The 144,179-nt window shown below is 40.5% G+C and overlaps 1 protein-coding gene and 1 pseudogene across 1 annotated transcript; both read left to right on the forward strand.

The window, feature by feature from the left end:
- The first annotated feature begins 63,711 nt into the window (after positions 1–63,711).
- Positions 63,712–114,041, forward strand: LOC148025951 (uncharacterized). Its single transcript, XM_087693197.1, has 5 exons — positions 63,712–64,300; positions 64,963–65,228; positions 65,644–65,765; positions 89,835–89,917; positions 113,616–114,041. Exons 1-5 carry the CDS (start codon positions 63,842–63,844, stop codon positions 113,916–113,918), a joined length of 1,233 nt encoding a protein of 410 aa, XP_087549323.1. The 5' UTR covers positions 63,712–63,841; the 3' UTR covers positions 113,919–114,041.
- On the forward strand, positions 98,404–99,915 carry LOC148025952 (uncharacterized; annotated as a pseudogene).
- Positions 114,042–144,179: the final 30,138 nt, after the last annotated feature.

The raw sequence follows: 144,179 nt of genomic DNA on the forward strand, positions 1-144,179 counted from the left end.
CCATCATTCGACCTTTAGAAATTGTTAGGATAGAACCCCCATTCATGCCATTTTAGGGGACTGGAATGGGACTATGCCCTACAGGTAGAGAGGCTGAATGGCACATCCCTCTTGTTTCCCATTCTCTTTGAACCAAGTGCGGCATGGATCTGCTTCAGCTTGGGTATCTCTGTGTAAAGTAGGATGTCCAGGATCAGACGCTAGAATGCTGTTAGGAGACCTTGGCCACTAGGAGCCCAAATTTCAGGTCGATCCTAGTGGGTTTGACCGTGAACGTTCCGTTGTGAGGCGGATTCGGGAAACCCTAGACGACAAAACTCGGATCATTCCATGGGAGTGCCGCGCAGTGACACTTAGATTCGTTTCTCGACAGACCGCTAAAAGAGTGCTTGGAAAGCGGAAGGGCAGGCACCTTAGAGTTGGTATCAGAGCCAAACTTCGTAATGATGTATGATTGATTAAGGTATAGTTTATAGACATATCCTAAAAAGAATAACCTAAATGGTATGTCTTGATTGCTAGGCACCTCCTGCACCCACAAATGCTAACATGCAAGAGAAGGAATTTCTTCTCAAGCAAATTAAGGCACCCGAGTTTGATGGAGAAGAGATAGATGTCATAGTAGAGGCGGAGATATGGATTGAGTCTATGGATGACTATTTCTCTGCTTTAGGAAGTGCTGCTACCAATCAAGCAGTGATTGGCAAACTGAAGCTATATTACTGAAAGCACTGTCACTTAGGCCCAGTTGAAAGATGTTGTACGTGGACGATGCCTTTCACCAACCTACCAGACTTTCAAGATGAATGAATTCTTCAAGCTCAAGCAGCTAGAATTAACCCTGGAAGCTTACTACTCAAAGTTTCTAACCCTACTAAAAGATGCACCACCTATGGATATTGCTCAGCAAGTATCCAAGTTTTGCCATGGCCTAAACACTCCTCCGAACCATCGTCTTGAAGCAATGCATCCAACTGGAATTGCAAGATGCATTACTCCGAGCAAATCCAATAATCCAAGAACTTAAATCGGAAAATTGTAGCAAAGATAACCCTCAAGATCTGGTAAGAGATGCCATATGTGTGGGGAGATAGGGCACATCCGTAGGAGATGTCCCTACTGTCGATGTTTCCACTGTAATGAGCTAGGACACATCCAAGTAAACTCCCCTGATCTAAGTCCAGAAGACATTGAGCCTCCAAGAAAACAAAGCTACACAAGTGCAGTCTATGGATATATAGAGGAATCAGATGAAGATGAAGACCTAGAACCGAGAACACCTCTTCAGGATGACTAGAAATCCTAGAAATTTTGTCGACATGAAATACAACTTGTATTGGAATAAACTTTACTCTTGTAACTATAGTTAAACTGACTAATATGAGTTGCATCTATTTTGAGCCTAGAACGTGTAAATGATTAGAGATACTTTGGCAAGGAATGACAGTTATAACTTGCAATGAATTTCTCTTAAGTAGTTTCTTCTCAAATAATATAGATTGTGTCTTACCAGAATGTCGAAGCTTGGAAGTATTCTTTAGTATTACAAGCAAAGCCAATTGACCATGAAGCTCAGTCCCGAACTAAGAAGAGGAAAATTTGGGAACGTAGTTTCCAAGATAAAGGACCACTCCAATCTGCTAAAAGAATCCTAGGACACTTTGGTCTGAAGAAGAAAATCCTGCCAACAACCAAGAACCTTGTGACCACAAGTGACAAAGCTCTGTGTTGTTTCTATTGCAGAGAGTTAGGTCATTTCAAAAGGGAATGTCCAAAGCACCCTAAACACCGATGCTCCGAGTGCCACAACATTGGAAATAACTACATCAATTGTCCCAACAGAACTTGAAGAGAACTTGAGCTTACAATAAATTAAGTTGTACAAGCTCCAGTGATCCAGAATATACCAGGTGCTTAGGAAAACCCTAGAAGATATCCATGAGATGTAACTACAATAAATTTTCTCTTGTAATCAAGACTCGGATATATCAAATACAATAGGTTGTTGTTTCAAAAGACAGCATGCTTGTGAGTGATCAAAGTAGCGCAACGAAAGCATGGTGGACCCATAACCCACAGGTTCCAAAATGATACCCCCGGGTTCTCTCGAGATGAGGGCATCTCAATTTCTCTAAGGGGAGGAGAATGTAATATTTCCACACAATAAAAGTTAGTTGGTTAGTTTGAAAGTTAGTTAGTCAATTAATAAGTTAGTGAGATTACTAACTAAGGACTAACAAAAATAAATTTTAAAAAACTAACTAATATTAATAACTAATAATTTTTATTTAATTTAAAATATTTTATTTAGAAAAATCAAGAGTCGTAAATCTGATTTTTTTCTTGGATTTACAAGGACAGTAGCCATCCTTCACGTAAGTTACAACGTGAACAAGACTTATGAGCTATATTAATCACTAATATTAATGTGTATAGTTTGGATGGTCCAAAAATATTAGATTTTGGGCAAAACTAGTATATTTTAGATATTATCCTAAAGAAAGATATGGAGATTTCTAGAACCGGATGTCATTTAAAAGAAAAGACAAGTCATGTTTTAGTTAGTTTTGGAGATTTTATCAAAAGAAAAAATAAAGAGAGGGATTTGTGAAATTGCGCGCGCCGAAATTGCAGTCTAGAGGCAGTAGATAGCACTTCGAACAGAGAAAAGAACGAGTAAATTGGGAGTTTTCTAAACAAATGCCTTGGGGTTTTACCCTCCTTTCGGAGCCAGTGGAACACTATAAATATGAGGCATGGGGAGGCACAAGAGGTATAAGGAGACCCCGAGAGGCTGCGAGAGAGAGGTAGAGAGAAGGATATCCCTCCAAGAGATTGTGAGAGAGAGCTTGAGAGAGAGAGAGAGAGAGAGAGAGAGAGAGAAGAGTTACCCCGAGAGGCTGCACAATTCCCTCTGTCTCGATCCTCAACTTAGCTATCTTCTCCTACGCTCTCCCATCTCGAATCTATTCTGCCTTCTTGGTCTCTTGAGTCTACTTACAAACAATGGCTCCCAAGTGAAGAATGTTGCATGCGGATGCAATCCCGCAACCAGCAACAATGCTTCGGGCAAAGGCATCACTGTCAATCCAATTGCGGTTCCGGTCATAAGTAATGTATTTCCAAATTGATAGATGCTTGTTTTGATTCTCGTATGAGATACGTTAGGCCCCATACTATGATGCATGAGTATAGGTCATAAGATCGAGCTTGCAAAGTGCATGTATTAAGGAAAGTTAATTGCATCTAGTTGCATATGGCTTGTTCGTTGATAGAGCAATTACAAGGAGGAATCGGTCAAGGGTTATGAATGGCATAATCATAACATTAGAAATTATGTATACAATTGTTAAGTAAATTTTACATAGAATTGCTCTTTGATCCCAAGGGGAAGAACATATATGTGATGATAATGTTATCGCAACTATTCTTACATTGTTTGGCAAGAATACAATTGGATTTTTGTTGGTTAATCTAACAACATCCTAAGTGCTTTTACATTCAACTAGTTGTTAGTTTATTGTTTGGATGATTGTTCCAAGTGCTTGTGATTTATGCTAAATGCGTTGGCAAGGATCTGTGATGGCAAGTTGCCATGGGGATAAAGGAATGTTTTCCTAGAAAATGATATTAGGGTTGAATGCCTTGTTGTGCTGGATTCTTAAAGGATTTAATTAAGGAAGGATATATTGCACAAAAAAATCACCTCCATGATCGTACGCAGATTAACCCGAGAGGGCACTGCGCTCGATTCATGGGCCGAAGGTCGAATGCTAAAAAGGCTAACCATGGGAATGATGCTTCGCTCCTAGACAACTTGTGGGTCAGGTGGAGCTCTAAACACCCCTTGCTAGGTCGAGAATGGAGTTGAATTCCTTTGTGGCCCCCAATGTTTGGGCATGTTGGGAAATCCTATTCTAGATAAAGGATCGAATTTGTGGTGCCATGTGATTTGGACCAGTTACTTCTACAGGGCAGAAGGGATACTTCTCTTGCACAGAAGGGATACATAATTTCTCATGTATGGGTGGAAGACAAAGATTCACTTGAAGATAAGTTAAGGAACTTTTTTGAACTTGTTTGTCAATAGATTGCTTTGCTCTATTTTCATGTCTGTGCTATAAGTTATGCGAACAAACCCTGTTCCCTAAAAGGCTTAATTAATGAATCTGAGTTTAAATGTCACACATAAATGTGGTAGAACCTAATTAGAAAACTAAAGCTACTGAGGGAAGGGGGTGGGCGAAGCCCCCGACGGGTCCATCCTACGATAGGGTGGTCCCATAGAACTAGGAGGCTTCTCACAAGATTTTGCCATCATTCAACCTTTAGAAATTGTTAGGATAGAACCCCGATTCATGCCGTTTTAGGGGACCGGAATGGGACTATGCCCTACGGGCAGAGAGGTTGAGCGGCACATCCCTCTCATTTCCCATTTTCTTTGAACCAAGTGCGGCATGGGTCTGCTTCGGCTTGGGTATCTCTGCGTAAAGTAGGATGTCCAGGATCCGATGCTAGAATGCTGTTAGGAGACCTTGGCCACTAGGAGCCCAAATTTCATGTCGATCCTAGTGGGTTCGTCCGTGAACGTTCCATTGCAAGAGGCGGATTCGGAAAACCCTAGGCGGCAAAACTCAAAACATTCCATGGGAGTGCCGGGGAGCGACACTTAGATTCATTTCTCGATAAACTACTAAAAGAGTGCTTGGAAAGCTGATGGGCGGCTACCTTACACCTCCTCCCCCATCACAAGTTTATACCCCACATTCTCACTTGTATTTGAGATATATATGCACAAATATACATACATATGTGCATGCATACATGTGTACATGTGGCTGGTAGTTATGTCAAGAAATATTGAATGGTGTGTGTGGACACGTGTGTACATGTGCATGTTGTCATGCCGCTACACAGTCATAGTGTGAAAAACTCTAGAATGCATTGTCATTTGGCTTTCTTACTGATCTAAATAGCCAATGCTACATTAGTTTCAGTATTTGTAGTATGGATGGTTCAAAAATACCAGATTTTTGGACAAGTTTAGAACCATCCATACTGCAAATATTTTAGAACCATCCATACTACAAATATTATCACTTGTAAAATTCCAAAAACTGTAGATGAGTTCTAAAATAGGATGGCATGTAAAAGAAAGTAGGTGGCTTTCAGTCATTTTGGGAGGATTTTATTTAAAAAGAAGGATTGGCAAAATCATGCAATGCGCAATCGCAGTTTTTAAGCAGGAACAGCATTCCGAACTAGGAGAAGAAAAAGGAGTGATCCAGGAGAATTTTGGCCAAGTGACCAAGTATTTTACCCTCCTTTTGGAGCCACAACAGAAGCATCAGATTGGGGGTCTGAGCACGATAGAAGAAGTTATTGTTTTATACATGATGTATGGACGTTTTTGGTCTACAAGAGATTTATCTTCTTAGAATGTCGAAATAATTTGACAGGCTTCACCTCTATTAGTATTCTTCTACATCTTCTATTTCTTTAAACCCCTTCTCCTTCATCTACTCCTCTCCTTGAAACTCCCTTCACCCTATTGTCTCTTACCCCCGTGGTAGACTTTCGACCCCAAATGCTCCGACAATGGTGAATCTGATGTGAAAGTTGGTAGCATGTGTGTAAAGATTGGCATTCTATAGGTTCAAGTAGTGGTGATGCTTTACAACAAATGATTGTTTTATTGCAACAACAACAATAGCAACAATTGTTGTTATAACAACAGATGCAAACTTGGCAAGAAACAAAAAGAATTTATTCCTTTGGCTGTGAATGCATTGTAGGTAGTGGGACAAGAATTGAAACAATTTAAGGGTCAAAATGTTTCAGCCTTCATCCTATTGTATGAAGAAAAGATGTTGTTTCATGGGGTACCGCAGTATGCATGGAGTTTGTATTTCTCTCGTTTGGCCGTGCATGCATTGCATTATCGGATTGATGAGTTACATAGAAGAGATATTGTTTAGATAGCATTTAAGAAGGCTTTAAGAGAAGATTTTTTCTTGGAAGATGCATGATTGGTAACTAAAAATACATTTACAAATTGGACTCAAAAGCCCAATAAAGGGTCGGCTACTACAACTTTGCTCCATGAAAGTCGGTATGTGCAGTAGTTGGATGCCGATGAGCAGAAATCATTGGAAAGTCGAAAAATTGATTTGTTTTTTAAGGTTATAGATCATGTCTTGTAGGAGAAGCTGACTGATTATTTAGAAGATGCCTCTTCTGAAATGGGGTTGAAATCAGATTGGGCTAATGTAACTGAGGTAGTGCATATGTTGGTAAAGAGAGAGGAGATGAAATTAAGATGGGGCATAGGCACCACACCTGCCAATGCTTAGAAGGAGGCTGTAATTGCAGCCAAGGTGCTTGTAGCTATGGAGGAACAATCGGCTATACCTGTTGATCCGGCTCTTAAAGGTGATGTTGTGGATGAATTAATTAAAGGGATGTATGATTTGAGGCTAAATTTGACAAAAATCTATACAAAGGTCAAAAAGTTGGATGTTAAGGTAGAAGAGAAGGCTCGGGCAACAACCCAAAGACTGTAAAAAGAAGGATACAAGACGAGATGCATTTGGTGTGATAGTTTACACATGAAAAGTGAGATTGTACATCCTACCATGCAGCGGAAGAAAAAAGGTTAGTCTTTTGGAAAGATGGAAAAATACATGCAACAAAAACTGGTCTTCCAATAGACCAAATTTTGGAAATAGTGGCATCCATAAGAGGTTAGAAGATATGGATGGAAGGACATCATTTGTTGCCATAGATGCAACCACATATGGGTTGATAATTGAAAGGACCGAAGAAGCTTGTAAAGGAGGCATGGCTCAAGAAAAATCTCGCATTTGGATGCAAGCATTAGATTGCATGGAAAATGGTAAAACACTGGCAAAACAACAAAATCTAAATTGGCTAATGCAACTCAGAGTATACGAGGGAAAATAGGATGGAGTGCACTAGTGGATTCATTTTCAGCCTATGCTTATTTGGCTGAGGTTCAGAATCAAGAAGCTCTTGTGGAAGAAAAGAGAAGAAGAGATGAGGATAGTGTTGGTTCTTCCTCTTCAGGCCCATCTAAATGCATAACACAAAGTAAAATGGAGCAGCTGAAAGAGCCTGAAAAAGCCATACCTGATCATGTTATGGAGGATGCATCTCAAGAGAAGAAACAAGAAGAAAAGAAAAGGGGCAAGCAGCCTAGTTACAAGTTACAATCGGACCTTGACACTGTCATAAACCTTAAAAGGGTCTTGGAAGATTGCATACTTGGTAGTAGAGTAGAATTCGCACTTGGCAAAGTTCTTCGAATCTAAAAGTGTGAATTTCATGATGCAATCATTGATATGCTAAAACAAAAAAGAAAATTTGATGGTGAAGTTTTGCAAGCATTGATTCAGGTTGACAAAAACATAGAGAAAAAAATTCAAAGGAAATATGATGATGCATGTAATGCTAATTTGAAGCAAGCTAATGTTGAAAATAATGGGAGTGTAGATAGCAAGCTTGTGGCTGAAATTGGTCTTATGGGTAGCACTAAGCACTAAGAAATTGGTCTTATGTCCATCAAAATAAGCACATGAAGAAGAAGATGCTCATTTTATTCCAAGCAATCATTATTCACGAACACATTGGGCTCATGCTACAACAGAGACAATTGTTAAAGTGGGAGAAAGAGAGACACCTTGCATAGCTCTCTTGGATCATGGTTCTGAAATCAATGTTATGGCATGTAGCTTGTATGAGAATGGAGGTTGGTCGATTGATGTAGATCCGGGATGGCGCATGTGAGAAGCAAACAATTCATCAGGGAATCTTTATGCGGCTTGTCTGAATGTACCCATGACTATTGGAGATATTGTGAATAAATATCATTTTTTCGTGCAAGATTCATGTAGTTATTTGGTGATTTTGGGGCAGCCCTATATTTTGGAATTAAGGCTAGAAACAAAAGCCTTGGATGATTATCCTTCATATGCTTTGGTTGGTCATAAAGAAAATACAAAGGCAATACATTTTCTCACTGTTTGTGTGAATCATCCCCGCAATCGGGATAGGCTGCGGGATAATCCCATGCCACCTAATGCACGAGAGTTTAAGGGTTTTTAGACATCACTATTATAAGTGGAGGAAATGGCAGTGCCTCTAGGAAGATAATTATGCCTCCAAGAAAGGGGAAAACTGTGTTTGTGTATGGATTGCAGGTATGGACATCATGCAGTCTTGACATTGTTAAGAATATTTCAGCCATGTGCATGGCTAAAAAGAAATATGTAGGATGAGTTGAAAAAGAGTTGAAGACATATGATTTAATGGCTACAAATGAAGGTATTTCAAGGTTGTTTTCAGGGCTGGTTGATGTTGATATAGCTGTTGAAATTTCTATAGCAATTAATGCTAAAAATAGGGCAAAAAAAGAGGTTATTTATGTTGATACTTTAGAGATGTATGAAGTCATTCAAGAGTTTGCTAAGCATGAAAGTTATGGGCTACAATATGGGATGCAAAATAGGGCTAAAACAAGGGTGGATACAAAGTACAAAACAGTTGAAAAGAAGGTTAAGATTGCGGCTTTGCCTTTACCACTTGAAAGTAATGGGCTAACTGAAAAGTGACTCAATATCCTAGTTTACGGGATCCACATGGAGTAGGACATAAATTTACAACTGAAACTTTACAAAAGCTGAAAATTGGTGATACAAACTTTCTTTTGCCTGCAGAAAGAGCTTGTTTCTTGCAGATGTTGGCAAGGCATGGGAAAGCCTTTGCATTTCAGCCATATGAAAATGGATTTGTTGATCCGGCACCTATGGTAATCTTTAGAATACCTCATGTGCCATGAAATTTCAAGCCTATTCCAGTACCTCGGGCATATTTGCCTAAGCTGCTTGAGCTTTTGAAAGAGAAGATTAGGATGCGGATTTTGGAGCCCTCGTCAACTCCATATTTGAAATGGTGGTTTACTGTTCCAAAGAAGAATATATCTTTGAGGTTTGTACAAGATTTAAAACCAATTAATAAGGTCACTATAAGGAATGTTGGATCAAGCCCAATAGTGGATGAATTTACAGAAGCATTTGCAGGCAAGACAATTCACTCTATGGGAGATTTATATTCAGGATATGATCAGTTCCAGCTTGTATTAGAAATTCAGGATATCACTAACATGAAGACACCACTTGGATTGGTTAGGATATGTACACTTCCACAGGAGGCAACTAATTCAATGGCGCATATGATGAATGCTATGCATAAAGTTTTGAGGGAGTATATTCCTCAGTTGACCTTACCTTTTCTTGATGATGTTGCAATCAAAGGATGTGATATATATGAGAAGAATAAAGAGTTGAATGAGCATGGATGTAGAAGATTTGTGGCTGAATATATTGATGATTGTGATAGGATTTTGAGCCTTCTTGAAGAAGTGCATTTAACTCTATCAGGAGAAAAGTCAATTTTTGGAGTGGATGAAGTATTAGTTGTTGGCACATGTGTGGACTATATGGGAGAAAGCCCTCACCAATAAAGAGTGATGCCATAAGTAGGATGTGGGAGACATGTTCAAATGTATTCGAAGTGAGAAGAGTTTTGGGTGCATGTGTCTTTTACTTGATATGGATTCCGCATTTGTCTCATGTGACTAAAAGTTTATATCAACTCTTAAGAAAAGGGCAAAAGTTTTGGTGGGGTAAACAATGTAAGAAGGCAGTTCAAAAATTAAAGAGCTTATTGATTTCAGCCCCAACACTAAAGAGAGCAAATTATGAGAATGGGTAGCGTATTATTCTCACAGTGGATACAAGCTCAATTGGCATTGGTTGGGTAGTGGGTCACGATGATGCTGATGGGAATAGGTATGCCATTCAATTTGGAGCAAAGGTCCTCAATGAGCAGCAACGACGGTATTCTCAAGTCAAAAGAGAGCTTTGGGGTGTAGTGACAGCCCTTAAGTGTGATAGGGAGTATTTTATGGGAGCTCATATATAGTAGAGATTGATTGTCTACCTCTATTGGGCATGATAGTAAATTGCTCAACTCGTGATATTGCCATGTTACGGTGGATTCCATATATAAAGTCACTTAACCTTGATTTTCAGCATATTACAGGTAGAGAAAACCTTGTGGCTGACATGCTTTCATGAGCAAGGTTTGAAGATGAAGAGGAATTGATGGAAGATGAAGAAGATGATGTAATAGGTGTTGAAAATGACTTTATGACAACACGGAATGAGTATGCACTTGTTGTTACTACAGGTACAACTGTTGTAACAGGGATTTCAACAGTAAGAAAAGAACTTACAACCATGGAGAAGAGATGGGCAGTAGAGAGAAAGCATCATCAGTGTTATGCTTTTGTGAGAACAAAATTTTTGGAAGAGTTGTATGAGGATGATTGGTTGAAAATAGGCCAATATCTTAGCCTCATGACAAAGAAGGCTGAATGGTCTAAAGTTGAATTCAAAATAATTAAAAGAAAAGCTTATGGGTTTATCTTGAAAGACGGAAAATTATGGAAGCATGAAAGGAAAAAGAAAGGAGCTCTAGTACGTGTATTGGGAGATTGGGCTTCTCAGCAACATGTGATGCAGGAGTTTCATGAAAGCTTATGGGTTGGACATAGAGGAGTTTGGGGCACATTTGCCAAGATCAAAGAGAAGTATTGGTGGCATAACATGTATAAAGATGTGGAGCATTATGTGGAATCATGTAGTGTCTGTCAGATGTATTCCATAGTAAAGCATCGAGATGGGTTGCAACAAACCTATCCATTGTCTATGCATTACAAATGGGTAGTTGATTTGGTTACCATCCCTACAAGTTTATGGAATATGAGATATCTTGTGCTTGCATGAGAAGACTTGACAAATCAAGTAGAAGGTCGAGCTTTTAGTACAAAGACTACTCAAGTAGTTTGTAGGTTCTTATTGGAAGAAGTATTTTGTAGGTGTGGTTGTGTTGGTAAAGTGGTTGCAGATAGAGGAGAATTGGATGCAGATGAGGCTTATGACCTCTTTTCACGATTGGGTATCAAGCTGGCTTTAACTTCAACTATAATCCTAAAGCAAATGGCAAAAATGAAAGAGTTCATCAGCCTATCATTAAGGCATTAGCAAATTCATGCAAGGGCAGGATGAAAGAGTGGCCGAGAATGTTACCCTTTTCTTTATGGTTTGATAGGACCACTCCTAGTGCAGTTATAGGGTATATGCCTACTAAATTAATGTATGGACAAAAACCAATCATGCCTATTGAGGAGACTATTGCTAATTGGAGTGTTCTACCATGGGAAGAGGGTTTGAATAGAGAAGAGTTGCTGGTCCTATACATTAGAGAGATATAAAGAAGACATGAAGACATTGAGACAACCATGAAAAAGATGAAGATTGCAAGGATCAAGAACAAGAAGAGGTTTGAAAAATGACACAAACTTCAACCATGAGCTATACAGAAAGGGGATTGGATATTGGTTTATGACAATAGCTTGGAAAATTAGCATAGTGCCAGTCGGAAGATGGCAAAATGGTGGTTTTGGTCCGTATGTGGTAAGGTCTGCTTTTGACAATGCTACCTTTGCATTAAATGAGATGGATGGGACAACTTTAAGGATTCCACTGGCTGGAAAACGTATCAAGCTCTTTAAACATAGGGAGTCTTCAACATATGAGTTGAAGGAGTTGGATATTGAGCATGAACATGAGAATATGGAAGAAGAAGAGGTAGAAGATGAAGACATTGACATGGTAGAGGATACTTCTTCTTACACTACAGATCCGTAAGACTTTGGCACATGCTAAAGGATGTGCAGGTTAGGATGGGGTGGATGTCATGCCGCAATGAGATCACAGTGTGAAAAACTCTAGATGCATTGTCATTCGACTTTCTTATTGATCTAGAGAGCCAATGCTACTGAGCAGTGGATTTTTGCCCCAAAAAGGTACTCAAAATTTGCCAAAAAATCCAAACTTCAAGGGAAAATTAAAGTCCATCGAAGGCGGCAAAGGCAATTGGGTCGATTTTAAGCGGCAAGCAACAGACGAGTTTCAAAAGTGCTTTAAAGACCCACTAAGAAATGGTAGATGAATTTTCATAATTTTCCAGGATGTCGAATGAGACTTCAAGAAGTGGCCAACAGTGGGGGACTTCAAGTCGGTCAGGTAGAAATTTTCAGGAGTCAAATCAGAGGTTGGACGCAGAAATGGTAGTGCCCGAGGCCAAGATCAAAAGAAGGCAATGAAAATGGGCCTTAATAGTAGAGGGGGTGTGACTCTTGGGGCCTCCACCCCCCAAATTTTTGCATGAGGGGGAGCATTTTTTTTATGCAAGGAAAAAAAATTGGACACCCTAGCGCATGCGACAATTTGGAGAAGGAGAGGCTATGGGGGGTTGCAAGTAACCCCCCAATCAGACCATATCAATGATCTTCTGATTCTCTTCGCTCTCTATCACCTAGATTCATGTGCGAGATGGCTGGCCAGATGGTCTAAACCAGATTTTGTCTTTCTCTCTCCTCCCTCTCTCTCTTCCAAATGGCAATTCAAGGGAGAAAAAATCAAGAAGAAGAGAGGCTAAAGGATGCTTGTCTGACGGTGATCGGATCGCTCCAAGATCAAGAGGAGGCTAAGGGAAGGTGCTTAGCACTAAAGAACGATCTTCAGTTGGTCCATTGGCAGTCCATTGGCAGTCCGTATTAATTATCAAAGAACCTGCAACATAGACATAAGGGGTATGCCTCATTTTTACAAAGGAAATTTGCTTCTTTTATATGTTTGATGGTCTAAATGAAATTCATATGGAATAAATTTTTTGTTTGGATCTTGTTTGCATCATGATTGAGGGCTGTGCATTAAAACAATACAAAACCGCAATGATAAATAGTCTCAATAATTAAATTCCAACCCAAAAAGTGCATTTTTAGAGTAAAGATTTTGTTGGTTTCGGGTGGGGAAAAGAGATGCGCATGGAATGAAATTTTGAAAAAAACCACCTTTCAACTGTCATAATCAGTCAATAAGCATAGATTAGAAAATAGCCTATTTTTATGAACAAATAAATAGGGAAAATAGCAAAAAAGGGGAAAATTAGGATTTTTGAGATAGAAAAATGCGAAAAAATATGGTTAATGTGTGTGCATGTGTGACAAGACTAAAGCATGAGTTATAGCCTCAATTCAGTATGTGTCTTTGTATTTTAGTATGTTTTTATTGCTTTATACATTGAAAATGACAAAAAGATAAAACCATACACCTATGCAAAGATGCAACACATAAGCAGGAGGGGGAGACAAGGGTTGTGGAAGCATTTAAGTGCTAAAAATGAAGCAAAGTTTGCTCTTTTGGTTGTGCACATCATATAGGATGATAAAATTTTAAGTCTAAAGAGACTAGTAGCACGAGGTAACCCGATGCTAGTCTCTAGCAATGTAGCAACAACGTATAGATTGGAAATCATTGAAGGGTCGATTTTTACGCTCCACTTTGCTGATTTGTTTTAAGATAGAATGGTTGTGCACAATAAGCATACATTTTTGCATTTTGTATGCCACATGGTATAAAATCTTGGATGCATAACACTTATATACTAGACATTGACCAATGCTGAGAGTGTGAGGAAGTCCTTGCTGTAGGAGAGTGGTTCCTTGGGGTAAGTTCAATGAGAAAATATCAACTCCTAGATCGCTCGGTAAATCAAAGAGTGGAGCTTGTACATTTGTTTTTATGTCAAGGCAGCGCATTAAGGGGCCAATCCTCGAGATGTAGGAGAGCTCCAGTGCCGCTGTGCTTCAGCCGAGAGGTTGCCTCCTCTGTATGTGATATGTGGTATATTATGCCATTGTGTATGGGATTTCCCTCTGAGAAGTAGAGGAAGGCAAACGTTGGACTGTGTCCTATTACAAACACAAGATCAATATTAGAGATTAGTATAGTGTGCCCCTTAGACGCTCCTGGCCGCGAGGCTGTGTGGGGTGTCTTGTGTGTCTTAGAGGTCCAACTAGTGCTAGAGAGGTAGTGTCAGTCGTTTTAGGTATTGGCAGGTGGTGCATTTGGTGGGAGCTCCCTATAAGTGGTGGTCTCTTCGAATCTAGGTTGTGAAGGGACCTATGGTTATTATGTCCATTAGGAGTGTGCTAAGTAGCCCATAAAATGGGGTTTGTTCAAGGATGGGAAACCTTGGCTTTCCCTACACAAAACTTACTGATGGATTTAGTTAGTTATGTAGAGCATGAGTCCTCTACAGAAGATAATTTAGGTGATGAGAACAGTAACCAATTAGTGGTCACCCCATCCTCTAATGCGATGGCATGGGCCGAGGTTCACCTTGGTGTGGTCTCTACCCAAGAAAAATCATGTATAACCATCCATCAACCTAGAGGGCATGGAACAAGTATGTTGGAAGCTATGGCGGTCATGGCATCAAGAAGTGATTATGCTAAAGCCATAGCGCCATGGAAAAACTCGACATACAGTGGAGTGTAGTTATGGCACTATGCTAAAGCCATAGTGCAATGGGAAAAAGTCGACATACAGTGGAGTGCAATTATGGTTGAAACATCCCATGTGGTGGGGCATCATGCCAAAATTTTAGGTATCACAAGGATGTTAGAAGCCCTAGCTATAAAGGGAAAACCATTGCTTAAAAGGCACGGTCCCCAGATCCTAAGTGCTAAGGATAAGTTTGCTTTTGATTAGGGGCAGAAGCTCCTAGATAAAGCCATCATGAAATTGCCTAAGAAGGGCAAGATATGGAAAGGATCAGAATGACATGCTAAGAGCTATAGGCCTCCCTAGACCACTCTGTGAGTTAGGTGGAAATGGAAGAGGTTAGGGACCCTAAGACATTGGAGTTAGGTCATGCCTAACTTGTCTTGCAAGTGGCATGATGATATACATCCTTTGCTCATATTCTCAAGTACCCTGAAGGCTAAAAACTGGTATTGGAGCCTCCCAAGAGGGTTGATTAAATTATTCAAGGAATTGCACGATAAATTTTTAGATGAATATGAAAATAAGGCTCCTATGACCCAAGTCTTAGGGTAGCTTATGTAGATAAGACAAGAGTCTTACCCTTATGCTAAAGAATATGCTAAACCCTTTGACGATATCATGAGACTTTGGCCAAGAAGAGCTACTATATTGCCTAAGGATGTGCTATGTGAGCTCTTTATGAGCGGCTTAGAGATTAATACGTGAATCCAAGTGAGGATGCGAGATCCTAAGTCATTAAATGAGGCCAAGAGGCATGCAATTGACTATGAGCAGTATATCTGAAGATGTTGGGAAAACTTTTAGAGTTTCCCTCGCTCTTGCAAGTGCATCCAAATATCGAGCCAATTTTGCAAAGAGAAAATCCTTTCGCTAATACCAAGACAACCTTAGTGGGAGATCTTGGTGGTCAAAATCTCCAAGTAGGAAGTGGCAATCCTATGAGCAATGATAAGATGCCTCTTGGGGATAAAAAGATTCCATGCCTAGCAAGTCCCATCAAGGCTTGCAACAGCTCCACGAGAGTAGTTATGATGGTGGCATTGATGGGACCATCAGGCATATGAGTATGGATAATTGTGCTATGAGTGGTCCTAGTTGTGCTCCTAGTAAGGCTCTTGATAAGGCTTTTCAATTTATGGATGAATCATGCTTTCGAGTAGATGTTGTTTTTCTTTTAGTAAAAGCATGGTTTCTATGAAAAACTAGTTGCAAAGTGGACAAAGGCAAGTAAAGAAATCTCATATGAAGAAGATGTAGAATGCACAAGGTCCACCTATGCTTGATGGAAGTCATAAGGATGTGAGGCCATTTGGCTATAGCAATAAGTCCGCTTTGAGTCCATTGGACCAATGCGGCAAAATGAGGCAATCTAAGAATATGGAAAGGAATATGAGATGGGTTTGGAGACCCAAAATTTATAAATATGTGGTTGGTGTGTCAAATGAAGGGCTAGGAATTCCATATGGACATGCTTTGATGGATTCCCAAGAGGATGTGACTAAAGGCCATAATGATACATCTGACAATAGGGACCACCCTAAGATGCATCTATGTGATGGGTCTAGGCTTGAAGCTCTGTCTAGTTTGGATCATATCATTGACATATGCAATGGTCCAATTTGAGAAGGGTTGAATTATCATAAATCCATGATTCTCCCTGTAGGAGGAGTTACTAAAAAGTTGGGACAAGTGATCCGTTTGAATGACGACCAAGAAGATGAGAGATATCAACCTAATGATGTCATTCATTCAGCTCATAGTACCCAAGAAGAGATGGCCATTATTAGTGAGATATCAATAGAAAGGGTTGGGCTAGTGGATCTACAAAGGGCCCAAACCAAGCTTTTAGCTTACTCGCATGAGTAGCATGGGGCTAGTCCTCCTATTTTATGCTATCCTTGGTATCTTGGTTAGTTTAATAGGATGTGGTGTATATACCAAGAAGATCATGTATTCCATGGATTAGAATGACCTATGTATTTTAGACTAGGAAGGCTAGATGCTTTGGATATTATGACTGGATTACGTTAGTCCAAGAGGGCTAGTTAGTTTGCACTAAAATGTTCTATTTCATTAGGCCAAGAGGGCCATCTGTCTATTTGGTACTATAGGTGCGTTTAATGGTTTGTTGTTTTAGTGATTGCATCATATAGGTTGGCGAAGTCACTGGAGGGAGCCTTTGTTGAAAAGGAGCTTCTTATGGCCATTTCAGGTGGTTTTGTCCCCCTTCTGAGTTTTCTCTTAAGTAGATAATGATATATGTATATGTAAGGGTTACTTTCTTTTTGTTTGTTGGGGACCGGCACTCAAGGCATGAAGTCCCAGGTTTAGGTTATGTATGTTTGTGGGAGGTCTGAGTAGTTGTTGCCTCCTGTAAAGGCATTATCAAACACTAAAAGACCTATTTTTGATGGCAATCCTAGTGACCCTGTTTTGTTGACTTGCTAGGCAACCATTTTAGGAGTTTCTGTTATTTGTGAGATAGTTAGAAAAGCCTATCGGACAAAATGATGATGCAAAGAAGCAAAGCCATGAATAGTTAAAGAATACAAATATACATCGTGTGTAAAAAGGGGTTCTCACCCTTATAAAAATAGAAAAGGAAAAAAAAAAGAGAGAAAGAAAACTCCTTAAGCAGTTGTTCATCGCCTTGCGCGAAGGCCTAGTAGGCTCTTGGGGACGAGACAAGACCCGGAGACAAGACCCGGGCTGATGCCTTATCTTCTCGGGGTGGCATCTAGCTAGAAAAATAAGAATCAAAAAAGGTTGGAGCAAAAATAAAAGTGAGCATTAGAAAATGATTAAGTGTCACCTTGCGAGGGCTTGGTAGGTTCTTGGGTATCGAGACTTGACATGAGGCCGATGCCCTATTCTCCTTGGGTCACTACGCTCAGCTACCTCCTTTTTACACAGTCGAGTATGGAAAATTAAGGCCTAAAAGGTAAATGTACTAAAAGACAATATTTCTTGATCAGGCTATAAGAGTCCTCGCCTAGTAGGAGCTCCTTGCTGAGTTGACCTTAGTTAAGGTAGGTAGTTCATCCCACCACTTAGGACGACCTCTTTGATAGTTCTTTTTAGCATAGCCGTGTTGGAGCAGTTGGTTAGTGACTAGCTTTAGGCTTTTTGTCAGATTATGCTGGGTCTCCTCCTCGTGGATTTCATACCTTGGTTTTCTCAAGGGGTAGGGTGAGAGCTGTGATGCATTTTGTTGTGTATTTTCTATATCAGCTTGATGCTCTTTGTGGCTATGTTGATATGCAAATTTATTTATGGGATTTGATGGGCTGAGTCTCCCTATCCTATGGTTGCTAATGAGCGATGGATTTTTGCCCCAAAAAGTACTCAAAATTTGCCAAAAAATCCAAATTTCAAGGGAAAGTTAAACTCTATTGAAGGTGGTAGAGGCAATTGGGTCGATTTAAGCAACAAAACGAGTTTCAAAAGTGCTTTAAAGACCCACCAAGCAACGGTAGAAGAATTTTCATAATTTTTCAAGATGTCAAATGAGATTTTAGGAAGTGGCCGGTAGTGGGGGACTTTGAGTCGGTCAGGCAGAAATTTTCAAGAGTCAAATCGGAGGCCGGACGCGAAAATGGTAGTGCCCGAGGCCAAGATCAAAAGAAGGCAATGAAAATGGGCCTTAATAGTAGAGGGGGTGTGACCTTTGGAGCCTCTAGCCCCCAAATTTTTGCATAAAGGGGGGGAGGGGGGGCATTTTTTTGATGCAAGGAAAAAAAATTGGATGCCATGGCGCAGGCGATGAAGGAGAGGCTATGGGAGGGCTGCAAGTAGCCTCCCAATCTGACTACATTAATGATCTTCTAATTCTCTTCACTCTCTATCACCTAGCTTCATGTGCCAGATGGCTGCCTGGATGGTTGGAACCAGATTAAGTCTTTCTATGTCCTCCCTCTCTCTTCCAAATGGCAATTCATGATGGGAAAAATCAAGAAGAGGGGATGAATGATGCTTGTTCGGCGGTGATCAGATCGCTCCAAGATCAAGAGGAGGCTGAGGGAAGGTGTTCAGCACTAAAGAACAATCACCGGTTGGTCCATTGGCAATCCGTATTAAGTACCAAAAAATACGTAACATGCACATAAGCAATATGCCTCATTTTTACAAAGGAATTTTGCTTCTTTTTTATCTTTAATGGTATAAATGAAATTCATATGGAACCAAAAAAAAAAAATAGACCTTTTTCGCATCATGATTGAGGGTTGTGCATTAAAAAAATACATAATTGTAATTATAAATAGTCGCAATAATTAAATTTCAAACCAAAAATCACCTTTTTAGAGTAAAAATAAAGATTTTGTTGGTTTTGGGTGGGAAAAAGAGATGCACATGGAATGAAATTCTGATAAAACCCACCTTTCAGCTATCATAATCAATCGATAAGCATAGATAAGAAAATAGCCTATTTTTATGAACAAATAAATAGTAAAAAATAGCAAAAAAGAGAAAATTTAGGGTTTTTGAGATAGAAAAATGTAAAGAAATATGGTTAATGTGTGTGCATGTGTGACAAGACTGAAGCATGAGGTATAGCCTTGGTTCAGTTTGTGTCTTTGTGGTTTAGTGCATTTTTATTGCTTTATATATTGAAAATGACAAAAAGATAAAACCCTACAGCTATGCAACAATGCAACACATAAGCAGTAGTGGAAAAAAGGGTTGTGGAAGCATTTAAGTGCTAAAAATGAAGCAAAATTTTTTCTTTTGGTTATGCACATCATATAGGATGATAAAAATTTAAGTCTAAAGAGACTAGTAGCACAAGGAAACTCGGTGCTAGTCTCTAGTAACGTAGCAACAACGTATAGATTGGAAATCATTGAAGGGCTAATTTTTACACTTCACTTTGTTGATTTTTTTAAAGATAAAATGGTTGTACACAATAAGCATATATTTTTGCATTTTTCATGCCACATGGTATAAAATCCTGGATGCATAACACTTGTATGCTAGACATTGACCAACACTGAGAATGTGAGAAAGTCCTTGCTATAGGAGAGCGGTTCCTTGGGGTAAGTTCATTGAGGAAATATCAACTCCTAGATCGCTTGATAAATCAAAGAGTGGAGCTTGTACGTTTGTTTTTATGTTGAGGCAGTGTATCAACAGGCCAATCCCCGAGATGTAGGAGAGTTACAGTGAGGCCGCATTGCTTCAACCGAGAGGTTGCCTCTTGTGTATTGTGATATATGGTATATTATGCCATTGTGTATGGGATCTCCCTCTAAGGAGTAGGGGAAGGCAAACGTTGGATTGTGTACTATTACAAATGCAAGATCAATATTAGAGCTTAGTAAAGTGTGTCCCTTAACGCTCTGTGAGGCCGTGTGGGGTGTCTTGTGTGTCTTAGAGGTCTAGCTAGTGCTAGAGAGGCAATGTCCGACCCATTTTAGGTCCTGACATGTAATGTGTCCACCTATTCACTCGTAGGACACATCTTAGCAGCCCATCGAGAAGAGAGTCCAAAAAGTGCCACTCGGCACTCCCATGGAATGTCACAAGGTTTGCAATCTAGGTCTTCCCGAGTCTGCCACGAAGCGAAAGCATTCCGGCCGTTCCCACTTAGGATCGACCTGAATCAAAGTTTCCCAAATGGTCAAGTTCTTGGGAGATAACTAGCATCGAGCCCCAGACAAACTACGTTATGCAGAACATCAGGGTCGAAGCGGATTTATACTGCACTCGGTTCAAGGAGAATGGGAAACGAGAGGGATGCAAAGCTTGACCTCTCTGCCCATAAGACATAGTCCCATTCTGTCCCCCTGTAACGTGTCCACTCATATCTTCAGGACACGTCTTGGCAGTCCATTGGAAAGGATGTCTAGAAAGCTTCGCCCTGCACTCCCATGCAATGTTACGGGGTTTGCGATCTAGGGCTTTCCACGTCTGCCACGTAGCGGAAGTATTCTGGCTGTTCCCACTTAGGACCGACCTGAATTAGGGTTTTGCTTATTGATCATTTCCTAACGGCAACTAGCGCCGAACCCAAGTGAACTACTTTACGCAGAAACGCTAGGTCCGAAGCATATTCACGCTACACTTGGTTCAAGGAGAATGGGAAACGAGAGGGATGAGAAGCTCAACCTCTCTGCCATAAGGCATAGTCCCATTCCGTTCCCCTAAAACAGCGTAAATCGGGATCAATTATAACTCTAGATCAACGATTTTTTTGTTCGTGTTCTTTGACAATCTTCTGGCTGTCCATCGTGTTTTGAGAAAAGTTCTTGGCCAACCGGGACCACCCATCTGTAGGATGGACCTATGGCCACATTCACTGCACTTTCCTCAGGTTGTTTTAGTTATCTAATTACCTAACACATTTAGTTGGACATGTAACAATCAGCTTCTTTAATTAGCCCGTTAGGCACTAGTTCTTTCACGTAATCATATCACTTGACATAGAAAAACAATGTCAAACAAGTTCCTTATTAACAGGTTATCATATTTATCTTTGAAATACAAAAAGTCCAACCCGTAGGCTTATCGACAATCTGCCCGAAGGCTATTCAGCAATCCACAGGGATCACCAATCCAAGATTCCGCCCGTAGACAAATACGCGGGCCTCGAGATCCAATCTCGAGTCACGTTAGCCTCTTGTGCAGGGCCCGAAAGGCGAGTGATTTACAGCCAGAGCCCCCCTGGCACCGAAGCATCCTCCTGCTCCAAATAGCGCTCAACGAAGAGATCTCTCACGGCGGGTTTGGTCCACTTGCCGGCACGGTTAACAACCCCCTTGGTTAGGGTCAGGCAGGTAATCGGGGATAGCAGAAGCTGCCTCTCCCTTCAAGCCTTCAACCTGAAGTATTAGATATCCATTTATCCTTTAATTCATTGATCAGACAAAACAAAATAGTGCTCTTAAGTCTATAACAAGCACAAACATTTCCATTGGTCATTTATTGTTTGGCCAATTGCTAAAGAGTGAATCTTTTCATTTCGAATGCATCCAGCACTCGATCCAGAATGACTTGCATCTTGGCAAGATTCTCTATATCCTGGGTTAGGGTGGTACCCTATTAACCCGACTTGGTCAATACCTTAAGTTCATATGTTATTCCACTTTATTGGTTTGTCCTTTGCTCTAAGCAATTATCTTTACCCCAGAAAGATACTATATTAGGACGATTATTCATCCTCTTGCAAGATAACTTGCGTAAGAATCTGCCAACCTCATTCCGAGAATTGGCCATTCCCTTGTGATCCAATCACAAGGTCATACGACTCTGCACTTTTTGCACAAATGTCACATCGAACTATGGGACTATTCAACCCATCAAATGGAGTCACGAAACAATCTGTCCCTGATTTCATTAGGCTGATGTTGTCAGTCCTAGGGTTCCAAGTTCCATCTTTTTAGCGTAAGATTCTTAGGGACAACCCTAGGTCACTTCTCAAGTATGTTTCCCTATCCCTACATTCGGTGAATGAGGGCAAGTATTTAGGGTATAGGAGTTTCAGTTTTAGCAATACGTGTGACTAGGTCACGTATTAAATCCTAGTGAGTCCTTTGGAATTGAATTAACTCTTTCTAGAACGAGTACTCTGCGGGTTTAGGTGTTTAGTTTATGCCAATTTGTTTAATCCGTGAAGATAATTACGTTATCATTTCCATAAACACATGACTCATTGTCTACACGTAAATTGATTTTCAACCCTAACTTATCGATTTGAGATCAAGCATAGGTTAGATTATAACCTAATTTCAACTAATCATCCTATAACTTGCGAACAAGATTCACGCTAAACAAGCAACCTTTTACTAGTAGTTATGCAGTTGAAAAACAATAATTGACTAGAGTTATGCAACTTAAGAATCATTTCATGCCTTGCAAGTCCCTATGAGTTATTAGCACTTCCCATGATGACTTATTGCGAAGAAGATATGGCCTAATAATGTGGCATGTAATTTTATACTTCCATGCTTAAACGGAGTGCATTATCTTAATTCCGTTTTGAAAATATGGACAATAATCTAAGTTCAATTCATTGAATGCACAAAAACTACTTGCTAGGAACGCATATCAATCTTCTGTTCACTTTATTTTGTTCATTTTATTAGAAATACTAATGACCGAATTTCCTCCGTTGCGAGTTTTCTTTTTTAAAGCCTTAAGACGAAAAATGCATCCCATTTCCAGAAATCATCTACACCCAATTGAATTATAACGACATAAAATAAAATTTGGAAGAAAAACCTGGACTTGTGGTGAGATGTCCATGTGGATGCTAGGAGACGATCCTCCTACACTTGTGCCTTGGGTTTTCTTAGGAGGCATCGCGAATGCAGCCTTTCCGTCATGGATGCAGCTTTGCAAACTCCCTTTTTGAAATACCACCGTCCTTTATGAGTCTTCTATTCTTTCCTTTCGTAGAAGCTCTTTGAAGGGATACTTGTGGAGGAGGGGAGAAACCACGGAAAGGGTTCCAAACCAGGAAGGGGGTGTTTCAAAATCTTCCACGAGTAAGGCCTATTAAAGCCATGGGAAAGGCTTAATGGCCTTTTAAAGACTCACAAGAATGGGGAATAAAAGGTGTAGAAACCCTTACGAGGGCTTTTGTATGGGGATAGAAGGTGTCACAAAAACCCTTAACACCCTCTTTTCTTTTACGTGTGGGGGGGAAAAAAAAAGGTATGACAGGGCTAAAAAATGTATTTTTTTGCATGGGGAAAAAAAAAGGGCTAAGAGGGCTCTTAGGGGGATTTGAGATACGGGGGAGAAAAAAGGGCTTTTTAAGGTAAAAGCTTTTGGGGGAAAAAGGGACTTATAGAGCTTCAAGGGGGAAATTTGAGGGGGGTGGGAGAAAAAGGGCTTATGGAGGTCTTAGGAGGGAATTCGGGGGGGTTAGTCTTAAGCCACAAGAAAGGGGGCCTATAGAGGCCCCCCCCTAGAAGCTTTAGAAGCTTCTAGAAAGAGGTATGTGGGAGTGTAGAGGCCGTCGACAGGTGGCATTCGGCGGTCTTCACGGCAACTGGTTTTCCCCCCTTGCTCTTATGGCAGCGGCGACCTCTCTGGCTCGACGACAGAGTCTCGTTTTTGAAGCATCACGTCTCTCTACCTCAAGGCTGCCAACGCAGAGTCTCTCCTCCCTTCTCTCCCTCACACACTCAGAGTATCTCCTCTCTCTCTCTCTCTCTCTCTCTCTCTCTCTCTCTCTCTCTAAAACGAAAAATTTTTTTTTTTTTTTTTTGCTTTGTTTTTTTTTTTTTTTTTTTTTTTTTTTTTTTTTTTTTTTTTTTTTTTCTTTTCTTTTTTCTCGCTCTTTCCTTTTCTTGCACTGTTATGAATTAGTTTGTGTTGTGGTTGTTTATTCAGTCGTTATTTCCTTTTTTTTTGCCGATTGGGGTGGGTAAGGGGAAAAAAAATTTGCCATTATCCTACTAAATTATCGAAATCCAATATTATTATCCCCACTACTTATAAAGGGGGGTTCATGCGTGACTTGTAACGTTCGGTGTGTTACATTCTCTCCCCCTTGGAGGAATCGAGTTATCCTCATCTCGAGATAAGCTGGGGATATTGATGGTTGAGAGTGCCTTCATCTATCCATGTGGCATCCTCTTCGGGATAATCTTTCCACTAGACGAGGCATTCTCTCAAGGTTCTAGATCTCAATTGTCTCTCCCTAACATCTAAGATCCTGTCAAGTCTTAGTTCAAGGACTCCTTGACTAGGCATTACAACTTGTTGGTCATCAAGTATATGGTTAGTATTAGGTACATACTTCTTCAATAGGCTGATATGGAATACATTATGAACTTTTAGGTACTCAGGGAGTCGCAATCTATAAGCATTAGGTCCTAGGCATTTGAGGATCTTGTATGGTCCACAATACCTTTGACTTAGCTTCTTGCAATCTCCTAAGGATAGGAAACTCTGCTTAGGGCGTACGCGAATGAAGACCATGTCTCCTTCTTCAAAGACTCTATCTTGACGCTTCAAATCCGCGTATGCCTTCCGTCTATCCTTGGCAGCTTGGATATCCTGTCTTATTGACTTTAATTGGTCATCCATCTCTACCAACATCTGCCTTGAAGCTTCAACCCTCAAGGTTGGATCTGAGAAGTTTAGGGCACTTCGATAGTCATGACCATACAATGCTTGGAAAGTGGTCATCTGAATGCTTTGTTGGTAAGAAGCATTGTAGGCAAAGTCAACCAAAGGCAAGTATTGAATCCACCTTTTCGGCTCACGTTAGCAGTATGACCTAAGCATATCCTCAATGATTTGATTGACTCACTCTGTTTGGCCATCCGTTTGGGGATGGTAAGCTATGCTAAAGTAGAGCTGAGTCCCAATGGCTTCAAAGATAGCTCTCTAGAAGTGTGATGTGAAGAGAGAATCACGATCACTAATGATTCTTTTGGGGAACCCATGTAGCTTGAATATCTCCTTGATAAACAATCTTACAATGTCTGAGGCTTTATAGTTTGTCTTAACTGGAATAAGGTGTGCAACCTTAGTAAGCATGTCAACCATAACCATGATGGAGTTGTATCCTCCCTGAACTTGGGGTAGGCCAACAACAAAATCCATACTGATGAATTCCCATTTCATTTGGGGAGTATCAAGCGGTTGCAGCTTCCCTGGCATCTTGACATGTTCGAGTTTGATACGTTGACAAGACAAACACTCAGTGACACATTTGAGAACGTCACCTTTAAGCCTCTCCCAATGGTAGCTCTTCCTAACTGTATTGAGAGTCTTGGCATAGCCAGGATGTCCTGAAAAAGAGGAATCATGAGGTTCCCACAATATCTTCTGCTTAAGTGACTGGCTTGCCAATATACAAAGCCTCGTTCTATAGTAGACAAGTCCACTATGGACAGAGAATTCATGATACTTAGCCCGCACCTTTTGATCCTGATCTTCGATAGAGATTTCCCTTAGCATCTTTTGATAGACTGGATCATGGCATGCTTCCTCTCTAGCTAACTCAAGTATTGGATTGTTTAGCATAGATACTTTTGTAGCTAGAGATCTAGTTGTTGATGGATTCTATAAGATTAGGGAATTAAGGAATGCCTTGCGACTGAGTGCATCGGCAACTACATTCTCTTTTCCCAGTCGGTACTTGATTTCAAAGTCACACTCTTCCAGCACTTCAATCCACTGACGTTGCCTCATGTTGAGCTCGTTCTGGGTAAAGATCCACTTGAGACTCTTATGATCAATCACTAGGGTAAACTTGTTACCCAACAGGTAGTGTCTCCAAAGCTTTAGAGCATGGATGATAGCTAGCAATTCCAGATCATGCGTAGCATAATTCTTCTCATGACTCTTCAATTTCCTTGAAGAGTATGCTACAGGGTGACCTTCCTGTATGAGCACACATCCTAAGATAAGTGTGCTAGCATCAGTTACTACCTGAACTCCTTATTGAGGTTTGGAAGTTTCAGGATAGGTGCTGATACCAAACTTTGCTTCAATCTGTCGAAGCTAGTTTGTTTGAGAGTTGACCATGCAATGGATGTTTGCTTCTTCAGTAAGTCCATCAAAGGTGCTGCAATTAAAGCATAGTTTTTTATGAAGACCCTATACCATCTTGACAATCCAAGAAAGCTGTGTATTTCTTTGACAGTTGTTGGTATTATCCATTCGAGCACATCTCTGACCTTAGCTGGATCCACTGAGATTCCTTCTGCTGATACGATGAATCCCAGATATTCAATCTGGCGTTTAAAGAATGCACACTTCTTCATCTTAGCATACAACTTATGTGCCCTCATTGTCTCAAGGACAATCTGAAATTGGGGTTCATGCTCTTCTTCCTGTTTGGAATAGACTAGAGTGTCATCGAAGAAGACAAGCACAAAATCATCAAGATATGGCCTAAAGATATCCTGCATTAACCTGTTGAAGGTGGCAGGCGCATTTATAAGCCCAAATGACATAAATAGGAACTCAAAGTGTCCATATCTTGTATTGAAGGCCGTCTTGGGGATATCTTCTTTCTTGATCCTTATCTAATAGTAACCCAACCTAAGATCAATCTTGGAGAAGATCTTTGCTCCCTGAAGACGATCAAGAAGCTCATCTATTCTAGGAATAGGGTACTTGTTTTTTACAGTTGATTGATTCAACCCTCGGTAATCAATACATAGTCGAAGTGTCCCATCTTTCTTTTTTTGGAATAGTACTGGAGCTCCCCATGGTGAACTGCTAGGACGGATGTATCCCTGATCTAGCAGTTGCTTGATTTGTTCCTTCAGCTCAATTGCTTCTCGTATGGACATTCTATAAGGTCTCTTTGCAATTGGCACAGCTCTTGGTACTAGCTTAATCTCATGATCCACTTCTCTTTGAGGCGGGAGTTTTGTCAACTCTTCAAGGAATATGTACGCGTATTTCTTTAGCCAAGAAGGTCCTTCACTAGACTCTTGCTTCTGATCTAACTTGTTGAGCTTAATCAAGTAGACAGGTAATCCTTTCTTGACTCCTTTTATGATCCGAGATGCTTTGGCCAATTGGATTTTTGGCACTCCATCCTCACCTTGAGTTGTGACTAATTCCCTTTCAGAGTTCCGAAAGGAAACTTGGCCCTTCCCACAATGAATGTGGGCGTCGTTAGGCTTAAGCCAATCCATTCCAAGTAGGCACTCATGGATACCTAAATTCATGACTTTGAATTTGACCGAAGTCTTCTTTCCTCCTAGAAAGAATTCCACCTTAGCAGTTTGCCTAGTACAAGTAACCTCACGACCATTTGCCAATTCCACAAGCAAAATAGGTGCTTCTACTGTGGCTTTTCCTAATCTTTTTGCATGAGCTGGTGCGATAAAGGAATGTGTACTGCAACAATCAATCAAGGTCTTGAAATCTTTACCTTGATAGTTTGATGGTGTCTGAATCACTAAGAACTGGCGATTTGAGCCTTTCTTGTGTAGAGCGGCATGGACTGTCACCCTTTCAAATTCTGCTTCCATGGTTTGATCTTCTTCTTCTTCGCACATTTTCCTATTGGCAACACAGGCGGTTCTTCCTCTACCTCGAGTAGCGCCTCCTTGACCACGGCCTGTTCCTTGGAAAGGTGCTTGGTGATGTCCTCCTCCAAGTTTGGGACATTGCCTCTTGAAGTGATTGGGCTCGTTGCAGTGGAAACAGCGAAGGTTTCGGCCATTACTTTGAGTAGGAACAAAGTTGTTGACGTTATTAGTCCTTGCTTTCTTTCTTTGTCCCTGATTCTGACCTTGAACTCTCTTCATCTGAGGTCTGAATGCTCCTCTGTTTGGGTCATTATAAGACCAAGTTTTGTTACCCCTTAGTCTAGACTGCACCTCCTGAATTATAGGCGCAGCTTGAATGAGTGTGTCCTAAAGATCTGATGGGCGCATCGATTCGAGATGAGTATTCACTGGTGGATTTAAACCAGCACAAAATTTTGACACCTGTTGTGTCATGTCCATCTGTGGCGCATACTTAAGAAGTGAGACAAATTTAGAATAGTATGCGTCAAGAGTGAGTCCCAGCTGTTTTAGCTCATAAAACTCATTCATTTTCTGCGTGCGATATGCAGGTGGTAAATATCTTCCCTGCACGGCTTTCTTTAGCTTCTCCCAGGTAACGGATCCTTCCGCGATTCCTTGATCCCTGCACCATTGCTTCCACCAAAGCCTAGCTTCGCCGGTGAGCTTTAGCTTGGTGAGCATAGCCTGATTGGCGGGTGTAGTACCGGCTACTTCGAAGTAATCCTCCATGGATTCAATCCAAATTTCAGCATCTGCTTGGACGGACCTACCTCTCCCGTCAAACTCGGGTGGCTTAATCTGCTTGAGAAGAAACTTCTTCTCCTGAATTACAACAGTACTTGATGTAGGAGGTGAACTAGGAACATGTACCTGGGGTTGTACCTGGATAAAGGTTTCTTAACGTTATTACACGATAATCGTTATTGATTTATATTACATCTCCAATTCTGCTATCAACCAAGCATCTAACCACTTAACTTTTTATCAATTCTTATGCACAATCAAACATTGATAAAAAGAATTCTTGTTTGTATTTATATGGGCATAGCCCTTTTGGAATACAACATTTATTGCGATGATAAGCCAACTGTTACATTTAGTTTGGGAAGAACAATGTTGTATTACATTAATCTACAGGAACTATATAATAGTATGGTTCCGGGTCGTGGATCTTCAGGAATTGGTACATCATTGAAAGTGCAGGGTACCCTTTTCTTTGGAACCCATTCTTCTCATGGCGCCCCAACACTTTAATCCTGTCGGCGGGGATTATACGGGTTACTTCCTCATATACATATGAGTTCAGTTCAACCCTCCAACCTCGAATATGTAAAGTTGAATTTACGTGAGCTTCCACAAAAATGAACAGCTTCACGATTTTTAGGTCTTCCAAGCACTTGATCCTCGTTAGGTTGGTTTGTAGGTAAGCAAACCGGTGGACAGCTATATAGTATATTCTTGAGGTACCCGTCCATCTTCGTTCCATGTACAAAGGCGATGGATTATAGATTTGCTCTAGGATGTTCATCATCTCAACCCTTTGTCGATAATCACGGGAATGCATTGCAGCTATAAACATGACTCGGAACACTAAGAACTTGTTCCACGCTTCGTAATTCTGCAAGACAGTATTGAAAGTAAGGAAATGTTTGGACAGCAACATTTGCTTTACTTTATCTTATTAAGATTTCATAAAAACAATTCCGTTCTTGGTTCGCTCTGATACCAGCTATAACGTGTCCACTTGTATCTTCAGGACACGTCTTGGCGGTCCATTGGAAAGGATGTCTAGAAAGCTTCGCCCAGCACTCCCATGGAATGTTACGGGGTTTGCGATCTAGGGCTTTCCAGTCTGCCACGTAGCGGAAGTATTCCGACCGTTCCCACTTAGGATCGACTTGAATTAGGGTTTTACTTATTGGTCATTTCCTAATGGTAACTAGCGTCGAACCCAAGTGAACTACTTTACGCATAAACGCCAGGTCCGAAGCGGATTCACGCTAGACTTGGTTCAAGGAGAATGGAAAATGAGAGGGATGCGAAGCTCAACCTCTCTACCATAAGGCATAGTCCCATTCTGTTCCCCTAAAACAGCGTAAATCAGGATCAATTATAACTCTAGGTCAATGCTTTTTTTGTTCGTGTTCTTTGACAATCTTCTGGCTGTCCATCGTGATTTGAGAAAAGTTCCCGGCCAACCGGGACCACCCATCTGTAGGATGGACCTATGGCCACATCCACCGCACTTTCCTCAGGTTGTTTTAGTTATCTAATTACCTAACACATTTAGTTGGACATGTAACAATCAGCTTCTTTAATTAGCCCGTTATGCACTAGTTCTTTCACATAATCATATCACTTGACATAGAAAAACAATGTCAAACAAGTTCCTTATTAACAGGTTATTATATTTATCTTTGAAATACAAAAAGTCCAGCCCGTAGGCTTATCAACAATCTGCCCGAAGGCTATTCAGCAATCCACAGGGATCACCAATCCAAGATTCCGCCGCAGACTAGTATGCGGGCCTCGAGATCCGATCTCAAGTCACATTAGCCTCTTGTGCAGGGCCCGGAAGGCAAGGGATTTACAGCCAGAGCCCCCCTGGCACCCAAGCATCCTCCTGCTCCAAATAGCGCTCAACGAAGAGATCTCTCACGGCGGTTCGGTCCACTTGCCGGCACGGTTAACAACCCCCTTGGTTAGGGTCAGGCAGGCAATCAGGGGTAGCAGAAGCTGCCTCTCCCTTCAGGCCTTCAACCTGAAGTATTAAATATCCATTTAACCTTTAATTCATTGATCAGACAAAACAAAATAGTGCTCTTAAATCTATAACAAGCACAAACATTTCCATTGGTCGTTTATTGTTTGGCCAACTACTAAAGAGTGAATCTTTTCATTTCGAATGCATCCAGCACTCGATCCGGAATGACTTGCATCTTGGCAAGATTCCCTATATCTTGCGTTAGGGTGGTACCCTATTAACCCGACTTGGTCAATACCTTAAGTTCATATGTTATTCCACTTTATTGGTTTGTCCTTTGCTCTAATCAATTATCTTTACCCCAGAAAGATACTATATTAGGACGATTATTCATCCTCTCGCAAGATAACTTGCATAAGAATCTGCCAACCTCATTCCGAGAATTGGCCATTCCCTTGTGATCCAATCACAAGGTCATATGACTCTGCACTTTTTGCACAAATGTCACATCGAACTATGGGACTATTCAACCCATCAAATGGAGTCACGAAACAATCTGTCCCTGATTTCATTAGGCTGACATTGTCAGTCCTAGGGTTCCAAGTTCCATCTTTTTAGCGTAAGATTCTTAGGGACAACCCTAGGTCACTTCTCAAGTATGTTTCCCTATCCCTACATTCGGTGAATGAGGGCAAGTATTTAGGGTATAGGAGTTTCAGTTTTAGCAATACGTGTGACTAGGTCACGTATTAAATCCTAGTGAGTCCTTTGGAATTGAATTAACTCTTTCTAGAACGAGTACTCCGCGGGTTTAGGTGTTTAGTTTTATGCCAATTTGTTTAATTCGTGAAGATAATTACGTTATCATTTCCATAAACACATGACTCATTGTCTACGCGTAAATTGATTTTCAACCCTAACTTATCAATTTGAGATCAAGCATAGGTTAGGTTATAACCTAATTCCAACTAATCATCCTATAACTTGCGAACAAGATTCACGCTAAACAAGCAACCTTTTACTAGTAGTTATGCAGTTGAAAAACGATAATTGACTAGAGTTATGCAACGTAAGAATCATTTCATGCCTTGCAATTCCCTATGGGTTATTAGCACTTCCCATGATGACTTATTGCGAAGAAGATATGGCCTAATAATGTGACATGCAATTTTATACTTCCATGCTTAAAGGAGTGCATTATTTTAATTCCGTTTTGAAAATATGGACAATAATCTAAGTTCAATTCATTGAATGCACAAAAACTACTTGCTAGGAATGCATATCAATCTTCTGCTCACTTTATTTTGTTCATTTTATTAGAAATACTAATGACCGAATTTCCTCCGTTGCGAGTTTTCTTTTTTAAAGCCTTAAGACGAAAAATGTATCCCATTTCCAAAAATCATCTATGCCCAATTGAATTATAACGACATAAAATAAAATTTGGAAGAAAAACCTGGACTTGTGGTGAGATGTCCACGTGGATGCTAAGAGACGATCCTCTTGCAGCTGTGCCTTGGGTTTTCTTAGGAGGCATCGCGAATGCAGCCTTTCCGTCGTGGATGCAGCTTTGCAAACTCCCTTTTTGAAATACCACCGTCCTTTATGAGTCTTCTGTTCTTTCCTTTCGTAGAAGCTCTTTGAAGGGATACTTGTGGAGGAGGGGAGAAACCATGGAAAGGGTTCCAAACCGGGAAGGGGGTGTTTCAAAATTTTTCGCTAGTAAGGCCCATTAAAGCCATGGGAAAGGCTTAATGGCCTTTTAAAGACTCACAAGAATGGAGAATAAAAGGTGTAGAAACCCTTACGAGGGCTTTTGTATGGGGACAGAAGGTGTCACAAAAACCCTTAACACCCTCTTTTCTTTTATGTGTGGGGGGAAAAAAAAAACAAGGTATGACAGGGCTAAAAAATGTATTTTTTTGCATGGGGAAAAAAAAGGGGGCTAAGAGGGCCCTTAGGGGGATTTGAGATACGGGGGAGAAAAAAGGGCTTTTTAAGGTAAAAGCTTTTGGGGGAAAAAGGGGCTTATAGAGCTTCAAGGGGAAAATTTGAAGGGGTGGGAGAAAAAGGCCTTCGAGAGGTCTTAGGAGGGAATTCGAGGGGGTTAGTCTTAAGCCACAAGAAAGGGGGCCTATAGAGCCCCCCCCCCCTCCCCTTAGAAGCTTTAGAAGCTTCTGGAAAGAGATACGTGGGGGGGTAGAGGCCATCCACATGTGGCATTTGGCGATCTTCACGGCAGTTGGTTTTCCCCCCTCGCTCTTATGGCAACGGCGACCTTTCTGGCTCGACGACAGAGTCTCGTTTTTGCAGCATCGCATCTCTCTACCTCAAGGCCGCCAGTGCAGAGTCTCTCCTTCCTTCTCTCCCTCACGCACTCAGAGTATCTCCTTTCTTCTCTCCCTCACGCATTTAGACAGCCTCCACTTTAGGCTTTTTATCGTAGCGCCTTCCTTCACCTCTCTGCCTACACCCTCCCAATTATATAGGTAAGGGGAGGGGGATCCTCTCTCCCTTACGTGGTAGCGGGCATGGCCACTTCACTCACGCAAGCTCCAATGAGGAGCTTACTCACTCCTACTATTCCGCTCCCCCTCCAACTTGAAAATCGGCCGGGGTGGCTAAGGGGAAAAAAAAATTTCCATTATCCTACTAAATTATCGAAATCCAATATTATTATCCCCACTACTTATAAAGGGGGTTCACGCGTGACTTGTAATGTTCAGTATGTTACATCCCCTAAAATAGTATAAATCGAGATTCTAGCTTTCTAGATTCTAGGTCATCGTTATCTTGTTGTCAATTTCGATGAGAAAAGTTCCCGGCCAACCGGGACCACCCTTCCGTAGGATGGACCCATGGTCACATCCACCGCACTTTCCTCAGTTTGCTTTAGTTATCTAATTACCTACCACTTTTAGTTTGACAAGTAAAAACAGCTTCCTTAAGTAGCCAATTAATCACGAGTTTCTTCACGTAAATTAAGCACTGACATAGAAAAACAATGTCAAGCAAGTTCCTTTTCAATAATTGATCTTATTTATCAATGTTTGGAATGCATTAGATAATCCAGCCCAAAGGCTATTCCATAATCCGCCCGAAGGCTAATCCATAATCCTCCCAAAGGCAATTCTAGCAATCCTCAGGGATCGCTATTCCAAGTTTCCGGCCATATACTAGTATGCGAGCCTCGAGATCCAATCCCGAGTCACGTCGACCTCTTGTGCAGGGTCGAGGCAAGGGATTTACGGCCAGAGTCCCCCCTGGCACCCAAGCGTCCTCTTGCTCCAAGTAGCACAATCACGGTGGGTTCGGTCCACGTACCCGGCGCGGCTAACAACCCCCTTGGATAGGGTCAGGTATACAATCGGGGGTAATTAATGCTGCCTCTCCTTCCAGGCCTTCAACCTGAAGCATTAATTATTTTTCCAGCTTTAGTTCATTGAGCAAAGAAGTACAAACAGTGCTCCTAACTGTAAAAACACAATCAATCCAGTGGTCGTTTGTTTGGACAATTGCTAAGGTGTGAATCTTTCTCTCCGAATGCATCCAGCATTCGATCCAGAATCAATTGCAACTTGGCAAGATCCCCCAAGGGTTTTGTAAGCAAAATGCTTGTTTACCCTTTTATCCTTGGGTTAGGGTTTATACCATGTTAACCCAAATTAACAAACACCTTAGATTCCTTAAACTAAGATAGTAAATCTTGGACAACCCCGTTGTCCTAACTTGATTGGTCAATTTCTTACTAAGCAATTCATAATTACCCTAACTTGGCAAATCAGCCTCAAAGAAGGGTGATGTAGCAGGATGTCTACTCATCCTCTTGCAAATTTGACTTTTATGTAGAACCTGTCTACCCTTGTTCCAAGGAGTGGCAATACTATTTTGTGATTCAACACAAAATCATGCGACGTTGCAACTTGGTGCATAGGAGTCGCATCTGACTTGCTAGATTAGTTCTCTCATCAAACGGTATTCCTTGGTCGAGAATACCCTTGTCAAGATGTAGGGTTTGGGAGTCCTCTTGACCCAAACCAACCCTAACCATACTAGGCCGACAACATTTTGCCCTAGGGTTTCTAAATTCAAATGGAAGTCTAGTATTTTTCCAATTGATCCTTAGGGTAAGAACCCTAGATTGTTCTTGCATGGGCGTCTAACTAACCCAAACATTCTGTGAATGTGGGTAGGACCTTTGAGATTGGAAGTCTTGACTTGGCATCCCAAGTGTGATACTAGGCAGAATTTTTAACGTAACTAAACCCTACCTAGCACTTTGAGGTGTTCGTCGTACTAACTATTTATGCTTTTATGAATCCCATGTGGGTTATGCCATTACGAGCGATTTACCTAAATCGATCTAATTGTCTTGTGACAAGAAGTGATCTTTCCTTAGAGATGCAAATACTTTTCCTAAGAGATGTAAATAAATAAATTCAAGATACAACATTCCATGCAAGTATGCCATTCATAGACTATTTCCTTCTATGCAACTATAAGATTTACAATGACCATTTCTTTTCCCTGCCTAAGCTATAATGATTGAAAATTTAGGGCTAACCCGTATAAAACCTACGTTGATGCGACAAAATCAAGGCTTTAATAATTTCGATGAGGATGCATTCATAATTTGACAAGAGACCTCCATGCATGAGTGTCCTTTAGCACTTAACCCGACTTAAAATGCAAGCATCCTCGCATGCAACTGGCAAAGTTCATAGTTTCCTTTCCATGCATTGCGATTCTTTGAACAACATTCAATGGGCGTCTAAGATTATCCTCTATACGAATCACGTCCATGAATTTAAATCATAAGTGTAACATGTGATATAAGCTCTATCCTTCTTAGCACGATATCATCTTCTAAGTTATGCATTATACATTCAAGAAGATTGCAACTACCCTTGTCGATGAGAGTGCGAGCAATTTCAATTAATCGGCATGCACTAAACTTTGTGAAATGAATGAATAAATGCATTTAAATTTTCTTAAAACCATCATGCTTAACGCATCCCTTTCATGCAAGAATACAATTGGAACTTGGGCATGAGGACTCGTAGCATTGTCCACGCGTGAACTCGGGTTGGAGGCTCTCGCGTGTGCACCTCGCATCTTTAGCTTTAGAGCCATCGATGAGGTAGTGCACTTGGACTCTGCGAATTCTCCTTGCCCTTATTCTTGATCTCCGAAACTACCTATTAGGCCGATACTTCTTTCCTCGCGCAGAAACTGGGGCTTACGAGTCCAGTTTTTGAAACTGGGGAGGGCACATGTAAATAAGGCTTAAGGAAGCCTTTAGTGGAATCTTCCAAAGAAGCTTCTAAGCTTCTAAACAGAAGCTTCTAAGCTTCTGAACAGAAGCTTCTAAGCTTCTGAACAGAAGCTTACGTGGAGAGAGAAGGTAATAATGGAGAGGAATGATGAGGATGATGACGAAGGAGATGAAGGTGATGATTATAATGATGATGCCGATGGGATGGCACAGGAGGTAGCGGCGACGTGGCCTGGTGGCAGCTACCCGTGATGTGGCAGCGTGGCAGACGACGTCTTCGCAACAGCACGACTCTCTCTCTTCTCCTCCCTCCCTCAAGCTTGGGGAGGGGGTGGTTTTATAGGACTAAGGGGGGGAGATAGCCACCCACATGGCTTACTTGCATGCCTCCTCCCTCCCCCATGGTCTCCACCTCTCAAGGCCCTCTCACACTCCCTCTCCCCGCCATGCATCGGTTGGGGGGAGGGTTTATTATTTTTTAAAATTTTGCCAAAAGTTAACCATTATCCCCTTTTTTTCCCCTTGAAAGGGGTGTTCTTGTGGGAGCTATGAGTTTTAAACCTCGGCTCTTGTACTCCATGCGGGCTAGAGTTTATTGATGCCCACGCGGGGTAAGCACTTAACCACCAACATTTACCGATGCGGGAGATTATTTTAGTTTGCTTTTTGTGCGGATTATGGGTCTTCAATATTTCGTAGCGGAAATATTACATTCTCTTCCCCTTAGAGGAATCAAGATGTCCTCATCTCGAGAAGAGCTGGGGGTATTGTTGGTTGAGAGTGCTTTCATCTATCCAAGTGGCATCTATCCAAGTGCTGGGAGTTTCATCTCGAGAAGAGCTGGGAGTATTGTTGGTTGAGAGTACTTTCATCTATCCAAGTGGCATCCTCTTCAGGATAATCTTTCTATTGGATGAGGTATTCTCTCAAGGTTCTGGATCTCAAATGCCTCTCCCTAACATCTAAGATCTTGTCAGGCCATAGCTCAAGGACTCCTTGGCTAGGCGTTACAACTTGTTGGTCATCAAGTATGTGACTAGGGTTAGGTACATACTTCTTCAGTAGGCTAATATGGAATACATTATGAACCTTTAGGTTCTCAAGGAGTTGAAGTCTGTAAGCATTAAGCCCTAGGCACTTGAGGATCTTGTAAGGTCCACAATACCTTGGACTTAGCTTCTTGCATTCACCCAAGGATAGGGAACTCTTCTTTGGACATACGCGAATGAAGACCATATCTCCTTCAAGGAAGGATCTATCTTGACCTTTCAAGTCTGCGAAGCCTTCTGTCTGTCCTTGACGGCTTGGATATCCTGTCTAATTGACTTGATTTGGTCATCCATATCTTCCAGCATCTGCTTTGAAGCTTCAACCCTTAAGGTTGGATCTAAAAAGTTTAAAGGAGTGCGACAATCGTGCCCATACAATGCTTGAAAAGGGATCATCTGAATGCTTTGTTGGTAGGAAGCATTGTAGGAAAACTCAACCAGTGGAAAATATTGAATCCACTTTTTGGGTTCGCGACAGTAGTGTGCCCTAAGCATATCCTCAATGACTTGGTTGACTCGCTCTGTTTGACCATCAGTTTGGGGATGGTAAGCTGTATTGAAATAGAGTTGAGTCCCAATGGCCTCGAAGACAACCCTCCAGAAATGTGATGCGAAGAGAGAGTCACAAACACTAATGATTCTTCTAGATAACCCATGTAGTTTGAATATCTCCTTGATGAATAACCTTGCGATGTTTGAGGCTTTATAGTTTGTCTTAACAGGGATAAGATGTGCAACCCTGGTAAGCATATCAACCACAACCATAATGGAGTTGTATCCTCCCTGAACTTGGGGCAGGCCAACAAAAAAATCTATACTAATGAATTCCCATTTCATTTGGGGAATGTCAAGTGGTTGTAATTTCCCTAGCATTTTGACATGTTCGGCCTTAATGCGTTGACAAGACAAACACTCAGTGACATATTTGAGAACATTGCCTTTGAGCCTTTCCCAATAATAGCTCTTTCTAACTACATTGAGGGTCTTGGCATAGCCAAGGATGTCCTGAAAAAGGGGAGTCATGGGCTTCCCAAAGTATCTTCTGCTTGAGTGACTAGCTTGTCGGTATACATAATCTCGTTTTGTAGTAGACAAGTCCATTATTGATAGAGAATTCTTGATACTTTGTTTGTAGCTTCGGGTCTTGATCCTTGATAGGGATCTCCCTTAGCAATTTTTGATAGGTTGGATCATGGCATGCCTCTTCTCTAGCTAGCTGAAGAATTGGGTTGTTTGGCATGCATACCTTTGTGGCTAGAGATCTAGTTGTTGATGGATCGTGCAAGATCAGAGAATTCAGAAATGCCTTGCGACTGAGTGCATCGACAACTACATTCTCCTTTCCAGGCCGGTATTTGATTTCAAAATCATATTCCTCCAGCACTTCAATCCATTGACGTTGTCTCATATTGAGCTCATTCTGGGTAAAAATCCATTTAAGACTTTTATGATCCGTCATTAAGGTAAACTTGTTACCCAGTAAGTAGTGTCTCCAAATCTTGAGAGCATGGATGACAGCTAACAGCTCCAGATCATGGGTAGCATAATTCCCCTCATGGCTCTTTAGTTTCCTTGAAGAATATGCTATAGGATGACCTTCTTGCATAAGCACACATCCTAAGGCAAGTGAGCTAGTATCAGTTATCACTTCAAACGTCTTATTAAGATCTGGAAGTTTCAGGATAGGTGCTGATACCAAGCTTTGCTTTAGTTTGTCAAAGCTGGACTGTTCGACAGGTGTCCATACAATTGATACTTGCTTCTTCAATAGATCAGGCAGAGGTGCTGCAATCAAAGCATAGTTTTTTATAAAGACCCTATACCATCCTATCAATCTAAGAAAACTACTTATTTCTTTGACAGTTGTTGGTGTTGGCCATTCTAGAACGTCTCTAACCTTGGCCGGATCTACTGAAATTCCTTCCGCTGATACAATGAATGCCAGATATTCAATCTATCGCTTGAAAAATGTACACTTCTTCTTTTTGGCATAAAGCTTGTGTGCCCTCATTGTCTCAAGGACAATGAGAAGCTGGGGTTCATGATCTTCTTCCCGTTTGGAGTAGACTAAGGTATCATCGAAGAAGACAAGTACGAAGTCATCAAGATATGGCCTAAAGATATCCTGCATTAGCCTATTGAAGGTAGCAAGAGCATTTGTCAGCCCGAATGACATGACTAGGAATTCAAAGTGCCCTTATCTTATGCTGAAAGCCGTCTTTGGGATATCTTCTTCCTTGATCCTTATCTGATAGTATCCAAACCTAAGATCGATCTTGGAGAAGATCTTCGCACCTTGAAGACGGTCAAGAAGTTCATCTATTCTTGGAATGGGGTATTTGTTCCTAATGGTTGATTGATTCAACCCTCTATAGTCAATGCATAACCGAAGCATTCCATCCTTCTTCTTCTAGAATAGCATTGGAGCTCCCCATGGTGAACTGCTAGAACGGATGTAGCCCTGGTCTAACAAATGCTTGAGTTGCTCCTTCAGCTCCGGAATGGACATTCTATAAGGTCTCTTTGCGATTGGTGAAGCTCCTGGTGCTAGCTTGATTTCATGATCGACTTCCCTTTGAGGAGGAAGTTCTGTTAGCTCTTCAGGAAATACGTCTGCATACTCCTTTAGCCATGAAGGTTCTTCCCTAGGCTCCTGATTCTGATCTAGCTTATTTAGCTTAATCAAATAGACAGTAGCCCCTTTTTAACTCCTTTTATTATCCGAGATGCTTTGGCCAATTGAATTTTTGGCTTCCCAGTCTCTCCTTGAGTTGTGACCAATTCCCCTTCAGAATTTCAAAAGGAGACTTGGCCCTTTCTACAGTCAATGTGGGCATCATTAGGTTTAAGCCAATCCACTCCGAGAAAACACTCATGGATACCTAGGTTCATAACCCTGAATCTGACCAAAGTCAACTTTCCACCCAGTAGGAATTTCACCTTAGCAGTTTTCCTGGTACAAGTAACCTCACGACCATTTTCTAATTCCACAAGTAAGGTCGGTGCATCTTTTGTGGCTATTCCTAATCTTCTTACACAAACTGGTGAAATGAAGGAATGTGTACTACCACAATCAATCAAGGTTCTGAAGCCTTTACCTTGATAATCCGATGGAGTTTGAATCACCGAGAACTGGCGATTTGGGCCTTTCTTATGGAGAGCGGCATGAACCGTTGCCCTCTCAATTTCTGCTTCCATGGGTGGGTCTCCTTCATCCCACAACTCCTTGTTGGCAACACTAGAGGTTCTCCCTCTAGCCCTAGTCTCAGTAATAACCCAATCTCTCATATGATGGTGTGAGGGGTTCAATCTTGAATGAAGAAATTAGACGTAAGTCTAGTGCAGAGGACAGCAACTTAGCTTATAATGTTAGAGGCATGGCTCAAAAGAAAAATGCAAATGCCGGACAGAGAAACCAAAGAAAAGGAAAAGAGTGATCTTACTTACAATCAGTGTGGTCGGAAGGGCCACAAGCCTGATTGCAGGTACTACAAGAAGGGTTGTTATGGCAACAGGTTGGCAAGAGAACAGGGCAGGCTTTACAAGCTCCGTTTTCCTTCTCTTATCCAGGGTCCTTCGCGGCTCGTTGGCCACGGACAGTTCCTTGGGATGGTCCATGACGTTGTCCTCCACTAAGCTTGGGACACTGTCTTTTAAAATGGCCGGGCTCGTTGCAATTGAAGCAATGGAGATTGCGGCCATTACCTTGAGTAAGAACGAAATTATTTACAATGTTGGTCTTGGCTTTCTTTCTTTGTCCCTAATTTTGGCCCTACGTTCTCTTGGCCTAGGACCTATATACTCCCTTGTTTTGATCCTTATAAGACCAAGTCTTATTATTTCTTGGCCTGGTCTACACCTCCTGTATTATCGGTGTGCAGCTCGAATGAGCGCGTCTTGAAGGTATGTTAGGCGCATTGATTCGAGGTGGGTGTTTATAGGTGGGTTTAATCTGGCACAAAACTTTGATATTTGTTGTGTCATATCCATTTATGATGCATACTTCAAAAGAGAGACGAGTTTTGAATAGTATGCATCAAGAGATAGTCCAAGCTGCTTCAGTTCATAGAACTCGTTCATCTTCTGTGTGCGGTAGGCAGGTGGTAGATATCTCCCTCACACAGCTTTCTTAAGCTTCTCCCAAGTAACTGACCCTTCCGAGATCCCTTGGTCTTTGCACCATTGCTTTCACCAAAGTCTTGCTTCGCCGATAAGCTTTAGCTTGGCGAGCATTGCTTGGTTTGCGAGTGCAATACCTGCTGCTTTGAAATAATCCTCCATGGATTCAATCCAGATCTTGGCATCGGTTTGGACGGTCCTTCCCTTGCCATCAAATTCAAGTGGCGTGATCTACTTGAGAAGGATCTTCTTCTCTTGGATTACAGCCGTACTTGGTGTAGGGGTCGGACTAGGAATCTGCACTTGAGGTTGTGCCTGGGGAATAAGTCTTTATGTTAAAACTTGCTAGACATTTCTCACGTTACATTACATGCCGTCATTGATAAAAAAGTCTATTTTATTCATATGGGCATAGCCCTTTCGAGTACAATTATTTGGAAGGGTAGAGCAAACTGATACATTAATTTGGGGAGAATAAGATTGTGTTACATTCAGCTATGGGAACTAAGTAATGATATGGATTGGGGTCATGGATTTTCAAGAATCGATAGGTCATAGGAAGCTTAGGGTATCCTTTCCTTTGATACCCATTCTTCTCATAACATCCCAACACCTTGATTCTGTCGCGGCAGGGATTATTTGAGTCACTTCCTCATACATATACGTGTTCTGCTTGGCCTTTTGACCGCCGACATGTAGGGTTGCATTTGCGTGAGCCTCAACAAAGATGAACAGCTTCACGATCTTTAAGTCCTCCATCCACTTGATTCTCTTCAAGTTGGTTTGAAGGTACGCAAATCAATGGACAGCTATATAATAAATTCTTGAATCACCCGTCCATCTCCATTCCACGTACAGGGGTGAAGGATTGTAGATGTGGTCTAGGATATTCATCATATCGAGCCTCCGTCGATAATTCGAAGCATGCATCGCAGTCATAAACATAACTTGGAACACCAAGAATTTGTTCCATGCTTTGCAACTCTACAAGCCACCATCGATAAGTAAGTAAGGAAATGTTCTTAACAGCAACATTTGCTCTACTTCTCCTCATTAAGTTTTCTTATAAATATTAGATCCTCGTTGGTTTGCTCTGATACAACCTGTAATGTGTCCACGTGTTCACTCGTAGGACATGTCTTAGCAGCCCATCGGGAAGAGAGTCTAGAAAGCGCCGCTTGGCACTCCCACGGAATGTCACGGGGTTTGCGATCTAGATCTTCTTGAGTTTGCCACGAAGCGAAAGCTTATTGGTCGTTCCCACTTAGGATCGACCTGAATCAGGGTTTTCCTAATGGTCAAGTTCCTCGGAGATAACTAGTGTCGAGCCCCAGACGAACTATTTTACGCAGAACAGTTCCCCATGTCAATTCCGATGAGCTCAATGACTACACAATCACCCATAAAATACTCCTTATCACATTTAAGGGTCGTCACAATTCCCCATAATTCTCTTTTTACTTGTGGATATCTTCTCTATTGTTCACTCAATACTTTAGCACCAAAGTGTATTGCATATCTTTGCCCTTCCTCATCATCTTGCCCAATTGCCCATCCAATTCCACTTGGGCTTGTATCAATAGTAATAAAAATAGGCTTTCAATGTGAAAAGTCAGCCTTTCTCAATGTAGGAGCAGATTTTAAGAGTTGCTTCAATTTCTTCATTACTTTTTTATGCTTCCTTTCCCAATGAAATCTTTGACCTTTCCTCAGAAGCTGATATAGAGCATCGGCTACATGTGCAAAGTGAGGAATCCATATCAAATAGAGCACTCATGTACCCAAGAATCTACGCACCTTCGAAACATTTGTGCATACATCTTGCATTCTATCAATCCCATCTATTTTCACTAGTGATGGTCTTTGCCCATAGGGCCCACACATATGCCCAACAATCAAAACCTCTTTAACTCCAAAGATAAAATTTTGTCTAGAAAGAGTTAAATGCACCTCTTCTAGACGTGTCAAAATCCTCTCACAATCCACAATATGGTCTGCAACAAACTGTCTACACCCACGAGCATCCATCTCTTCATTCTTTTCATCCACTGCACACCCTTTGATTGGAACATCATCCAAGAAGGGCATTTTCAATTGTGGTATAAAATCCCTGAGTACCCTATTCATAGCATTTGTCATGTGTGCCACTAAGTTTGTTGCACCCTGTGGGAGAGTACACATCCGTACTAACCCCAAGGGAGTCTTCATGGTTGTGATATCCTTGCTTTCAATTGCAAGCTGAAACTTATCATACCCCGAGTAAAGATCACCGAAAGAATAGATCGCTCTGCCTACAAAAGCATGTGCAAATTCATCAACCGCAGGACCTGCACCCACATTTCTTATAGTCACTTTATTAACCGGTTGCATGTCTTAAATAAATCTCAAAGCCCCATTCTTTTTTGGCACAGTAAACCAACGATTTGAGTATGGGGCTGAAGAGGGCTCCAAGATCTTCATGCGAATCTTTTCATTTAGCAAATCCATCAGCTTTGGCAAGTAAGCTTTAGGCACTGGAATAGGCCTCAAGTTCCATGGTACATGTGGCACAGCAAATATTACCATAGGAGAGACAACATTTGGATCCACATACTATTTCAATTGGCTAAAATGCAAATGCATTTCCATGCCTAGCCAACATCTGCATAAAATAGTCTCTTTCAACAGGCGAAAGAAACCCTTCTACACCAACTTTCAATTCCTGTAATGTTTCAGATGTAAACTAATGACCTATATCTTTAGGATCCCGTAAGCTTGGTTGTCTTGACACTTTTTCATACAAGCCCTCACTTTCTGGTGGAAGTGGCAAAGCAATTGGTTTCATCTTTTTGTCAACTGTCTTATACTTTGTCTCCACAAGTGCTTCAACCCATTGTAATCCTTCGTGATGAGCAAACAATGATATAACATCATACATGTCCAAAGAACATACTGACAATAGTGTTTTTAGCCTCATTTTTTGCATGTATAGTTGCTGAAATTTCAGCCATAGTGTCGTTAATATTCAGCCCATAAAAGATGCCTAAAATGCCTTCATTTTCAGCTAACTATCCCAATGCTCTCAGTTCCTTAGTAGCTCGTTTCATAGATATGTGTTCAGCCTTGTACATAGCTTCCATAGGCTGAAACCAACATGAATTGTTTGCTGTAAAATGAGAATAACCAATAGTAAATATATGCTTCATTCCATCAAGAGGCGAGTACATCCTCTAAACATCACTACTATAGCCCTGCATTACAACAATGCTTAATAAAAATTCAGGTCTTTGAATTCCCTTGCATTTGGAGCCGAAGGAGACTCTCGAAGCGTATCCTGATTTCTAGGATGATTAACATAAACAGTATGAAATCGGACTGCTTTCCTCCCATCCTTGCTTTTGACTCTTGCATAAGCAGAACCATCATCAAGCACCTTTATTTCCATACTCACTCCTATAATATAGGGTTGTCCCAAAATCACTGCATATGAGGAATTATCTTGCACAAAGAAGTGTTGATCTTCTTATACATCACCAATCGTCACTTTTACATTAGGACATGCACCATAGAGCTCTCCTAAAGAATTATTTGCAGCCCTCATATGCCAACCATGATCAGTGTCTATAGGCCATGCACCATTTTCATACAATCCATGCTCAATGACATTTATCTCAAACCCATGGTCAAGTAAAGCAACACAAGGAGTTTCACGTTTCCCTATTTTCACTACCGTTTCAGTGGTAGTCCTAGCCCAATGATTCCTTGTGTAATGACTTCAAGGAATAAATCCTAGAGTCTCTTCCCCATATTGTTGCATCTGCCTTACTCCACCATGCCTATTGCTACAAGATAATGCATTTTCAGCCACTTTCTTCTCTTTTCCACATGTTGTCCACTGATTAGTAGCATCCTGCATAGATAATCTAGTACTTCCTTCATGCTCATATTCAGCCCGAATGCCCAACAAACCAGTTTCCTCTTCAAATTGCAGCAATGCACTGGTGGTATCACCAAGAAACTGATGCTTACTCTTAATTATGTCAATGATCTCATCATGAAATTCTTGCTTGGCAATGCTAAGCACCTCTCCCAAGGTGAATTCCACTCGACTATTTAAGATCCATTCTTCAAGAACCTTCTTAAGATCTATAGCTATCTCAATGTCAGACTGCAATTTATATCCTGGCTGCTTACCCTTCTTTTTGCCCTCTTATTTGCTATCCTATTTTTGCTCTGACTTACCTCTTCCATAACATGCTCGAGAGGTGGCTGATTTGTAGCTTTAGGTTGATCTACACTTCTTCTTGTCACTCTTTTAGATGTTCATGCATTATCTTCATCTCGTTTCCATTTCTCTTCCACAAGTACATCCGTGTTTTGTACCTTTGCTAAATATGCATACACTGAATATGCATCTACTGGTGATTCCCAACCAGTTATGTCACGAATGGCTTGCCCTGCATGAGACATTTCACTATCAATAACCTTTCTCTTTTCAGCTGTATGTAAAGCATGCATCTATATTTCAACCTTTGGACCAACCATCACTTGGCCATGCATTCTATCCAACTATAGACCAAAAGTAGAAACATGTACTGCCGCATAAGCATTTTGGACAGCCAAGTCTTCCGACAACTTTTGCATACCTCCCTTTCCAAAATTCAAAGCGAGGCAGTCCCGTTTCTTGTGCATGGATCTTGCCATCTTTCCAAAAGATGAGCTGTCGTGCCAAGGCCTCATGATAGGCAGCACAATCCTTTCTCTCATGCTGCAAACTTTCACACCACATACATCTTTTTCCTTGCTTAGGGGCTGTTATTCGTCCCCTTTCCTCTTGTCCTTTTTCATCCAATTTTGCAACCTTCAATTGAAGATCTCGCATGCCTTTGACCAATTCATCCAAGACATCGTCCCTAACATAGGAAACAATAGTAGATATAGCCATAGGGTTAGCCACAGAAGTGGGTGGCTTACTGGATACTTCAACTGTTTTGCCCATAACAGTGGGCAAGCTAGAGACATGCAATCTTTCTCTTCTTCTATGCTTCTTCACAAGTGCAGTAACAACTTCCTTGACATGTCTCCACTCTATTTTCAAACCTGTCTCTGTAGTCTGATTCTCCAGCAAATCATCAAGCTTCTCTTGAAGCTTAGGATCAGCTGCCTATAGAAACAATTCAATTTTCTGACTTGCAAGAGCTTGATGTTCTACAAGATCCAACTGCTCAAATCGACTTTCAAATTCTCTTAACAATTCCGTAGCCACAAGACCCTTATTGGGTTGTAAAACCCACTCCTGAAAATTCTTGCGCGTAATCAAACTAGTATCTTCAATGTAAAATTCTTCCATGAGTGTCTTCTTGAAAGCTACCTAGTCAGCATCCTACATGTATAATTCAGTAATTCGTGCTTTCAATTCATGTACAATAACACGTACAAAATACTGGCTCCATGCAAGTTGAGCCACTCCAAAGAATTCCATCTTTTGAGCATAGGTATGTACATATATAGATACATTTCATACCCAACTACTTATAGAGCATTCATAACAACACTTTCTGTTTGAGTAGAAGCCTGCATCACCTGTTGTTGTCGTACCTGCATAAGCATATTCATATTTTGCACCAACTATTGCAAAACATCACTGGAGATTGTGTTCAAAGGTTCTCCCATCTTATCTTTCCTTCTTCTGACGACCTTTCACGTCGGGTTTACCAATGTAGGAGGGGTTTTTCTCGAAAGGTCGTATCCATCGAGGATCTGAGATAGAAGGAAGTAGAGATAGGAGATATAAGAGAAGAAAAAGAATAGACAAGAGGTAAACACAACAAAGACAAAGCACAATGAATTGAATCAATATGTATTGATAGAACCTAAAATCCTTTGCCTGGCACTACTCAGAAGCAATCTCCAGGCATTAGATCTCATAGAGCTCCTTCATAGAGCAAAAACATGCATAAAAAATAATAGCTCATTCTCTGTTGCTCAGAATCCAAATCTGATAGCTTTGTTGGCTTCGGAAGGGGGATAAAATTCCAAGACACTTGATCTAGGATCTCCCAGTTCATTCCTTCTTCTTCTTCCAATTCAAAGTGCAGTTTTCAACCTGGACAGCAATCGCAATGTGCACGATTTCGCCCATCTTTCTTTTTTTATGAAAAAACCCATAACTAGCTAAAAAAGTAACTTGCTTTTTGCAAGCCATCCTAATCTAGAAAGCTTTTCTAACTTTTTTGGATTTTTTATAATAAATAATATCCAACATATCTAAAATAGTCTAAAATTGTCCAAAATTCTAGTATTTTTGGACCAACTATGCCACAGACTCTAGCACTAATGACTTAGATCACATTGACTCTCTTAATTAATAAGAAAGTCGGATGATGATGCATTCCATGCTTTTTCATACTGCGTCCGCATAGCATCACGACAACGTGCTATGTGCACACATGTCCACACAAACCATTCAATATTTCTTGACTTAACTATCGGTCACATGTGCACATGTATGCATGCACATATGCATGTATATATGCGCATATACATCTCAAATATAAGAGAGAATGTGGGGCATAAACTTGTGATGGGGGAGGGGAGATATCATGATCCTATATTTACCCTGGTATTTGAAACCATTATATAGATATATATTGAAGTTAGATTTTGGTTTGAAATAATGCATACACACATCTTGGAGAAGAAGAAGCGTGAGAGCAACAATACAACATGTATTGAGAAGAATCAATATAGAAGCTTTAGAATATGATCTATACTAAAATTGGTTTGAAATAATGCATGCACACATCTTGGAGAAGAAGGAGCTTGAGAACAAGAATACATGTATTGAGTAGAATCAATATAGAAGCTTTAGAAGATGATGATATTACTATACTAAAATTGAGGGGGTCATTCATAAATATGTAAGCCTAACACATGGATTTAAAAATATATTTTTAAATTTTTGTAAATCCTTTTTACATACAAAAGGGTATCATTTAATGTAGGTATTTATAGGTTCAATAGAAAAGACTTAGTTTAATTCATGATAACTTTATAGATATTAGCGTTCCAGTATGCTTTGCACGCACAGATATCACACGAAGTAGAAATCAAAGTTGCTGCTTAATAATCCATTTCTCCTCTCTCTCTCTCTCTCTCTCTCTCTCTCTCTCTCTCTCTCTCTCTCTCTCTCTCTCTCTCTCTCTCTCTCTCTCTCTCTCTCTCTCTCTCTCTCTCTCTCTCTCTCTCTCTCTCATTTAAGGCTAGAGTGCCACCATTCATGACCTAGCTCTAGCCACTAATGACTTGGAGTACCACCAACACCATCATAGATCTAGCCCATCAATGACTTGGAGTACCACCTATCATTGCGTAAATTGCAGTGCCACCTGTCGTGTTGAGCATGTTGCATGAAAGAGAGAGAGAGAGAGAGAGAGAGAGACGACAATGATGATTTATGGGGCCTATAGTGAGAAGCATGATGTGTGTCAAAGAGAGAGAGAGAGAGAGAGAACAACGATGATGATTCCCGAGGCCAACACAGTCATCAACAAAGAGAGAGTGTTTGTGTGCCTGTCTGATGCATGCCAAGTTGCATAGTTAGCAGAGAGAGTGCTATGTATCACAAAGAGAGAGAGAGAGAAAGAGAGAGGATGACAATTTCTTAAGCCTTATGTTGCCTGCTCACAATGACCTAGTGGTGGGAGAAAAGCCGGACTTACCCCATTGCACCCATCCAATTAATGAGGAGTCGACCAAATTTGAATTTGAATTTTGACAGGTATGGGGATTAAAGCTAGTTTCAGGAGCTCACTAGTACTTCAATATATTTTGAACCCATAGCTCAAATACTATAGTAGCATATATGGAGTTTTGAACTAGGCCCTAAATGCATGTGATAATAACTATTTACATAAAATAAACCCCTCGATATAGTATATTGATTTATATATACAAAGTTAAGTTAAAATACCTCCTAATGAGGGAAAAAAGTGTCCTAGAAGTCCTAAAGCTAAGTAAAAGTACCTCCCAATGAGGAAAAAAAGTGTCCTAAAAGTCCTAAGTGTGTTTACACACATCACTACTAAAATAAGGCAAAAGCCCCTGGGAGAGATGTAATGAACAAGAGCTAAGTCTCGCATACAGGGAAGTGCCAAGTCTAGTTCATATGGTCAATCCACAAAGGGAGTAAGCCCAAAGCTTTGTAAAAAGCTTTAAAATTTTCATGAGGTAAGCCTTTGGAAAAACTTTTGTAAGGTTTTCCTTTGTTGATATATAGACCAAGTCGATCTCTATTCTAGAGAGTATCTCCCTAACATAATGATGATGCACTCCTATGTGCTTAGCACATGCATAAAAAACTCAGTTCTATGCAACTATCAATGCACTCTAACTATTAGTGAAGATTGTGATGGTAGCCAACACCCAAATCAGGCAAAATGCATATGAGCCAAACACACTCAAATGTAGCTACAAAATCTACCACATTTAGTCAACTTCACTATTAGAACTAGCAAGAGTGGTTTTCTTCTTTCTTAATTATGAGATACGCATGATTTTCCAAGCAAGTTAAGACCACTTGTTGATACACAAGTGTCATGATACTCAACCTAATCAAATCCAAAAAAGCATATAAATCTAGTAGTAGTGATTCCCCTTGGAATAAAATAGTCCAAGGTGTTGATTATCACCCAAATAGTAAGATATATGATTTCTATCTACCAAGACTTGGAGCATGGGTTATACATAGACCTATGCATTTGTAACACTACAAACTGGATGTCAAGCCTCATAATGCATATATGAATCAAGCATTGAATAGCATGTTGAGAGAGAAAGACATCAAAACATGCATCAACATGAAGATTCAACTTTAAATCTATCTACACACAAGTAGCAATAGGCTTGGAGTCCTCAAAACCAACTCTCTACAATAATGTTTTAAACAAATCAATGCCTCCATTGCACTACTTAAATTGAATGCCCAAATAATGATGCAACATGCCCAAATTTAGCATGTGAAAAGCCGAATTCAACAATATATATCACATTAGGGCCAATGCATAGCAAGTCACTAACATAGACCACAATGTTTAGAGGTACATTACTCTCATGTTTGACAACATACGAGGTGCTCTTAGTTGTGACTATCCTAAAACAACATGCAATCAAGCGTGTGCGTATTTTCTCATAAACTAAGCCTAAGGTGCTTGGTTTAGACCATACTATAATATCCCAATGAAAACATTTAACTATGAGAACACTTGAAATTTAAGTAAGTATAAGAGCATGTGTGTAATCTCAAGAGTTAGTGTGTGAAAAGGGGCCTTTTGTACTAAGGTGTAAAATAAAACCTTAGAATAAAGAAAATAGTAATAATAGTAAAGCTTCATCATTTTGATCAAATGTTCAGACTATGTGCGCTCCTTCTCCTCATCAACTCGGCCAACTACCATGCTAGATAAATGGACGGCACTCCTGCCATCTCGAAGAAGAAGACAATGATCAAAATGAGGGGAAGGAACTTGATTATCTTCACAAAGTGCAAGCTAGAGATGAATGCAAAAGAAGAAGCAATGTATAGCAACTCTTGAGTAATCATCATAAGGCTATGATGGCTTTATAAAAAACCAATGGCCCAATCCAAAAGTCATGTTCTTCAATAATTCTTTCTTTTTCACTACACCATTGGGAAGAAAAGGGGAGAGAGAGAGAGAGAGAGAGAGAGATATATATATATATATATATATATATATATATATATATATATATATATATATATATATATATATATATATATATATATATATATATATATATATATATATATAAGGGTAGACCGAGAGAGAAAGGGAGGGAGGGAGAGAGGGAGATAGAGATAGAGAGAAGGGGAGAAATAGAGAAGATCTGGAAGGCAAAGAGTCCTCGGAGTACATGTAGTTGAAGTTCTACATTAGCATTCCCAAATCAGCATATTCCTTCCTTGTCCTCATCATTTTCACTAATTTCTCTCCCTTTCCATATATTAATGCTTTATTGTCCTATCATATCATGCGCATTGCTTAAAGTAACACCAACCCCGTTCCTCGTCTATACTCCACTCGTATTCTATTGCCAAACAAGTTCAAACAAGCCCATCTTGGAGTACCTACTAGAAGAACCCATGTATGTTTCTTAAGTCATCTCAACCATTATTTCCTATGCTTAGCTTACATCAATATCCCTTCAAGTTCTAACTTTCTCCAAATTTAAGTATTATTCAAAAATATACTCTATTAGTCAATCTCATCTTTATCTACCATAAATCACTACTAAGTCCTTTGCCTAAGCTAAGAAGCCCCTTCATTCTTGACCCAAGATTTATGTCAACGATCATCTTCAGGTTTCAAATTTAGGAGCAATACAAGGATGGAAGAAGGAGCTCCTATATTCATGATTGCTTCTAAGAGAAGAAGTGCTAGAATGGGATGAGATGAGATCACACAAGCAAACAAGGTTCCACCTACATCGACCCAAGTTCATATGCCCCTCATAATATCTAAATTAGATGTTATGTATTCTTTATTACAAATTAGTTGAACTAGTGAATATTGATAGAAGGGTGAAAGTAGAAATTGAGAAATTCATGCGATTAGAGTGGATGGGTTGCCTAGGAGGGAAATTCCACAAGGATCATTCCCTCTTGTGATGAAGCTCAATCCATACTTAGAATACAAATTGACCTAGTTGTTTTGAGCATACAAACAAAGAAATATTTATGGACTAAGTATAAGGATGCTTCTTATTTTAGGACTATGAATCAAAAAGATATTAGAATTTAATGCTCTAATTTTCATAAGATGAGCTAATATAACATTGCTAAGCTATAAAATTTCATGTACTTAAACCCTTAAAGGTCTTAATAGATTGTGGAAGGACTCATTCTTTAATCTCTTCAAAGTGTACAAAGAAGTCAGGGGTAGAGATTGCACCCGCATCCAAGCATTTAGTGGAATTAGCTAATGGGAAAGAAGTCATATCTTCACAACAAACTAGGAAGGTGGAATTTGATCTAGGTAATGAGCCTATTAGCATGAGATTCTATGTCATGAACTTTGGTGCCTACAAGTGCTTTTTAGGAATAGATTGGTTAATCGTCAAAGAAGCCTACATCCATTGTAGGAATGGCCAAGTCTCATTTCAAAATTTGAATGGAGATCAAGTAACTAAAGGTGAAGCTGGTAAGCCAAAAATTCAGTGGCTAAATCCTCACACATTGCACAAGTCCAAAGGAAAGGATTGTCTATATATCTACTTAAGCTCAAAAAAACTAATCAAAATAAGAAATCCAAAGGAGAACCTTCTCAGATGATGGAGTATGCAGATATCTTTCATGTAAAGTTAATAGAACTTCCTTCCAAAGGGTGAAGTTAATCACAAAATTAAGCTTGTGCTAAGAGCTAGATTAGTGGCAAAAATGCTTTATATCAAATGTCAATTCTTGAGGCCATTGAGTTGAAAGAACAACTCAAATAGTTATTAGAGTAAGGATACTCTAGTCTTATTCCAAAAGAAGAAAGATAGTACTCTTCATCTTTGTATCAATTACCATGGACTAAAACAAGTGACATTCAAAAACAAATATCCAATTCCCAGGATTAATGAACTTCTTAACGAGCTTCAAGGGGCAAAATCTTCTCTAAAATTAATCTAGGGTCAAAATCAGGATCAAAGAGGAAGATCTCCCAAAGACCACCTTCAATACAAGGTACAAGCAATATGGATTTATTGTAGTTTACATTGGTTTGCTTGACTAATATCCCAAATACCTTCAATAAGTTAGTACATGACATCTATAGGCCTTACCTTAATGAGTCCATCCTCATTTTGTTTGATCACATCCTAACCTACTCTAAACAAGAAGAGACCATGAAGGGCAAATCCAAATTGTGCTTGAAACATTAGAACACACAAAATGTATTTTAAGACAAGCAAGTACACATTCTTGAAGAAGTAGTTAGAGTATCTTGATTCATAGGGTCCAAGAAGGGAATTTCAACCAAGGTAGGATATACAAGAAAGACCACCTCCAAATGTCAATCAAGGAAGTACAAAGGCTTTTGGGTTTTACTAGATGCTATTGAGTTTTCATCAAGGATTATGCCTTGATAGCAGCAACCCTCATTGATTTGCTCAAGAAATAAATTTATATTGTGTGGACACCAATTGAGAAATTCAGCCTTGAGTAACTTACACAAAGTTTGGTGATAGCTCCCATCCTAAAAGTTTATTGATATGAACCAAGAGTTTGAGGTCATGATGAATGTTAGCTCTCTTGCACTAGGGTGTGTACTCATGCAAGAGGATAATTAATGGCTTGCTCTTCAAGAAAGATGAAGACATGTGAGAGGAATTGTGCCACACATGATTTAGAGTTGTTGGTTGTGATTTATGTTCTTAGCTTATGGAGACACTATTTGCTTAGAAAGAAGTTTACATTGGTCACATATCATAAGAGTCTCAAGTGGATCTTTACCCTAGACAAACATTTTGGATAAAAAAAGAATTTACTCAAAGTCATCTATCTTCTTGTAGTCCAAGCTAACTGTACATGCATGATCTTTGATCTTTTGTGCTATCCCAAACAAACTTGTGGTAACACACCTACTCCTGATCTGAAGATATTAAGCCCCAATCTCTACACCAACCATAGTTTTGCATTTAATTAAGACCTTGGAATATATACTCATAGCTCCAAGAAGAACCTTGCTAGTCATGGGAGAAGACCCTACAATTCCTGTTCAAAAGCACAAGAAGCCTAAGTGTTAAAAATCATCTAGATCCATCCTCCTAAAAGGCACAAAACCAATCCTATTGTCAACATAGAAAATCCATGTGGTGCCATTCCATGCCTAGCCTAGTTTGGGCCCTTAGGAAGAAGCCTCACAATGCATAATGAACATGTATTGCTAAGATTGGTCTCTTGTAGCAAAGAAAAAACCGACTCCTCAAATGAAAAAGAATTAGGATTTCCTAACATCATTAAACAAAGAGCGAGTATAAAACTCTTATAAGAATTAGGAAGACCATTATCTTTGGTCTTTATAAAAAATTGTCCACAAAGTCACCTTCATCCATCTATTCACTTTCTAATTGCTTATGGAGGTAAGTAATATGGGCCTCATTTCTTCCTTTGATAGAGATGTGCAAGTGTATCCCAAGCCTCTTTAGTTGTAACTTGTCTTGCATCAATGAACAAATTTTGGGGAGGTAGTGCAATCAAGGCATGAGCCTCTACATATCTATCATCTTAGCAAACATGCTAAGTAGTAGGTGGTGGTGCTCAAGCAGCATTAATTGTAGTAGAACTAGACCCTACAACATTCTCAAAGTCACTTGTTTCTACTACACTTGTAGCTTTCACAACATCAATAAGAAGTGCATAAAATCCTTGCATAATATTCCACAATCCTTTTGCAACTAATGCATGGCACATCATATAAGCCCATAAGGATTGTTGGTTCTATTCAACTTATCCTCAATAGTCAACATATTGGTTACATCACACTTACTAGGCATGGCACTGAGTGCATTTGATGCAAAAGTTACATGTATAAAACATGCATAAATTCAAGTTGTATTACATAGTCGTAGAAGACCTTACCTACAAAAATTAACACTATCCAAAATTATACACAAAAGGATCAAATAGCATGCATGATACTAGAACTAGTTTAAATGAAGCCCAAATTAAAATCAAATAAAAAAATATAAGATGCAAAGCCCCATGGGCTTGCCCACAATATTAGTTGGCCTACAGATACTCACCAAATCTTGTTCCAATTGGAGGAGGACATAAAGCAAAGGGTACTAACAACTCTAACTAAGAGGTTGATGCCTAACTTGATATCAATCATTGAATTTAGGATTGCAAGAATGTACATATACAACTTAGAGAAGATAAAGCTTGTGAACATACAATATAAAATGTATTGAGTAGTATCAATGTAGAACATTTACAAATTTTAGAGTAAACAAGTGTATATACAATGCTAAGGGAGAAAAATCCCTTAAGTGTCTAGACAATTCTAAGTGTGTTCACACACCTAACTACCAGAATATGGTAATAATTTATATTTTTTAATACAATATTTAATCCCTTCTCTAGCATACCAAATTACATGGGCTTTCCTTCTATAGCATATCAAGTTACATGGGCTTTCATTTCTTAATGCTTTGTTGGTTTTCTTAAAATTATTATTTAATATTTTTAGATTATTTTACGTTATATTTTTGTTGTCTTATAATCTTGATAAAGTAAAAATAAATGTTTAATAATTTCAAGTAGCATAAGTGAAACATATTAGTAGTCAATGCATACATGTGACACTATTAATCACTTATGGATAATTGTGATTGATATCATTTTAACCTTACAAAAACTTACATGTAAGAAAATATAATAATAAATATTCAATGCACATCACATTGTATAAAAAAGGGGTCATATTACTCTTATACAAATCATATAATTAAGGGTTTCCCTAAACTCTTCACAAGCAAGTTATATGTCCCTTCATAGAGAGTGAGTCCCTCAACCTAAAAAGGATGAATTGCATGAAGTATTGTTCTTGATATAAGAACCAAATCTCACAATGAGCATGGTGCATGATGCCTTTAATTGTTTTGTTTATTCTACCATTTTCAAAATGAACATGAATCACATGTGCACAGGTCATGTCACAACCACTTTGTGATGTCACAAATTCTAATGCTTTTCTCTATGCAGACAAATGTAATGGTTTTCTCAAAACATCTATCGAAAGATGTGATGGTTCTCTCTACACACCTATAGAAAATGTTCAGTTTGCATAAGTACTTTTGCAATCATTATAACACAATCACTTTCCTAAACAATTCGACTTTATTATTATTCTAGTAGTGCAAAAACATCTTTTGTTTTAATCTTATATTTTGTTCTAGGCACCTTATTATACCAACCCCGCTCCTCATTTATACTCAAAACGATTCAAAGTACTTAGATTTGAAAGTCATGTAATTCTTACATAAAAATATAGCTCAATATTAATGCTTTTAAATAAAAGTTTTGTAAGCCTTCCTCTAATTTCACCAGGGCCTCCTCCACATCCTCTATTCATTAAACAAGTTTAGCTTCCACTCTTAATGGATCTGTAGGGAAAAACCTCAAACAACTTGAGGCCAAAGAAGAAGAATTACAAGGATTTGCAAGATGTTTGCTATAAAGAATGTTCATTGTCGAGGTGAAACTTTAATGAAAATGTATTTATCATATTTTTAATTCACATTGCAATCTTAAATATGCATTAAAATCCTTGGTGTTTAAATTTCCATGGAGGTGAAGGCTAAAGTGGCTATATGATGGAAATGAGCCCTTTGGAACAAAATCCAACTAAACCATTTGAATAGCTTTAGTCAATTTTACACACATGACCATTAACATATATAAGACTAAAGCTTATGCAAAAATAAACTTGAATCCTAAAGTAATAACATATTTTAAACATGTAAAGTAAGCTCAAAATTACCTCATCTATATGTTACAATTTTGTCACTCATCAACAGTATCACCAACCCTAGAAATCGCATAGACATTTACACTTATACCTTGGCAACATTTTCATAAAGGAAAAATCCAACATATTGTCCTCACACCAAAAGGAGCACAACTCTATCCTATGTTGAGATTTCAAGTTCAACATGTGCAGATATTGATGATGGACCGCCTAGCTAGACGGATTCTCACGTTTACACTCAACACATCGATGATCGTTATGATCCTCACATGGCCATTGACTTATTATATTTAGTTTGTTGCACCTACCTACAACTAGCATAGTTATAGTGCCAGTTGATTAGTATAGTCATTTATACATTGTTTGACTTAGCATGCCATTTTTCTTTATGTTATATCTTATCTATACCTTGTGTACATTGTATTGTGTGAGGAAAAAGAAAAAAAAAATCAATAAGAAAATGTTTTGATCTCCATCTCTCTGCTTGTGTTCTTGAGTGAGATTCCTCTTGTGTGCATGATGTGTGTTTGGCACAGCAAATCATGCAAGTCCCCCCCACCATGTGATTCTTGATACCCTAGATTTAGTCCTACCCTCTTAAACGTTGGATTCACCATTACTTTTTGGTCTCTCTATATTTTTCTCAATGGAAGGCAAAGGGTTTTGATTTGAGGACTATCAATAACTTTTGTAATTAACTTTAAAGTAGGAGAATATGATTGAAATTGTTTTCTTATTTTATCAAGCAAGGCCTTGAGTTACTCCACTTTTGTTACAAAAGAACAAAGGTAGCACAACTAAAGAAAAAAGTGAATATCCTAGCCAACTAGAGATGTAATTGCACTCTTGAAGATGCATGATATCAATGAATTATTAGTATTGAGATGGAAGTCCCTTTTCAAGACTTTATGCACATAGGTATGCATTTATTCCATGTATGAATGTTCAATAAGGGCTAACAAAAAAACCACATGTGTTCTTCACTATACACGGTTGTGGCTTAAACTTTTGACATATTGTGAGATGGTGAAATAAGCTTAAAGTTTATTGAATACTTGTCAAATGCAAATGCATGATTAGTGAATTATTAGTATTTGAAATGGATGTCCCTTTTCAATACTTTATGCACATAAATATGCACTTTTTCCAAGTATGTATGTATGTGCAAGAAGGGCTAGCAAACAAAAAAACATGTGTTCTTCACTATATGCTATGACTTAATCTTTTGACATCCTATGAGATGATGAAATAAACTTGCAATTCATTGAATACTTGTCTGACAAATGTCATTTCAGTTATTAGTATCATTTTGGGCACTTTCGATGATTATGACCTGCGAGCTTAACAAAACAGCTTGTTTATGGTGTGATCATGAAGACCCCTCATTTTTCTTTAATTGTGCTATCATCACGACATGTTGCAAGGACATTAGAGTGATTGGAACTCTATGCCAACAAACCTCAAATGCCTTTACAAGCACATTTCCCTCTACCATTTAAATGAAAGGTTGTCACATCAAAATCTCCTCTTAAGCTACTTTTCTATCTCTCAAGTTTTTAGACATTTAACATGCATTATAATTTTGAAAACTCAATTTGTCTATTTTGGAACCAAGGACAAGATTTGATTAATAATATTGTAAGCCCTTTCACAATCGTAATTATCTATTTGTGCAAGTGATTCGCAATCACAGTCATGCCAAACATTGTTAAGACGATAATGGTGACTTGGAGCAACTTAAACACAAGGATAAGAGTCCAAAGTTTGTAGTTAGATCCTAAGCATTGGTTTATCTTAAAACTAAATCCTAATGTTGGAATAGAAGCAAGTTTTATAAATAAACATTCACCTCAAATTTGTGATCAACGTTGTTCAATTCCTCATGAGACCCATTGTTAATTCAAAATATTTTGTGACCAATGCCCATGAGTCAAGGATTAAAACTCAACAAAACAAGCCAATCTTACATGTATTTAATCCAAATAGAGCAGGTAAGTCCATAGACTACACATGACTCTAAAAAGGCTGATAATCCTTTTGATCCAATCCCTAATCTTTTCCTCACTAGTTTTTAATTTGTCTATTCAAGCCAATGTTAACATGCAAAATAACAGAACAACAAGAATGTTTAGGATTGTTTTGAATACCCATATCCAAAATGGTAGTAACAACATCAACCTATGAGGCCACATCTATTCTAAATGGCTTAATAAAATCAACCTATGTGCCTTCAAATAGTTATATGCTCTTCGTAGCACAACCCAACTACTCAATCTAAACTTGTGTTTCCTTATTAATGCCCATGTGTGTTTATCTAATATGTGAACCAACAAAGAGCAATGCTGTTAAACCTCAATGAAGCAAACCTTGATGGAGTACTACTATAATACCTGTGTTGAAGCCCCTATATAGCTTCTAACTTTTGTACTACTAATAAATAAATAAATAATAATAATAATAATTGTGAGATCTAATGCTTTTCCAATTTTTAAGCAAACACCAAATTAGATGAAACAAAGAAAAAATGCCTAAAGAACCCTAAACCCATATGCATGTAAGAGGATATAAACTCTTTGAACTTCTAAAGTTCTCATATCAAAGGTGATAAAGAAGCACCTATTGGAACAATAGGACATACACAAGGATGCCATATATTTGGCTCCTTGAAGAAAAAATCCAAGTGCAAAAAATAAAGAACATCATTCTTCATCAAGCACAAGGTGTGACCAATCTATCTTACCAAGCAATGTTTCTCTAGACCCCACAACACTAACAAGCATTACAAGATTGTCTGACACACCAACAAGACCAAACCTAGTGCAACCATTGAAATGCATTTGATTCTACATGGTAAGCTTCTGTATTTCCCTATTTTTATTCTCTCTATCATTTTTATTATTTCCTATTTGACCATTCCTCTATCCTCTCTTATGCAACAACTGCGCAATCTACAGCCCCTAATTACAATTTACTTGTTTAAAAAACCAATTAGATAGAACTTATTATCCATTTAAGAAAGTTAGCATGTTTTCATTGCTATCTGGAATTAAGAAGATAAGATAACTCCACATGAATTGTGAATCAGTTACCTCTAAACTCGTGTTTTCTATCCCATTCCTCTCTCTCCCATCTCTCCCTCTTCCCCCACCTTTGTGACTCATGGGAGTAGTATCCATCATATTGTGCATGATATTGATGATTCTATTTGGGTTGCAAGATGGCACATCATGTGTGCATAAATTGGATGAATGTTGATGGCTAATGGGAGAATAGAAAAAGCACACAATCATAGCTTTTTCTATTCTCTCTGTGTTAGTTTGTCATAGCCATGGGAAATAAGATAGATTCTCTCTATGTTAGTTTGTCATAGCCATGGTGTTTTTTATGCACTCAAAGCCTTAGTGTCTTTTAGTAAATCATGAGGACAATCAATGGGAAGTAGTGGAGACACATTCTCTCTAGCCCTCCCAATGTTATATACATCATGTGAGCCTAGTCTCTATTACCTCTCTCAAAGAGAAAGTGGGCCCTATGAATAAGATGCTCAAGTATGGATAAGAATCAACATACTCCACTAGTTAGCTGTTAGAAATGTAATCCACATTTATTAGAGAGAACCAATTCACTATTGGTGTAGCGGCGATGTGTTAAGTTTAGGTTTGAGTCCTAGGCCAATAGAGGAAGATTTACATAGTTGGATAAATCAAAGGTCATCCATCACCCTCAAGTTTGGCAAGCTAGATGGGAGGTAGATGGCAAGTCCAATCTGTGTAATCTTCCAAATTAAGTGTGCAATGGCATGAACAATATTGGGATGGGTGATCTCTCAGGAAGGGGAGGTATATCTTCCCTCCACCCACTTCCTAACTTGTAGAGCTCAGGTTGATGAACTTGGGCAACACTAGGAGGTGTGGATTCATGGTACGGTAGTTGCTAGGTAAGGTAGGATCCTCTAACTTAAAGGGAAGCCTTCAAACATGGCTCTATTAAACATGTATGCCAAGATTATTGCTACCATATCTCTAGTATACATCAAGTGCTTAACTAGTAATCCATCATGATCATGTGCTTGTTTGTAACCTATCAATGGCCTCCCACACCATGTGCTCTATGAAGAAGGCAACTAACTATTAGAAAGATACCAATGGATGTGGGAGAGGGGGATGATTTGGTACTATGCATAGGCTAGTTGCATATATGTCTCCATGTATTAGGGGATGTCATGGGCATGGTTGAAACAATGCTCTTTGAAATGTCTCCGTGCCTCTTTGGAATCTTGGCTCAAAAATACCTAGTACAAACCTTTCTCTCCAACTAAGCCAAAAAGGCTCTCTTCTTTTACTATATAAGGTATCTAAAAGGTACCCATGCCTATCCATGGGTAGTAGATCCTAGTGCTACTTGCATCTATATACATTCTCTAGTCTCCCAACACTCATCATCATACCAACTATTTTAGGGTATCAACTTGAAAGGAGTTTCTTATGTAGGCCATGAGTGGGGCATTTTGTACTTGCTATTGTATGTAAAGCCTCATTGAGATGTTGAATGATCACATGTAGTGGAGTGTGGGGGTTGATCTCATACAATAATTTGAATATCTATCCTAAGTAGATGCCTAGTATCTCCTTAGAAAAGTAGTATCTTGGGTGTCTAGGAACTATATGGAGGGCAATATCCTATTGTACATAATATCCACTATGAACAAGAGATACACATCAATTGCATCTTCAATGGGGCACTAGGATACTATGAGATTGAGGATATGGGAGGTGAGCATGGGAGTAGCTAAGACATAGCCCATCGTGCTAGTGCCATGTCAATGGGGGTAACATGTGAATGCTCTGATGAGGCAAATCTAGCTATGCCATTAAATATGGCTAATCCATGTGCATACTTTGTGTATTGCACATCATGTGAGGTATGCTTCATCCCTAGAATTGATAGGCCCAACTCATATAACATCTCCTTTGATGTGTCAAAAAAACATGATTGGTGGTAATGAAGAATTTATTAGCTCCTATCCAAGCTTGTGATGTCTAGTATCAAGCCCAATTGTCCGTTTGCCGTTAGAATGACGCTACTAATTTCTGTAGCAATTTTCCTTTATGTTATATCTTCTCTATACTTTGTGTACATTGTAATGTGTGCAAAAGAATAAGAAGAAACTAGCAAAAAAACGTTTTGTCCTCCATCTCTCTTCTTATATTCTTGAGTAAGCTTCCTCTTATGTGTATGGTGTGTTTTTGGTGCAGCAACTTAAACAAGTCCCCCCACCACATGATTCGTGACATCTCTAGACATGCAAACACACTAAATCTACTACATTTGGCTATAAAAAAGCCAGAACAAAGAGAACAATCAGCTACATCAACATTTTGATATCGTTCCTCATGATTGTGTTATCATTTGAGCTATGTGGATTTTAAGCATCCATTTGATATTCTTATTGGAGCAATTCCTTTCTTATCAAAACCATCAATTGCGGACATGCTTTGTAGTCACATTGTTTAATGATTGCGAATCTTTCAAATACCTCTATCTATCTATCTATTCGTTGCACATGCACATGAATGGAGTGAGGGGAATTTAATCCAATATGCATAAGAGATTTGTGTACCAACCAAAGAGTCAACTCACAAACAACATGGCCAACCCTCCCTCCTCCACCCACCTCCCTAATAACCATCTCTCCACTCCCTCTACTTCTATGTGTTTCTTGATCCATGCTTGTACTTTTGATAGAGAGATTACATAGGAATTGCTGGATATGAGGGAGAGTGGACAAAGCAATGAACCCTCCACCTCAATATGAAATGACCACCTATCCCCTCTATTTGTCACCATTACTCTCCATCTCCTCCTTATTGTGAGTTTGCCTACCTTGCCTACCTCACTAAGAACACACACCTATCCCTTTCTATCAAAGGTAATCTCTCTCCATCCATCCCCTCTACGCTCATCTAGCTTGCTTACCCACCTCTATCTTAGTGTACCCCAACATCTATCCTTGCTTGCCACTCCCAATCCTTGCCTATCCTCTCTATCTCCTTGTCTACTCCTTCCTTTCTTACCCTCTCCTTTATCCTTACCTCACAAAATCAATACTTGGCCTATATTTATTTACTCTTTTATTTTGGGTAGGTTTTGCCCTTCGGGGCTTCATAGAAACCTTGATTGCTTTGATTGGTTCCCAAGTAAATTGCCTAAGCAATATGATGGTTAGCATTATTTGAGTGTTGCAGATAGTAATTAGTCTCTATTTTATGAGTGACCAAGTAATTAGTGGTTAGCATTACTCAAATGTTACGGGTAGTGGTTACTCTTTATTTTATCAATAGCTAAGTGATTGCCACATTGCTTATGCAATTTACTTGAGAAGTTGCTCTAAAGGGGAACTAGCCAAAAGCAATCTGGGTTTCTTATGAAGAGCCCAAGGATAAAAGCCTCCCCAAAATAAATAAGTAAATAAATGTAATCCAATAATTAATTTTGTAACACCTTATCTATCTCTTCTATCTATACCTAGCCCTATCTATACGCAACACACCCCCTTCATCCTCACCTACCCTCATCCTTGATCCTCGACAATCCCCCTCTATCCTACCTAACCTTATATCCACACTTATGCCCTCCAACCATGGCTATGCCCTTTATTCCCAACAACATGCTCATACACACCCTTGCCCTACCCCTTCACCCACCTCTATATCTCTATCTCTCCAACACACTTACATGATCTATCCTTGCTTCTCCCTCCACCTTTCTAACACCATCTTCATCACTCTACCCTTGCTTACTTCTCTTTATGCTTGCCATCCCTTGATCCTTGCCTACTTTCCTCTATCTCCACCTTTGTATCCTTTTAGTAGCCAAACATGTAAGTGAAATGCTATTTGGGTAGATCAGGGTGAGGGTTAGTGAGTGCCACTGAATGTTGAGCTTCATTATGAAGATGAGATTTGCAAGTTTTGTTAGCATCCTTATGTGTGCCATTGTAGGTGGCAAATTTCAAAAATAAAATTCGCATGTTTTGAGGGCACATGTAGGTGTGCCATCTTCATTGTCAAGATGAGATTTGTAAGTTTTAAGGGCATCAACGTGCACCATTGTCTTGATAGTGGTTGAAGCATTCACCCTCAGAATACACTGCATTGATTACAATGGAAAGGCACAAAACACCACCAACCTAGAAATTAGAAAAAGACAAAAAAAACCGTCACTCTAAATATGCAATGGGTTGCGTATATTCAATGGGTTGCATTGAGAGTGGAGGTGATTTAAGAGGGGCTTCACACATGGCTCAATTTATTTGTTTGCAATGAATCCGTAACGCAGTCTCGATTTCCAAACAATACCTAGTAGAGTAATTGTTTGCAATAACTTGGCATAGTTGGACATGCCAATGAAAATTTTGGTAGCATTTAATATAGAAGGTGTAATTATGCTTCTCTTTTCAAGCCGAGTAAGCCATTTGCCATTTGGAATATGTTTGGATTTGAAATAGCTGATGATGTTTTATATATATATTAAAGTGGGTCGGGAGTCCCCTGGGGTGGCGAAAGTGTGTTGATTGGTCAATGTAGCTGGCACTGTTTCAAGGGAAGAAGGAGAAAAGCAACACCCTGTGTTCACGCGCCGGGATGGCAGAAATAGTCACCGATGGGCGGACGGACGAGGAGGAGCTAGACGCATATGGCCAATTCTGCTGCCGGCGCCACCGCCTCCTCCTCCTCCTCCTCCTCCCGATCGCCTTTCCATTCCCTCCGTCAGCTCTTCTCCTTCTCCGACTTGCAGGAGGCCTCCATGGCCTCGTCGTCGTCGTCGTCGTCGTCCTCCTCCTCCTCCCCGTCACCGTCTTCACCCCCGTCCCCTGCACCGGCGCCGGTCCCAGCCCTGTCGCGCCCCGTCAGCCCCCGCGGCATCGCACAGGTTAAGTTCGGCTCCTCAGCGTCCCGGTTCCTCCTCGACTCCCTCCAGCTTGTCCCCACTATCAAGCCCTCGCCGCCCCCTGGCCACATCGTCGTGCGCATCACCGCCCGTCCCATCAACCCTAGCGACCTCAACACCATCCGCAACAGTCGGTTCTCCCGCCTCGCATCACAGGACCATAAGATCATCATTGGAGATGAAGGATGCGGGATTGTCGAAGAAGTAAGGGCCCTTCTGATTCTTTCTTGAAGGGAAGGCTGGGAAATTGTGGATTGAATCGATAAAATTATCCCCCCGCGTATGGCTATTGTTGGCTTGTATTACAAAGATTCAGATCGATAAGATCGTGCCCCGGTTCGGTCTCCTGTCAATCATGCATGATGGATTAGCATTCGTAATATTCACATACGTGCACTGTGCTCAAACTTTGTCGCAGATTATGTTTATTCTGAATCTCATGACCAATTTTGATATTATTTGCATGGGCTTTGAGGAGACTGGGTTTGCTCCCACAAACGCTTCATAGTATTGTGCATCTCCACGACATAAGGATGTCACTTTAGATTTGTGCAGCTTGATTTAGCTGTTTGGTAACCTGCCTTTTTCCAACCATCTAAATCCAAGAATAAACGGGCCTTTGTGACCATGTGACATAAGTCTTCCTTGTGTTCGCTACACATTCATGTGGACGAATGCCTTTGACATCTCACACCAGCTAATGTTCGACGTACTTTATCAAAGTTACCTGTGTATCATGGACTGTGTTGTGGCTGCAAGAGTTTTCAAAACATTCTGATCGTAGTCAAGAATTGTACTAGATGATTCAAAAATTTGTGCGACCATCTGACGAGTAAAGCTAATTGTAGAGATTGATCGTTGTGCAGGTGGGAGAAGGAGTAAGTAGGTTCGTAAAAGGACAAAGGGTTATTCCACTCGGAATGTTGACCTACTTCAAAGATGGACAGGGCACATGGCAAGATTACATCGTGGTTGATGAAGTAAATGCATTCCCTATACCACCACTTGTCAGTGATGAAGTGGCAGCTCAATTTATTGTCAATCCTTGGGCTGCCTTGGGGCTTTTGGAGAGGCTTTCCATTCCTAAAGGCGAGTACCTTTTGCAGACAGCTGCTGCATCTTCTATGGGCAGGTGAGGCCTTTTCCCCATTTTTGCAAACCTCCCTTTGCTGGTGATGGCTGAACTGTCCACCTACACAGCCACTACAAATTAGGTGCTGAGTAGGTAAGACATCACAATTGTTTGGGTACATGGAGTCAATGTAAGTTCGATGTGCCTACTGAATCTGGTGAGAGTTCTTCATTGCATCAAGTAATGATCTAGAGGTCCACAAGCTTACTACACCTTTGGAGATCATTTCCATTTTATGTGCACCATGTGAGATAAAGATATTGACATGTTTATTTCTAGCAACTGCATCCTTGACTTTGGACTAAAAGATGAAGACATTGTTCTTGATAAAATTTCAAGTATGATGGGTGTTTTTATGTCTTGAGTCTATATGCATTTTGAGTTAAGAGAGATGGTATCTTATTTCTTGTTGTAGACTGTTGATACAGCTAGCAAAGCATTTTGGTCTCAAAACAATCAATGTTGTAAGAAGAGAAGAATGCAGGAAAGAGTTGAAGGCTCTTGGTGGCGATGAAGTTATTAACTCACAAACAGAAGGTTTGCTACTTCAACTGCTCTTGTATTTCCTTCCCCTCATCATCCCCCCTCCCCCCCAACTCCAAAGGAGAGAGAGAGAGAGAGAGAGAGAGAGAGAGGTGCATTTACATGTCCAAAAAGCCAAAAAGGCCTATGAGACCAAGAAATGAGTACATTTGACCATGTCATCTCAACTAGAGAACAACAATGAAAATGAAAACGACTAACTATGACTACTGCAAGTGTGACTTGTAGAATCCCACCCTAATCAATATAATTACTGAGAGAGAGAGAGAGAGAGAGAGAGAGAGAGAGAGAGAGAGAGAGAGAGAGAGAGAGAGAGAGAGAGAGAGAGAGAGAGAGAGAGAGTTATATTAATGTCTACAAAAGGGAAAATCGGCCTATGAGACCAAAATGTTACATATGAAAATCATGAAAATTTCCCAAGTCTCAAAGTAGGTGTTATCTAATGTTATGACTAACTAAATGGATAATAAACAATACATATTTGATGAATACAAAATAATGTCAAAACTAGATACAATGTGGAATTGCTCTTGGGGTACTCTCATCCCAAGATATCTCTCACGACATAAAAAGGCTGAAGCGACGAGGCATAGTTTCCCGACGACAATGTTATATCCTCTATATCTATGGTGGATGATGCCTCTTGTGGGGGCATGAACCAGCTGGGCATGGATGACAGGCTTTGTATCTCTTGGTGGCTATCTAGTGTGACTCCCTAGGGTGGGGCCACTAGTTGGTTCAATGGGGGCTCTGTGGTAGAGGAAGGGGTCGCTCATCTTAGAACTTTGTGAGTGTACGCTGGTGTGTCTCCATTTGTCTGCTTCTAAGTCCTTAAGAGGTGCTCCCTATGTCGGTGTAGCTCCAGTAAGAAGAGTCAAAGACATCTTTGATTTGGGAAATCCATCACCTTGGATAATGGCTCGAATTCCTCTCTAAATTGGCAATGGAAGCATCTTTTATTTTGCAACATACTAGGCATTTGTATATGTAGTGCTTCTCTGGCCTTTGACTTGAGTTGAGAAGGATGGCAAATCCTATTCTTGGGGGGGAGGGGGGACTTGCACTATATTTACCTGTCTCGATTTGTAGTTGGTGTGAGGATGTATGGAGCTGTCCGATGGCGCATCATAAACCATGAGACAAGTGTGCATCCGTGTACCTCGGACAAATAAACAAAGCCATCAGGAGATACGCACAAAAGATGTTTCTGGTAGAAAGCCATATTTGTCCCTAGATCCTTAGTAGGTGTCACCCATGTCTTGGGTGTGTGTAGTTGAATAAGTTCCATCCCGATGATGTGATTCAGCTCTTCTTGGCTGAACTCCAAGTGAGGGTAATCCAAGCTGTACTATAGGGGTGGGAGGTGATCTACGTGTAATCCATGTAGCCATAACCATGCCTTTGGAGTCTGTCTATCTGTCCAAGCATAACAACATTGAGTGCCTCTGGAGTCTGTGTATCTGTCCAAGCATAACAACACTTAGTAGTGCGAGTGAGTATTTTTGTCTCTATAAGCACTTAGTATCCCCTTGTAATGCTAGCTATCTAGAAGACTCTATTGCGAGCTAGGAGTATCTTTGTCTTTGCAAGCTCCAAAGCCTATGCAGGAAAGTCATGGTTTGGAAAAGGGTTGATATGGGTATAGTGCCCCTTCTAGGCCAGATCCCTCCCCTCCAAGCCTATCAATGTAATTTGATATCTCATCAATATAAAGCCCGACCAAAGTAGGTGGGGGCATCCCTGTTTCACTTCAATGGTAATGGTGATCTCCTCTAATAGCCCTCTTGGTGCTTGTACACATCCTGTGATAGACTCATATAGTGCTAGTACCTCCCATCTCATCTCAGTTGGGACCTTTAGCTCCTATAGTCCCTCCATGAGCTTGGCTCAAGGTATTGTGTCAAAGGCCTTGTGGAAATCCACAAAGTGGCAATATACATGCTTCCCTTGTGCCCTACTCTACTCTCCTCGATGATGGCTTGGAGTGTGAGGATATGATCAAGTGTGGAGTATCCTCTCTTGAATCTTGCCTATCCAACTGCCTGACGTTGGTGCTTCTCTGCCCATTTGCTTAGCTCATGCTCTAGTACAGATCCATAAAGCTTGGGTAGCACATTGCCAACCATGACCGCTTGGTAGTTTGTAGGAACCATGGGGTCTTCAACTTTTAGGATTGGTACTATAGTATTAGTTGACCAACTAGTTGGGAAGCCTTTACATAGGGCCTTGTTAATTAGGTGGGCTTGAAGGGGCGCGAGTATATCTCTGGCATGTGATAGGTGCCTTGCTACTAGTCCATCATGGTCCTAGGCCTGGTTGTTTTGGAGTTTGTTGATGGCGTCGTGTACCCTCTTTGTAATGAAGAAGGTGAATGATGTGGGTCTTTCTATTGATGGTTGAGGCAGAGGGGGCTATTCGGATACATGATTTAGTGAGGTGGTATATGTATGCCACATATCTAGAGAAGTAATGGGTGTATGGGCTGGGGCTCCTGGAATGCCTTTGACTTGCTCCTTTGAGGTGTAGACTAAGACTCATCTAAGTTTGTTTGAGTACTCTTCAGGAAGAAATCTGCGAGTTGTCTTTGTATAGGTCCTCAACAAAAATTGGTGGACTACCTTTGAAGATGGCCTCTCTTAGTCCTCGTGTCTCTAGGAGAAAAAGACAATGGAAGTGACTCTTAACAATGTCTAGCCCAGATCCATCCTGGAACAAACAATGGAAGTGCCCCCCAGATCTCATTATAGTTGGGCATTAGTAGATGTGATGCTCTTTATCTTTGATTGTTGTTGGTGGATTTAGCATATACACTCCTTTTGGGAGTATGGATGTATATTCACTAGTCTCAATATTTATGGCCGGTGTAAGGAGGTGTGGATCTAACCAATAACACATCTAATTCCATGTGACAAGTTAGTATCCATGTGTCTTGAGTGTATAATAAAGCCATCCTCTGTGGTGTGGAGAAAATGGTCTCAGTAGAAAGCCATTTTGTCTCCATCTTATCTCTTGGTGTCATCCATGTCATCTTGGTCTCCAAGTGAATAAGATCTTGTTTATGACCTTGCCAATCTCTAAGTGACTTAGAATGTGAGACAACGCATCAAGGGAGTATTAAAAGGGGAGTAGCTTACCCATTCTAAGACCTGTTGAGCTAAAAATGCATTAGCTTGACTTAAGTCTTAAACAACCCCAAAACACGCTTAATTAATGAACAAACCTTATTATATTAAAAAGAAACGCGATCCTAGAGAGTAACTATGTTCCACATGTCAAACCCTAATTTGGGTGTCCCAAACTTTCTATAAATAGGCATGCAGTCTACCACTCTCCCTCAATCTCGGTTTTGCATGTTTTAGGAGTTGTATCTTTGCTGCCTATGTTCCGTTCTTGGAGGACGTTGTGGTCAAATCTTCCCCTTTTTGTATGCTATCATTTGGTGCTTGGTTTCAATCTCCGTCTCCTCTTTTCGGCTGTTGCCATCACCTTGGAGTTGTCACTTGGTCCTTTGGAGCTATGTTTATTGGTCTTACCACCTATTGGAGATGTTGCCTGGTCATCTGGCATTTGCGATGTTTTCTCTCTTTTGCTCGTCGCCTAGCTCTTGGTTGCTATGTTTGCACTCATTTTCTATCATCCAGTTTTTCTTTCCTCAAGTACCTGCGTTTTTAGTCTCTCTCTCTCCTCATTACATGTTTGTATAAGATTCAGCCTCTTAGGTTGTGTTTGCTGGTGTTCGATACATAGAGGTCGCCTTGTTGCATTTTCGGAATCCGTTTCATAGTATGACACACTTTGTTGAGCTAAAAATGCATGAGCTTGACTTAAATAGTCCTGAAACATGCTCAATTATTGAAGCATACCTTACTTTCTAAAAATAGGCATGCAACCCACCACTCTCCCTTAATCTTATTTTTGTAGATTTTAGGTCTTTCAGCTTGCTGCCCACACCTTGGACGCGGAGGACATCACAGTCCAAGTTGGCCATTGCTGTCTACAATAGTTTGATGCCTATTTCTAGCCTACTACACATTGTTCAAAGTTGATTTCAGCTTGTTGACTGCTGTTGCTGGTCTCTTCATCTGCATTTTTAGTCTCTCTCTCTCCTCACTTGCGTTTTAGTCTTTCTCTCTCTTGCATCGCCATCTGCATCAGATCTAGCCTTCCTTGGCTGCGTTTGCTGGTGTTTCATATCCGGAGGCTCCCGCGTTGCATTTTGGGATTTGTTCGGAGTATGACGCACTCTTCAGCTCATTATTCCTACCCTAATCCTTGAGATACAAGAGTTTGTAGTATAGTATTCACTCTTTGCATAGTGTGTTTGTTGCATGAACATTGTATATTCAGCAGTTATTCATTTCATTATTATCTGTGTTCATTGTCTGTGAGTTATCCTAATCCTAACTATGTTCTGTGTGTTATCAGGTTGTGCTTTGTTGTATGATTGGTATTGTGTTTTTGTGTTTAGAGCATATTGCCACACGGTATCAGAGTTAAGTTCTTTTTGAGAAACCTTGGGCTTGATCGGAGAGCTCATCTATAGAAGCAAGAACAACAGAAGGTCTAGATGGCTTTAAATACTGACACACCATTCCATACTCCACGAAAGGTTCAGATGGCTTTGAACATCGACACCCCACTCCAGACTCCACAGCTAAGCATGTCAAGAAACAATAGAAGGTTCAGATGGCTTTGAACATTGACATACCACTGCAGACTCCACAGGCAAATGTCAAGAAACAAGCAGGAGTGGATCTCCTAGCTTGCCTTTGCTAGGTGGAGAAACCTCAAACTACCATGAAGTCCATCGACTATACGAGATTTCAGCAATTGAGTATGATCTCATGCTTATGCATAGGGCTTAGCAGCAGATTGAAGGTAAGCCCGAGTTTCCTCCTTTGGATTCAATGCACATAACTATTGACCGTGCAGGTACGACAAAATCTCCATTTCGAACTGGCCATTTGTAAGTAGAAACTCGCATGGATTATATACCACTTCCATCTTACTTTTTTCCTCCAGTGCTAGGCATGCACAATCTCGTTTCTAATTCTATGCTATCTAATTATTCTATTCCTCATGGTTCAGAAGATCCTCTTGAAGAAGGGTTAATACATAACATCTTTTGGTTTGGAAGTAATGAGAAAGATAGATATTTCTTTGAAAACTCTAGACAAGGTTAGAAAAAGAAGCAAGTACTTGTAAGTATCCCTTCTCTTCCTTTTTCTTCAAATAATTTTGTTTCTCATGGTCATACTGGAGTAGGTACATCTTATTTTGTTGCATTTAATGGACAAAAGAAACCAATGATATTTCCCACATCTTCACCCATCACAAATCCATTTGGGCTCCCACCCATCCCTCTCTCAGAATTAGGGTTTCTAGGGGACCACTAAAACTCTCTCAGACTGCTCTCATTTTTAGGGTTTTTCATTAATTAAGTGTGTTTTGGGGCTGTTTAAGAATGCTAATCAGTTGTAAAGTGTGTGTTTTAGCTCAACATCCCCTCTCAGGCCCAAAATTAGGCTAAAAGAACAGGCCAACCATTTTGATGTTTTACTTACCCCAAGGCGTCCCACCCCAAAGCAGCCAGGGCATCGAACAAAGGGTGCACGTCGGCTATCGAGTAGCCTACCAAGACTACAATGACAATGGTTATCTTACCAAGGGAGTCCAAGTAGTCATCCTAGAGAGGATAGGGCATCGGACAAAGGGTGAACGGCGGCTGTTAAGTGGCCTACCAAGCTCTACAAAGACGGATGGAACCACATTGAACTTTAAAAAAAAAAGTGAGAGTTAAATTTAATGGGAGGTGGTTGATTGAGTAACAGTGACCCAGAAGGTGGGAGTAGGGAGGGTACACCCAAGACATCACAAAACAGTACAAGCTTGCCCATCCACTCAAGGGTGTCGATGATGAGGAAAAAAAAAAGGTGATGAGTTATCCATGGGATGAAGGAGTATGGTGGTGTAGTGACAATAGCCACCGGTGGAAACAACTTAGGATCCACTCAAGTGGTGCTTTGCACAATGAGAAAATATGCTACATGCTGAAGAATGCTCATGTAGCAAGTGCCACTTGGATAGTGTTCCTCTTGGGGAAATTGTTCACTTGCCCAAGCGCCCTAGTACAAAGATGATGAAATCATGCAATGCAAAGAGGAAAGGTATAATAGGGGGGGAGAATCTGACACCAAAGACAAAGTGTCGAAGCCTGTAGAATACCAAGAAGGGTAGGAATCCCCTCTCAACTTGGATGTAGATGCCAAAGGAGGAAGAGGAGCCTAATGTTAGTCTTTGTGTGGTGTTGAGAACCATGATGAATGGAAGAAGAAGAAGATGAAAAGGATGAAGTACCCTGCTAGAAGAGCAAGGTAGAAGTCATTGCCATGATAGCATCAAGAGAGATGCTGCACGACCATCTTGGGAGGGGAAGCCTCCATGTTGGAAGAAGAGCAAACACTCCTAGGATGATGAAACTATGAAAGGAATGGTGCGCATCCTGTTGAGATGACAAGCTTAACACATGCGGACATTGATGATGGACCGCCTGGTTAGATGGGTCCACATGTCTACACTTAGCACGTCGGTGGTCATTATGACTCTCACATGGCCATTGACTCATTACTTATTATATTTAGGTTGTTACACCTATTTACAGCTCGCATAGTTATAGCGCCAGTCGACTAGTGTAGTCGGTTATGCATTGTTTGACGTAGTAGGTCACTTTCCCTTTTGTTGTATCTTATCTATACTTTGTGCACATTTGTAAAATGTGTGGAAGAAGAAGAAGAAACAAGCAAGAAAACGTTTTGGCCTCCATCTCTCTTTTTGTCTCTTGAGTGAGCTTCTCCTTGTGCATTCTGTGTGTGTTCGGCGCAGCATCTTGAGTAAGTTCCCCCACCACGCGATTCTTGACATGGTATCAGAGCCGCGCCACTGAGAGAGGCTGACTTCGAAGGCTGAAGTGAAGGAGAAGAAGCAAGGTTTGAGCAAGCAAGCAACGGGTAAGAAGCTCTCCCATTCTTCCACTCTCTCTCTTGGATAGTGCCTATGGAGGCACCGGAAGCAGGGCAGAGCAAAAATCTCAGATTGCAGTGAGATTTGGTGTGCGCGAAGAGCGCTGTATATTCTGCAAATTAGTCCTTTAGGGCTGCTCCGCAGTTATTTTGGGCATCTCAGGCTGTTTCAGGCCCCGTTTTAGAGCCGCAAGGTTGCGGACAGTAGTTTCAGGGTACATTGTGACTTCGGCTGTATTGACCGAAAGTGGGTGCGCAGGTTACAGATTTCAGATCTGTAAGTTCAAAGGTGTTTACCAATGAATAAACACAAGGTTTATCAGCAAACTGGTTGCAGATTGCATGTATTATTGAGCAGACAGTGGAAAAGGTTGCCTGGTGTATTGCTGTGCACTACAGGTCGAGAGTTGTAGAAGATTTGCTTGCTGTTTGGTATTAGTTTTGTGATAATGACAGAGAATAGTGGAAACCCCATTATTGAGAAGCTCAACAAGAACAACTACCATTCATGGAAGTTTCGTGTCACGAACTTTCTTATTGGAAAAGGCCTCTACGAGTTTGTTTCAGGTGAAGAAAAGGAGCCGGAGGTGAGTGATCCTCCAACTGCAGATGAGACAAAGGCACGGAAGGAATGGAATGCAAAAGACAAAAAGGTTATGCATTGGCTGTGTGTAGTGATTGACAATAATATGCTGGAATATATTAGAAATGCAGAGAATTCATATGCAGCTTGGACCATACTTGAAAGTATGTTTTCCGTAAATATAAAGCACGAAAGATTTAACTCAAGCAAGAGTTGAATACATTGAAAAAAGGGAAGATGTCTATCAATGAGTATGCACTGAAGGTAAGGAGCATTGCAGATGCCTTGGCAGCGATTGATGCAATGCCCGATGATGATGATTTGGTGTCGTCTACCTTGGGTAGACTTAACAATGAAAAGGCTTGGAAGTCTTTTGTAGCTTCCGTATATATCAGAAAGCCATTTTCAGATTTCGATGAGTTGGTCTCCCTTATGATCACTGAAGAGATCAACATGCAGAGTGAGACATCTGAAAAAAGTGGTGAACAGGTCCAAGCTTTCTACTCCAGTTCAGAAAGGGGACGTGGCAGGTTCTCTTCAAGAGGCCGTGGTACAGGACGTGGTAGTGACAACTAGCAAAATAGATTGAATCAGCAATTTGGCGATATGCAGGTTTCAGGAGGTCGTGGTAACTTTAGAGGCAAGGAGAGCTTTAGAGAAAGAGGTGGATGGCAGAACAGAGGTTCTAACAACTCTGGTATCATGTGTCACTACTGTGGCAAAATAGGTCATATTGCAGCCCAATGTTATGCTAAGAAAGATGATATTCGCAGTGGTAAGTTGCAGCAAGGAAACTATGTATCGTCTTCACGACAGAATGAAGACAAAAATGAATGTCTGTTTGTTATGCAGCATATGTTGAATGCTGTTACAGGAAAGGGAACACATGATGATGTTTGGTATGTTAATTCAGGTGCATCCAATCATATGACCAGCCATGGAGAATGGTTTGGAGAGATGCAGGTTATGTGCAGACGGGTGATGATTCATGCCACTCAATTTTACACATTGGAAAAGTTCCCTTGTCCTTGCATGATGGTAAGACAAAGAGTTTTTCAGATGTATTACATGTGTCATCTATTACAAAGAACTTGGTGTCAGTCGGTTAGATGGTTGAGCAAGGGCTGCAAGTCAGATTTAATGCAAAGGGCTGCTTTGTAGAAGACTTCAATGACAAGTGCAGGTTAGTTGCAAAGGGAAGTAGAGTTGGACGTATGTTTACTCTGGATGTTGGAATTCCTACCATGAAAGGTGCTATGTATGCTAAAGGAAAAGGTGTTGTTGCAGATATTGAAATTTGGCACAAACGCATTGGACATGCAAATTTACAAAGGCTGAAATTAATGCAGTCCAAAGGGTTGGTTACAAGTTTGCCTACATTTAGAGTTGCAGAATTTCATAAGGTATACGAAGCATGTCAGTTTAGTAAGCAGGCAAGACAACCCTTTTTACATGACAGAGATGTAAGCATAAATATCCTTGATGTTGTGCATACAGACATTTGGGTGCCTACACAAAAGAGATCTCTTGGAGGCAGTTCATACTTTGTCACATTCATTGATGATTGTTCTAGAAAGCTGTGGGTATATTTTATGAAGGAAAAGGGTGAAGCGTTTGAGCAATTTAGAACTTTCAAGGCTGCAGTTGAAAGAAAAACAGGCTTGAAAGTAAAGTGCTTGAGGTCAGATGGAGGGGGAGAGTACCTCTCGAATGAGTTCAGTGATTTTCTGAGGTCTCATGGGATAAAGAGACAGTTCACATGCAGGTATACTCCACAGCAAAATGGGGTTGCAGAAAGAAAAAACAGGCATATTGCAGAAGCTGCATGCGCCTTGATGGCTGAAAAGAATATGCCTAAGCATTTTTGGTCTGAGGCTGTTCATACTGCTGTTTATATTATGAACAGAACTCCCACAACTGCAGTTTATGGGATGACTCTTGAAGAATGCTTTACTGGCAAAAAGCCTGATATATCGCACTTGAAGGTATTTGGCTACGTTGTATTCATGTGCCAAATGAGCTACGGAAGAAGCTTGATTCAAAGGCAGAAAAATGTGGCTTTATTGGATACTCTTTAGAGTAGAAAGGGTATCGCTGTTATAACCCTGTCACATGTAAGTTCAGAGTGAGCAGGGATGTCATCTTTGATGAAATGAGCAGTTGATATGCATCTAGTGGTGATGCATTAGATGATGATGATGATCATGACACTTATGTGCAGGCTGAAAAGCAAGAATCACGGACTCTTAGTGGACCAGAGACATCATCTGGTAGTCCTTGGACTGGGAGACTAAGGAGTAGCTCTACATCTTTAGGTGCATCTAGTAGCACTACAGGTAAAGACAAAGGAAAGAATAAAGTGTCAGATGGCATTGATGCAGTTCTTGATGGAGACTCTAGTGGCTCAGAGAGCTTGGATGATGAGCTTGATATTCCTTCTGTCAGGACACCAGGTGTACAGAGAGCTTATAATAATGTAAAGGCTTTATTGAGTGATCAGGTGGTACACAGATCTAGCAGGGTCAGATACTCTGCTAAAAGATTTGGTTTTGAAGGTTATGCAGCTCACCATTATGCTTATATGGTGAAACTAGTTGAGGATGTTGAGCCCACTTATTTTGAGGATGTTGTTGGTCATACTCATTGGGATGCAGCAATGGATGAGGAGATGGCTGCATTAGAGGCCAATAAGACTTGGGATCTCGTATCATTGCCGAAGGGCAAAAAAGCTATTGGATGTAAGTGGATTTATAAGATTAAGCACAATGCAGATGGTTCTATCAGTAGATACAAAGCTAGGCTGGTTGCAAAAGGCTATGCCCAAACATATGGTATAGATTATGATGAAACCTTCAGTCTAGTTGCTAGGATGGCAACTGTCAGATGTGTGATTGCTTTGGCAGCAGCCAAAGGTTGGAGGTTGTAGCAAATGGATGTGAAGAATGTCTTTTTGCATGGTGATTTGCAGGAAGAAGTATATATGGATCAACCAGCAGGTTATGAAGATTTAGAGCATCCCACGTATATGTGCAGGTTGAAGAAGACGCTCTATGGGCTCAAGCAAGCACCTAGAGCATGGTTTGACAAGGTCAGAGAGTATCTTGTCAATATTGGCTTTTATGTTTCTGATGCTGATCACTCACTTTATGTGAGAAAGGGAAATGCAGGTTTGGTCATCATAGTCATCTATGTGGATGACTTGATTATTACAGGTGATAGTGATAGTGGGATTGCTGAAGTCAAGGAGTTTTTGAAGAAGTTTGAGATGAAGGATTTAGGTGAGCTAAGGTACTTCCTTGGCATTGAGGTGATCAGATGTGATGATAGTATATGGCTGTCCCAAAGATAGTATGGCTTGGATATATTGTCCAAGTATGAGGGGTATGACAGCATGCAAACCACTTTCAGTCCCGTTGGAGCAGAATGTAAAGCTGAGTGCTGATGTTGGGGATGAGATAGAAGACCCTACTATGTTCAGGAGGATAGTGGGGAGTTTGATCTACATGACCATTCCAAGGCCAGACTTAAGCTACGCTATTGGTCTTGTGAGTCAGTTTATGCAAGTACTTAGAAAGCCACATTTGGATGCAATCAGACGCATATTGAGATATGTGAAGTCCACATTACATTATGAACTTTTCTATGAGGCAGGTACAGATGTACAGGTGTTTGGATACGCAGATGCAGATTGGGCCGGTAGTATGTCTGATAGAAGATCTACCAGCGGATACATGTTCTCTCTTGGTAGTGTAGCAATTGCTTGGAGCAGCAAAAAGTAATCTATAGTTGCTTTGTCAAGTACAGAGGCTGAGTATAGAGGTGTTGCTGTTGCAGCATGTGAGGTAGCATGGCTGCATAAGTTATTGGCTGATTTAGATGTGCAGGTGGAAGGTCCAGTTGTCATTTATTGTGACAACATGAGCAATATACAGTTGGCTAGGAACCCTGTGTTCCATGCCAGGACAAAACATATTGAGGTACACTACCACTTTGTGAGAGAGAAGGTACTAGGTGAGATTGACTTGGTGTATGTCAGCACATAGGATCAGATAGCTGACATCTTCACGAAGGCATTGGATAAAGAGAAGCTTCAAAAGTTTCGAAGCTTACTTGGAGTTGCAGAGATGCAGTTGAGCTTGAGGGGGAGTGTTGAGATGACAAGCTCAACACATGCGGACATTGATGATGGACCGCCTGGTTAGATAGGTCCACACGTCTACACTTAGCACGTCGGTGGTCATTATGACTCTCACATGGTCACTGACTCATTACTTATTATATTCAGGTTGTTACACCTATTTACAGCTGGCATAGTTATAGCACCAGTCGACTAGTGTAGTCGGTTATGCATTGTTTGACTTAGTAGGCCACTTTTCCTTATGTTGTATCTTATCTATACTTTGTGCACATTTGTAAAAAGTGTGGAAGAAGAAGAAGAAACCAGCAAGAAAACGTTTTGGCCTCCATCTCTCTTCTTGTCTCTCGAGTGAGCTTCTCCTTGTGCATTCTGTGTGTGTTCGGTGCAGCATCTTGAGCAAGTCCCCCCACCATGCGATTCTTGACAATCCCCATGTCTCCAGCCTAGGAAGGACCAAAGCAAACGTGCAAGTTAGCTCGATTGAAATACAAAACTTTGCAAGCATAGAGGTCAGTAGTGAGATGCTCCAAAGTAGAACATAACAGAAAGAAGGCTAATTGAAAGTACAATACAATAAATGTGTATGTGTGTGAGTAAATGCAGTGGAAGACATAAGTGCTGAATATTCAGCAAGATGTTGAACAATAGGTTCATCAAGAGCATGTACATAATTAGGAGGCTAGACACATACCTAGATGGTACTTGCAGACTCTACAAGATAGTAATTTGGATACTTCTCTTGCTAGTCGTACTTGAAGACAAACGGGTTTGCATGATCACGCTAATGCTATGGAATTTGTTATGGTAGCAAACACACTTGATGATGATGAGCTTGATTCTTTTGACTCTCGAGGATGCACAACGGAGTGTATTGGATTACAGCAATGCAAGCTGAATATGATTCTATCATGAAGAATCAAACATGGGATTTAGTTACATTGCTTGTTGGAAAGAAAGCCATTGGTACTAAATGGGTCTATAAGCTGAAACAAAAAATAGATGGATCCATTGATAAGTACAAGGCCAAGCTTGTAGCAAAAGGCTATGCACAAAAGAAAGGTATTGATTATGAGGAGACATTTGCCTCTACATCTCGCATGACTACAAGGAGGTGTATGGTATGGTTGGATTGTGCACCAGCTTGACATTAAAACTGCATTTTTACATGGGGAACTCTAAAAAAAAGTGTATGTTTACAGCCCATGGGTTTTGCAATTAAAGGATCCGAACACTCGGTATGCAAGCTGAAAAAGGCTCTGTATGGTTTGAAACAAGCTCCATGAGCTTGGTATTCCAAAATTGATACCTTCTTACTTGGCCAAGGGTTCATTAACAACCCATCAGAGTCTACTCTTTATGTATGCAAAGAGGGGGGGATCCTTGCTAGTCATTTATGTGGATGATCTTTTGCTCACAGGGCCACATGCTAGTCAAATTTCAGCAGTTAAGAAAAATTTGTAGCAAACTTTTGATATGTTAGATTTGGGGCCTTTGTATTACTATTTGGGCATTTAGTTGATTCATGATACTAGAGGCATTGGATTGTCATAATCTAGATATATTGGTAAACTCCTTGAGAGATTTGGCTTCCAAGATTGCAAGCTAGTAAGCACACCGATGGAGACTAGACTTAAGCTGTCTTTGCATGATGACAATGATATGTTTGACATCCATATATATGCTCAAGCAGGTGGATGCCTTATTTATTTATGCAACACAAGGCCAAATGTTTAGTTTGTAGTTTCAGCCTTGAGTAGATATATGCACAATCCACGTATGTCATAGTGGCAAGTTGTGAAGGGTGTTTTCCATTACTTGTAGGGCATTAGGACTTTTGGATTGCTTTACACCTGTAGACAATGAGTCTGTCTTGAGTTGAGCTGAAATGAGAGTGCAGATGAGAAGAGTTGAGAGCAGTAGAAAGTGAGAGAGTGAGCACGACACTTGATGTTCGGTACAATGACTCATGTATCACATTTTAGGTTTTGAATATATATATATATATATATATATATATATATATATATATATATATATATATATATATATATATATATATATAGATATATATATATATATATATATATAAAGTACAAAGTGTAAGGGTGCGTTCATACCCGAACATAATAAAAGGCACGGTGACCCTTTATTTCCAACAACCTCCCACCTAAAGGCAACGTGCCTGAAGGTAAGAGGAAAGAATCAGCTAAGTCTATGCATGTACAAAGTTGAAAGACACATACACTATCCAACCCCCATCATTTGGTGACAGTGAGCAAACCGCTCGACTGGGAGACCTTTCGTGAGAAGGTCTACAGGATTATCATCTGTATATACCTTGATAAGCTCAATGCCTTTATTGTCAAGTACATCCCTGATGAAGTGATACTTCACCTGTATGTGCTTTGTCTTTGTATGAACGAGAGGAGTCCGTGCTAGTATGATAGCACTCTAATTGTCACAGTGGAGGATAGGAATCTTTGTAATCCCAAGCTCTCTCACCAATCGTGAGAGCCATAAAGTCTCTTTGCAGGCCTCTGTGGCAGCCACATATTTTGCCTCTATAGTAGACAATGCAACACACTTTTGCAGCCTAGATATCCAAGAGATTGCTCCTCCTGTGAACATAAACACATATCTTGAAGTAGATTTCTTGTAGTCAGGATGGCCAACATAGTCTGCATCCGTGAAACCAACAATAGATGACTTCTGCTTACCAAAGCAGATACACAAATCCTTTGTGCCCTTAAGGTATCTCATGATACCCTTCACTGCTTTCCAATACTTTTTGCCAGGATATGCTATGTATCTACTAACCACTCCCACCGCAAATGCAATATCAGGACGTGTAGCAACCATAGCATACATCAAGCTACCAACAACTGAAGCATAGGGTATCTTGGCCATTTTAGCCTTTCCATCATATGATGTAGGGCTGTTATCTGCACTAAGTTTCACATATGGGGGCAATGGTACATTGATAGCTTTCCCCAATCCATATTGAAACGTTGTAGAACTTTGGTAATATACTCCTGCTGTGACTGATAAAGAAGACCCTTTGATCTGTCTCTGAGTATACGCATGCCAAGAATGTGATTTGTCTCACTAAGATATTTCATATCAAAGCTATTGTGTAGACTTTGCTTCAACGAGTCCAAGGCATGAACATCCTTGCTTGCAATTAGCATGTTATCCACATACAATACCAAGAGAATAAGGCTGCCATCTGGTGCCTTCTTGGTATATAAGTAGTGATCAACTTGAGAACGATAAAATCCCTGAGATTGCACTAATGTATCAAATTTGTGATACCATCATTCGCGTGGTGCCTGCTTCAGCCCATAGAGACTTTTATTGAGTTTACAAACCATTTGCTCTTTTCCCTTTGCAATAGAATCGTCAGGCTACTGCATATAGATTTCCTCATGCAGATCACCATGTAAGAAGGCGGTTTTTACATCCATTTGTATGAGTTCCATGTCCTTAGATGCAACCAAGTCCAAGATGGTTAGCAAAGTAGTCATTTTGACTACAGGAGAAAAGATTTCATCAAAATCAATTCCATGTTCTTGCTTGTACCCTTTAGCAACCAAGCGTGCCTTGTACTTCGGCAAAGAACCAAAAGTGACTTTCATTTTGTAAACCCATTTGCAGGGTAGCACTTTTTGTCCTTTTAGCAAAAGTACCAAATCCCAAGTGCCATTCTTCATGAGAGATTCCATCTTTGATAGCATTGCTCTTTGTCATTTCTTACTATCTTGTCTGTCCATTGCTTCTTGAAAGCATGATAGTTTACCACAATTTGTTAACATGACATAATCAACCACAAAGTTTACTCCAGGAACAAATCTACTTGGCTGTTTTTGCACTCTGGTCGACCTACAGACCCAGTGGTCAATATTTGCTGGCTGTTCAGCCTGTAAATCTGCATTAACAGCTTGTTGTTCTGCAGGTACAACTTGCTGTATAGCTGGTTCAGGTTGTTCCAGGTGCACATGTTCTTACTGAATTTGTGGGACATCATGGGCAAGATCTTGCTGATCATTTACAGCTTCATTCCTTGCATTTTCAGGGACATTTTCAGCAGGTATTTGCTGTTGTCTAATGGTCATTCTTTGCTGTCCTATTGGTACATCCTCTCAGAATACAACCCTTCCGACTTCTTCTGTTCTTTCTGGCTATTTGTGTATGCTATCTTCCCGGAAGTTAACATCATTGTTGCGTACTACTTTTCTTTTCTCGGGATCCCATAATCTATACCCTATTTCACCTTCATCACCATATCTTAGAAAAATACCTCGCAGTGTTCTTCCTACGTATGTGCACAAATGCCTCGCAGCTAAACACTTTCAGGTGTGCATACGAAGGTGGCTTGCCCGACCACGCTTCTTGGGGAACCCCCCTCCCCCCCGCCCCTCCCAAAAGACCTGTTTGGTGACCGATTAATCAAGTGTACAGCTGTCATAACAGCCTTTGCCCAAAAACCATGGGGTAAAGCAGCATGTGACAGCATTGTACGGACCTTGTCTTGAATGGTCTGATTCATACGCTCTGCAACACCATTTTGGGGCGGATTATGAGGAGCAGTAAGCTCTCTCTTAATCCCTTTGCTGTCACAAAAGTCTTGAAAGGCTTTGGACACATTTTCCCCACCATTGTCAGAGCGAAGGCGTTTTAATGTCTTGCTGGTCTGATTTTCAGCAAGTGCCAGGAATTTTTAAATTTATTCAAGGCCTTGTCTTTGCGACGGATAGGATAAACCCAAACTTTGCGTGTGGCATCATCAACAAAGGTCATAACATACTTCTCCCCCCCTAAAGATAACTCTAGCATTTGACATACACTTGAATGTACTAACTCTAAGGGTGAAAACTTTAGCGAAAGAGATTTTTTGTGTGACATTTGAGCATGTTTACCATAGATGCAATGATCACATTGTTCAAAATCAGCATACCTCAAACACAGTGAATAACCCAAACGAGAGAGCACTTTCATTCCAGATTGACTCATGTATCCCAACCGGCTATGCCACAAAGAAACACTTGGCTGCTCAGTAATATCGACAACATGGTTACGCACACTAGATACATTTTAAGGATCCAGAGTATCACTTTTGGACCCCTTGGCAACAATGCGGGACCCCTCACATATTTTCCATTTGCTATTCCCAAAGGTGGTGTGATAGCCTTTATCATCTAGTTGCCGTGTGCCGATCAAGCTCTTTTTGAGCTGAGGTACATGCCTCACATTATGCAAAACAAACATGGAGCCATGCCGAAATTCCAGTTTCACATTGCCAACACCTGCAATTTTACATGCATAGTTATCTCCCAAGTGGACAACACCACGTACTGCACCATTGTAGTTAGAGAACCATTCATGATGTGGTGACATGAAAGGATGCACCTGAATCAAGTATCCAAGTGCGAATGTCATTCTTAGAATCTGCAATCAATGCATGTGTACCCAAAGAAGAAGTTAGAAGTACATCACCATCACTGTCATTATCATGAGTGACTACATTAACCTCTTCTATTTTCACAATGCTCTTTTTGGCATGTTGACTGTCCTCGTTTTCAGCCTTGTTGGCTTCATTGTTTTGGTTTTAACCCTTCTCTTTCTTCAGTTGAAAGCAATCCCGTTTGTAGTGCCCCTTTTTGCCACAATGATGGCACTCCACATTCTTGCCACGAGACTTACTGCTTGCTTGGTTTTCAAAAGTGCTCTTATACTGAAATGTGCCTCTAGTATGTAATGCATTTGAAGACTTGTTTGCTGAGTTGTTCTACCTATTGAGTTCTTCCATCAACAAAGAAATCTCCACATCAAAGTATAATAGTTGAGCATTCAAATTACTCAAAGCTGTCTTGCAAGTATCCTAACTTTCAAGTAGGGTGTATAGCAAGAAGATGGCTTTGAACTCTTCATCAATGTGAAAATCGAAAGCAATCAACTGACTGAAAATAGAGTTAAACTCATTCAAGTGTATAGACATGGCTGTACCCTCTTTCATGCGAAAATCCATCAGCTTTTTCAGCCAATAAACCTTGTTGGTTGCACTTTTTTAAGCATACAATTCTTCAAGCCTTTGCCACATTGCATATGCTGAATTCAGCTTCTCAATGTTGAAGAGCAAGTTGTCGGACACTAAGAGCTCAATGGTGGAGCGAGGCAAGTTTGTCCAAGTCATCCCACTCGTCTTGTTCCACGTTTGCTGGTTTGATTCCCTTTGTTTCGATGGGCTTTACATGTTTTTTCTGCACCAAGACATTGTAGCATTGTTTTTGCTAGATGGCAAAATTATGGGCATCCTCAAGCTTCTTAATGTGCAAAAGATTACTGCTGTCACTGTTTCCAGCCATAATTTGCAGCCCAAATTTGACTAACCAGTCACCAAAGACAAGTCCAAATATGACACAAGTGACCATAATGCACAAGAGTACCAACCAGCAATGAAAATCCCAAGATTGCAGAAATATTCAGATTTGCAAATGAATTTTCAGAATTAAAAAAATGTCGTTTGCTACACTCTTCAAGCAATTTTTGACACAACTAGAGACCAAGCCACCAGTTACATGTGAAATCTCCAAATTTTCATTACATTTTCTGCTCCAAGGGCATTCCCGAGCACAAATTTGACAATTTGGGTTAAAAGCCCCAAATTTTAAGAAGATAATTTGTTCAAATTGCATCAATTCAAGTACCCAAATGCATAGAGCAAGCAATTCTTGCACAAATTGATGAAATTTTGTAAAAGCCCTAAAATTTTCGGGTTCAGTGTGCACAAATTTCACCGAAATGTGAAAAACCCCAAAATTTCATGGGCAATTGTGCAATGATTTCACAATTTTTGAGTCAGATTTTCTACTTCTACATTAAAATCCCCAAGTCCAATTTTTCGGAGCAAATGTGCGTAGATTTGTATTCTGTGCTTGTACGTGCAAATGTTCGGTAGGAAAAGGAAAGGAAACCTCATTTTTTTTCTTTTAAATTTCAGAAGAAAAAAAAAACGTTGACCGTCAGGTTCATGACGACCCGCTTGATCACGACCCTCATGTGTGACTTGCCGGACAGTAAATTTTTAGAAGCACCAAACCGTGTGCTACAGCATTCCATAATTGATTACAACTGTTCCAAGGGCAAATGCATCACATTACATGAGAAGTCCCAAATATTAGCTGCAATTTTTGTTGTTCATGTATCGACGGGCATAAAATTTGACACTCATGGTCAAAAGCCCCAAAATTTTTTGTGCTCAAAGCATTAACCATACATCTGAACTGTCTTCCCAAAATAGAGCAATTTCAGCAAAACCCCCAAATTTCACTGACCAATCTGTTCCAATTGCATTAATACATGTTCTCGAAAGCATAAAATGGGAAAAATTAGCAAAATTTCACAAAATTTTGCAAGAGCCCTAAATTTCTCGAGTCCAGATGTGCATCAATGCTAGCCAATCTGACTCAGCTGAACAGAATTTCACCAATATAGTAAAAGCCCCAAATTTTATGGGTCCAATGTTGAGAAATTTCACTCAGATGAGCAAAATTTCAATAATTTTGGCGAACTCCCCAATTGAAATGCACACAATGTTTGCAATTTCTGACACGGATGCCTCAATTTTGCATGAACAGTACTCAGTTTGGAGAAGCCCCAAATTTTTGGGCTTAGATTGCACAAAAATTGGAAGCTGCGCCTCCACGCGTGAACCCTTGGTAGGGGAAGAGGAATTTCAAAAAAGTTTTGAAGAGAAAAAAAAATGGATGATAGGTCCGTTGACCCATCAGTTAGCACGCATGAGCCCCGTTGATCCCGTCAGTCGCGCGCGTGGCTGGTAGGTGGTGTGTCGCGTCTGGCTGCGTACGCCTTCCGGCGCGTGGCCGCTGCTGCCCGCTGCTGCCCGCTGCTGCCTGTCACGTCTATTGCTGCCCGTCATGAAGTCCAATTGTCTGCGGCTGCTGCCTGCTGCTACCTGTCACGCTTGCTGCTGCCCATTGCCTGCGAGGTCAATGCCTATTGTCGCCTGTTTAAGAAACGACCTATTGGGGTTTTTGGACTGTCGACTGACAGTGTAGCACACACATTTGCTTGAGATCAGCGATGACCTGATGATTTCGCGCAAGCGAAATTCTAGAGATGTCTTGCATGGACTCCGAGGAGCACAAACGCCTTAGCCGAAGCTCTGATACCAGTTTGTAGAGGCTGTGAGTGTAAGGATTGAGATAGTCAGTGGCTGTCAGCAGCAAAGAGAGAGAGAGACAGAGAGTGAGAGTGAGCACGATCTTTTTTGGGTACAATGACGAGTGTACCACTTTAGGTTTTTAGATAGACATATATATATGAAAGTACACGTGCTAAGGGTGTGTTCACATCCAAGCACATTTAAAAGGCACGAGGGCCTTTATTCCCAACAAAGAAGCCTTAATTGCTATGTCCTTGGAGGTGCTTGTCTTGCCTATATTTTGAACTTGCATGTTAGCTAGGGTGCTCTTGCATAATAGACAACACCAGATTGGCCCTCATGGTGAGTGCTCCTTATAATGTCTCTTTGATATTGAAGATGAGCTTGTCCATGCGATCAACGCTGCTACTATAGATCAATCCTCATTTTGCTAACGATTCCTTGTGTGCCTAGCTCTTTGATGGACTAAATTGACTCCAATAGCTATATTCTCAGTTGCTCTCACTAACCTTAACCAATAGGCTTTAAATCTGTCTCAATTACATACTCAAACTAGTGTATCTCTAAGCATAGAGAGCTGCAGTCACTCCAATGTTGACCAATATGACATTGAGAATTGCATCCATGGTCTCTTTGCTGCCACACTGCAATCAATGAGAGATTTGTACGAATCTAAGTCCCAAACTGATTGGATTTGTTGAATGAGGCTTTAGCCTTGATTGTCCATCAATCTTAGAGCTTTGCCCTAACCAACACACCTTCATCACTGCCAAATTGAAGTAATTCAGACCTATATACCTACTATCCATTAATCCCAATCTTTGGTATGCATTGATTCGCCGTAAGATTGGATGTTGAATTTAAGGCTTTCAGTGGCTGAAAAATTAGACTTGTATGTCTGAATACATTTTTCTTGATGTTTGCCTTGATTCTTTAATGCTTTGGTGACCCAAAACAAGGGGGAAATTGGGGGTTTTGATTGGAATGTCTTTAGCAAGCAATTCCATGCCCAAAATGATTGATTTTTGCAAACCCTAGCCACTGATTTGTTGTAAACAGCAAACCCTAATTCCAATCTTTTGTAAAACAGAGATTGCATAGTCTAAGAGAGAGAGAGAGAGGGAAGAAGAAAGAGATTGAGTCCTAGCTCTCTAGCACCTTGGAATGGTTGCAAAATACTCTCTTATTGTTCATCGCCAAAACTCAGCAAGCATGCATCCCCTTTTGTTGCTAACAACTCTCCAAACTTGGGCTACTTCAAAAAATGAGAGAGAAAGAAAGCCCCAAATAGCCAAGATCAAGTTTCCGAATGAATAATTAGTTGTTCCTTAATTAGATCACATTTTTGAATAAGGGCTAATTAATGACTTAGTCATTAATCATAAGTGAACTGCTCACTGGGCCAAACTTAATCTTAATACTTGCTTATAATTTTAGTCAATTGTATATATTGGGTGAAACTTTCAAATCATCATTAAACCTAAGGTGCAAACTCTCAATTAATGAAAGTTTCACATTGCACCTTGTTTCTTTTGCCCTGTGCTTGTACCACAGCTTGTACACTTGTCCATCGCATGCCCCAATGTGAAATCTTTCACTATTGGTACAGTTGTCACTATGCCAAAAGCTAGGGATACTAGAATTAGAGTTCATTTTAATTATATCATTAGCCCCATTTCTCATTTTGGTGACACATGATTGCTTGAAGAACTTGCACAAAACAATGGGTAGCCCCCTTTTGACTCTGAATGGTAGCTTGCTAGGGCTTCCTTCGCTCCTCCCAAGCTTGCTTTAACTGCTAGAGGTGATTAAATCTGAAATTTGTTGTGAATGGTTGAAAATATAGCCTTTCCTCCTTGTGAACATCAAATCTTGCACAAAAACAACAAAATCACTTCCCTTCTTACCCGTCTCTGCTCACTTTAGCCTTGTGTCGATGTGCAACACTCTCACTCGTCTTCAAATGCTGAAAGTGCATCTTTGGTGTCGTGCTGAAACTTGCTCTTCAGACTTGACCACTATCGATCAACCTTTCAATGCTGCTCCGATGCCATGTCAGAGTGCAGCGACTGCGGAAGTGTATGACCAGACTGAAAGAAGTGAACATGGAGAGAGGAGAGAGAGAGAAAGAGATAGTAGGTTGTTGAAGAGTGCAGAGAATGAACGTTGAATACTGAAGGCAGATATGTACAATGGGCTGTGTGAGTGTAACCAGTCGGAGATCTCTCTCAACCTGCACAGAATCAAAGTGATTGTTCCCAGAGGGCAGGCTTGCCTAAATAGGCAAAAGCTAATAAAATAATAAAAGTTAAAACAGTCCAACTGCTACATAAACAGGCTGACTGAAAATAAAATAAGAAAATAATGAAAAAATGCTGTGAAAAATGCAGCTTGCCATGTGGCGACTTAGTCCTCCTTGTCTAGCGTGCTTGACTTGCCTGGAATCCTGCCCAAACTGCTGATGATTGCAAGACTGCTGCCCCACCTGCTCTGGAACATGGTAGGACTGCATAATCTGTGCTAAACTGCTTTGTACATGCCTATGCCCACCCTAGAGGTGACCAAATCTCTAAGACAAGGTGTGCGTCAGAAGTTGTCAGGAGGTGCATGGCTCTAAAATGCAGATTAGGGAGTCCTGGGACAGAAAACACAGCCCTAAAAGGCTGTTTCTGATCAAATGCAACAATAGGAGACCCTTCTTGATTGGAAATGTAATAGATCACCTTTGTAATGATGTTGCCCAAACAAGTTGCAAGTCAAATAGATGCTCCACTTTGATCACTGCTTGCTCTCACCTTGGTGGTAATACCATGTGAGACCGCGGCAGAAAAGAACAAGAACATGGAGCGAGAAGAGAAGTTGGAGACCAGGAATGCAGTGGAAACGAAGGAACAAAAAGACTGAAATTGAAAGTACAAGACTGGACTCAGTCAGCCCCTACATGCAGCACTGAGCATTAGTGAGGGTGCAAGTAGGCAAGAGAATCATGATAAATGGGTGAAGAGGGCTGGCAATAATGAATTGACCAAACAGACAAAGGGCTGAGAAGATGAGTGACCTGATGCTGGCTGACTTGCATTTAATGCAGGTTGGATGAGTCTAAAGCTGGTCATCTTGTCATGAAGATGCTGCCCAAGTCTGCCCACTTGTGATGAGATGTCCACCCTGCCATGTGGCAATTTTGTCTGCCTGGAACACATTCTAAACAGGCTGCCAGGAGACACACAGGAATGGACCTCACCTAAAGTGTCTCTCTGAGATAACTGGACTGACAAAGACGATGTTAAAGTTCTAATGTTCTTTGCCGATTCAGATTGGGGCTACAGGACACATATCTGCTAACATTTTCTGCAATAGCCAGGTTTGTGTCAGAGAGGGGTTAAAGGAATATTATGTGGCATCCTTGGCTACCTTGGACATATGAATCTCCCCCTAGTTGTTGGAATGGAGGGCATCAACCCTAAGCGCATGGATATGACATCGCGTAGATAATATCGATGTATCTCGCAAAGTAACTCAGAATATCCTATCTTGTACTAGTGTATATAAGAGGCTTCTCTTTATCAGTTGAACAAGTTCTTTTTCTCTCATTTCCATCTATTCCGTGCTCTCTATCTTGTACCATTTTGCACACATAAACACTTACAGCGTGACTATGGTTGTATTTCAGTCCCCTTGATCCTAGAAGGATATGCATGTGGCCTTCGATTGAGCTAAATGCCAACATATGTTGTGTATATATATATGCAAAGGGTGACCAGGAAGGTGTTTTTTATCAACACTAGACACTGACACTCTTCGCTTGGGACACATGAAAAGAACGATGGTAGAGTTCACACCTTATTATTTGTTGTTGAGAATAATATTATAGGGCCTGTTTGAACTATCTCCAATCAGGAAATCGAACCTTTACCTAGGTTGACCTCCCAAACATTGGGTATGATTGATAATTGCCTAGTCTTTATTGTTATCTATATATTCTGTTTGAGAAACATATTCTGAATACATTAAACTGCATTTACATATGGGATGTTCTCAAATACTGGAAACCTTGCTCAGTATTTGGATAGTATGTCAGTTGTATCTTTTCAATTAGTAACAAAGTTTCTTAGCAACAACAAAGTTATATGTTGTTTTTCAGATGTCAGATCAAGAGTCAAAGAAATAACTGGACAGAAGTTGGCATATGCTGCAGTTGATGCTGTTGCAGGCTCTACTACTAAGGTCAGTAGTGTTTCTTAATGGTTTTATTTATTTCTTCTGCCAAATTTCTTAGCATTGATTGTCTAGTGTGAGTGTATGCATGCAATGCTGGGAATGTTGGAGACCAAGTGTGTGAACAAGTTCTAGTGTGCTTCCTGAGCATTTAATGTTGTGAAAACGATCTTTTAGAATGAATAGGAATAGTTGGTTTGTTACGTGTCAATAGGTTGTCAATTGGCTGAAAATCGCAATCATATTGAGAAGCTATAAAACAATGTACTTGAAGTATTGAAAATCAAGTGTATTTGTGTCTGGTGCCTTTTGTACTTATTTCATTTGTTCACACACATAACCACCCACCCCTTGTTGTTGCCATGCTTGTTGCCATCTCTTTGACTTTTTTGTTAACTGTTTTTCATTGTCATACTTGTCTATCGTCACATCTTTTAGTTTGCCATTGATTGTCAACCTTCTCTTGTCACATCAGATCACACTGCATCACATCATAATGCTCGCCACTTTTTGCTCAATGTCGCTCGTCACGCCCTTGGTCAGATATCGTTGCTTCAAAAAGTGTGACCTGTAGATTGATCACATCATGATGCTCGCCACTTTTTGCTCAGTGTTGCTCGTCATGCGCTTGGTCAGATATTGTTGCCTCAAAAAGTGTGACCTGAGATTGATCACATCATGATGCTCGCCACTTTTTGCTCAGTGTCGCTCGTCATGCCCTTGGTCAGATATTGTTGCCTCAAAAAGTGTGACCTGTAGATTGATCACAGATTTGGGTTATCTTGTGGGCCTATGGGTTCTTGTAGATTTCCTAGTATTAGCTCCAAGGCCAGCATAAGCATACTAGACACTACTATGTCAGCAACACTTGCACATCATCCACGAGTTAAGAGGGGTCACAACAAATCAGGCAATCGCACTTTGTAGAGCATGGTGCCCACATCCACCTAGGCACTGTTCCCAACCTCCTTACCTTTGGTAGATTCAAGTCATCATTGCTCGCCATCAAAGATGAGTATTCCTTTTTGTGGACTCGTCTTGGACTACCCCATGAGAGACATCTTTGACTTGAGGAGAGTATAATGCTTCTAGTGATTTCTATTGATTAGATTGGGATTTTACCGGTCAGCCACAAGATCATTGAGAAATCATTTTGTACATAATAGTAGTCCATGCTTGTAGTCCTTATGAGTGTAACCTTAAGTGTATTTAGTTGTATTCATGTTTATTGTTGGTCTCAAGTCTAGATAGCATGGTTGGATATACACATTACTTTGTCTTGTAGGCCATTTTGGCATCTTAGAGACTATAATTCTCTCTCTCTCTCTCTCTCTCTCTCTCTCTCTCTCTCTCTCTCTTTCTGATGCAGGGCTATTCCAGGAGACCTTCATTGATAGGGACATCATCCTATATACAGAGACACACCAAAGTCCGGGCACACACTTGCCATAGGTGAGAGGCTATAGGTGGGAGACGGCATGCCTCCCTAGAGCCCAATCACAAGGGGGGACTAGAGGGTTTGGCGGAGTAGTTGTGATGTATAGGGAGAAGCTACAGCATATGGTACAGGTCATGTGGAGAGATGAGGAGGCTCGCTTCATGTGGATCCAGATACATATAGGTCGCCCCCGTGATATATACATGGCTGTGTGCTACTTTGCTCCAACCAATTCTTCATATGCACCACAAGGGAAAGAGTCACCATATCTACCATTATATGAGGATATTATGCATTATTCTAGTATTTGGGATGTTCTGTTGGCTTGGGACTTCAATGCACGCACAACACAGAGACAAGTTCCCTTCTTTGAGAGCAAGGCCACATGTACAAAGAGATAGCACCGGAGGAGATAGGGCTCAGTCGGACATCACAAGACATAGCTGAGTGCACAAATGATAGTTACCATCTCCTAGCCTTGGGTGGTGCACATGGATTACCCATCCCCCGTTAGATGGCTTGGATCAGATGCTCTCACATGCTTTCCACATAAGCATGCACCCAAATGTATAGGAGGAGCCCCCTCCAGAGGATCTACACAAAGATTAAGAGTGAGCATAGTGGACTATCTCCTACAGTCCTCATCGCTCATTCCCGACATACAATCTTTTAAAGTGTCCCGTTGTTCACTAGTAGTGGCAGCTAACTATGCCTACCTATAGTTTACCATCACCTATAGATATGATTCGGTTCCTCTAGTGAGCGGCCACCTGAGATTCTCTAGATACTACTTCACCATATCGATAGCAAGTGTTTACTTAGATCATCTCTATTGGAGCTTGTAGGAGATGGGCCCCCACATACCCTTGGAGGATATTACAACATAGCTAACCAAAACACTTCACACTATAGTTGCCATGTATTTTCCCGACATGCACCCCTTTCCATTCCTCCAACAAGAATGTCCCACCTAATAGGTAGTATGACGAGGAGTGCAAGGAAACCTGTCTTCGTCTCCAGCAAAGCGAAGCACGAGGGACCTATACACATAGTTACATAGGCTCGATCTTTTGTTTCCTAGTGTGGCAGAAGAAGAGGGCATTTCTATTTAGATTGGAGTGTGAGTTTTACCAACTATTCTTGGGACAAGATAGCAAGGAGGCATGGAAGGCATTCCAAGAGCCTTGAGCCCATACACCCATCACCTCCCCAAACATGTGGTATACATATGCTACCTCACTATATTAGATGTATGGGCAATCCCCCATTGCCTTGACTACCAAAAAATAGACCCATATCATCTACCTTCTTCAACATAGTGGGGGTTCATGATGCCATCAATAAACTCTAGAATGGCTAGGTCCAAGACCATGATGGACTAGTAGCAGAGCACCTATCACATGCTAGGGATATCCTAGCAGCCCTTCTAGCCCACCTATTCAATAGGACCTTGTGTAAAGGCTTTCCTGCTAGTTGGTTAGCTAATACTCTATTACCAATCTTGAAAGCTGGAGACCCCATGGCTCCTACAAACTATAGGACGGTCATGGTTGGCCACGTGCTAGCCAAGCTTTATGGATCGATACTAGAGAAGAGACAAGTGTCAAGACACTTGTCACACAAGTTTCCAAGTGTCCCACCACTTGTCACATCTCATGACATGTGGCTGGACACTTGTCTTGTGCTACTCCACTTTCCCCTTTTGTACTAGCTCTTCCCTCTCCTATAAATAAGAGCTCGTTTTTCTTCATTCAGCATCATTTTTCTTTGCTGTAAACTCATGTACAGCACCCACAGATAGCCAGAAACTGGCCCCATCCATCCCCATCATCATCCCCCACTTCTCCATTATCAGATTCCTCCATATTCCCTCTTCTATCACTGCTGTTTTATAGGATAGCAAGCCTGTAAATTCATTACAGCACCTCCTTCTCGAGCTCTTTCTTCCATTTTAGCAACAAGAAGCAAGCCCTATCCATGTATTGTCGATCAACGATGAAGAAAGGCTGATTTCCCCTCTTTCTTCTCTCATACTGTAAAGAAATCAGTTCTTATCATTGCATAATAGATAATGCATGTGTGTTTGTACATCTTTGCATGATCTTGTGAGAGTGAGAATTACTTCTCCTCACTCTCAGGTTGATTGTAACTGAGCTCTTCCCTAAGGGACTTGGGTTGAGTAGAAATACATTCCTTCGGCGGGGGGGGGGGGGGGGGGGGCGGTTTGCCCATCTTCAACCCTCAATCTTGTCTCCATTACTTTTATATTTTCATGGCTGTAATTTTGTGAGTAATTTTCATTTTCAGCTTTAAGTGTTCATTCTGTTTTATATTAAATCTCGAAAACAAGTGAATATCATAATTGTTAAGCATACTACGTTGTTCAGGGCGTTTACAGTCAGAGATCATAAGCACCATTGGAGTGATACAAGGATGTCCACTCTTATCTACTCTATTTGGCCTTTATATTGATGAGGATATCAAACTACATTGATGGACTTTGAGAGGAGGGGGTTTACCTTGGGGGGGCATTGATACCCATATTATTGTATGCCGATGACATAGTCCTCATCTCCAGCTCATTGGAGGGATTGCAACGCCACCTAGATGCACTACAAGCCTTTGTCAGGATAGGGATCTCACATTGAACCTTGGGAAAACCAAGGTTATGGTGTTTGACACTTCCTCCTAGTGGATTTGGGGATTAGTACCCCATTTCACATATGGAGAGGAGATAGTGGTGATGCTTACTTGGGGATTACATTTTTAGGGCTGAGATTCACTTTGAGGAGAGTACCAGAGGATAGATTGATACAAGGCTATGCGAGTCGAGGTCGATGGAGAGCCAATGTGCACATATACAAGTTCAAGAGCCTTGGATGAAGATCTGGCTCTTTGACACTTTGGTCACACCAACACTTCTATATGGGGTCCCATATGGGGATCAAGCTTCTACCATACGAGGAGAGCCATATAGAATCAGCCATTGCCCAAGGGGGAGGAGATATAGAGGGATGGACAGCTCTGTACATCCTTAGACCAGCTTTGGATTGAGATAGATAGATATGGTGTGGACTCTCCCTCCAAAAAGAGGACAGGATTTGCCAGCTTTGTTAGCTCGAGCCAGAGACAGAGGTGCAATACTTACGCAAATGCCTAGTGTACTATGAGATCTGAGGTTGCTTTATTGCCTATTTAGAGAGGGATTTGGGCCACCATCTAGGGTGATGGATTTCTCGGATTAGAGATGTCTTGGGCTCTTCTTCTCAATGGAGCTACACCACCATAGAGAGCACCCCTTATAGACCCGGGAGCAGAGACAAGAAACCACACACTAGCGCACACTCATGGAATTCTATAGACCATTGACTACTCTCTCCACTATAGAGCCCTCATCAAATTGACCGACAGCCCCACCACGAGGGATCACCCTAGACACAGCCGTAGAGAGATGCAGAACTTGTCGTCTACGCTTGGTTCATCCACGCTCTCGCAAGAGGCATCATCTACAGATACAGAGGATACTACACCATCATGTCCTGGAGTATGCGGTAATGCACTGATTGTTGCTGCAATTTGTATTTCTGCAGTGACTGTAAACAATGTGAAGGGATTTGGGCTCATAAAAGATTATTGGGCTTGCAAAAATTTAGTGAGGGGTTAGGGAAACCCTGGAAATTTGTAGGAATCATAGAAATTACTCTGATTTGACAGTACAAAGTACAAGTTGAGTGGCTTTGCACAGTGCGTGTGAGAGATGGATAATGTAGACAATCAAACTGTGGAAAATGAATATTTGGGAGACGAATTTGATCAAGAACTAACACAACCGTCCATGGAAGCAATGTTCAACACCCCTTCCAAGAACACATGGTACAAGACATATGGCTGTAGGGTCCGTGATTGGACCATCTCCCTAGCATATGATAGACATGGAAAGACCTCACGCACCATGAATGAAAAGAAATACGAAGAAATTCATATCATGATTCACTCTGAACTACGAATTATGAGACAAGAATTGGAGAAAGAAATACGAGAACAGGTCAAAGCCAAATTGATAGTAAATCAGAGGGCAGAAATGCAAGACATGCAAATAAAGATTAAGAATGACTTACAAGCACAAGTGCTGTCTAAAATGCACACACTAAAAAGTGAAATGTTGAAAGTGGTAGATGCCTACAAATCTGAAATCTTAGAACTGGGGGAAGAATTGAATACATTTAAGAAAAAAGAAATGAACGTGCAAGAAGAACTACAAAAAGAGAAAGAGGCTTTGAAGGCATGTGAAAGGGAGGTTCACTCATGGGCAGAAGTGGCAAAGACAACACAGAAGCAGATAGAAGAAGCCAGCCCATGGATTGAGGTAGTAAAAAAGAATAAGGGAACATCAGTGAACAAGACTGAAGTAATGAACGCTACCTTGGAAGAAGAGGCTAGGAGACGGGCTAGGGTTTTACATGTACGGGTAGTAGGATGGAAGGAGAAGAGTAGCCCATAAGAAGATGCTAAGACACTTGTTGACAAAATTGGGGCTTCAGACGTACCTATCGTCAGTGCTTGGAGAGTGGGGAAAGGAGACTCTAAGTCCAAGGCTCTAATTCTTCGCTTTGGGGACATAGAGAAAAAAAAAGGCCTTCCTCTCCAAGAGGAGAGCCCTCAAGGGTGAGAAGATTTAGTTGGATGAGGACCTTACCCCAACACAAATAGCGCATCGCAGAGAACACATGCCCAAGGTATTGGAGGCTCGCAAACAAGGAAAGTGGGCTGTTTATAGGGATGGATGAGTCATTATCACTGATAAAATGACTTCATGACGGTACAAGGCCTATGAGACACTTTGGATGTCAATATGGAATTGTAATGGAGCCCTACGCTTGGATGCTGATTACTTTGAAGATAGCTTCCAAAACATAGATATAGCAATGTACATAGAAACACACCAATGTAAAGGTAGCCGACAACGAGACGTGTGGGGATACAGGTGGGAAAGTGCATTTCGTCCAGTAGCTAGAAAACCAGGAAGCACTAGGGGTTCTGGAGGTGTGGCCATACTATACTGGGAAGACCTCAAAGGGACAGTGCAAGTAATGAAAAGAGATGATGATGCACGATATTTATGGATTAGAATACATGTAGGAAGACTATGGGATATATTCATCGCAATATGCTACTTTCCTCTTGCAAATTCTACCTATGCCACACGAGATGGATCTCCCTTTGATGTACTTTATGAGGATATCATGAGATATGCTAGCATTGGGGACATATTATTAGTAGGAGATTTCAATGCACGCACTGGAGATAGACAGAGTGACTTTTATATGCATGATAATGCCATGTTCAAAGAGATCGACATAGATGAAATAGGCCTATGCAGGAGAGTCTAGGATAAAGAAGTGAGTACCTATGGGACACATCTATTGACTTTGGGAAGTGCACATAGACTAGCTACCTTTAATGGTTTGCCATAATGGCCAGGATTTGACAATTTGACAATTTGACATGTTGGAATCACAAAGGAGGGGCAAGTACTGTGGACTACTTGATAGGCTCATCAGCATTGATACTAGAGATCCAAAACTTTAAGATATTTAAGAGAACAATTGGCATAGGAGCAGATCATGCCATTTTGACATTCATGCTGTCTTGTGTACATATGAAATATGAAACACCATGCCTCCCTAAACATCCCAAATACTACTTTACAAAAGACACCTCACACATGTACAGTGGTTCTTTACAAACTAGTTCACATACATTGGACTTGAGTAGATTGTTGGAAGAATGTACAAGGGATTTAGCAGAGGCCATACATGGATCAACCATGTATGCATTCCCACACACCTTGCCCTGATGCAGACCCACACGGCCTACTATTTCCCAAAATAGTTGGTATGAAGATGAGTGTAGTCACCCGAGCTCGCTTAAAGAGAGAAGTGGAGCTAGGCACTCAGACACATCGCCAAGCAAAGGCGTTCTTCAAACGCCTTGTGCGCAAGAAGAAACGAGACTACTTAGTGAAAGCAGAAGCAAAGATATATTAGCTATTTTTGGGGCAGAATAGCGAGAGCGCATGGAAGATGTTTCATGAAAGACAACCCCCCCTTACAGATTACATCACTAGATGCGTGGCTTGACTATGGGAGACAACTGTATGACCTCCCACGACAGCCACCTATGCAGCCCCCACAAGCTTATAGGCCAACACAGTGGTCTTTCTTTATATGGAAAATGGTTAGCGATGCAATTTATAGATTACAAACAAGGAGGGCATAGGATGAGGATGGACTAGTAGCAGAACATGTCTCACATGCTTGTGACATATTAGCACCCATATTAGCATATATGTTCAATAGAGCAGTATGCGAAGGTTTCCCTATGAGTGGGTTGTCAATACTATAATTTTGCTATTTAAAAGTAGTGATCTCCTAATTTCTAGCAGCTATAGGACTATCATGATCGGTCATACTTTGGCCAAGATATATGGATCTATATTGGAGCATGAACTTAGTGAGTGGCTTGAAATGCAAGGTAAAAGAGCACAAGGACAGGTAGGTTTCAGACAAGGATGTACCACACTGGACCATATTCTCACACTTAGATTATCGAGGAGGGTCGAGCCCAAGACAAGAGGATCTATTGTTGCTTTGTAGACTTTCGTAAAGCTTTTGATATAGTGCCTCGTACACGTAGCATGTAGAGATTGCAGGACATTGGAGTACTAGAGGGTATATGATGGGGTGTCTATGCATTATATGAGGCAGTGGTAGGTCACGTACGAACACTTGGGGGGCTATCAGAGAGGATTGGTAGTACCATAGGAGTGAAACAAGGATGTTCACTTTCACCCACTTTGTTTGGTCTACACATAGATGAAGTGTCTGATTACATAGACCAAGGAGGAGTTGGAGCCAGCTTGGCAGGGGTGCTGATATCAATATTACTGTATCCAGATGATATTGTTCTCATTTCAGATTCATCGGAGGGATCGCAATTCCATCTAGATGCTTTGCACATCTTCTGTAGAGATAAAGACCTCATAGTGAACCTTGAAAAGACCAAAACCATGGTTTTCATTACTTCAACAGTATGGGTGACTAGATCTATGTACCAGTTCACATTGGGGGGAGAGATATTGGAGCATATGAGAGTATATGTCTATTTGGGAGTCACCTTCTTTGGCCCACGTTTTTCGTTGAGAGGGGCATCAGAGGCACGTTTGGCACGTGGATATGCAGCACTAGGGGCACTCGAGAGTTAATGTGCTCACATACAGTTCCAGAAGCCCCGCACCAAACTTTGGTTGTTTGACACCCTAGTCACATCTACATTACTATATGGAGTAGAGGTATGGGGTTGCGGCTTGTACCACACGTATCTTAGCCCACTCACTGATCAGATTGGAGTAGAGAGGGATTATTATGATGGTTAGGATAGTATGGAAAGGCCATTGATCATGATGATAGCACGCATGATTAGGAGTAAGCCCTCCACCCCACACCCCATTGTCAGAGCAGAGATAGGGGCAACACCTATAGTTACGGAGGCACTCTTCAGGGCAGTGACCTTTTGGCATAGACTATGGGAACTTCCACGCCATAGATACTCTAGATTGGCACTAACCTCATCTAGATAACTAGCAGCAGGAGGCGAGAAGAACTGTTGGTTTTCATAGATGGCTATTTGGATGAGCCTACATGGTTTGGATATTGACCGTCTTCCACCTTTGGATTATAGCCTTGACTGCCCTATATTTTATCTCAGCCGATCAGAGCTGAACCAGGTGATCAGAGCTGATATCTTGAGGATTGAGACAGTAAGGTCATGGGTCCATCCACCACTCCCTCTAGGATTGAAGATGGAGTTCTACAGGAGTCATTTCTTGTGTCTCTTTGATGATGGTTTCACTATTCGGCGAGCATATATGGACTCCCATCTCTCCCATAGCGTACGGGTTGCTATTGGACAGATTCACACCCCCTCACATAGGATTTAGATGGAGACAGGCGGATGGACAAATACCCTAGCAGAGGATAGGACTTACCAGCTTTGTAGTCGAGATCCTAAGACGGAGGAGTACTACATATGCAGATGCACAGTATACTATGACATACGAGGACGGTACCACTGCCTCTTTTGTGATGGATTTGGATCCCTTCGTTGCGTCATGGAGTACGAGGACCAGAGATGCCTAGGTCTTTTCCTCTTGGAGCTCGAGAGGCGCCGAACTGCACTATTGCGAGACAAGAGGCCAGCTCATCCAGAGGGACACACCCAAAGAGCAGTGACAGACTTCTTCTACAGAGCTGACCCTACTGACACTACCAGCCTAGCAGAGACAGAGCCACTTTGCAAGACACCTTACAGGCCACGCCGTGGAGTCTTATTGGATAGAGCTATTTCCCTTCGTCGAGCACGGCGACCGCATCTAGCAGGACCACGTCCAAGGAGGCCACACCACAGTCGGATTAGATCCATTATCACGAGACACCGAAGACTCACCACTAGGCATATCAGTGAAGTAGCTAGGGACCGCATCATAGCTGAGATCATGTGCAGATCTTGAGATCATCTACAACCCATAGTCTCCACCACACTTTTGTACATGGCTCTATCAGATCTTGTTCTCCTTTCCTTTCCTTTTCTTTTCTATCGATGGAACAACACTACACATGGTTCATCAACCCTAGTAGAGTCCCATCGTATAGGTATTCTCAGTATTGTATCATAGGCTACCCACTTATTTGTAATGTTATCTTTACCTTATTGATGAGATGACATTAGACATGGATGTACTTTGGATTTTGTCTCATAGGCCACATTGGCCTTATGTAGACGTTCATATATCTTTCTTTCTTTCTTTCTTTCTATCTCTCTCTCTCTCTCTCTTGCTCTCATTTCCCTCACAAATGCCTTAAATTGGCTAGACTCTATTGCTCAACTCTTGTCTACCCTCTTCTTCGAGTGGCAACTCTTGTAAGGCGAATTCACATTCAGTCTTTCTGCAAACACACACTATAGTCAATATGATCTACTTTTGCCAAAAGTTGCGTACAAACAACTTTAGTTGGCTAAATTATATCTCGTGCCCAATTTCTTCTTTGAGTGATACCCCTCATAAGCCAAAAGTAGCTTCACACGGTCTCTTTGCAAATGTCCATAGTCCATTTGACGGAGTTACTTTCTGTCAAAAGCTGCCTACGTAGAAGGCTAAACTCCACCACTCAACCCCTGATCTAGCTAGTTCTTTGAGTAGCACCCCTCTTTAAGGCCAAAACAGCTTTATATGCCACACACGTGTTGCCAATTGAGGAGCCATAACTCTTGTGCCAACCATCTCTTCTAGAATACTTATTGCAACCCCTCTTAAGGCCAAAAGAGCTTCATATGCCACGCACGTGTTGCCAACCAAGGAGCCATAACTCATGTGCCAACCATCTCTTCTAGAATACTTGTTGCAGTCCTGCTATCTCTCCTTGAAAACTTATTGCAATCTTGCCTCATGCAGATCCTCCGATACCTTGGGACTATGAGTGTGTGCAACAGAAAGGAAAGAAAACATGAAGAGGAGATTGAATGAATGTGGGAGAGAGAAGGAACAAATTACTTGCAATGGCCAAAAGATATAAGGCTGCACCAGTCAGCCTGAACATGCAACATTATTGAGTGTCGGCGTCGGCAGTAGACGATAGCAAGGGGATGAGAGAGAATGAAGGGGGTTGGATGAATAAACACAATGGATGCAATGAATGAATGATTCAATGAGGAGGTAGGCCACCTATAAATAGGTAAATTGGGGTCACTATTGGTGTACAAGTGGCTAGGCCCAAAATGTGGGTCTCGAGGACAGCCTACAGTGCCCAAAAAGAAACACACTGATGTACCCTGCATCCAAAGAGCCTAAAACACATAAAGTGATAGGCAATGACAATGTCAGAGCTCCTAATGTCCTTGTCTAACTCAAACTAAGGCTCACAGGCAAGAGATGACAGTACGAGACACACATCTCCACTAACAGCTTTGATACGATGTGATAGTGTGCAATGGGTAGGAAAGTGAACATGGAGAGGAGAATGGATGAACCTAGGAGAGAGAAGGCACAAATTGACTGCAATGGCTGAAAGATACAATGCTACAACAGTCAGCCCCAATATGTAGCACTAATTGTTAGTGTTGGTGAGATAGTAGCATGGGGATGAGAGGGAATGAGGAGGGATGGTTGAATGATCACAATGGATGCAATGAATGAATGAGGGGGTAGGCTACATATAAATAGGTAAACTAGGGCCACAACTAGTGTACAAGTGGCTAGGTCCAAATGTGGGCACTGAGGATAGCCTATGATGCCCAAAGAGGAATGCACTGAAGTACCCCCCATCTAAAGTGCCTAAAACACAAAATGATGGACAATGGCTATTTCAAAGCTCCTAATGTCCTCATTTGAATCAAATTGAGGGTCAATAGGCAAGAGATATTTGTACAAGAGACATGTTTGCTAATAGGGACATGGCACAATTGCTGCATTGTGAGGAGCAACAAAGAAAAAACTACCAAGACCCCTAGCTGATCCACCAAGAAGGCTTGTGATGAAATGGTAGGGGTTGAATAAAAAATGGTGTAGTCTTTCAATAAACTTGTTTTCCATTTAAACCCCATAAAGAAGGCTTGTGAAGAAATGGTAGGGTTTGCTTTCGCTAGCAATGGAGAGAACTGAGTGCATGACAAACACTAGCAGTGAATGAACTCAAAAACATAGAGAATGGAAGAATGATGTGAATGAATCAAATTATGATAAAATAAGCCTTAGGTCTCCATGTCTCAAGGATTGGGGCCAAGGAGCGAGCCAAGGAGTTTCAGTTTGGTATTTGACTGTGTTATCTTGGCTCATTGAGGCGACAAGACTTGTGGAAGGAGAGTGCATTGTAGCAAAATCAATCCTTCAGGCAAGAGGATGCTGAAGAAGACACTGCATGGATGTGGGCAGTGGTGGAGGGAGCAAAACAGTCTTTAAGATCAGCAGGATGCCAATGATGACTTCGGGCAGCAAAACCCAAGTTCTACTAGCTGAAACACAAACTCCTTGATCAGTTTGATGAAGATGATGAAGGTGACTGCTAGCTGTCCACTTGGCAGCAACACACAGGCAGCTTGGAGCAAAATGCAGTCAACTACTAGTCATGACTGCAGGGACAGCAGCCAATGATGATGGTTGCAATGGCGACAACCTCTAGAAGGTGGGCGGCTGTCGAGCAACCAGAATCAAGGCTAGCATTAACAAATAATTATGCTGCGTTTACACTTAACTTTTGCTCCTTAATTTAGCCCTAAAAAGCTTAATTTTTGAGTAAAAGGATTTTATTCACAGTAGGATAAATGCCCAAAAATCCCCCATAAAAGGGCAAGTTGTGGGCGTCCCATTGTCACTTTGAGACCACCCTCACTTTCAATCTCTCTCTCAGCGACTCTTCCTGTTCTTTGAGTGCTGCCCCCTTCCTCTTGCAAGCCCCTAGTGGATGCTATCACAATGGAGCTGCTGTTGCCCTATTGACAGCATCCGAGAAGCCATCGCAGATTGTTTGTCACCCAACAGCTGCCCGCCTTTGTCGTCCTGCTGCCCACTTGCGCTCAACATCTAGAGGTTTTGTTATTCATCATCAGCAATCATCGTCACTCCTACACCTGTGCTTTTGCATGTTGGTCCTTTTGAAGGCTGTTCTGTGGTCCAGTAGCCTCTTATGGTCTGTTTACAGTAGTTATCATCATCAAACTCAAAACTGCCTTTTGCATTTTGCTATTACTTCAGTCCTGTAGGTTGGCAACCATGCGTTCATGATGCTAGGATCATCGTTCAGCAGTTGTCTAACAGGCATAGCAAGTTGTCTTCCTCTCTAGGTAGTCGCCATCGTCACCATTGGGCTGGATTAGTGTAAGAAGCTGAGAATAAGGAATTAGTGTAAATAATATTGATATTATGCCATGTCACACTGACATTGGTATAAAAGGAGAGGACATGTAATTTTACACATCTTTTTGACACAATAATACAATTACAGACTTTCTCTCCCTTCTTGCTCACAGCTTCTATGGCTTCCCCTTCTTTCCTGTCTTTCTCTCTCTAAATCTAGTCTTTCTCTCTCCTCGTCACTCTTCTTCTCTCTCTTCCTGCAGTCTTTCTCTCTCTTCTACAGTCTTCTCTCTCCCTAGTTCTCTCTCTGACAAGTGGTATCAGAGCTTAGTTTTCAGATCCTTCCTTTCTCTCTCCTTCTTTACATTTAGTTCCTTGTCAGTTTCAGGAAACCTTACTGTGCATAGGTACAACATTGAAGAACCACAGCAGTCAAGAGGTACTAGATATGGCAGCTTTCTTGGACTCCACACAAGCTATGCCAGGAGGTTTGATCAAATTTGAAGGCATGGAGACAAAATGGCAGCTCGTTTTTCAACTTTGAGGTAAAATTTTAGGGTTCTTTTTGGGAAAAATCTACATAGGAGTTATGGGAGAGTTAAACCACTACTACTTTTCAAAGAGAAGTCTTCTTCTATCTCCTTCAAGCTTTCTTGAGAGCTCCCATGGAGGACCTCTTGCTCCTACCTCTCTCCCAGGACTCCCATGACTCTTAAGGCATACACGACTTGATTTCTTATGCTTAGAGCTCCACCTTGAGCACCATTTAACCTTGTCTCAGAACTTGCCGGTGAGAAGCATCGTCAGGTTCATGCTTCTTTACCTCAACTCTTCAGGTCTGGTTTCAGTGAAGACAAGCAAGAGGTACTCATCGAGATGCTAGAGACCGGCAGATGAGGTGACATCAGGAAGCTCCACAGAGAGAAGTTGCCAACGAAAGACTGCATCATTTCGTTTCTTGCTTTCATCTGCCTTTCAAAAGCGTCAATCTCCTACCATTGCCTTTGCTCCAACTTGGATGCATACCTCCTCTCCCTGTTCATTGTCATCCTGCGTCATTAGAGGCACATAGCGACCGCTGGAGGTCCACCTGCCTCTTGTGGCTGACACAGGGGACGACATATTCAACTTGGAGTGCTGTCTCGGGCTGCTCAGACACTTGTCATTTTTACACGATCACCAGGTAACACCATCTTAGTCTCCTCTCCAGCATCTGTCTCAACAAAGGCCACCCTGCCTGTGACATCAGTTGTCCTCATATAGAATTGAGGCCTGTATCCAGCAAAGAAAGGAGAATGCCTTCCACCTTCTTCCTTCTTCAGGATGTAGACAGAAGCAACAAACTTGTTATGGGGTGTGATGGTCCCAGGCTTTGCAATAACCATACCTCTTGCGATATCAGTTTTCTGTATACCTCTCAGAAGAAGTCCTACATTGTTACCTGCCATGGCCTCATCTAACAGTTTCCGAAACATTTCAACACCAGTGACAGTGGTATTTTGAGTTTCCTTCAAGCCGACAAGGTCAACAGTCTCTCCCATCTTGATCTTACTCTCTCTCCACTTTCCTAGTGGCCACAGTTCAACAGCCATCAAAAATGGCAAATCGGCTTGTCTAACAGGTACTGGAATGTTCTCGTCTACAGCATCAATAAGCTGATAGATTTTGTCCACCCTGCGCTACGAGCAGAAGCCACCTGCTCCACTGATGAAAGATCTACATAGAGGGTGACAGGAAGGGGCTTCCACACTTTGCAGCAATTAGGAACGAAAGGTCATCCTTGCCACTGAAGCTTCCTCAACAGCGGAAGAAGCATTAACTAAGGCAGCTTTAACTTCCACTTTCAACAGCCTCTCCTGTGGATTTGAGATCTCACAGTCTATTCTTCTGCATCAACATCGTCTTGAACGTCTTCACAACCAGATTCAGTAGCACTTCATTTTCCTCATCAACAATCTGATTGTTGCTGGTCATTTTCCTTTGGACACAGGCTTGATCTCAGAAGGAATCCAATTCGATGATCTTCAGAGTGACTTCACGGAAGGTTTACAGGGCGGAAGCAACAACAAAGATTCAAGTTGCCTTTTGTGCTCATCTGGATCACCGTGCATTTAGAGCAGCTTCATTATCTGCCATCTCTCCCATGATAAGAACCAGTTGGAGAAAGCACAGTATTGACAGTGGGGAACTACTGATTTGATTAAGAAACATTTTGAGTTCATCAAGGACTGTATCAGGACTGCATTACCAGATTTTAGGGGTGGGACACTTATTTCTTATGAGGGCAGAGTTCAGATTCTGGAGATTGCCCAAGTTTCTGATGAGCACGTTGGCTGTGTATTCATAAGGGATCAAATTGAATCCATCTCTCACTGCAGTCACAACACAAGAATCTGCAATGTTGGATTTGCAATCGGTACCATGACCAACTTTCCCTTCCACTCAGGGTGCTACATCAGCAGTTGTTCCATTGCCAGAAGTTTCAGGCTGATGCCTTGAAAAACATCAGGATCATCAACTCTAAGAATCAGAGTCTTGTCTGGAAACTGTGACTTCAACTCAAGTATTTCCTTGTGCTTCAGATTTCAGAAAGGAAGTGTATGGCATAGTTGAAGGTATGGAAACCAATCAAAATCTGCATTAAGAAGCCCCGCAGGATCTCTTCGCGGACAGGAAGTGTTCGGTAAATCTCTGAAGTTGTAGAAGCCATCATAATACGTGTGTTTAAGATCTAGAGGAACAAACACAGGCGGAGTGTTTGGGAGAAACAAATTGGCAACATAGGCCCAGGTGAAATGGGGTGCAGAATGCCTGCTGGTCTCTCTCTTGATGGGAGAATATCTGCTGGTCTCTCTCTCGTTGTCTCTCTGACAAAATTGCAGCTCATTCTGTTGCTTGACATCCGGTTTTGAACACTTGCCATCAACAATAGCGAGGTTCAAGGTCTCATCCAGCTGAGAAGTACTAGAGACAGTAACAATTGTGATAATTCCCCTACAGCAGGTCTTCCGACTCCATGGCTTTGGCTTGATCTGATCAGCCACATTACAAAATAAAATTCACCAACACAGCAACTTTACTACAATGGCAACTGAGAACAATAGCTCCAGCTCTAGTGAACAAGGTTGGCTTCAAACACAGGCTAAAATTGACAAACTTGGAGTTTTAACTGATCGATGTATTGCTCTTATGAAGGCGGTAATGGAAAAAACAGCAAGACCTGAATCAAATGCTTCTGCTTATGGCCAACATGTATATGCTGATGAGTATAATTCCATTGAGCCTTGGCAGCAGAATGGCTATTATGGTCAACATGCTTATGCTTATGAGCATCCACCTCTTCAGCAACATAGTTATGATTATACTTGTGAAGCTCTCTTGGTTGACCAGCCCAGCTCTTATGGATGTGACAGAAATGGTTATGCTTATCAGTACCCTTCTAGCTTTGATCAGCAGCAAGCAAGTGATTATGACCGACATCATACCAATACCTATGCTCATGGACTTGCCAATCATCATACTTATGGACAGCCTAGGATGCAAGGACATCATTGTAATCATGTTGGACAGTCATCATGCAATCTTGGGCAGCATGTTTATAGGCAACAATATGACCAAAGTTTTGGTAGTAGGCAACAGAAAATAGATGTATTTGGACAGCAGCATGAACATTTTTGTGACATGTATTCTCATAGAGATTATGGACAGCATGACCAATGCTGTGGGATCAATGATCAAAGGCAGCATGCTTATGTATGTGAGCAGCAAACATCAGTGGAAGCAAATGCATATGCTCAAACAAACTGTCCCTCTGATGCGCAGCAGGACTATTATTACCATATGCAGTATGGACAGCATGAGCATTATGGTCATGAGCATGGACAGCTAGTTGTACATGAGCAGCAAGATGACTATGAGCAGCATGTCAAAACTATTATAGAGCTGACCAATGGTGATGAGCAGGTGTGTAAATTGCTATCTAAGGCTAAACACGTTAGACACCTTATTAGTGATACGATACGGGAACTGCATGCTGCGGGCTTATGCTATCGATGTGCTAAGCCACTATCTTGTAATCACCAAGCCATATGCAGGGCAAAGTTTGCCAAAATATTCTTTGTATTTGAATATTATGATGCAAAGGATGGAGAAGATCTTGTTGAAGACCATTTTGGTATGGGTCCACAACAAGAACCTCAGTTTAAGAAAGCAGATCATGGGCAGCATGTGGATTTGGATGATCATGACACCATGTGGGAGTCCCGTCAGTCCACAGACCTGCAGTTTAAATGCTTGGACATCACTAAGAATGCAGGGACCATGAATATATAGCACTTAGGGGTTGATGCAGTCCATGCAATGGCGACTTCAGCCTCATATGCTTTAGTCATATAGAGCATGGTGATGCCTGAGAAGCTTATGGAAGAGTTAGTGAATACCATCATGATGATCATGCTTCCAGCTGTACTTGACTTTGATCTTATGAAAGTTGATCCAATGCATGGCAACGATACCGCTTTCCCTTTTAATCCGGGTGGCTACAGGCTGATTTTGACCCTCTGTATAGATTAGTACTACTATTGAATATTAGGTAATCTCTTCTTTTACCACTTGTAATACTATACAGAGTAGTATTCTGCAGCCCACTACTTGGCTATACCAATAAGTCCGATATCTGTTTTTGAGGACAAAAACTTCATTTTTGAGTGGGGATGGATTGTAAGAAGTTGAGAATAAGGAATTAGTGTAAATAATATTGATATTATGCCATGTCACACTGACATTGGTATAAAAGGAGAGGACATGTAATTTTACACATCTTTTTGACACAGTAATACAATTACAGACTTTCTCTCCCTTCTTGCTCACAGCTTCTATGGCTTCCCCTTCTTTCCTATTTTTCTCTCTCTAAATCTAGTCTTTCTCTCTCCTCGTCACTCTTCTTCTCTCTCTTCTTACAGTCTTTCTCTCTCTTCTGCAGTCTTCTCTCTCCTCTTTCTCTCTCCCTAGTTCTCTCTCTGACAATTAGCATTTTATATTGCTCTAGTTAGTTGCACATTTGCTACAGCAGCTACTCTTCTTCCTGGAGGCCATGTCCTACAATGGACAGCTTTATTTTGATGGTATAGGTTCATTCCATCAGCATATACTTGTTTTGCCACTTCATCTTTGTCATCACCTACTGAAGGATTGTGTCTCTGTCCCTTCATTGTCCATCTTCATCATGTGTCTACTTTGACCTCCCCTTGCCTGGAGGACCGTTTTCTGCTACTGCCAGCCAGGTGCAGCCATCTTGAGCAATTCCCTTAACTCCAGATGTGTGGTTCACACCTTAGTCTAGGTTCCAGAGACACAAAGGCTCAAAGCCATAGTAACATGGGATGGGTTTTGGGAGAGGGACAGGAACATGGGTGGGGGCAGGAATTGCCATCCTCTGTTACCATTGGGGGGGGGGGGGGGGGGGTGGGGGAAACTGTAACATGGGGACGGGACTGGGACAGTATGGGGATGGGATGGGACTGGGACGGGAAGCTCGAAAATGGTCATTCCCTACTACTATGCTCGAAGCCCCCCCATTGTATCATCATTGTGCATCATTCATCACTACATTTTTTCTCTGGCATCTGAGTTTATTTACTGTTCGTGTTTGTCACTCATTTTGTAGTTTCCACTGCAAACCCTGTTATGTCTTCATGTCTCTCGAATTGGTCTTAGAGTTTCCTTGTGCTTTCTTCACAGTGGTTGTTAGAAGAAGGGTAGCAACAGAAAGTTCAAAGCACAGCTCTAGAAGGTGGCGATAATGCCATAAGGGCTTGTGACTGTTGGGCAGCAAGGACCTCCCCCTTGATGGGAGGCAGCATAGGCTGGCTTGGCAGACCTGTATTCGCCATTCAGCTAGGTGGCAGCATGGATGGCTGGGTAGCACCTGGGCGGCTGCTACAGTAGCTCTAACATTTGAAAAATGCAGGGGATTCTGGTCAATGGCGAGGGAGAGCATTTTGTATGGAGGAAGGGTGACTGAGTGTGATTTATCAGTTAGTGAGAGAGTGATTGGGATGCCCACAACATGCCCTTTCATAGGGGACTTTTGGGCATTTGCCCTACTGTGTGCAAATAAAGCCTTTTGGGGCTGCTTTTAAGCACAAAATGGACATTATTCACAACAATTTAATCTTAATGCAACCTTTGATTTGGGTGGCTGAAGCGGGCCCTACCATTGGGGGGGGGGGGGGGGGGGTGGGGGAAACTGTAACATGGGGACGGGACTGGGACAGTATGGGGATGGGATGGGACTGGGACGGGAAGCTCGAAAATGGTCATTCCCTACTACTATGCTCGAAGCCCCCCCATTGTATCATCATTGTGCATCATTCATCACTACATTTTTTCTCTGGCATCTGAGTTTATTTACTGTTCGTGTTTGTCACTCATTTTGTAGTTTCCACTGCAAACCCTGTTATGTCTTCATGTCTCTCGAATTGGTCTTAGAGTTTCCTTGTGCTTTCTTCACAGTGGTTGTTAGAAGAAGGGTAGCAACAGAAAGTTCAAAGCACAGCTCTAGAAGGTGGCGATAATGCCATAAGGGCTTGTGACTGTTGGGCAGCAAGGACCTCCCCCTTGATGGGAGGCAGCATAGGCTGGCTTGGCAGACCTGTATTCGCCATTCAGCTAGGTGGCAGCATGGATGGCTGGGTAGCACCTGGGCGGCTGCTACAGTAGCTCTAACATTTGAAAAATGCAGGGGATTCTGGTCAATGGCGAGGGAGAGCATTTTGTATGGAGGAAGGGTGACTGAGTGTGATTTATCAGTTAGTGAGAGAGTGATTGGGATGCCCACAACATGCCCTTTCATAGGGGACTTTTGGGCATTTGCCCTACTGTGTGCAAATAAAGCCTTTTGGGGCTGCTTTTAAGCACAAAATGGACATTATTCACAACAATTTAATCTTAATGCAACCTTTGATTTGGGTGGCTGAAGCGGGCTGTAATCAGAGATTCAAGTAATATTTATGTATGGATACATCCATCAAATACTGACGAAGTATTGGGAACATTCATGATATAGACAGGCTCAAAGGGGCATGATGGATCCAATAGCATCACTTTGTATGCTATATCAGTGTTTCCTTTTGCCACTGCTGCATAGTCCTTCAGAAAAGTCTCCACTCCATCAACCTTTTTTGACTTTGCCATACAAGAAATGCATAACGAGCACCATATTAAGCCCAAAACTAACAGAGGATGCAATTGATGGATCTGCCTCCAAATGAGAAAAAACGGTCCTGACAAGCTCTGACCTGCATCGAAATCCTCTCTTTCAACCACCCAAGGCCTAAAACCTTCTTCGATCTCTGATTTCCAGCCTTCTATTTTCTTCTTCACCAATAAAGGATCATGCAAATTTTTGTTCAAGATTTCACCAAAGTTGGGGCTGAGGATTGAAGACCAAAGTACATGCAGATGTTTAAGGAATTGTGTGATGCCATGCTTGCAGCTTCTTTGCTTTTGTGATCTTACTTGGATTAATACAAGCCATACATTGGTTGGTTGTCATTTCTCTGGTGTCTATGTAGGCCTTCTAGGCCAGTTTGTCTCTATTTCAATTCAGTTTTCACTCACTTTTTAGTGATGCAATGGCTGTAATTAAACCGTGAAATCAGTGCTCCATCTTTTGATAGTGGGAATTTCTAGTCCAAAGGCGTATATGTCTATCAGGGGTGAACCTGAGCTGGATGCGGGGGTGATTGACAGTTCAGAGTTTCCAAGTGGTGGTGCAGAGGCTTCTTTGGGGCACCCAAATGCACACCCAGGACAGGGGGTGGTTGTCCCCTCCAAGTATTAGCTGAGAAAATGGGCAAGAAACAGAGCTTGCTCACAGTGGGACATCCAGCTTGGTGACCCTACCAAGGAGGAGCAACTGAGTGTTTGAGTGGGCAAGATCTCAGCATCAGGGCGTCGAGTCACATAGATCTTGGGTTAGTAGTGAATGCAGGATAGACGGCAGGGATTGAGACTTTGGGTGTGGCAGTGGGCTACTCGTTGGCTGCTGGTATACTAGTTGAGGGGGTCTATACACAGTGCCCTCTTTCCATAATCTAACATTGGCTTTTCCATCTCATCTCTTCAGAAGTTTGAGATCTGGGACTGCTAGAGTTCGATTGAAGGTCTGTCCTATCTAGGACAGCAGGCATATTCTGTGGATACCTTGTACATGGTGTGCAGGTTTTGCATAGGGGCTGGAAGTACAGCATGGATACTTTGTGCTGTTCTTCTCCTTTGTATGCCTTTCAATATTACTACTGTAACATATAAGGAGGATTATTCCTACTTACGAATTCTCCTGTCTTGAATTGTGGTTGAGAGGGCCTGTGTCTTACAAGGTGGTGAGATCTAAAGTTTGCCTATGCCATATCCATGTGATTCTTCCTGTTGCCCCTCCAGGTGGCTCACTTTTCTACCATTCCTTCCTCATTTTCAGATATTTCCACTTTGCTACAGGCCTCCCGCACTGAATTACTCATGTCCCACTACTCAAGAGCATGGTTGGGCAGTGTTCCTCTTGTTGTCTTGCTTGGAAAAAATGGAAAGTAGGACGCATCCTCCAACAACTCAGTAACATCTTTTTGCCCCCTGTCTTCTTGCTTGGCTGTGGTCTTTACTTCTGTAATCTCTCCTTTCCATCGTGCACGAGTGATTTGGCTTATCATCAGCTACCCCAACTTCCTTGTATATCTTTCAATATTAGTGCTGTAATATACGAGAAGAATTATTTCCACCTATTAATTCTTCTTTGTCTTGAATTGTGGTTGAGAAAGACCTGTGCCTTTCAATGTGGGAGTGTAAAGTTGGCCTATGCCATAGGTCCTTGTGATTATTTCTGTTGCCCTTCCAGGCTGCTGACTTTTCCACCATTCCTTGCTCATTTTCAGACTTTTCACTCTGCTACAGGCCTTCAGCACCAAACTTCAAATGCCCACTACTCAAGAGCTTGGTTCTCTCTCGTTGTCTTGCTCAAAATAGCAGAAAGTAGGAATCATTCTCCAATGACTCGGTAACTACAAGGTGTGATACAAGGTTTTGGCTGTGGTCTATACTTCTACAATCTCTCTCCTTTCTGTCAGCATGAGTCCAATGCATTTGGCTTACCATGAGCTGCTCCCAAGTTGTTCAAGTCACCTTTAGCAATCCATGAATCCAGTGGAGTCAAATATCTCGACAGGCTCATGTCTATTTGTGGGGCATAGATGTTCAAGAAACAAAAACTTTGTATTCTAGCTAATACTCCTACCTGCATGACTCTGCCTGCCAGAATAGTGTCACAATCTTGTATCTGTAAAGCTAGGCCTAGTCAATGGAATTATGCCTAATTGTTCACTCCTGAAAAAGTTTGCATCAGGTACATTCACATAATTCTGGATAAGGCTTTGCAAGTGTGCCAATGCCTCAACAAAACATCTTTTTCCCCCTGACTTTTGCATTTTTTGTCCGAACGTGGGGCCTTTTCCCAATACTTGCATTTTCTGATATTATAAGCATGCTTCGCCCGTGGTGCATTGGGGAACATTGCTAAGTCTAGGAGAACAGCCTATGTTGAATGGCTCAATCAAGTGTGCTTCTGTATTGCATACTTGGCATGGGGTCTTGAGAGGGAATAGTGAAAGTTCTGATGGTGCCTAGCTAATGGGATCACAGCCTGCTGAAGGCTTAGCCATGGCATTGAATAACCAACTAAATGAGTAACAAAAAAACTTTAATCAGCCCCTACCTTCAAAAGGGGATTGAATACATTTGGGTTCTCAAGGGTGTGCATTGCTCTGCCAGTTGGGCTTCTTGCCTGGCCAAGCAACTGCTCAACTGCTTAGCTAGTTGTCCTATCAAGTAGCTTGAGCCAAGTTGAGGAGTCCGGGCCTTGTGCCCATGGGCAACCACCGGGGGTATTTTGGGGTTCTTGTTCACCTCTCTCATGATAGATACAAAGACTCTGCAGTGTCTTATTCATTCACACAATTTTCTCTAGCTCCCCATCTTGATAACTCACACTTGTGTTGGCTATTTGTGAAATGTTCATCTGCTAGGCTAGGGGATGGGAATGTGGCAAGACTCTAGACCTGGGCTTCCCTATGTCGTCAAAAGTGCAATCTGTGCCTGTGGACTGATGGGAAAAAGGGAGAGGATGGTTGATAAGGGGTATGAGAGGTGTTAGAAAGGAGGAGGGAAGGGCAGTCATAGTTGTGAGCTATATAGTACAGTGGAGGACACTCTCAAGTGGTTGCTTGTGAAAGATTAACTTAAATGTTTTTGTTGCAAGAAGAATATCATATTGAAACTGTGCTTAGTAATATATTCTTATCTTCTTTCAGACTGTGGCAGCTTGTGTGCGAGATGGTGGAATGGTGATTGTATATGGAGCTTTGTCAAGTAATGATGTCACATATAGTATCTATGACTTGAGAAGAGGTGTGAAGTTAGATTGGTTCTATCTTGGTGATTATGTTCCAACTAGGGAAAAGATTGACCTCGTTGCTGCGAAAGTTATGAGACTTTTTGAGCTGAAAATAATACGACCATACATTGGAAAAAAATTTCCTTTATCTCAATTCAAAGAGGCTATCATTGAATCAGAAAGGGAAGGAAGGGGAGGAAAAGTCCTCTTAGTTAGCTGAGATTCATGTCAATAACGATAAGTTTTGTCATTCTGATATTTGTATTCACCTTGTAAGTGTGATCTGTACTTTATCTGCCATGGTGTATAACAAATGAAATATTGGAAGCCAATTTGTTTGTCTCATTGGGTATATATATAAGAGATGCAAATAAGAACAACACAAAAATGCAGATTGAGGTACATACTTGATGTGTTCAAGTGAAGATTTTGTGGAATAACAATAATACAAGTATGCAGAATGAGGTACATGCTTGTGTTTATGCGACAATATTACGGAATAATTTCTACATTATAAATGAAGTATGCACATGGAATGCCACAATGCTTACACTAATAGAACATTTCTATTTATTGTTTTGTAGTTAGCTAGGTTTCGTCTAGTTTCTCTCTTACTATGACTACCCTTGATGTACTATATTGATTAGATGTAGTTTAGAGTAGTCACTTGCTATGTGACAAATAATATGCCACTATGCTTGATCTTGTAGAGAGCTCCTCTAACAGTTTTATATGTGTTTGGGTGGATTGTACCAAGCTATGCATTTGAACTTGAAACACATTTTCGTGTTCACCTTTAGGTCAGCATGGTCAACTTCTACTAACTTGTCATTGAAGGATAATATAAACTAATTTGGAACATCAATCAGAGTACTAGTTGAAGGTACATAAGATATCTTTCAGTAACTCTATATTAAGATTCAAATCTAGGGTGCTCAAAGAGTAATGTATTCCTATATCAAATCTATGGTGCTTGGAAGGCAATGTGTTCACAAACTTGTTGACATTCAAGTACCAAACTTATTTTCAAAGGCATGAAGGTGCTCTGATGGATCTTCATCTGAAATATTGGAAAGTAATGTATTCATGTTCTAATTGATGACCCCTAGTAATAGGCTTATTTTCCAAAGGCATGGAGGTGTTTAATAGCCTTCATATTGAGAAAGTCTTTCTTGTTGAGTAGTAGAATTGTTGGCAAATTAGAATACTTTTTTCAAGTTCTTATTTTGTATTCAAAGCCATCTTATTTACTTATGTGCTATGTTAAAAGTGACATATATTTTTTCGATAGTAGAGGAAGCTAATATAAACTATTAGTAGGCTCTATAATTATAGTAGGTCTTAAGAAAAGTAATTTATTATCCATTTCTTGCTCATTGTGAATTTTGCAATAAAGATTTTAAGAATGGAGAATCAGAATACAAGACCCATCTAAGAGTGGTGCATCTCTTGCTTAGTGTGAATTGTGAGAAAAGGATTTTAAGAATGGAGAATTGGAATACAAGACCAACACAATTTTGAAGATGTGCCTTTTATATAAGAAGGATGGATGATGTGTATGTGTGAAAGCACCCTTAAGTTCTAGATTTTGTGTAGTGTGTGGATATTGACTTGAGATGGGGAAAGTAGTGTGCCATGTAGGTACACGTGTAACTATGTAACTATGTGAAGGTGGAGGCTAGTATGTCACATAGGGGCACAAATGTAAAGTGTTGGGTTTTGGATGAATGAAACCTTTTCTATATATGCAAACATTGTGTGAAATGTAGTTGAACAAGTGTTGAGTGTGCCATCTATCTGCTCACTTTACATTATAACCATGTCTTTTTTATTGTCTTATCATCCACCTTGATTATGTATATGTAATATGTGCTAACCACCATGATCGAACATCACATTAGGTTTCTTTACATGGTGTGTGAGCCATGGTGAGGACTCTTGATCGTGGTGTGTTTATCTATGTATATATGTTTGTATAATGGTAGTCTATTTGTTTAAGCATTATTTATGTTGTAGGTATTTGATCAAGAAAAGTATGCACACCCTTATAGTTAGAATTTGCACTTGGAGGAGTTATGAAGTAGCTAATGAAGGTTGAATGAAGAGCTTTGCATCGTGGAAGCTGCAAATGGAGCCTTTAGCAAGTAGCTGGAGCCAACATTGTCAAAGAAGCTGTCATCAAGTCAAAAGAAGGTACTTTGGGTACTTGTTGCCTTGGATCTTGATTCCTTATTTTGTAAAAGGATGTTGTGTATAGGATGTGTGAATCCCATGGCTCTTGCATTGTTAGAAGCATGTTTGGAGGTGTAAGCTTGTTAATGCAAGGGACAAGGAAGTATTGGGTCCATTTAGGAGTCCATGTGTGTGCATCAAGGAGGGGGATGGACTATGGATGCTCATATTGTTTGGGGAAGGGGATATGACGGTGCCACCATTACCCAATCCATTTGATATTTTTGTCATGTCAGGCTTCTTATATGATCCAAGCATAAAGGAACTTGCAGAGCAGATAGCAAAGGATAAGGGGAGGAAGAAGGTTGGTCAGGAAGAGAAGGATGAGTTTGAGGCCAAGAAGAAGAAGAGAGAGTGAAGAAGAAAAGAGGAGAGTAGACAAAAGAAGTTGGCAAGCTTGTGGTATTGGATTAGATGTATTGGCTCTTCTAGGAGAATGATGGAATGCCGTATGAAACAATACATAGCACTGCTGTCGAATGGAGAGAGAGTAAGTGATACATTTTCTAGAAGATGAAAGCAAGAGGTCATGACAAACTCTTCAAAGAGGTGTAGCTGATGAAGTGGCTTGTAGCGCAACTACTGCAGAAGGAGAACATGAGAAAAAAGACTGGAGGAGAGACTATGAGACTAGTGGAAGAAGCCATAAACAATCGAATTAGCTCTGCAAGATGAAGAAATAGGCCAATATTTCACAGAAGTTATTATAGGAGGCTATGGTGTCTATGTTCTCAGCAGAAGAAAGAAGACATGTAGCAACATTATCAAAAAATTTGTCAAAACAAAAATTATTTAATTTAGTTTCCTTGTTCACATATGAAAATTGAAATATTGTAAATGGATATATGCAAAAAATATTCACCTATGAGTTACCCAAGCCTAAATGCTCAAATTCACTCCTTGTATGACAGTTCTCCTTCCCAAAGCTACGAAGAGCTCAAAAGTGGTGTGCATATGCATGTAGATCTCTACTTAATGTGTTTGAGACATGGAGCACAAGCAAATAGCTTGTGGTCTCAAAAGGATTTTGGTGAGTATGTTATGTAAGAGAGTGTGCACACATTGGATGAAAAAATGGGTTGGTGCCTTTCGTGAACATGGTGGTAGTTCAAAAAGGAAAGGGTAGATTCAACTAAGCAAATGGTGCTCAAATAAATGTGGTATAAGTACATGTGACATGCATATGAGTGGTCCAGAGATGACTAGTTGTGAGGTCACACTCCCATTTAGCATTGAGAGAGAGAGAGAGAGAGAGAGAGAGAGAGAGAGAGAGAGAGAGAGAGAGAGAGAGAGAGAGAGAGAGAGAGAGAGAGAGAGAGAGAGAGAGAGAGAGAGAGAGAGAGAGAGAGAGAGAGAGAGAGAGCATTTGCAGATGGCAAGGCAAAATTGTATGGTGAGTTAAGAGTTAGAACACCTTGCTTAAGAGGGGATGTTGAGTAGGCATAAGCTTCGGTGATATCTATGTGTAAAAGCACTCTTTTAGGTGCTAGATATTGTGTGGTATGTGAGCATTGACTTGAGATGTGGAAAATAGTTTTCCGCATAGATGTACACATGTAAAGTGTGAGGTGCATAAGTGTTGGAGATTAGTGTGTCACATGAGGGTACACATGTAAGGTGTGAGGTTGTGCATACATGAAGCCTTTCCTACATATGTCGACATTGTGTGAAATGCAATTAAAGTGTTGAGTATTGCAATCTATGTATCTCCTCACTCTACTTTGTAGTCATGTCTTTCTTATCGTCTTATAATCCGCCTTGGTTATGTGTAATCCATGTTGACCTCCACGATCAAACTCTACATTAGGTTTCTTTACATTTCAATCACATTTATCACATTAACTTTCACCATAGCATCGTGTATAATCATGGGATTGGCTCAAAGATTTTCCTCAAAGAGTTTGGAATTAGGAGGTCAAGACACACTCTCAAAGGGGTCTAATAGAGCTTGTAGTAGAGGCCAAGCTGACCGTGTAGGGGTGATATAAAATATGTTCATTAGGTATTTGATAACTACAGTCCTAGAGAGCATTTCATTTCCCTAATTGAGTGTAATTCTAATGTTAACACAAAAAGAGAATGCTTGGGTTCTTCATTTCAAGGCTACCCCATGTATAAGGATTATTCTCACGTTCATGGTAGATCACGAGTTGTGATAACAAGTGCATCAAGTTACTATGAAGGTTCTTAATTCTCCTTTTGAGTTTCCAAGTACTTTCAAGATTTATGCCCAAAGTGGCAATGAATCTCATTGAACACCACAAATGCTTGCGATGCATTTTATTTTGATGAGATTATTAATCATGCTAAATGGGAGATATTTGCTATGGTGTTTAATAGGGTGGTTTTTAGAGACCCATCTTGAATCTTGAACCAATTGAGAGAGGAGTTTTGTAGATCTACCTCATATCTTAAACCGATTGAGAGAGGAGAGTCCACATTTATAAGCCCTTACTTTGTTGGATGTGATTGTGAAGTTGACTAGTTCATGGCATCAAAGGTATGGCTATTTATCATTTCCTAGCTTTCAAAAGATCTTTACATGGAGTGGTAGCAAATTTACCTGGGAGCAATGGGCATCTAGATATGTATAATGTGTCTTAGGGTAATTAACATGGAACCTTGTCTCCTAAGGAGGCTACCTTGTTCTGAAGTATTTTCAAGAAACCTCTCTCTCTTTGCTACATGTAATTCACTAAATCTAAACCCTAAGACCTAAACTTTAAAAGCTAAAGCCCTAAACCCTAAACACTAAACCATAAACTCTAAACCCTATTGTCAAAAGATCCAATGGCTGAATCGGAAGTAAATAGAGAGTATCTCACCTTCATTGAGTTTCTTACCATGATTGTCCTTGAAAGTCTATGGTCTAGTACCACAATTGTGTTGCTAGATTCCAAGTCATGGGTTCAGTGCTTGGTGCAAAAGTCAAAGTATCATTTTTAGCTTCATTGAGCGGTTTGGATTGGTTGAGATTTAGAATATCAAAAGGGTAGAAGATGAGGAAGCTCTATATCAGTTCTGATTATGGGAATTTACTCTTAACTTATGAGCATTGTTCTATATGTCTTCACTCTTTGTGCACGCACTTGTACCCACCCATGTGCGCTGACCTCTATATTTTGCGAAAGAAAAACATTTCTATTCTCATTGTTATGCATTTGATGTCTTTATATTCTAGGTTGAAGCTATACAATGTGATAGGCTTGACATGCTTATACATGGTATTTTATGAGAGCTATTGAGTTGGATTGACTTATGTGGGGAGTTTCGGGTGAGCTTTTTGTTTGGTTACGTAGGCAACAAATGTGGATTGTGTAGGGCAATGTTAAGTATTTTAAGTAAATGGCATAGTCTTAGTTTCTTGTATAGGGTCAATGAGAAGTAGCATAAAATGATTTTAATTAACAATCTTGTCTATATAAGGTTCTCGTAGTTGGGCATGACATGATAAGTCATGCAAGCCCTTGTCAATATAGATCACATGAATTTTGACTTTTAAGCCATGATCACACCTTTGAACAATTTTTGGATATAATCCCTATCAAGGTAAAAGTTAATCCGTTTAATTAAAAAAAAAACCTTCCCTAGCTTTAAGTTGGTCATGCCAAAAATTTCTACTTGATTGCATACGATTTTTTTGTGTAGCCTTCTATGCTAGGAGCACATTTATATTCTTGATATTAGCAAATCAACTCTTAAGATTAGGCATTTCTCCCCCACAATTTTTGGATTGATATTTGTGTACATAAAGTTGAGGATAACTTTATTAGCATTTTGTTCTTTTTTTTCTGACAAGTTGGATGATGGTGCCCACTCATCTAGGTTGCATGAAATATGAATAACGGATTTGTATATTTCAAAAAATATGGGACTATTATACTATGGCCCCCAAAAATATAAAATATAATATGAGGGCACATTAGCAAATAAGGAGATTACCATATTGGATTAAGAAGATGATTATTGGAAAAATTCTTTTGTATGGAATAATATTTTTTGTAAAAGTAAGAATGGGAAATATTCTTTTGTATGAAAGAATATTCCCTTATATGCTTGATTGATCTCTACAATGATGGGATTTTGAGGACAAAGGTGAATATATTTTTTAAAAAAAGTTGGAATGAGCTATTTAAATATTGACTTTCACCTTAATGGCCTCTTATAGAGATAATAAGCTTTAAAAATTCATAATTAATAAAAATGGTAAATTTTAATAATTAAAAATCAAATAATAATAATAATTGGTTATTATTTAAAATATAGATTAAATATTAACTAATATTTAAACTATTTTGAGATAATTAAGTAAAATAAATTTTAATTTTAATTTTAATTGAGTTAATTAAAATTTACTTTCAAAATTAAATTTAGTTAAAATAAAATTTATGTTAAGGTTATTTTTTATTTGAATAAAATATTTTTTAATAGAAAATAAAAAATAAGAATAGCTCTACTTGATGTATTTATTCTTCAAGTAGACATGTTTAGGAGTAGGGGAAAACTTAGAGAATAGTATTAGCTTTACTTGATGAATTTATTATTTAAGTTTGACATGTTTAAGACTAGAGGAAAACTTAGAGGATAGAACAAATTTACTTGATGATTTTATTTTTCAAGTAGACATTTATTTGGAGAACGGAAGAACTTTGAGGATAGAACAACTTTACTTACTATCTTCCAAGTTCATTTTGCTCATAAACAAGTCCACTTGAGTAATATATCAATTTCATTGCAATATCTCTTTGCCTCTATGGTAATATTTTCATTTATGCAAGTAGTAGAAGGTTGTAAATTTTAAACAAGCACTATCTTCATGCACATCTTTGTTTAACGTGTATACTTGTTTAGAATGAGATTTGTTTATAGACTAATTTTAAAAAATTAACTTTATTAAATCCATATGATTTGTTAGTAGATTTATGAAGAAAATATTTTAATAACTTGATTTAAGTTTTACTAAACTTTGCACATAATACTAATAGTATGTTATTGTGTAATGTATATATAATATCGTGCACACTAGTAAATAACAACCTTGCATATTAATAAACATCAGGGTGACAAGATGTGGACTTGAGTGGACATATGTAAAGAAGCTAAACCAAGATCTTACTAACTCATAAATGGAGTACATACTATGTGGACATGAATTTAAAGGTGGAGCTTCATGTATCAAGGAACATCCATTAAAGATATCACAAAATGTAGTAACTTGCAAATATCCACAAATGGATGCAAATTTCTTACTTTGGAAGTTTTGGGAGAATACAAACATAGAGAAAAACAAGCTAAAAGCATGCAAATAGATAACATTAAACAAGTAGAATCAATAACTGCATCAAGAGTTGCTCAGTTTGACAAGGGGATAAATGTTTCACATATTCAAGCTATGTTAACCTCTTCTTAAAAATGGAAAGAAAAATAACTCAAAATCCCAAAAAAGGCTAGACGAATAAAAGTGTAGGACATGGATGTAGATAGAAAGGTGAATGCACAAAAACAAATATGACATTGAAGTAATTTTTGGACACACATAATTTTTTGAGGAACTTTGCATTATAAAATATGTTTGAGAGCCATGTTTTTTGAGAGCTAGATTTGCTCATGTTAAAATTGTAAACATATGTTGGAGTGAGGTGCCAATTACATAGGCTTCAGTTCACTAAAGCTAGGAAGGATAGTTAAAATTGGAAGGCATGCACAAACTAAGAAAGTCAAGTTTTAGGCCAAAGAGAGAGTAGGGTGCTCAAAAATCAAGCCCATGTATAAAACCCAAAAAATGAATGGATAAGCTCATTTTTGTGGTGCACAATCTTGTGGAGATCTCTTCTTGCTTCTTGCTTCTCCAACTTCCTTATATGAGTATGAGAGAGAGAGAGAGAGAGAGAGAGAGAGAGAGAGAGAGAGAGAGAGAGAGAGAGAGAGAGAGAGAGAGAGAGAGAGAGAGAGAGAGAGAGAGAGAGAGAGAGAGAGAGAGAGAGAGAGAGAGAGAGAGAGAGAGAGAGAGAGAGAGAGAGAGAGCATTTGCAGATGGCAAGGCAAAATTGTATGGTGAGTTAAGAGTTGGAACACCTTGCTTAAGAGGGGATGTTGAGTAGGCATAAGCTTCGGTGATATCTATGTGTAAAAGCACTCTTTTAAGTGCTAGATATTGTGTGGTATGTGAGCATTAACTTGAGATGTGGAAAATAGTTTTCCGCATAGATGTACACATGTAAAGTGTGAGGTGAATAAGTGTTGGAGATTAGTGTGTCACATGAGGGTAGACATGTAAGGTGTGAGGTTGTGCATACATGAAGCCTTTCCTACATATGTCGACATTGTGTGAAATGCAATTAAAGTGTTGAGTATTGCAATCTATGTATCTCCTAACTCTACTTTGTAGTCATGTCTTCCTTATTGTCTTATAATCCGCCTTGGTTATGTGCAATCCATGTTAACCTTCACGATCAAACTCTACATTAGGTTTCTTTACATTTCAATCACATTTATCACATTAACTTTCACCATAGCATTGTGTATAATCATGGGATTGGCTCAAAGATTTTCCTCAAAGAGTTTGGAATTGGGAGGTCAAGACACACTCTCAAAGGGGTCTAATAGAGCTTGTAGTAGAGGCCAAGCTGACCGTGTAGGGGTGATATAAAATATGTTCATTAGGTATTTGATAACTACAGTCCTAGAGAGAGCATTTCATTTCCCTAATTGAGTGTAATTCTAATGTTAACACAAAAAGAGAATGCTTGGGTTCTTCATTTCAAGGCTACCCCATGTATAAGGATTATTCTCATGTTCATGGTAGATCATGGGTTGTGATAACAAGTGCATCAAGTTACTATGAAGGTTCTTGATTCTCCTTTTGAGTTTCCAAGTACTTTCAAGATTTATGCCCAAAGTGGCAATGAATCTCATTGAACACCACAAATGCTTGCGATGCATTTTATTTTGATGAGATTATTAATCATGCTAAATGGGAGATATTTGCTATGGTGTTTAATAGGGTGGTTTTTAGAGACCCATCTTGAATCTTAAACCAATTGAGAGAGGAGTTTTGCAGATCTACCTCATATCTTAAACCGATTGAGAGAGGAGAGTCCACATTTATAAGCCCTTACTTTGTTGGATATGATTGTGAAGTTGACTAGTTCATGGCATCAAAGGTATGGCTATTTATCATTTCCTAGCTTTCAAAAGATCTTTACATGGAGTGGTAACAAATTTACCTGGGAGCAATGGGCATCTAGATATGTATAATGTGTCTTAGGGTAATTAACATGGAACCTTGTCTCCTAAGGAGGCTATCTTGTTCTGAAGTATTTTCAAGAAACCTCTCTCTCTTTGCTACATGTAATTCACTAAATCTAAACCCTAAGACCTAAACTTTAAAAGCTAAAGCCCTAAACCCTAAACACTAAACCATAAACTCTAAACCCTATTGTCAAAAGATCCAATGACTGAATCGGAAGTAAATAGAGAGTATCTCACCTTCATTGAGTTCCTTACCATGATTGTCCTTGAAAGTCTATGGTCTAGTACCACAATTGTGTTGCTAGATTCCAAGTCATAGGTTCAGTGCTTGGTGCAAAAGTCAAAGTATCATTTTTAGCTTCATTGAGCGGTTTGGATTGGTTGAGATTTAGAATATCAAAAGGGTAGAAGATGAGAAAGCTCTATATCAGTTCTGATTATGGGAATTTACTCTTAACTTATGAGCATTGTTCTATATGTCTTCACTCTTTGTGCACGCACTTGTACCCACCCATGTGCGCTGACCTCTATATTTTGCGAAAGAAAAACATTTCTATTCTCATTGTTATGCATTTGATGTCTTTATATTCTAGGTTGAAGCTGTACAATGTGATAGGCTTGACATGCTTATACATGGTATTTTATGAGAGTTGTTGAGTTGGATTGACTTATGTGGGGAGTTTCGGTTGAGCTTTTTGTTGGTTACGTAGGCAACAAATGTGGATTGTGTAGGGCAATGTTAAGTATTTTAAGTAAATGGCATAGTCTTAGTTTATTGTATAGGGTCAATGAGAAGTAGCATAAAATGATTTTAATTAACAATCTTGTCTATATAAGGTTCTCGTAGTTTGGCATGACATGATAAGTCATGCAAGCCCTTGTCAATATAGATCACATGAATTTTGACTTTTAAGCCATGATCACACCTTTGAACAATTTTTGGATATAATCCCTATCAAGGTAAAAGTTAATCCATTTAATTTAAAAAAAAAACCCTTCCCTAGCTTTAAGTTGGTCATGCCAAAAATTTCTACTTGATTGCGTACGATTTTTTTTGTGTAGCCTTCTATGCTAGGATCACATTTATATTCTTGATATTAGCAAATCAACTCTTAAGATTAGGCATTTCTCCCCACAATTTTTGGATTGATATTTGTTACAGATTGTGAATTTGTAACTTTTGAGGTGTTTGGAGGAAGCAAACATAAGGTTTATCTACAAACAGGTTGTAGATTACATATACTATTGAGAAATCAGTGAAAAAGGTTGCTTGGTGTAGTGCGGTACACGTGTTGTGAAAGATTGTAGAAGACTAGCTTGATGTGCTGTATCCTTATTTGTGATAATGACAGAGAACTGTGGAAATCCCATTATTAAGAAGCTCGACAAGAATAACTACCCTTCATGGAAGTTTCGTGTGACAAACTTTCTCATTCGAAAGGGCCTTGATGAGTTTGTTTCAAGTGAAGAAAAGGAGCCAGAGCTAGGTATCCCTCTGACTACAGATGAGTTAAAAGCATGGAAAGAGTAGAATGCGAAAGACAAAAAGGTGATGTACTGGCTATCTGCAGTCATTGATAATACTATGCTGGGACATATCAAGAATGCAGAAACTTCACATATAGCTTGGACAATTTTTGAGAGCATGTTTTCAGTAAATACAAAGGCACAAAAGATTCAACTCAAGCAAGAGTTGAATGCCTTGAAGAAAGGAAAAATGTCTATCAATGAGTATGTGTTGAAGGTGAGGAGCATTGCAGATGCTTTAGCAGCGATTGATGCAATGCCGGATGATGATGATTTGGTTTCATCCACTCTGAGTGGCCTTAACAATGAGAATGCATGGAAATCATTTGTTACTTCAGTATATGTACCAAAGCCATTTCCAGATTTTGATGAGCTGATCTCTCTCATGATTACTGAAGAGATCAATATGCACGGTGATTTGTCTGAAAGAAATGGTGAACATGTCTAAGAATTTTACTCGAGTTCAGGAAGGGGACGTGGTAGATCCTCTTCGAGAGGCCGTGGTATGGGTCGTGCTGGCAATAACCAGCAAAATAGGTTCAATCAATAGTTTGGTGAAATGCAGGTTTCTGAAGGCAGAGGAAACTTTAGAGGTAGGGGGAGCTCTAGAGGAAGAGGTGGATAGCAGAATAGAGTTTCTGGAAATTCTTCTATTGTTTGCCATTATTGTGGCAAAACGGGCCATATTTCAGCCCATTGCTATGCAAAGAAGGATGATATTTGTAGTGGTAAATTGCAGCAAGGGAACTATGCATCGTCTTCACGACAGAATGAAGACAAAAATGAGCGTCTGTTTGTTATGCAGCATATGATGAATACAGTTACAGGAAAGGGGACATATAATGATGTATGGTATGTCGATTCAGGTGCATCTAATCATATGAACAGTCATGTTGAATGGTTTGGAGAGATGCATGACTTACAAAACCTAGTTTATGTGTAGATGGGTGATGATTCATGCCACCCAATTTTACACATTGGAAAGGTTTCCTTGTCCTTGTATGATGGACAGACAAAGAGTCAGATAGATGTATTACATGTGCCATCAATTACAAAGAATCTAGTGTCTGTTGGCCAAATGGTAGAGCAGGGGTTGCAGGTCCAATTCAATGCAAAAGGTTGTTTTGTAGAAGACTTTAATGATAAGTGTAGGTTGATCACAAAAGAAAGTAGAGTTGGTCGAATGTTTACTTTAGATGCTGGAATTCATGCAATGGATATTGCTATGTATGCTAAAGGAAAAGGAGTAGTTGCAGATATTGAAATATGGTATAAATGTATTGGACATGCAAATGTGCAAAGACTAAAATTAATGCAGTCCAAAGGGTTGGTTACAGGGTTGCCTTCTTTTAGAGTTGTAGAATTGCATAAAGTCCCTGAAGCATGCTAGTTTGGTAAGCAGGCAAGACAACCCTTCTCGCATGATAGAGAAGCGAGTAGAAAAATACTTGATGTAGTTCATACAAATGTTTGGGGGCCTACCAGAATGTATCTCTTGGTGGTAGCAAATACTTTGTCACATTTATTGATGACTGTTCAAGGAAGTTATGGGTATACTTCATGAAGGAAAAAAGTGATGTGTTTGAGCACTTCAAATCTTTTAAGGCAGTTGTTGAAATAGAAAAAGGCTTAAAAGTAAAGTTCTTGAGATCAGATGGAGGGGGAGAGTACCTCTCTAATGAGTTCAGTGGCTTCTTGAGGACTCATGGGATAAAGAGGCAATTTACTTGCAAGTATACCCCACAACAAAATGGTGTTGTAGAAAGAAAAAACATGCATATTGTAGAAGTTGCACGTGCATTAATGGTGGCTGAAAAGAATATGCCCAAACATTTTTGGTTTGAGGCTGTCCATACTGTTGTTTATATTATGAACAAAACTTCCATAGATGCAGCTCATGGGATGTCTCCTGAAGAATGCTTTACTGGCAAGAAGCCTGATGTATAGCACTTGAAGGTATTTGGCTATGTTGCATACATTCATGTGTCATATGAGCTACGGAAGACGCTTGATCCAAAGGTAGAAAAATGTGTTTTTATTGGATACTCTTTAGAGCAGAAAGGGTATTGCTATTATAACCCTGTCATTGGTGAGTTCAGAGTGAGCAGGGATGTTATCTTTGATGAGATGGGAAGTTGGTATACACCTACTGGTGATGTTTTGGATGATGATAATGATAAGCACAGCTATGTGTAGAAAGATAAACAAGAATCATGGGCCTTAGTGGACTAGAAACATCATCTGGTACTACACCTACAGTGAGTCCTTGGTCTGGGAGACTAAGGAGTAGTCCCACATCTTTAGGTGGATCTATAAATGTTACAGGGAAGGACAAAGGAAAGAAGAAAGTACTAGATGGTAATGATGCATCTACCAATCATTTGGGATTGGATGGAGATTCTAGTGGTTTGGAGAGGTTGGATGATGAGCTTGGTATTCCTTCAGTCAGGACACCATGTGTATAGAGAGCTCATAGTAATGTGAAGGATCCATTGAGTGATCCAGTGGTACGCAGATCTAGTAGGGTCAGATACCTTGTTAAAAGATTTGGTTTTGAAGGTTATGCAACTCACCATTATGCTTATATGGTGAAACTAGTTGAGGATGTTGAGCCCACTTATTTTGAGGATGCTATTGGTCATGCTCATTGGGATGCAGTAATGGATGAGGAGATGGCTGCATTAGGAGCCAATAAGACTTGGGATTTGGTACCCTTACCTAAGGGTAAGAAAGCTATTGGCTGTAAGTGGATTTACAAAGTCAAGCATAATGCAGATGGTTCAGTTAGTAGGTATAAAGCTAGGCTAGTTGCAAAATGCTATGCTCAAACATATGGCATAGATTATGAAGAGACATTTAGTCCAGTTGCTAGGATGGCAACTGTTAGATGTGTGATTGCCTTGGCAGTAGCCAAAGGTTGGAGTTTGCAGCAAACGGATGTTAAGAATGCATTCTTGCATGGTGAATTGTAAGAAAAAGTGTATATGGAGCAGCCAGCAGGTTATGAGGATTTAGACCATCCCACATATATGTGCAGGTTAAAGAAGGCGCTCTATGGGTTGAAGCAAGCACCTCGAGCATGGTCTGACAAGATTGGAGAGTATCTTGTCAATATTGGATTTTGTATTTTTGATGCTGATCACTCACTTTATGTGAGAAAGGGAGATGCAGGGTTGGTCATCATAGTCATCTATGTGGATGACTTGATTATTACAAGTCACAGTGACAATGGGATTGCTGAAGTTAAGGACTTCTTGAAGAAGAAGTCTGAGATGAAAGATTTGGGTGAGCTGAGATACTTTCTTGGTATTGAGGTGATCAGATGTGATGATGGTATATGGCTATCCCAAAGGCAATATGGCTTGGATATGTTATCCAAGTATGGTATGACAGCATGTAAGCCTCTTTTAGTACCATTGGAACAAAATGTGAAGTTGAGTGCTGACGTTGGGGATGAGATAGAAGACCCTACTATTTTCAAGAGGATAGTAGGGAGTTTTATTTACATGACTATCACAAGGCCAGACTTGAGCTATGCTGTTGGTCTTGTCAGTCAGTATATGCAAATGCCTAAAAAGCCTCATTTGGATGCAGTTACATGTATATTGAGGTATGTGAAGTCCACTTTATATTATAGACTTTTTTATGAGGCAGGTAAGGACATACAAGTCTTTGGATACACAGATGTAGATTGGGCTAGTAGCATGTCAGACAGAAGATCTACGAGTGGATTCATGTTTTCCCTTGGTAGTGCAGCAGTTACATGGAGCAGCAAAATGCAACCTACAATTGCTTTATCGAGTACAAAGGCTGAGTATAAAGGTGCTGCTATGGCAGCATGTGAGGTGGTATGGCTACAAAAGTTATTAGGTGATTTGGACGTGTAGGGAGATGGTACAATTATCATTCATTGTGACAACATGAGCAGCATACAGCTAGCTAGGAATCCAATGTTCCATGCTAGGACAAAACACATTGAGGTGCACTACCACTTTGTGAGAGAGAAGGTACTTGCAGGAGAGATTAAGTTGGTATATGTTAGCACACATGATTAAATAACTAACATTTTCACAAAGGCATTGGGTGCAGAGAAGCTTCGAAAGTTCCAAAGCTTACTTGGAGTTGCAGAGATAGAGTTGAGCTTGAGGGAAAGTGTTGAGATGGCAAGCTCAACATGTGCAGACATTGATGATGGACGGCGTGGCTTGATGGGTCCGTACGTCTCCACTTAGCACGTTGGTGGTCATTATGATACTCACATAGCCACTGACTTATCACTTATTATATTTAGTTTGTTACACCTACCTACAGTTGGCAAAGACATAGCGCCAGTCGATTAGTGTAGTCGGTTATGCACTGTTTGACTTAGTAGACCACTTTCCTTTATGTTGTATCTTATCTATACTTTGTGTACATTATATAGTGTGTGAAAGAAGAAGAAGAAATCAGCAAGAAAACGTTTTGGCCTCCATCTCTCTTCTTGTGTTCTTGAGTGAGCTTCCTCTTGTGTATACAGTGTGTGTTTGGCACAGTAGCTCAAGCAAGTCCCTCCACCACACGATTCTTGACATCTTGTATACTACATAAACACTGGAAAGGAATGGGAGAGTACGGGGAACTATATTACTTAAGTTTATGTTGTGACGGTAGAATCAGGTAAGAGAAACTATCTTGGGTTATATACATGTGCTGCCATGGTGGTCCAATCATTAATGTGATGCACGTGGTTAAAGCATACCCAGCTATTGCGTAGGTCCCCAGTGCCATTCCTTCACATATGATTCACTAAGTCAACCCCTGAGGCTAGCCCAATTGTTGACATTTTGAATATAAAGCACCTATTATCATTGTCAACGGCTTGCCCAAGAAATAGGCTACCTTGGAAAAATCTGCATGTGCAATGTTGCTTTAAATTTAGAAGACAAGATTCCATTCCCTAATCACTCTCAGTGCGTGTTGCACGGATCTTGTGTTTGACCTGCATGCACAAAATATTGATCTTCATATGCATGGATTTTTAAAGATATTTTGAGATGTGTTGTGAATGGAATAATATGTTACCTATTCTTTTGAATGAGTGGTTAGAGTTCCTCAGCATTGTCAAGAGTTCAGTGTCAGACATGGGGACACCTTGCTCATGAACCAAGGCACCCATCACTAGCCTTCTAGCCACAATCATTTGTAGGTGTTGAGGTCCAGTTGCACTAAAGTCTCTTACCATTTCCTCTATGGTCATTTGCACCTCTTTGACATTAGCTCTACATGTGCCTCTTTGCACCTCATGGTTATGTGTGCCTTGATGAATAAATGGTCTTGACATTGGCCTTGCTAACATCACATAATACACTACATACTCGCACTTGGAGAGCAGGATGGGGGAGGGTTCTGACAATAGAAGCATCTAAGGCTTCCAAGACCAACAACTGACATTCCAACAGTCGATAAGGTGGTACCAAGTTTACATGCATGACATGTATTTGGACTTGATTAATGTGATTTACTTGCAATAGGGTACTAGAACCATGTCATGCGACTCTACAATCACTTTAATGGTAGTGGAGCGAATGAAGAATCTTGCACTTGTCCATGCCACCTTGTTTGGAGAGCTAAAAATGGACCTGCCAGTACAATCTCTATTGGGACACTCTAGCTCTCTGATACATTTGCTTCGGCAAATAGTTATCGAGGAATGCCGTCGATGTTGACGTGGGCTTTGTCCAACAATGGCCATCATACTTTTGCTCCATACTCTCCATGGGATATATATTGTCTACTACTAGTGGAAGCTTGTATGCCACATTGCCATCATAGAAAACTGGAATCTCTTACACTCTCTCTATAGCGCTCATATTCTAAAGCAAATGACATAAGACTCAGTGTCGGTCCCCCAAAGACATTATGTACTCAACCACACTTACAGCATAAGAGGATTTTCGCATCCCCTCCTCTTCCACATCAAGTGTGATAGGGATGGTTTTGTTTTTCTCAATGTCCAAGGGGGGTGGTGAGGCTTCCGCAGTGATTTTTGTTTTCTCAACACTACAAGGGCTTTGGGTGAGGTCTATGGTGGGGGAAGACTGCAATGTAGGCCCATTTCCTTGTTCGACAAGATAGTCTTGCGAGACCAAGGTATCCAGAACATATGCCTGGACAAACTTATGGTCATTGTTACAATGGACTGGCATGCTTTGTATTCGGCCATTTGCATGGGTGATAGCAAGAACACGGTAGCCATTGCCATTGCAAATGTCTTCCATCTTCAACATCAGGAACCGACTACTTGTGTAGTGCATAATAGGTTTTGGCAGAGACGGACGATACATATATGCAAACCACCTTGGTATTTGGTGTAGCACTAGATGTTGGATCCATTTCCAAAGCTATCTACATATATATGAATACTCATGTCAGATATGGGTGTCATTGAAAGACTTAGTGTGGGGATGTATGTCATATACAAGAGAGAGAGAGAGAGAGAGAGAGAGAGAGAGAGAGAGAGAGAGAGAGAGAGAGAGAGAGAGAGAGAGAGAGAGAGAGAGAGAGAGAGAGAGAGAGAGAGAGAGAGAGAGAGAGAGAGAGAGAGTAGAGTAGAGTAGTTTATTATCATCCACAGAAGGCCAAATTATGACCCATGGGACCTTTCCAGATATACAATGATTCTCCTCCCCCATGGTAGGAAAGGGTAGCTACAGTGAAACAACAATCTATACAATGTGCTTCTCCTGAAAGTGTAACATGCAGCTGATGAGAGCCCTTAACTTTGATATAGGAGTAGTGGTCAGAAATTGGGGAAGTGGCCCCTATAAAGGGATATCAAAGTCAACCCGTATGTGTACATATGCTAGGCATGCCATAATCATGTGCTCCTCTGATTCTACACTCAGTAGTCCACACAGCTTGCATAACCTCGTCTCTCTTGCCTATCTACTCCATGCACTTGTCTCGATCAATAAAGTGTGTGATTGAGTTCAAAGTCATGCAATACTCCATCTAAATACCACTGAGAGTAGGTGGCTATGTATGGTTGCATGTGTGTCTATGCTTGCATGTAGGATTCCTAACATGAATGATAGATATACATACTGTCATAAGCAAGTTTTCCATTTGCTCCCTTGCTTTGATGTTTTGCTTGATACGCTCGTAAGAGGTCTGATTGAAATGTGTCCGTGCATATATCTTTGGATGCCATATCTATATATCTATCTTCTCTCCACCCTTTAAACCATTTTCGCATATCCAACACCCATCTTGTTGAAAGCACTTTACTTTTCCACATTTTCCGTAGGTGTGTGCTAGCATTCCATACATGTTTGGGGAGCCTATTGTCATCCATTTGACATACTCGGGTGGCATATCTTAGTACTCGGATCATAGCATGTACCTCAATTGGCCAACCGCCAATTTCCAAAAGCATAAGTACATATGATGTGGTGCTTTTGATGCCCAAATGTCTAAGAATAAAAGCTTTTTGCAGCTTCTCAATGTCGTTCCATGTAGATGAAGAGATGCTCCACCCCCAAAGTTCCACTCCATATAATATTGTCTGTAGAACATATGCATAAAAAATCATACAATGTACTTTTCATTATTTAGTATCTGTACGGTTTCAATCATTTTCAAAGTGATAATACTTGCTTTTCCCTGCCGCTAATCGCCGCTCCACACATGTATGCCATATGTGGTTTGCAAGTATCTCAATCCCCAAGTATTTGAAAGTAGATACTATCTCTATAGACTATCCCGCATAATGCACTTTTGGTGGGGTCTTTGATTGCTTGGTGCACACAACCATTAGCTTTGTTTTTGATACATTCACCGTCAAACCACTATCTTGACAAAACCGTTCAAGAATCCCCATGAACTGTTGCATACGTTCCCCAATATATGTAAAGAAGACCACCTCATCTGCATAAAGTAAGAGCAAGATGACAAACATACCAATATGCATGCCTTTGACTTCCTCTTCATTCATAGCCATGAGAAGTATTTCCTCTAGCTTATCAATGCATAAACCAAATAATGTAGGGGAGAGCTGGAAACCCTATTTGACTCCCATATTACTCTCAAATACTTGTGACATCCCATTGCGACCTGTGAGGCAGCACACCACTCGTTGATATATTCTGTAAATTCCCTTGCATAGATCATTTGGGACCCCTAATTCTTGCATTTGTTGCCATAAGCCAACCCATACTACGGTGTCAAAAGCCTCTTAAAATCCACAAAGCAACAATACAAGTTGGTCCCTCAAGTCGACTCTCATCTATAAGCACACGTAAAGTAATCAAATGGTCTATGGTGTTATGACCATGGCGAAAATCTGCTTGTCCATAATGTCGTTTGTTATTACTTTCTACCCATTTACTCAATTGCATTTCCAAGATAGTATTAATTAGCTTTGCGATGGGTGAGTTGACGATAATCGTGCAGTAGTTTGTGAGTAAATTGCAATCTCCTCCCTCATACAATGGTTGTATCCAATTCTCTTGCCATTCTTGGGGAAAACCATATGTAAAAGCATGATGTATCACATGCAACATAAATAGTCTCGTCTCCTTTGTTGTCCATTTCAACATCTTTGCATTCAACTGCAAAGTATCACATGCTTTTCCATTAGCCATCTTGTTGAGGGCTGCCTCCAATGTTTCTAAAGTGAACAAAGCACTAAATGGCTGTGTATGTACATCACATTTGATGGGCTGTACCCCTTTATGCATATAAAGTTTTGTAACATATGATAGCATGTCAGCATTTGTAAAATCCCCCATAACATTTGACCATTTAGTTTGCAATTTTCTCCATGCTTACCTTGGATATTTCTCAAACTCCCTAGCTCTCAAACTCCCTAGCATCTTCACTTTCTTTGGCCACTACATATCGTCGTTATTTTTTACACATGAGAGCATTATATTGTTTTTCCGCCTCACTTCGTTCTTGTCCCTTAGGGAGGATTTTCAGCTTTCTACGTGCATCCTTACATTCATCATCAAATCATTTCTTGCATGGCAATCCTTTGATATTTTTGTGGCTGCTCTTTGGTTTCCCAAAAACCTCTATAGCCATATTTAACATTGCATCTCTCAGATCAGCCCATGTGCTCCTAGTAAGATTGCTCATAAGACTATCTAGGTGACCAACATATGCTTGTTTCTTGTCCACATCAATACGAAATGCACCATTACCTACTGTGTCCCTTGCATGTTCTAGATGGTGGCAAATATCAAGTGTTAAGCCCAAAGCTATATGATCCGATTCTAGATGTTTTCCAGCTAACCAGAACTCTCTAATCATGCATAAATCATTCATGTGTACCATTGCATAGTCTACCACACTGGAACCTCCACTAGTTGAGTAGCACGTATATCTTTCAGTATCGGGGAAACAATTCATACCATTCAATATCGGCATGTGCAAACCATTTACCATATCCATCAAAGTACGTCCATGAGCATTAATGTCTGTATTCTCATATTGTCTACACCAACATGCATCTACATCCACAACCTCTTCCTTGTCTAGCTCATCATGCGCTACGGGCTGAAATTGCATATGTCCAATACATGCATTTAAGTCACCTAAGACCATCACATGTCCTTGTTGCATATATGTGCATGCATCCATAATTAAACCTTCAAAAGGTTCTTGCGAATCCACTTCATGTTGTGCATAGAAGGGGGACTCCTTATGTGGAATGTAACATCCTGCAATGTACATCGGTGTAGTGTGCTTGAGCATAATCCATATGTGTCGCTTATGTCGGTCTATTTTACATACATCAATCATTCCTTCCAAGTGACATTTGTATATGCATGCAACTCCTCCTTGCCCTCTTTTTCCTACATATGGCTGATATGCACGATGAATTATGTACCTTGGGATATCTAGAACTCTACATGTCTCTCGCTCCCATGTCTTGGCGAGGAACACAATGTTAGCATCACCAACCATAGCATTAATGCTTTCACCTTTATGCCATGGAAATCCTCTGCAATTCCAAAATAACACCTTCACAAGCACAAAGCTCCCATGGATCACGCATCCCTATGCATCCTTTGAAGTGTTATCACTAGATTTCTTTCACTTATTGTATTGCTTCTGATGTTCCTCCTGTTGCATGGGGGTGCGGTCCTGATTTACATAAAAATGTGTTCCCTTAAGGTATACTCAACTACTGTCTAAAAGTATAATTCTCTTGCGTGCATTCAATAGAGTGTACACAATGTCTCTTGCCTTCCCATCGTCTTTCTTCTTGCTCATACATCGAGCACCAAAGACAAGCACATATGCCATGGCAAAATGCTTACCAAAAAACTCTGCAACTTCCGTAGTAAGAGACAGTGCAGTCTCATCATATGTTTCGGGAAATCCCCAAATAACCAAGTTTTGGGCCCACTTTTGTCTTTCTTTATGTTCACGTGCATCCACATCATCTATCACTATATCACTACCCTCCTTTGCATGAAGTACAGGCATGTCTCCATTTGGGGGAGTATGTGCTACTACTCTGGCCCATGTTTTTGGTGTTTCCATGCATTTGCGTGTCGCCATATTCATTTCCAAGTCTGTGATCCTCTTGGCCTGTTCCTCCAAAGTCTATTCCAACTGTGTATTCTTGTTTTCCAACGCTTGACAGTGGAGAAGTGTGTGATTTCTTGATTCTGTGCATTGATTGATGCTTGAAGTTCACAAAAAAATTCCATATCCCATCCTATGAGATTTCTCCAACACATGGCTGCTCCAACATGCTAGTAGATGTAAGAAGCTGGGAATAAGGATTTAGTGTAAAAATAATATTGATATTATGCCATGTCACACTGACATTGGTATAAAAGGAGAGGACATGTAATTTTTCACATCTTTTGACACATTAATACAATTACTGTCCTTCTCTCCCATCTTGCTCACAGCGTCCATGGCTTCTCTTTCTTTCATGTCTTTCTCTCTCCAATTCTAGTCTTTCTCTCTCCTTGTCACTCTCTTTCTCTCTTTTCCTGCAGTCTTTCTCTCTCTTCTGCAGTCTTCTCTCTCTTCTTTCTCTCTCTCTAGTTCTCTCTTTGATAAGTGGTATCAGAGCATTGGTCTTTGATCCATTTTTCCCTTCTATTTTTAGTCCTATTTTCTTCCATCAAAATCAATTTCAGACAAGTATTGTACAAGACAATGACTAATGGAGTGCTGCAGACCATCTACAGCTAGTAAGAGACTACATTTGGAGATCTCCAAGGTCAGATATGGCAGAGGATGGCTAAAGTGGTAGGTCGTCATCAAATTTCATGCAAAACTGGAGGTAACTAGGGTAAATGAGAGTTAACTGGGCTTAGTTTGAGGTTAAACTCCAATTACTCTTCAAAAGGGAGCTTTTTTTCTCTCACTTCCAAGCTTTTGGCTGAAGCTTCAATGGTGGGTGCCAAGAAAACTTCTAAGTTCTCTCTCTACTGATCAATTTTCACAGCCAAACCATGGGGCAAAGATCCTCCATCTTATGTGCTTTAGATTGAGTACCCTAGTCAAGTGAATGATGCAGCAAATGGAGCAGCTAACAGCCCAAAAATTACATCGAAAAATGCGCTAATTTTCCTGGTCTAAACCTCTTCTAGATTTGCTCTTTATCTCCTACTGATTGGTTGCATGCATTGAACCACTTCATCAGGCATTATTTCAGCAACTTCCAGCAGGAGGGAACTCTAATCTTCATCTCCTTTGTTCAAAACCCTAAAACACAGCAGGGCAGCCATAGCCACAAACTTGGAAGCTCAAATTTCTTCAAATTTTGGACTTCTCCAACCTCCAAGGCTTCTCTAGTACCATGTACAAGTTGGATAGACTTCAAGATTGAAGACATTGTAGAGATGTCACCTCGTGGAGGACATTTGAGCTCATATTGAAGGTTTATTTTGGGGATTTTCTTTAAGAGGCTTGAATCTTTGATATTCAAGTGTTCAAGCAAGCTCGAGGCATTGATTCTTCACGAATTTGAGCATATTGGAGCTCATATGGACTGATTTAGTGGATATTTCAAACTCCATGGTGGATTTATGGTGGATTTTGAAGAATTCTTCCGTCAATGGGATTGGAGCTGACATCTATAATCTTCTTTAAGCTTAATCAAGGTATTTCTTTCACTTAATCTATGAAATCTCTCAATAATCCACTTGCTAATGCTTTTCCACTTGTTGATGGGAGATTATTGATCAATAAATTCTCTAAATTGATCAATCATTAGGGGAGTTTTGAGGTTTCGAAAATGCCTTGTAAGAGATCCTAGAGAGAGAAAACAATTTAAGAAATAAAATCATTTTATAGAATTTTTAAAAGGTTTATATTTTGGTAAGTTAAAATATCAAAAATCGTTAATAAGTCATTGTCATGATATTCTCGTGGTCACATCAAACCTAGAAATCTAGGTCGCCATAAAGTTGGCAAGGTTGTCATAATGAAGATCTTACCTCTGCTCATTAAAGTGAAAAGTAATATTCAATTTGAATTGTGGTGGATACTCGATTGCCTCCCTCCATCGTTTCTCTCTTCTTTTTTTCTCCTCCTTAGTAGTCTCTTCTTTGTTTTCGTTCTTGCTTCTAATCATATCCTTAGCTATGAATCAATCACCCAATGATCTCTGTAACTCAGCTACGGATCAATCATCCAATGATCTCTGTAGCTCTCTGATGCCAGGAGGCATATTCCACGGTGGATTTCGTGAGGTTTTACGGTGGATTCCGTAAACTTAGATGACCGGGGCTCATACGCAAAGAGGATTCTTTGTGCGAGAAGTTGATGGGGACGCCTGTCCTTTTCGGGCGTTTCATTAATTTAGTGTGTACATGGGTGATTCCATAGCGGGTGATTCCGCAAAATGCATATTAAATTAATAAGCGTTTATGAGTTTAGAGTGCGCACTCGTAATAAATTAAGGTTAGGATTTATTTCTAACCAGTTGATTTATTTATGTAGCTGAAGACTGCTAGGTATTTACTTTTGTCGGTTTAATTGTGTTATTTTACTAACGATTGTGAATGCTTCAGTTGATGTGTAGAGATAGCAGCAGTGCGGAGGAAAGCATTGGAGTCTAGCGGGTTTTCGATCTTTGGACTATATTTTGATAGGCGCCACGCCTATATTTTGTTATGTCTATAGAGACATCGATTATTTATTATTATTTTGTATGCGCTTATGCGCCTGGATATATTATTTCTATTTGGACATTGAGATTGGGCGTGCCAGACTCTATGGGCACCGTCCATTAGCTTTATTTTCTTATTTTTGGTAGAAAGCAAACTCAAAAGCTAAAAGCTTGTCATATTTTTGTAATTGGGCTATTTTTGAGCATAAAGATTGGAAATATACATTAAATACATGCTTTGTGAAGCGCTCACACAAGGCATGGGGGAGATTGAACCCAATTTGTCTCTTGTCTCATGTCGTGCTTGCTTTTACATTGGTTTTTGTGCTAAAAAGTAGAGTACTTTGTTCTTGGGGACCTTTGGAAATTCACTACGTGAGCTACCTGCGTCCGATCTGCGCACCAGTGGTATCAGAGCGGAGCAGAGATCAAGGGCTTCCAATCGCTACCAATCTCGGGCGAAGGCGGAGCTCCAGGAACAAACGGCCTCTACAGTCAATCTCGTCGCGAACCGTCGATACAGGCAGACTTCTGGCGATCAAGAACCCCTATTTCCACTGTCAGATCGCGAAGGACCACTCTCTGTCGGCGGAGGACCACTCCTACATCCTCACATACAAGTCGTGAAGAAACTGTGAGAAAAACTCTTAATCCTATTAATCAAAAGCTTAAGGGTATTAGAGAAGCTTATTTGCTTCAAAATCCTCATCGTGGTGAAGAAGAGGAGCCTCCGAAAATTCCGCGCTGTCAAAAACGGCCCCCCCCCCTTCACGAAAAAAACGGCGGACTGTATCTTCCTTACTTAAGCTTATTAAGCTTAAGCTTAACTAATTAAGCTTAAGTTACTTCAAACTCTGCAAGTCAGTAAAGGCAAACAAGTCTGTAAACTCCGGGTCCTGCGCATCAGAAGTCAAGTTTCGCAAGTCGACACTAATCAAGTACTGCAAGTTCTGCAAGTCGGCTAAGTCCAGCAAATCTACAACCCTGCAAGTATGTTAAGTCTGCAATTCTGCAAGTCAGACTAAATCAGAACTGATTAGTGCTTAAAACTCCTAGAAGACTTGTTCGTTTGCAAAAACTCTGAACTGGAAAGTTGTTCGCAGCAAGCTGTTCTACCTATCTACAAGTTCGTTGAAGTATTTTCAGCAAACGGAGACAGAAATATTTCAGAATTTCTAAAAATTGAAGAAGAAAATACCCAAAAAAATACATAGCCTTGTAACCCCAAATTTGAGCTACGCTCATCCCGCTAACTGATTTTGAGTGAGAAAGGTTTGTTGAGTTTTACAGGATGACTACCCCACATATGGATGATCCTATGACTGAAGACGACCTACCCGAGCCTACCATGGAACAAAAGCTGGATCTTATCATGTTACAATTGGACGAAGAGCGAAGAGCTAGGCAAGCCTTGCAAGCGCAATTGACAAAGCTACAAGGAGCGTCCACTGATAAAGAAGAACCTCAAGCTGAAGATTTGATTCGCCGTACCATCGACGCCACTCTTGAAGCACAAACCATTCGCAAGGAATCCAAGATAAGTAAACGAAGTTTCAAGTTTCGCACTTTCAATGGCATAAGAGAAGGAAAGACAGTTTTATCATTCATTAGCCAGTTTGATGACTATTTCCATGAGGAAACTTATCCCGAGAAAGATAAAATCAAGTGTGTTACTAATCATCTGATAGATAGAGCATCACTTTGGTGGACTGTCGTCCGCAAGAGTATAGAATGTCCTGCTACATGGGAAGATTTCAAGAAGAAGTTCATGCAAAATTTTCTACCACCGCAATTTCATGAGAAGGCTATCAAGCAATGGGATTTACTTCAACAGCGCGATCGTGAGCCTATTCCACAGTATACAGAGCGTTTTTGGAATGCACTCCTACAGTTACGCATGCTTGAAGACGTACTAGAGACGACACATAAGCGGAAGTACATGTTTGGACTTCTTGGACATTACTACGCTGAGGTGAATATGTTTAAGCCTGCTACCCTTGAAGACGCCATCTCCTTAGCTCACGACACTGAAGATAAGTTACGCGGAAGGGATCGACGACCACAGCCATTCCAAGCAAACGGTAATTATGGATCTAAACAATTCAATTCCAATTTCAGAAGGTTTAATCCAGGTCGTTTCTCATCACCATCTTTCCGCAAGAATTGGCCTAAACCACTTGCATTACCATCCATTGTCAATCCAAATCCTAAGCCTATCCAACAAGCAAATCCAAATATACCCAGACTCCCAGCCATTGCAAATAATGTGACCAAAGCCAAGCCCATCGTATGCTACAAGTGTCACCAGCCGGGGCATCTCGCAGCAAATTGTCATTCAAAGAAGCCATCAGCACATATCAACTACCTTGGAGCTATGGACGAAGACGAGCATGAGGATATGCCGGATTTCACTGAAGAAGAAGATGATCCTACTACTACTTCCGACACTTTACCAGGTATGCCTACATCACATTCATTGTTGACTATGAAATGTATGGTGCATGGAAAAGAAAGAACTATATTGCATGATGACGGTAGTACGCATGACTTTATTTCAGCAAAATTGGTAAAGGAATTGAAATTGCATACAGTACCTACGCACTATCGCATAAAAGCTGCATTTTTAGGCACTAGGTACAATGGCACACAAGAAGTTCAAGATTTAGAAATTCAAATTGGTCCATATATTGAAAGAAGAAATTTCTTAGTTGTCCCATTACAGTCTAGCGACATTATTCTAGGAATGCCATGGAGACACCAACATAATCCCAATATAGATTATTCCACACACACAATGAATATTAATTTTCAAGGAAAATCTATTACATTATTTGGTATGCATGCATCTCATATGTTTCCACTGCTTTCGCATACTCAAGCAAAACGTGCACTACGCAAGAATACTAAATCATATCTCATTTGGGTGAATGAATTGCATGCAAAGGAACATCATCTGCACCCTAGGCATAAGGAATTTCTTGCATATTTTAAGGATTGTTTTGCAGAAGACCTACCACCAGGTTTACCCCCATCACGTCCAGAAGACCATAAGATTGACCTAATACCTGGCACACAACCACCTTGCAAAGCCCCATATAGGCACAATCAAATAGAGCAAAAAGAAATCCAGAGTCAAGTAGAAGAATTACTAAATAGAGGTTTAATTCGACCTAGCAGTTCCCCATTCGGTGCACCTGTGCTCTTAGTCAAGAAAAAGAATAATACTTATCGGATGTGTATTGACTACCGAGCATTAAACAAGATCACTGTAAAGAATAGGTATCCTATACCTAGAGTTGACGACCTTATGGACAAACTGCAAGGATCTTCTATATTTAGTAAAATTGACCTTAAATCTGGATATCATCAGGTGAGGTTAGATAGATCCGACATATTTAAGACTGCATTCAGGACACAGTTTGGCCATTACGAATTCTTGGGTATGATGCCAGGAGGCATATTCCACGGTGGATTCTGTGAGGTTTTACGGTGGATTCCGTAAACTTAGATGACCGGGGCTCATACGCAAAGAGGATTCTTTGTGCGAGAAGTTGATGGGGACGCCTGTCCTTTTCGGGCGTTTCATTAATTTAGTGTGTACATGGGTGATTCCATAGCGGGTGATTCCGCAAAATGCATATTAAATTAATAAGCGTTTATGAGTTTAGAGTGCGCACTCGTAATGAATTAAGGTTAGGATTTATTTCTAACCAGTTGATTTATTTATGTAGCTGAAGACTGCTAGGTATTCACTTTTGTCGGTTTAATTGTGTTATTTTACTAACGATTGTGAATGCTTCAGTTGATGTGTAGAGATAGCAGCAGTGCGGAGGAAAGCATTGGAGTCTAGCGGGTTTTCGATCTTTGGACTATATTTTGATAGGCGCCACGCCTATATTTTGTTATGTCTATAGAGACATCGATTATTTATTATTATTTTGTATGCGCTTATGCGCCTGGATATATTATTTCTATTTGGACATTGAGATTGGGCGTGCCAGACTCTATGGGCACCGTCCATTAGCTTTATTTTCTTATTTTTGGTAGAAAGCAAACTCAAAAGCTAAAAGCTTGTCATATTTTTGTAATTGGGCTATTTTTGAGCATAAAGATTGAAAATATACATTAAATACATGCTTTGTGAAGCACTCACACAAGGCATGGGGGAGATTGAACCCAATTTGTCTCTTGTCTAATGTCGTGCTTGCTTTTACATTGGTTTTTGTGCTAAAAAGTAGAGTACTTTGTTCTTGGGGACCTTTGGGAATTCACTACGTGGGCTACCTGCGTCCGATCTGCGCACTACTCTCATAAAAGACTTCTCTATCATCTTCATATTGAGTTGGATAGTGAGTATGAACTAATAAGAAAGAGAACGAAATCTATCACGGTTACAGAGTCTATGAAACATATACCGAGGTTTGAAGGAAAGAAGAATATTGATCTTTGGTTAGACGGAAAGCTATATCCCAAAGATCCAAGCAGAAATAGCACTCCTCCTTTCTATAATAGCTCATCATTAATGAGGTTTATTGGTGATGGCTACAATGGATTTTTAGGTTATACACTTAACCTTGTTGCAGAAAAGGATATCCTTGGACTAGAGAATCATCTTTTGATGAAATACAATATAGAGTTGTTGCAGAAGCTAGAGGATTGTCAACAAAAAATTCATTCATTGGAAAAGTGTATCAAAGCTTATCAACGAAAGAAAACTTTATTAGGCCTTCGAAATCGACAAAGAGCTCTTAAAAATATTGAGAATCTCAAACGAGGAGGAGGAGGCTGTGGTAAAAGAATCCAAGCAGCAAGGTATATTTTTTTTCACTTGAAAAATCTTAAATATGGCTTTATTTAAATTACTTGCATTGATTTGTGATGTTAATTTTGCTTAGATCTCTTCTACAACCAAATGCAAGTGAAAGAGATTCTTTAAAAGCAGCTCAGTTTTATTATCATCTTCTTCCTTGTAGTTTCAAAGGATATTTTGGAGAAGAAGAAATTTAAAAAGGCAAAGAAACAATGCTTGGAGTCATTTGTAAAGGATCATTCTTTAGATTTTGAGTTAGTATAGAAGACACTGGATAGTATTGGTATCAGTCGAGATGCTTATATGCAACTTTTCCAGCTTTTACAATCAAATATGAAGCAAGGACATGTACGTAATTGCATACTTCCGAATCCGTTTGTGGTTAGGACTATCAGACAGAGAGTTAATAACAAAGTGATGGGGATTTAGGTGAGCCTTTTCATATCAAGGCTAGCTTCAAGGGCAAGAAAAAGGAGGTTACATTCAATGAATTTAACAATATTTTCCTTGACTTGCCCACCCTACAATGCTTAATGATCAAATTTTATGAATTGTCAGTAGCAGAGGCACAGGGAGTGGCTAGATTTGTGATTAAACTTGATGAAAGTGAGATTCTGAAATGTAAAAAATTGGAGAGAATCTCTATCACCTTGATGAATAGAGCACTTTCGTCAGGTCATTGCAATCACTCAATATCATTTAGTGTTCAATCTGAATATAACATCTGGTGGCTAGGAGCATTTGAGGTAGATACTTAGAATTTTGATATACTATATTGGGTTTTTCATCAAACATCAATACCTAATGTTATTCAAAGGCAACAAATAGGAGAAGAGCTATTTGTTGAAGGATTTGGGAACAACAGGATTGAGTGGCACATAGCTGGTGACCTAAAGACACTCAAATGTATGTATAATGTATCAAAGAGAGCCAAGTCGAGATCTCCTTGCTTATACTGCATGTCACCAGGCAGAGTTAAACTCAAGCAATTGGAATAGAGCTCCCTCCAGGCACAATAAGGATCCATAGTTTAAACCAGTCTTGGACATTCCTTTAGCGAATGCCCATATTTGTACACTTCATGCACTTTGCAGGATAATTGAAAAGTTTATTCATCTCTATATAGGATTTGCATGGAAGCTGAAGCCATTATCAACTAGAACAGATGCTATAACAAAGGTTGAAAAAGTTCTCTCTGCAATTGGTTTGCATGGTGGCAATGTTGTTATTGAACCAGATCTTCAAAAGTCTAAGGATGGTAATTGTGTCCCAAAAAAACCATCTACTGGTGGAGTGAAGGCTAGGAGGTTTCTAGGCTTTCATGGGAGACTTGGCAAGATAAACTCGAGAAATGGTGGCTCAACTATTAAATTTAATCAGTGGAAATCCCTACATAATGCAGTTAAGGATCACATTGATAATGGACAAGCTCGGAATAGAAAAGCTAAAGTTTGGGAATCACTAGACAAAGTGTTTTTTTATTGTGATAAGACTGAATGGAATGATGATGATCTCAAAGACTTTAAAAACCAATTGAACCT

The sequence above is a fragment of the Lygodium microphyllum genome, chromosome 14, assembly GCF_053477565.2.
Source record: "Lygodium microphyllum isolate KBCC chromosome 14, Lygodium_microphyllum_v1.1.10, whole genome shotgun sequence".
NCBI classification, from domain to species: Eukaryota; Viridiplantae; Streptophyta; class Polypodiopsida; order Schizaeales; family Lygodiaceae; genus Lygodium; species Lygodium microphyllum.

Coding starts and splice junctions, on each gene's coding strand:
- LOC148025951 (XM_087693197.1), top strand. CDS start 63,842: ATGGCCAATTCTGCTGCCGGCGCCACCGCCTCCTCCTCCTCCTCCTCC. Junction 65,229..65,643: donor GCTGCATCTTCTATGGGCAG/GTGAGGCCTTTT, acceptor TTCTTGTTGTAG/ACTGTTGATACAGCTAGCAA. Junction 65,766..89,834: donor TATTAACTCACAAACAGAAG/GTTTGCTACTTC, acceptor GTTGTTTTTCAG/ATGTCAGATCAAGAGTCAAA.